The 142,542-nt window shown below is 30.4% G+C and overlaps 16 protein-coding genes and 1 pseudogene across 57 annotated transcripts; 8 read left to right on the top strand and 9 right to left on the bottom strand.

Moving 5' to 3' along the window:
- The first annotated feature begins 29,288 nt into the window (after positions 1-29,288).
- Positions 29,289-30,953, top strand: LOC124948533 (annotated as a pseudogene).
- A 14,446-nt stretch (positions 30,954-45,399) lies between these two features.
- LOC124948386 lies at positions 45,400-48,021 on the top strand. 4 transcript variants are annotated; one of them, XM_047491922.1, is made up of 3 exons: positions 45,431-45,663; positions 46,839-47,059; positions 47,134-47,941. In XM_047491922.1, exons 1-3 carry the CDS (start codon positions 45,544-45,546, stop codon positions 47,465-47,467), a joined length of 675 nt encoding a protein of 224 aa, XP_047347878.1. In that variant the 5' UTR covers positions 45,431-45,543; the 3' UTR covers positions 47,468-47,941. The 4 variants fall into 4 exon arrangements, 2 of the variants coding, with proteins under 2 accessions (XP_047347878.1, XP_047347879.1); XM_047491923.1 differs by having other exon boundaries at positions 45,433-45,603; XR_007100704.1 differs by having other exon boundaries at positions 45,400-46,763; positions 46,839-48,021.
- A 1,457-nt stretch (positions 48,022-49,478) lies between these two features.
- LOC124948384 (DNA replication factor Cdt1-like) lies at positions 49,479-53,949 on the top strand. Its single transcript, XM_047491913.1, has 6 exons — positions 49,479-50,594; positions 50,661-50,910; positions 51,015-51,351; positions 51,439-51,621; positions 52,064-52,305; positions 52,374-53,949. Exons 1-6 carry the CDS (start codon positions 49,783-49,785, stop codon positions 52,740-52,742), a joined length of 2,193 nt encoding a protein of 730 aa, XP_047347869.1. The 5' UTR covers positions 49,479-49,782; the 3' UTR covers positions 52,743-53,949.
- Positions 52,363-63,078, bottom strand: LOC124948385 (tripartite motif-containing protein 2-like). 8 transcript variants are annotated; one of them, XR_007100702.1, is made up of 12 exons: positions 60,150-61,618; positions 59,420-59,582; positions 59,172-59,345; positions 58,844-59,047; positions 58,503-58,751; positions 58,225-58,411; positions 57,691-58,127; positions 57,389-57,571; positions 57,200-57,307; positions 56,986-57,057; positions 56,779-56,883; positions 52,363-52,497 (listed from the first exon to the last, which is right to left on the bottom strand). XR_007100702.1 is itself a non-coding variant. In XM_047491915.1 (11 exons), exons 1-11 carry the CDS (start codon positions 62,079-62,081, stop codon positions 56,645-56,647), a joined length of 2,103 nt encoding a protein of 700 aa, XP_047347871.1. In that variant the 5' UTR covers positions 62,082-63,078; the 3' UTR covers positions 53,293-56,644. The 8 variants fall into 8 exon arrangements, 6 of the variants coding, with proteins under 6 accessions (XP_047347871.1, XP_047347873.1, XP_047347874.1 ...); XM_047491915.1 differs by lacking the exons at positions 52,363-52,497; positions 60,150-61,618 and adding an exon at positions 62,062-63,078 and having other exon boundaries at positions 53,293-56,883; positions 56,986-57,124; XM_047491917.1 differs by lacking the exon at positions 52,363-52,497 and having other exon boundaries at positions 53,293-56,883; positions 56,986-57,124; positions 58,503-58,742; positions 60,150-61,614.
- A 2,929-nt stretch (positions 63,079-66,007) lies between these two features.
- On the top strand, positions 66,008-71,526 carry LOC124948500 (histone-lysine N-methyltransferase PRDM9-like). Its single transcript, XM_047492188.1, has 8 exons — positions 66,008-67,047; positions 67,558-68,474; positions 68,774-68,912; positions 69,012-69,167; positions 69,262-69,522; positions 69,666-69,835; positions 70,097-70,352; positions 71,012-71,526. The coding sequence occupies exons 2-7, from the start codon at positions 68,250-68,252 to the stop codon at positions 70,307-70,309; spliced, it is 1,164 nt and encodes a 387-aa protein (XP_047348144.1). The 5' UTR covers positions 66,008-67,047; positions 67,558-68,249; the 3' UTR covers positions 70,310-70,352; positions 71,012-71,526.
- On the bottom strand, positions 69,985-79,092 carry LOC124948499 (inactive dipeptidyl peptidase 10). 7 transcript variants are annotated; one of them, XR_007100761.1, is made up of 18 exons: positions 78,858-78,993; positions 78,240-78,544; positions 76,824-76,985; positions 76,598-76,750; positions 76,358-76,485; positions 76,055-76,266; positions 75,804-75,967; positions 75,471-75,574; positions 75,163-75,283; positions 74,849-75,084; positions 74,473-74,777; positions 73,285-73,454; positions 72,992-73,134; positions 72,725-72,919; positions 72,484-72,644; positions 72,086-72,297; positions 70,871-71,153; positions 69,985-70,234 (listed from the first exon to the last, which is right to left on the bottom strand). XR_007100761.1 is itself a non-coding variant. In XM_047492184.1 (17 exons), exons 2-17 carry the CDS (start codon positions 78,270-78,272, stop codon positions 71,007-71,009), a joined length of 2,646 nt encoding a protein of 881 aa, XP_047348140.1. In that variant the 5' UTR covers positions 78,273-78,544; positions 79,013-79,092; the 3' UTR covers positions 69,985-71,006. The 7 variants fall into 7 exon arrangements, 4 of the variants coding, with proteins under 4 accessions (XP_047348140.1, XP_047348139.1, XP_047348142.1 ...); XR_007100763.1 differs by lacking the exon at positions 69,985-70,234 and adding an exon at positions 71,876-71,977 and having other exon boundaries at positions 71,018-71,153; XM_047492184.1 differs by lacking the exon at positions 78,858-78,993 and adding an exon at positions 79,013-79,092 and having other exon boundaries at positions 69,985-71,153.
- A 1,835-nt stretch (positions 79,093-80,927) lies between these two features.
- LOC124948501 (protein C10) lies at positions 80,928-82,660 on the top strand. 2 transcript variants are annotated; one of them, XM_047492190.1, is made up of 4 exons: positions 80,928-81,638; positions 81,711-81,887; positions 81,957-82,030; positions 82,286-82,660. In XM_047492190.1, exons 1-4 carry the CDS (start codon positions 81,599-81,601, stop codon positions 82,292-82,294), a joined length of 300 nt encoding a protein of 99 aa, XP_047348146.1. In that variant the 5' UTR covers positions 80,928-81,598; the 3' UTR covers positions 82,295-82,660. The 2 variants fall into 2 exon arrangements, with proteins under 2 accessions (XP_047348146.1, XP_047348145.1); XM_047492189.1 differs by lacking the exon at positions 82,286-82,660 and having other exon boundaries at positions 80,932-81,638; positions 81,957-82,274.
- A 131-nt stretch (positions 82,661-82,791) lies between these two features.
- On the bottom strand, positions 82,792-92,952 carry LOC124948515 (epsin-2). Of its 15 annotated transcripts, none has more exons than XM_047492233.1 (15): positions 91,980-92,952; positions 90,986-91,027; positions 90,859-90,865; positions 88,321-88,413; positions 87,956-88,214; positions 87,654-87,853; positions 87,533-87,578; positions 87,161-87,323; positions 86,955-87,084; positions 86,572-86,604; positions 86,372-86,459; positions 86,175-86,296; positions 85,805-86,099; positions 85,540-85,716; positions 82,792-84,893 (listed from the first exon to the last, which is right to left on the bottom strand). In XM_047492233.1, the coding sequence occupies exons 4-15, from the start codon at positions 88,411-88,413 to the stop codon at positions 84,766-84,768; spliced, it is 1,734 nt and encodes a 577-aa protein (XP_047348189.1). In that variant the 5' UTR covers positions 90,859-90,865; positions 90,986-91,027; positions 91,980-92,952; the 3' UTR covers positions 82,792-84,765. The 15 variants fall into 15 exon arrangements, 14 of the variants coding, with proteins under 14 accessions (XP_047348189.1, XP_047348180.1, XP_047348182.1 ...); XM_047492224.1 differs by lacking the exon at positions 90,859-90,865 and adding an exon at positions 89,593-89,707; XM_047492226.1 differs by lacking the exon at positions 90,859-90,865 and adding an exon at positions 89,593-89,702.
- A 339-nt stretch (positions 92,953-93,291) lies between these two features.
- Positions 93,292-97,178, bottom strand: LOC124948837 (zinc finger protein 502-like). Of its 3 annotated transcripts, none has more exons than XM_047493056.1 (5): positions 96,654-96,796; positions 96,442-96,565; positions 96,175-96,366; positions 94,539-96,095; positions 93,292-94,416 (listed from the first exon to the last, which is right to left on the bottom strand). In XM_047493056.1, exons 4-5 carry the CDS (start codon positions 96,033-96,035, stop codon positions 93,601-93,603), a joined length of 2,313 nt encoding a protein of 770 aa, XP_047349012.1. In that variant the 5' UTR covers positions 96,036-96,095; positions 96,175-96,366; positions 96,442-96,565; positions 96,654-96,796; the 3' UTR covers positions 93,292-93,600. The 3 variants fall into 3 exon arrangements, with proteins under 3 accessions (XP_047349012.1, XP_047349013.1, XP_047349011.1); XM_047493057.1 differs by having other exon boundaries at positions 96,281-96,366; XM_047493055.1 differs by lacking the exons at positions 96,175-96,366; positions 96,442-96,565 and having other exon boundaries at positions 96,654-97,178.
- LOC124948835 (unconventional myosin IC) lies at positions 97,157-120,303 on the top strand. Of its 5 annotated transcripts, none has more exons than XM_047493051.1 (21): positions 97,157-97,614; positions 97,699-97,880; positions 115,070-115,274; positions 115,431-115,546; positions 115,618-115,688; positions 115,787-115,995; positions 116,078-116,260; positions 116,344-116,550; positions 116,622-116,884; positions 116,984-117,153; positions 117,232-117,386; positions 117,464-117,592; positions 117,728-117,881; positions 118,003-118,234; positions 118,316-118,546; positions 118,628-118,787; positions 118,860-119,105; positions 119,182-119,397; positions 119,726-119,826; positions 119,911-120,013; positions 120,099-120,303. In XM_047493051.1, the coding sequence occupies exons 3-21, from the start codon at positions 115,083-115,085 to the stop codon at positions 120,111-120,113; spliced, it is 3,153 nt and encodes a 1,050-aa protein (XP_047349007.1). In that variant the 5' UTR covers positions 97,157-97,614; positions 97,699-97,880; positions 115,070-115,082; the 3' UTR covers positions 120,114-120,303. The 5 variants fall into 5 exon arrangements, with proteins under 5 accessions (XP_047349007.1, XP_047349006.1, XP_047349008.1 ...); XM_047493050.1 differs by lacking the exons at positions 97,157-97,614; positions 97,699-97,880 and adding exons at positions 113,471-113,907; positions 114,078-114,196; XM_047493052.1 differs by lacking the exons at positions 97,157-97,614; positions 97,699-97,880 and adding an exon at positions 113,473-113,907.
- Positions 98,019-104,951, bottom strand: LOC124948838 (protein PFC0760c-like). 3 transcript variants are annotated; one of them, XM_047493060.1, is made up of 7 exons: positions 104,808-104,951; positions 103,931-104,229; positions 102,853-103,356; positions 99,314-99,594; positions 98,988-99,209; positions 98,630-98,902; positions 98,019-98,552 (listed from the first exon to the last, which is right to left on the bottom strand). In XM_047493060.1, exons 2-7 carry the CDS (start codon positions 104,223-104,225, stop codon positions 98,403-98,405), a joined length of 1,725 nt encoding a protein of 574 aa, XP_047349016.1. In that variant the 5' UTR covers positions 104,226-104,229; positions 104,808-104,951; the 3' UTR covers positions 98,019-98,402. The 3 variants fall into 3 exon arrangements, with proteins under 3 accessions (XP_047349016.1, XP_047349015.1, XP_047349017.1); XM_047493059.1 differs by lacking the exon at positions 104,808-104,951 and adding an exon at positions 104,622-104,787 and having other exon boundaries at positions 98,020-98,552; XM_047493061.1 differs by lacking the exons at positions 98,019-98,552; positions 104,808-104,951 and adding an exon at positions 104,622-104,788 and having other exon boundaries at positions 98,638-98,915.
- LOC124948843 lies at positions 105,233-112,553 on the bottom strand. The gene is made up of 21 exons (XM_047493068.1): positions 112,220-112,553; positions 111,762-111,871; positions 111,531-111,699; positions 111,304-111,419; positions 111,089-111,220; positions 110,783-111,014; positions 110,556-110,713; positions 110,355-110,479; positions 110,127-110,281; positions 109,909-110,036; positions 109,629-109,806; positions 109,136-109,546; positions 108,811-109,041; positions 108,468-108,698; positions 108,231-108,390; positions 108,019-108,159; positions 107,811-107,956; positions 107,539-107,736; positions 106,815-107,456; positions 106,585-106,744; positions 105,233-106,502 (listed from the first exon to the last, which is right to left on the bottom strand). The coding sequence occupies exons 1-21, from the start codon at positions 112,338-112,340 to the stop codon at positions 106,442-106,444; spliced, it is 4,005 nt and encodes a 1,334-aa protein (XP_047349024.1). The 5' UTR covers positions 112,341-112,553; the 3' UTR covers positions 105,233-106,441.
- LOC124948842 lies at positions 120,256-121,184 on the bottom strand. The gene is made up of 2 exons (XM_047493067.1): positions 120,799-121,184; positions 120,256-120,661 (listed from the first exon to the last, which is right to left on the bottom strand). The coding sequence occupies exons 1-2, from the start codon at positions 120,896-120,898 to the stop codon at positions 120,495-120,497; spliced, it is 267 nt and encodes an 88-aa protein (XP_047349023.1). The 5' UTR covers positions 120,899-121,184; the 3' UTR covers positions 120,256-120,494.
- A 211-nt stretch (positions 121,185-121,395) lies between these two features.
- LOC124948841 (cytoplasmic protein NCK1) lies at positions 121,396-125,506 on the top strand. The gene is made up of 4 exons (XM_047493065.1): positions 121,396-121,879; positions 123,014-123,271; positions 123,650-124,587; positions 124,673-125,506. The coding sequence occupies exons 2-4, from the start codon at positions 123,253-123,255 to the stop codon at positions 124,892-124,894; spliced, it is 1,179 nt and encodes a 392-aa protein (XP_047349021.1). The 5' UTR covers positions 121,396-121,879; positions 123,014-123,252; the 3' UTR covers positions 124,895-125,506.
- Positions 125,507-125,630: 124 nt separating this feature from the next.
- On the bottom strand, positions 125,631-128,649 carry LOC124948840 (arf-GAP domain and FG repeat-containing protein 1). 2 transcript variants are annotated; one of them, XM_047493063.1, is made up of 6 exons: positions 128,358-128,649; positions 126,954-127,465; positions 126,658-126,852; positions 126,409-126,585; positions 126,029-126,156; positions 125,631-125,915 (listed from the first exon to the last, which is right to left on the bottom strand). In XM_047493063.1, exons 1-6 carry the CDS (start codon positions 128,519-128,521, stop codon positions 125,862-125,864), a joined length of 1,230 nt encoding a protein of 409 aa, XP_047349019.1. In that variant the 5' UTR covers positions 128,522-128,649; the 3' UTR covers positions 125,631-125,861. The 2 variants fall into 2 exon arrangements, with proteins under 2 accessions (XP_047349019.1, XP_047349020.1); XM_047493064.1 differs by having other exon boundaries at positions 128,365-128,503.
- Positions 128,650-129,879: 1,230 nt separating this feature from the next.
- LOC124948834 (vigilin) lies at positions 129,880-138,832 on the top strand. Of its 2 annotated transcripts, XM_047493047.1 has the most exons (23): positions 129,880-130,017; positions 130,131-130,199; positions 131,454-131,653; positions 131,757-131,972; positions 132,070-132,276; positions 132,353-132,568; positions 132,657-132,840; positions 132,940-133,254; positions 133,325-133,434; positions 133,545-133,701; positions 133,800-133,975; positions 134,044-134,175; positions 134,253-134,399; positions 134,879-135,037; positions 135,123-135,257; positions 135,326-135,544; positions 135,650-135,785; positions 135,879-136,027; positions 136,099-136,227; positions 136,308-136,418; positions 136,512-136,709; positions 136,785-137,003; positions 137,083-138,832. In XM_047493047.1, the coding sequence occupies exons 3-23, from the start codon at positions 131,495-131,497 to the stop codon at positions 137,317-137,319; spliced, it is 3,711 nt and encodes a 1,236-aa protein (XP_047349003.1). In that variant the 5' UTR covers positions 129,880-130,017; positions 130,131-130,199; positions 131,454-131,494; the 3' UTR covers positions 137,320-138,832. The 2 variants fall into 2 exon arrangements, with proteins under 2 accessions (XP_047349003.1, XP_047349005.1); XM_047493049.1 differs by lacking the exons at positions 129,880-130,017; positions 130,131-130,199 and adding an exon at positions 130,416-130,573.
- On the bottom strand, positions 138,774-141,258 carry LOC124948839 (tRNA pseudouridine synthase-like 1). Its single transcript, XM_047493062.1, has 7 exons — positions 141,101-141,258; positions 140,635-140,760; positions 140,405-140,539; positions 140,165-140,311; positions 139,846-140,080; positions 139,541-139,760; positions 138,774-139,396 (listed from the first exon to the last, which is right to left on the bottom strand). Exons 1-7 carry the CDS (start codon positions 141,145-141,147, stop codon positions 138,882-138,884), a joined length of 1,425 nt encoding a protein of 474 aa, XP_047349018.1. The 5' UTR covers positions 141,148-141,258; the 3' UTR covers positions 138,774-138,881.
- Between the last annotated feature and the right edge of the window lie 1,284 nt (positions 141,259-142,542).

The following is a 142,542-nucleotide window of genomic DNA, read 5'->3' as shown; positions in this document are numbered from 1 at the left end:
AGTCGCGATAGTTCGAAAGTCATTCGCATAACTTTCCTTTGAGTAGTCGAAATATTTCAATGTCCGACAGTCTTAATGTTTCGAGGAGCACGCGCATAACTCTCACTCGACTAGTCAGAATGGCTTAAAATCCGACATTCCCTTCAATTCGATTGGCTCGTGCATAAATTTCCCTTGATTAGCTGGAGTGTTTCCAAGTCCAACAGCTGCTTTGGTTCGACAAGCACTCGCATAACTCTAACCGACTAGTCGGTATTTTTTAAGTCCCTCTTCCACATTGGCTCAAGAGGCACTTGCATAACGCTGCATCGACTAGTTGGAATATTTTCAAGTCCGACAAACAAATTGGTTCTAGATGCATTCTCATAAATTTCTCCCGACTAGTTGAAATATTTCCTAGTCTGACATCCACTTTGGTTCCAGAGGCAATCGCATAACTTGAATACTCGAATAGTAGGACTACTTCCAAATCCGACAGTTGAAATAAGTCGAGAGACACTCTCATAACATTCCCTCTACTAGTTGGGAAATTTCCTAGTCCGGCAACTGCATTAGTTCGAGAGGAAGTGGCATAACTTCCCCTTGACAATTCGGAATATTTTCAAATATGACAATGTATTTGTTTGAGATTCACTCGCATAACTTTCCCTCGACTAATCGAAATATTTCCAAGTCCGATAATCACATTGTTTCGAAAGGCACTCGCATAAAATTCATTCGACTATTCGGGGTATGTCCAAGTACGACAGTCGCGTTAATTTGAGAATGGCTCGCATAACTTTCCCTAGACTAGTCGAAATATTTCCAAGTCTGATGGTTGCATTCTTTCGAGAGGCAGTCGCATAACTTACTCTTGACAAATCAGAATATTTCTAAACACGAAAATCGCATTTGTACACAAATTACTTGCATAATTTCCACGCGACTATTCGGAACATTTCCAAGTCCGACAGTCGCATTTGTTCTTAATTCACTCGCATAACTTTCCCTCGACTAGTAGGAATATTTCCAAGTCCGGCAGCCAGCGATCAACGGAATGTTATGCGTGTGCCTCCCTAAACAATGCGGCTGACAGACGTAGTAAAATCCCGACACGTCGGAGAAGGTTATGCGAATGCCTCTCTATCAAATGCTGCTGTTGGAATTGGAAATACTCTGACTAGTCTAGAGAAAGTTATGCGAGTGATTCTCAAATTAACACGACTGTCGTACTTGGACATACCACGAATAATCGAGCGAATTTTATGCGAGTGCCTTTCGAAACAATGTGACTGTCCTGCTTGGAAATATTCCAATTAGTCGAGGGAAACTTATGCGAGTGCCCCTCGAACCAGTGCGACAGCTGGACTTGTAAATATCCCGTCTAGTCGAGAATGTTATGCGATTGGCTCTCGAACCAATGCGGCTGTCAGACTTGGAAATATTCCGAATGGTCGATGGAGAGTTTAGCGAGTGCCTCTCGGACCAAAACGACTGTCCGTCTAAGAACTATTCTGCATAGTCGAAGAAATGTTATACGAGTGACTTGAGAACCAATACGGCTGCCTGGCTTGGAACAATTCCGACTAGTCGAGTGAAAGTTATGCGAGTGCCTCTCGAACCAATCCGCCTGCCGGACTTGGAAATATTCCAACTGATCCGGTAAAGTTATGAGAGAGCCTCTCGGACCAATGCGATTATCGGACTTGGACATATTGGAAATATGCTGACAAGACGAGAGTAAATTCTGTGAGTGACACTTGAACAAATTCGACTGTCGATTTTGGAAAAAACCCGACTAGTAAAGGGAGAGTTCTGGGAGTGACTTGTGAATTAATGCAAATGTCGTCTTTGTAAATATACCGATTAGTCGAGGGAAAGTTATGCTAGTGCCTCTCGATACAAAGCGAATATCGGACTTGGAAATATTTCGACTAGTAAAGGAAAAATTATGCGAGTGACTTGTTAGCCAATTCGAATATCGGACTTGGCAATATTCCTACTAATCTGGGGAAGTTATGCAAGTGCCTCTCGAACCAATGCGGCTATCGGACTTCGAAATACTCCGACTAGTCGAGTAAAAATTATGCGAGTGACTCCCGACACATTGCGACTGTCTGACTTGGAAATAACCCAACTACTCGAAGGAAAGTTTTGCGATTTTCTCTTGTTACCAATGTGGATGTTGGACTTGGAAATATTCCAACTAGTTGGGAGAAATTTATGCGAGTGTCACTCGAGGAAATACAGCTGTTGGACTTAGACATACTCCCACTTGTCGGGGGTAAGTTATGCGAGTAAGTTTAGATCCAATGCGGCTGTCGTATTTGGAAAAATTCTGACTAAGCGAGAGAATGTTATACGAGCACATCTCAAACCATTGCGTCTGTCGGAATTGGAAATATTTCAACTAGTCGGGGGAAAGTTTTTCGAGTGTCTCTCGAACCAATACGGGGGACGGACTTGGAAATATTCCGACTAGACGAAGTATAGTTATGCGTGTAACCTGTGAACCAATGCAACAGTCAGGCTTGGAAATATTCTTACTTATTGAGGGTATGTTATACTAGCATCTCTCGAGAGACTAAGACAGTCTTTCTTGAAAAGGCTTGAAAAAATTCCAAATAGTCTACGGAAAGTTATGCTAGTGTATTTCAAATCAATTCGATTGTCGAGCTTGGAAATATTCTGCCTAGTTGAGGGAAAGCTATGCGAAGTCCACTCGAACCAATGTGGCTCGTATTTGGAAATAATCCGATTAGTCGAGGAACAGTAATGCGAGTGACTTGTGAGCCTATGCGAATGACGTGATTGGAAATATTACGACTAGTATAGGGAAAATTATGCGAGTGACTTTCGAACCAATGCGGCTGTCTGTCTTGGAAACAATCCGACTAGTCGAAGGAAAGTTATGCGATTGCCTCTCAGACCAATATGACTGTCGGACAATGTACTATTCCGCCTAGTCGAGGGAATGATATGAGAGTGCTTCTCGATACAATGCAGCTGTCGGTTTTCGAAATATTCCGATTAGTCGAGAGAAACTTATACAAGAGATTCTGAAACCAAAGCGGCTGTCCAACTTGGAAGTATTCCGACTAGTCGAGGGAAAGTTATGCGAGTGCCTACCGAAACAATACGGCTATCGGATTTGGAAATATTCCGACTAGTCGAGTGAAAATTATGCGACTCCCGACCCATTGAGGCTGTCGGAATTGGAAATAATCCAAGTAGTCGAGGGACAGATATGCGTGTATCTCTCGAACCAATGCTACTGACGGTCTTGGAAATATTCCGATCAGGCGACAGAAAATTATAGGTGTGCCTTTCGAAACAATGCAAGTGACGTACTTGGAAATATTCCGTCTAGTCGAAAAAAATGTGTACGAGTGACTCTGGAACCAAAGCGATAGTCAGACTTGGAAATTTTCCATCTAGTCGAGGGAAAGTTATGCGAGTGCCTCTCGGATTAATACGGCGGTCGTACTTGTAAATATTCCGACTAGACGAGGGAGCGGTATGGGAGGCCACTCAAACCAATGCGGTTGCCGAACATGGAAATATTCCGACTAGTCGAGGAAAAGTTATGCGAGTGCGTCTCGGAACAATGCGACTGTCGGAGTAGGTACTATTCAGTCTAGTTGATGGAAAGTTGTGCGATTGTCTTGAGAACCACAACGACCGTCGGTCCTAGAATAATTCTGACTAATCAAGGAAAATTTATGCGAGTGACTTGTGAAGCAACGCGATTGACAGATGTAGAAATATTTCGACTAATCGATGGAAAGTTGTACTAGTGTCTCTAGAACCGAAGCGTTGTAAATATTCCGACTAATCGAGAGAAATTTATGCGAGTTCCTCTTGGAGCAAAGCGTCTGTCGGACTTGGAAATATTCCGACAACTAGAGGAAAAATTATGCGAATGTCTTGTGAGCCTATACGAATTACGTGCTTGGAAATATTCCGACTAGTCGAGGGAAATTTACGCGAGGCACTATCAAAACAATTCGACTGTCGGACCTAGATATTTTCCGACCAGTCAAGGAAAAATATGCGAATGTCTCTCGGACCATTGCGACTGTCGGAACTCGATATATTCCAACTAGTCGAGGGAAAGTTATGTAAATGATTTTCTAACCTATCCGACTGTTTGACTTGGAATTATTCCGACTAGTCCAGAGAAAGTTATTCGATGTCCTCTGAAAACAATGCGACTGTCGGATCTAGATATATTACAAATAGTCATGGGAAAGTTATGCAATTGTCTCTCGCGCAACTGCGACAATCGTATTTAGAAATATCTCGACTAGTCGAGGGAAAGCTATGCTAGTATCTTGTGAACCAATGCGACTATCGGACTTGGTAATACTCCGACTAATAGAGGGAAAGTTGTTCGAGTGTATCTCGTAACACCACGACAGTCGGATCTAGAAGTATTATCATTAGTCGACGGAAAATTGTACGAAAGCCTCACCAACCAATTCGACTGTCGGAATTGTACATATTTCGACTGGTCGAGGGAGAATTGTGCGAATGCCTCTCTGACCAATGTGATAGTCGGAATTAGAAATATTACCACTAGACGAGGGAAAGTTGTACGAGAATCTCACCTACCAAAGAAACTGAAAGACCTACATATGTTCCGCCTAATCGAGGTAAAGTTGTGCGAGTGCCTCTCGCCCCAATGCGACTGTCGAAATAGGAAAAATTCCGACTAGTCTAGGGAAGATTATGCGAGTACTTCTCGGTCCAACGCGACTATCGCAATTAGAAATGTTCCTACTAATTTAGGCAAAATTCTGATAGGGCCTCTCGAATGCGAAAATCGGTCCTAGAAATATTACGCCCAATCGAGGGAATGTTATGTGATAGTCCCTCGAACCAATGTGACTCCTTGTCGCCCTTGGACATATTCCGTCCTGTCGAGGGAAAGATATGCGAGAACCTCTAGAAATATTGCGACTGTCAGAAATGGAAACATTCCGACTATTCGAGAGAAACTTATGCTACTGCGGCTCGAACCAATGCTACAGTCACACCATAAAATATTCCGACTAGTCGAGAGAAAATTATGCGAGTGCATCTCGAATCAATGCGGAAAGTGGACCTATAAATATTCCGTCCAGTAGTAGAAAATTTATGAGTGTGCACCTAAAACCAATGCGATACCAATATTTCGAATAGGAGAAGAAAGGTTATGTGAGCAACTGATGAACCAATGGGATTGTCAAACTTGGAAATATTCCGACTAGTCGAGGGACAGTTATGCGAGTGACTTGTGAAATAATTTGATTGACGGACTTGGAAATATTCCGACTTGTCGAGGGAAAGGTATACTAGTGACTCTCAAATCAATGCCTCTGTCGGACCTTGAAATATTCCGACTAGACGAAGCAAAGTTGTGTGAGTTCTACTCGGACTAATGCGACTGTCGGACCTAGAAATATTTCGATTCGTAGTGGTAAAGTTATGAGAGCGCGCCTAGGACCAATGCGATAGCCGGAATTATCAATATTCCGTCTTATTGAAGTAAGGTTAAGTGAGTGACTTGTGAACCAATGAGACTGTCGGAGTTAGAAATATTCCGTCTAGTGGAGGGATAGTTATGAGAGTGACTCTCGAAACAATTTTACTGTTGGTCCTAAAAATATTCCAACTAGACGAAAAGAGATATGCGAGTGACGTGTGTACCAATGCGACTGTCAAATTGGAGATTCTCCTATCCTTCTAATTCCTGTTACTTAAAGCATTTTAATGAAGTACTTGATCCAACTGTCTTGGTTATGTTCTTTACGCCCTCTAACCAGATGTACCTTTACCAAGTACGTTGATCATTCTTCTCTTTTTCAAGTCCCTTACTGAAAGTATTAGCAACAAAACGTTTATTACACGTTCTTTCTTTTCATTCTAAGTCCCTTGACTTAAAGTACTTCTTGTAAAGAACTTTGGTTGTGTTCTCTACTCCCATTTCTAAGTCCCCTTATCTACGCAAAGCACTTTTAAAGTACCTAGGTTGTATGCTCTATCCTCTCCAAGTATCCTCCCATAAAGTAAGATACCAAAGTACTTCCACTATGATTGATTATATTCATCTTACCCAAAGTACTTTTCCTAAGAACTTCGATCATATGTCCCTTCCTCTCTCAATATGCCCTTTTACTTAAAGTCATATTATAAAAACCTTGATCACATATTCTCTCCTTTCCTCCTGAGTCCCTTTACTTAAAGTACTTTTATGAAAGAACTTTGATCTTATTTCATTCTTACCCCACTCTAAGCCCTCCCACTTAAACTGGTCTTGATAGACTACGTTGACTACTTGTTCCTTTTTTACTCCCCTAAGTGCTTAACATAAATTGTTTTAATAGAGCACCCAGACTAGATGATCTCCGCCTAATTTTTTAAGCACTTTCATTTAAAGCATTTCACTAAAGCACCTCAACCGGTGTCCGATCATCGCACCGTCACTTTATCATAACTGAGAAGTACTATTTTCCTTCACAAATTATTACTATTATTACGTTTTTTTTTAAAGCGTTTTCTTTCAGCTTAAAAGATTTCCTTCGGCTTCTACTTTTCTTACATTTAATTAAGAAATCGCCCCTTTAAATTCCATGATGGTTGCTCGTGGTGAAAAATATTCAGGAGGTAATCTAGCCTGTTCGGATCTCCACGTGGAGGCTTTCTTAGGGGCGGTTAGCGTGGTGAGGAGTAGCTCGCGCATAGAGTCGCTGAATGCAGCTAGCGCAACCCCGAAGGTGACGATTGGATGCACTTCCGGCATAGGGCAGTGTAGGAACACAGGAACACGCCGGGCAATTGCGCAGTCGTCGTCCAAGGCCGCTCACCAATCGACCCCCACTGCGTTCCTACACCCGCACTACCCGGGCCTCATCAGGTGGTAGCTAGTCTTCGAGAGGCTATAGTAGTTTTGGGATGGTGCGAAAAGAGTTTGCTGAGGCCATCTTCTATGGCCGTGCAAACAAATGCCGCTGACGCTAAATCGGCCGGGAGTTTAGAGGAAAACAGCACCAGAACAGCCGCGATAAGTTCTTCCAGTTCGAACATTAGACTGGTCGAACAGAACCCAGGGTGCGGATCGATAATCACGCGACTGCGAACTTGATCGTACGTCCGCATGCTTTCCGCGCAAAACTTCCTGGAAGCGGAACTTAAGACCCCAGTCCCTACAAATAGCAACAAACCCCGCGACGACAGTGCCACAGGAACGCACGAAAAACCACCCTTACCTCCGATAATAGAGCAAGACGCCGAGCAAGACAGCACGGATTCATCCCGGGAACTACTGAAAGCAACCCTAGAAATAGGCTACTTCCCATTGGCAACTCTCGAAGCGGACAACACACATGAAACCACCAATGCTATAGGAGCGGATCTTAAACTCGTGGCACCGCGGGTCACTTTTGCAGAATAAAGGCTCAAATAAAGGCTCACCGGAAGTTCAAACCATGATGGACATCAACGCTAACGAACAAGAAGAAAGCGGTAGCTAGGTTGAGATGCGCGCTCCCACGAGAAAATTAATGTCAGACACGCTTGGGGTTAATGCACGAGTATCGTTCAACGCTGCGGGCATACAGCAAAGAAGTACGACGTGCCAAATTAGTTAGAGCATATTCTTTAGGAAAACGGGGCAACGCGGAACCGTGAGGGTACGTTTACAAACAACAGGCGGGCAAACTACGCGCCAAAAGAGTAATTAAAACTCTTAAACGAGATGGATGGAAGAACGCGAACTTCCAAGGAACGGCTAGATTCTCACACAATACGCATGTCCCGGACGACAGCGTATCCAAAGACACACCAGAATAGCGAGCGGTACGGAATTTCTCAAGAGGCGTTTTCGAAACGGCGAATGCCCCACTATTCACGGAGGAACAGGTCGCGCGGATCATAGGGTTCCTCAAAAACGGTAATGCCCCGATGCCGGATCTAATCGAGGTATGTGTGCTTAAAAGACCATTCGCCGTCTTCCCATCCTAATTCGTGGACGTTTTCAACGGATGCCATCAATGGGATATCTTCCCGTCTATTTGAAAAGAGGGCTCCTTAAGAGCACTCCTGAAGGGCGACAACAAAGACATAGAAGACCCCGAGCCATACCGATCGATATGCCTTCTCTCCGTCATAGGGAAGGTTACGGAAAGACTATTGAAACTACGCCTCACCGATACCTCCCTCGCGTCGGGAGAAATATCGGACAAACAAGTTCGATCAGCTCCTCAGGATCCTGGAGGAATCCACGGAAGTCAACACAATCGTGTACGCGGACAACCTACTCGTCGTCGGAGGTGGAGACTCAAGGAAAGAACTCGAATAGAAAGGAAATCGCGTGGTTAACAGCATCACCGGATAGTGCACGTTGAGGAAATCGACATTCTCCGAGCCTAAGTCTGAAACGATCGTCCTTAAGAGCGATTGGGTTAAAAAGAAACCCATCGGCAGCAGGGGAGGAAAACCTCCGAATAGAAAGCGAAAAATGGCGAAAAAAACCGTACTAGCAAGCAGGCCTCCCACAATAAAGATAGGGAACAATAATATTAAATTTAGGAATTCCGTAAGATTCCTCGGGATATACTTCGATAAAGGGCTGGGGGTTACGACATACTGCCGTTACCTCAACGATAAGGTCAGCCCATTGTTCGCAAAGCTAGGTAGGTTAGCAGATAGAGAATGGAGACTCCGCCACTGCACCCTCCGAGCGATCTATTGGGGCGTGTTCGCACCTACGGTCACGTACGTGGCAGCAGGATGGTCTGATCTCTGCATGGAAGGAGATCTCAGAAAGTTAAGCGCGACCCAGCGATCGGCCGTCATCTCGATCACATCCGCGTATCGCACAACTGCAACGGAATCCTTCTGCGTCATAGCAGCGGAGTCCACGATAGATCTCCAGTTACTGAAACGACGGAGACTACACGACATTAGGAAAAATAGGTGCACCAAGACAGCTACGCTAAACCGGAATATTAAACGCGCGATAGCAAGGCAGGTCGATGAGGAAATCTCTAGGGTTTGGCAGACTAGGTGGGAGAACTCCTCCAAAGGAAGGACAACATTTGCGTTATTCCCAAACATCAAGGAGAGGATGGGTGCCCGTTTCATCTCTCCTAACAATTTCACATGTCAGTTTCTTGCAAGACACGAAGCCATCAAGGCCAAACTGACGTCGCTGGACATCATCACGGAAGGAGCATGCAAGTGTGGCGAAGAGGACATGGTTTCGCAATACATCATCGACTGTCTGGTTTTAAAACCACAGAGAAATGTTCTGAAAGAAATTTTCCATGAAAAGAGATGGCCGGAAGCAGCGAGACATCTTGTCTCCACGGCCGAGGCCTTCTCCCTATTCGCGGAGTATTGAAAAGAATCCGTCATCATAAAGGGTCATTAGATCATAGGGTCATGAGTCTAGTTCAGGCAGGATTGTCGGAGTTCCGGCGATGGGGTTGGGAACTTATAATCTTCTCGGGTTAGTCCACTCTCGAACAGGATGGGATCGGAGATGCTCGTACGCATCTTACTATTTTTCCTTTTTCTTTTTCTCTTTTCCCTCCACCACCAAACTCTCACTAAAAAACCTGCTATCCTTCCATTCCCATCCCATCCTACGGAACGAGAACCAAGGCTCGTGACACTGTGAGTAGGCCTCCCCGTCGGTCACCGTGGGCACGGCCGGCATGAACGTGATGATGCGTTGTTGCGAGGATGTTGGTCGTGGCTAAACCGTTCACCCTGCCCCGCTGGCAGAAGTTTTTGATTTTTCCGAGTCCGTTCACTTGGCCGTGGTGGTTGCTGCTAGTAGATAGCTCCGTAGCGTATGCCCAAATGGGCGAGGTAGCATAGGTGCAAGCACGCCACGGGTGCCCACCTTTATTATATACTGCCGGATTTGGAGACATTCCGACTAATCGAGGGAACGTCATGCGAGTATATCAAGAAACAATGCGACTGTCGGATCTAGAATTATTCCGACTACCCGTGGGAATGTTATGAAAGTGCCCCTTAAAACAATGCGATTGTTGGACTTAGAAACATTCCCTCTAGCCGAGAGAAAGTTATGCGAGTGATATGTGAAACAATGCGACTGTTGGACTAGGAAAAATCGAGACTAAGCACGAGAATGTCCTCCTGGTGCCTCTCGAACCAATTCATACATTGGACCTAAATATAATCCGTCTAGTCGGGGGAAAGTTATGAGAGTTCTTCTCGATGCAATGCTACTTTTGGACCTAGAAATATTCCGACTAGAATTGAAAAAGTTATGAGAGTGCACATAAAACAAATGCGATTGTTGTACTTATCAATATTTCGTCTAATCGAAGAAAGATTATGCGAATGGCTTGAAGATTATGCGAACCAATGCGACTGTCTGACATAGAATTATTCCGAATAGTCGAGTGACAGTTGCGAGTGCCGCTCGCAACAATACGGCTGCCGAAATTGAAAATATCCTGAACTTATCCGGCGGACTCCCAAACCAATGCGACTATCGGACTTGGAAATATTACAACTAGTCAGGGTAAAGTTTACGAGTGCCTCTCGATCCAATGCTGCTATCGGACTTGGAAATATTCAGACTAATCGAGGGAAACAACGCGACTGCTGGACATAGAAAAATTCCGACTAGTAGTTGGAAAGTTATGAGAGAGCATCTAGAACCAATGCGACTATCGGACTTGACAATATTCCGTCTAATCGTAGTAAGGTTGTGTTAATGACTTGTGAACCAATGAGACTGTCGAACTTAGAAGTATTTCGTCTAGTGGAGTGATAGATATAAGAGTGCCACTCGAAACAATGCTTCTGTTGAACCTAGAATTATTTCAACTAAAAGAGGAAAGATAAACGAGTGACGTTTGTACTAATGTGACTGTCGGATTTGGAGGCATTCTGACTAGTCGTGGGAAAGTTATGCGATTACATCAAGAAACATTGCGACTATCGGACCTAGAAATATACCGACTAGTTGAGGAAAAGTTATGAGAGTGTCTCTCGAACCAATGCGACAGTCTGAATAGGAAATATTCCGACTAGTCGATGTAAAGTTACGTGAGTGCCTGTTGAAACAATGCTGCTGTCGGACTTGGAAATATTCCGACGAGACGAGGGAAAGTTATGCGTTTGACTTGTGAACAAAAGAGACTGTCGGGATTTGAAATATTCCGAGCAGTCGAGGAAAAGTAATGCGAGAGCATCACAAACCAATGCAAACGTCGTATTTGGAAATTTTTCGACTAGTCGAGGAAAAGTTATGCGTGTGCCTCACCGACCAATGCGACTTTCGCTATTGGACATATTCCAACTAATCGAGTGAAATTTATACGAGTGTATCTCGAAACAATCCAGCTGTCGGTCGTGAAAATATTCCGACTACTCGGGTGAAAGTTGTTCGAGTGCCACTCGAAAAATAAAGACTGCCGGTCTTGGTCATATTCCGACTAGTCGAAAGAAAGTTATGCTCGTTATTTGTGAACCAATGCGACTACCGGACTTGGAATTATTCCAATTAGATGAAAGAAAGTTATTTGAATGGCTTTCAATCCAATGTGACTGTCGGACTTGAAAATATTCCAACTGGTCGAAGAGAAAATTATGAGATGACTATGGAATTAATGCGACTTTCTGACTTGGAAATATCCTTATTAGTCGAGAGTGAGTAATGTGAGTGCCTTTTGAATCCATTCGACTGTCGGGCTCGGAAATATTCCGACTTGTCTAGTGAGAGTTATGCAACTGAATTGTGATCCAATGCGGCTGTCAGAATAGGATATATTCCGACTAGTCGAGTGAAGGTTATGCAAATGCCTCTCGAACAAATGCAACTGTCGTTCTTGAAAATATTCCGACTAGACGAGGGAAAGATATGCGAATGACGTGTAAACCAAAGCGGCTGTCATAATTGAAAATAGTCCGCATAGTCAAGGAAAAGTTATACGAGTGCATCCAGAAACTATGCGGCTCTCATATTAGGAAATATTCTGACGAGTCGAGAAAAAGTTATGCGAGGGCCGCTCGAAACGACTATCGGACTTGGAAGTATTTCGATTAGTCGAGTGAAAATTATGCGAGTGTCTCCCGACTCATTGTGATTGTCAGACTTGGAAATAACCCGACTAGGATGGGGATAGTTATGCAATTTGCTCTGGAACCAATGTGGATGTTGGACTTGGAAATATTCCAACTAGTCGGGAGAAATTTATGCGAGTGCCTCTCCAACCAATGCGGCTGTCGGAATTGGTATTATTACGCCTAGTCGAGGAAAGATATACAAGTGCATTTCGAACCAATGCACGAATTCAATGAGATTTTCAGGCGCGGTAATCTTACGACTAGTCAAGGAATAGTTACGCGAGTACCTTTCGAATCAATGCGACTGTCCCACTTGGAAATATTCCGACAAGACGAGGGAAAGTTTGCGAGTGACTCTTGAACCAATGCGACTGCTGGTCTTATAAATATTTCGACTAGTCGAGGGAAAGTTATGCGAGTAACTTGTCAATACCTCTATTACCAATGTGACTGACGGGCTTGGAAATATTCCGACTAGACGATGGAAAGTTATGCGAGTGTATTGTGAAACAATGCAGTTGTCGGACTTGGAAATATTCCGGCTGGACGAGAGAAACTTATGCAGGTGCCTCTCAAACCAATGCGACTATAGGACTCGTTATGGGAGTGAATTATGAGTCAATGCGACTCCCGGTCTTGGAAATATACCGATTATTCTAGGGAAAGTTATTCGTGTGAATATCGAACCAATTGGGCTGTCGGACTTAGATATATTACGACTACTTACGACTAGAGAAAAAGTTATGCGATTAACTTGTTAACCAATGAGACTGTCTGACTTAGGAATTTCCCGACTAGTCGAGCGAGAGAATTGCTAGTGACTTGAAAACAGATGCGAATATCGAATGTGGATATATTCTGACTAGTCGAGGGAAACTTGTCCGAATGTCTATTGGACCAATTCGACTGTCGAGCTTGGAAGTATTCCGACTAGTTCAGGGAAAGTTATGCTAGTGTCTCTGGAACCAATGCGAACGTCGAACTTGCAAATATTCCAACTAGTCGGGGGAAAGTTATACGAGCGCGTCACGAACCATTACGGCTTCTGCAATTGGAAATATTCCGTCTAGACGATGGAAAGTTATGAGAGTGGCTTGTGAACCAAAGTGACTGTCGGACTTGGAAATATTCTGCCTAGTCGGGTGAAATTTTGCGAGTGCTACTCGAAACAAAGCTACTGTTGGTCTTGGTAATATTCCGATTAGTTGAAGTATAGTTATGCGAGTGATTTGTGTACCAATGCAATCGTTGTGCTTGGAAATATTCAAACTAGGCGAAAGAAAGTTATGCGACTGCCTCACAAACTGAAGCGGCTGGCGGAATTAGGAAAAGTCCGCCTAATCGAAGGAAAGTTATGCGAGTAACTTGAGAATCAATACGACTGTCGAGCTTGTAAACATTCCGGCTGGTCAATGGAGAGTTATGCGAGTGCCTCTCAAACCAATTCGCCTATCGGACTTTGAAATAACCCGACTAGTCGGGAGAAGATTATGTGTGTGCCTCTCGAACCAAACCTGCTCCCGGACTTGATAAAATTCCGACTAGTCTAGGGAAACTTATGCGAGTGCCACTCAAAACAAGATGATTGTTGGACTTGGAACTATTCCAGTTAGACGAGAAAGAGTTATGCGTATAAGTTGTGAATCCATGCTACAGTCTGACTTGGAAATATACCGCCTATTCGAGGAAAAGTTATGCGAGTGCCTCTCGAAACAATGCGGCTTCCTGACTTGGAAATAAACCGACTAGTCGGGTGAAAGAAATGCGTGTTCCACTCGAAACAAATGTGACTTGAATATATTTCAATTAGATTATATAAATTATGATTATATAAATTATGAATTCTCTGGTGAAGCGTTTCGTTTTCCAAACGAGTTAGACTTGTAATTCATTTAGGAGAGATTAAACTGTTCGTCGCTTAGATTCAATTAAAAATATGAAATATTATCGAAGCAAAGATGATCTTCCTTCAATCATATCTTTCAATCATTCACATTGTCATCGTTTAATCATAAATTTATTATAAGTTTCTCTATACGTAAAGTCCGTATTGTCAATACTTTATATCTAAATAAACGACATAATTCAATATATTTTATGTATGTTCGTGTGCATCAATATACATACACATATAACAGTATAATATTGGTTTAGTTGAATGTAAAAATTTTCAATAGAAACTATTATACGCAGTGTTGTTTAATTAACTATAAAATACTACAATATTCAACATAATTTATTATAGGCTCATTTATTATTTTTTATATCACGATCACTATTTCAACAAGAGCCGATGCGTTATACCGACAATTAACAAACATTTATGTAACAACTTAAATCACTACAATAAAATAATGAAGGTCAATGACGATTAGTTTGATTACTTTATAATACCCTTTTTTTATGGGGAAAGAAAAAAGAAAAAATACAGCTATACAAACAATACGTTCGTAGGTAGATGAAACGTGATCGTAGATCGATCTCGTAGCAACATGATAATTAATCATAATGCAAACACATAAACAAAGAAATAAAAATAGTGTATGTATGTATCTATCGTACAACAACAATAATAGCAATAACAACAATTACTACAACACCAACAAATGTGTATGTGCGGAACTATGTTACTGTATATTAGAATTTGTCGAGATCCCATTTATAAAAAAATTTCGATTGTTTTGATACGTCTCTTTTGGTACTTATTTCTTTTACTATTTTTATTGTCATTACTACATTGTTTTGTACTATAATTTCTTTTTTCTTAAATATTCGTCCATTTTCAATTTTATAACAACGTCAAAACTGCTGCCATATCATTAAAAATACAAATTTCATATCTTATGCTTTGTTAATTAGTTAAATTTAGTTTTTCAATCGTATGTGATATCTCCACCTTTCTACGCAATTAGCCACTCCCACGGCGCAGTTAGCCTCTGCGCACGTTACTTTTGCCCAAATACCCCCACCACCTGCGCAATAGACTACATGCACAGAAATATTCTGCGCAGGTACATCCCCCCTGCGCAATAGACTACATATGCATTTTGAGAGATTTTGAGAGATAAAAGAGAGATAGAGAAAAATAGAGATAGACTAAGAGAAAAAGAGCGAGAGAGAGAGAGAGAAAGAGAGAGAAAGAGAGAGAGACAGAGAGGACAAATACGATCTTTATTATTATCAAATAATATTCGATGAACTAGGGCATCGTAAAAGAGCTATAGAAAGATGACCGATTCCTCTATATCTTTGTCAGATTATATCGTAGAGAAGTTATTTTCAAAGTTATATATTCAACTGGAATACGTTCGTGGATGAAAAGTGATAAAATTATAACGAGCATTTTCATCGGTGACGTTGCAACGACGCAACCCCTATTCGGCAATAAAGTCGCGCCTTCTTTTTATCGCTCTCGTAGAATACCCTCTATACTTGTCGACGATACAAGGATCGTGATTGGTTGTCTTTTTTCTGTTCTTCCTCTCTCTCCCTCTCTCTCTCTATTTATATCTCCCTCTATTTCGTATTTCGCTTTTAACAGTGTTCTGAAATCGTACTGTTGATACCAACATCTTTTAAAAGGTAAAACTGTAAGCGAAATGCTATTGTGTTGAAAACTGAAAAGTAAGCATAAGTTCAAAAGATAATGATATCCAGCATACATATGTTGAGTTCTAATATATGTCTCTATAGAAGAAATTAAAATAACGTAAGATAAAGTTATATTAGTTTGATTTATATTTGACTTCTATCTATATATTAATCTGACTTATGTATACATGATGATAATGTTGATTGGAATCATTTTTTTTTTTTTAAATAATCATTCATCATTAACGACGCGACAAATCGCTCGTTCTATGGTAAATTAGTTGATCGATATAAAATATATTGAATATATTATACATTGAATGTATCGATGTCATCCCTATTTGTAATATTATAATACTAATTCGGTCAAACTGAAAAAGTGATTTATCTATATGAGCGCGCAAATTGACCATTAACGATCCCACAGACAAGGGAACACCGCGTGCATATCCACGCAGGACAAATATTTGGGGGCCGATTATGAATAGATACATATACGCGGATATCAGTATTATTCAAATCGTACATCGAGTTGAATATTCAAGCTTGCTGCCTCGGATCGTGATTACAGTCAGGGAAGAGGGTAGTAGTGGCGACAGGGTCGTTGACTACTCGATGATCAATCAAAATGTATATAAATTATGCGAATTTCGTAATATCGTTCACGATAAGTTTCTAACACGCGTAACGCACACAGATTAGACAAAGTTGAAACGAAAATCGTTGAATAACTAATACGTATTTTGGAAATACTCTATCGGGTAACATGATTATACATTGGAGTAAGTAACAACGAGAGAAAATTAAAAGGGAAGTATTAACGCGATCAGTGAAAAGGAAGAGATCATTATTGAATTCAATTTTGCAGAAACTTTTTAAAGATATATTAAAAATATAAAAGATATTTGACATCTAGAAAATTGAAAATGTACTTTTCCATAAGGATAAAGTCTAATGTATGAAAATATAAATTCTTCTATATTATTTATTCGAAAAATATATGAAGAGAATATACGAAATAAAATTTAATATGAAGAATTTTTTATTTATTTACGATTAAAATTTAAAATATTAGGGAGACCGGAAAGTAATGTCGCTTTCTTAAATTAAATTCAAACGAATAAATTTTTAACAATTTTTAACAATCAAATATCGACATGCGCAGAAACGACATTACTTTCCGGTCCCCCTAATATATATATATTTAAAAAAGTCATTATGCAATGATAAATATACAATGCGATTTAATATTTATAAAGCAATCCAGTCATAAACAGTCATATACTCATACATAAGCTGTTTACAGAACAATATGTGGTACGCAAACAATATCGACGATACTGATTTCTTCCTCCTGCACAACTAAAGGAAAATACGAATGATATGATATAAAAAGAAACGAAAGGAAAAATAATGCTAAAGATAACATCTCTTCCATCGGACAGATATTATACATATATATATTATTAATTTGTGAAGAAATAATTCAAACAATCAACCTAGGTATTAAAAATAATCTTGTTAACTATTCAAATATTCCGATTAATTATCCGGTTAATTATTCAAATAGGAAAGGTTTTTTAAGAAGGTCAATGGTTACTAATATTTTCTTTTGGCCATGAGAAGACCATGAAATCATGCAACTTCTACTTTTATTTTTTGTCCTTTTCTCTCTCTCTCTCTCTCTCTCTCTATCTCTCGGCTCACTTGTAGTTTTCTTCTATTGCTTTCTCTTCTCCCTCCGTACCTCATTTCTCTACTCCGACGTCGAAGGACGAGCCCGAAAAACGATCCAGTTATGACGAAAAACGAGCGAAACATTCCCAGTTTTCTAGAATGCCGGCAGCCTCGTAGAAGAAGCCATCGCGATAAGTAAATGGACGCGACTGCGTGGCGCAATTCTTTTAAGCTGCAGCTGCGCTACTGGACGAAGGATATTTCTCTTTCCCTCTGGTTTTCCGTATCTCTTTTTCTGTTTCCATCTATTTACCCTTTCACTTCTCCACCTAGCCTTAGGCTCACTCACTCTCTCTCTCTCTCTCTCTCTCTCTCTCTCTTTCTCTCTCTCTCTCTCTCTCCTTTCCTAAATTCTTCCTTTTCTTCTTTCTCTTCTTCTTCTTCCTTTTCGTCTTTTCTTTTCATCCTCTTCTTCTCACCTTTTTTCTCTCTCTTCTTCCTTTTTAAGGCGCACTTACACAGTAGACCAAGGATTTCGAGAAGAGGCGGCACTTCGGCAACCAGCACCATCGACCCACGTAGTTACGAACTACCCACCACTGCCCTGAATGGGTATCTATAATGCATGGCCCACCTTATTCGAGATTTTCGATCCCAACGAGGCTTAGCTTTCGCCGTGGGTGAACGAAAAAGTGAGAGAAAGAGAAAAAGAGAAATATGAAAATTGTAGGAAAACGAGAGAGAAAGAGAGAGAGAGAGAACATAATGAATTCTTAAATATTCGCTTAGATCAAATAGGAGGTACGTATCGATCGAAACAGTTTTTTTTTCTTTTACTTCTTTTTTTTTCATTTTTCACCTTCCATCTCGCAAGATTACCGTAGTAATTTTCCAAACTATAACAACAGAGAGGAGATGAGATACAATCAGCATGTTAATACGAACGTTAATGCAGTCGGTAATCGTATGTTTAATACTTCATAATACAACGATAAATTAATCTATACCTACCGCGGACAGGGCGATGCGCGAAGTACTCAATGAACTATAATCTCTACGTGAGCGTTGGCGATTATCAATATTATATTGTAATTGGGTGAACTTGATTGCGTAATTAACCGATTCCACTGTGGTAGACTAATCGCGCATATTCAGATGCTTGCTTACAACGCGATCGCAAATTCTGGGAAGCTTCGAGTCGATAAAAGTGAGAGTCGAAAATTCGAGCATTGGAAATTCTGCTTATCAATGCGTTTGAATGGATTTAATTGAAAGCAGCTCATATCTTTGAATCTCGTTTTAACACGTTCCGTGCCATGTATACCACGGTAGTACACGTTACTCTTGATCTTCAGGCCATGTGTACCACCGATGTCATTTTTTTGTGTACACGTAGTCATTTTTTTCTTTAGTCAAAATACCAAATCGCCTGAACAACAAATCAGGCAAAAATGGCTTGGCACGGAACGTGTTAACGATCGTTCTCACACGAATTTCCTATGTCGACATGATTGTTAGTTCTGACAAATAGAAACGAAAAGAAGGAAAAAAAAAAGAAAAGTAAAAAGAAAAAGGAAGCAAAGAAAAAAAAAGAAAGAAGAAAAGAAAGAAAAAAGAGAAAAGGAAATAATCGGACATAGAAATTTCTTGAAGAGAGAATCGACTAATAAGAAAAATGAAAAATAATCGAGAACATTTCGAAATCGTCGCGATGGGCGACAGCTGGTGCTCCCTTAACGAACGTTAAGGTAAGTAAAAACGTTAAACTCGAAACACGGGAGAAAAAACAGCGTGCGAACCGCCCACAGCTGCCTCGGGGTCGTGCTACTTTCGCTAACTTTTCCGCTAATGCTCATTTTTGGAAAAGAAGAAGAAGAAGGAGGAGGAGATTAAGAAGAAGAAAAAGAAAAAGAAGAAAAAGAAGAAAAAGACGAAGAAGAAGAAAAAGAAGAAGCAGTAGTAGAAGCCGTGATGGCGTGCTCACCCGACTGTAAGAGAAACGACGAGCCAAAGAATTCCATTAAAATACATTAGATTCCGGTACACTCTCAGCGACATGATTCTTAATGGTGTATTCACCCAGGTGGCTCGTATCCACTTACTTATCTAAAACGAACTGACTCTTCTTTAGAATGTTACACCCTTTAGCTCAAGCAACTCTTCGATACTATTCCTCCTACCGATTGTTACTTTGTTAGTTGCCTTTACTAGATACCTCAACCTTGCTATGATACCTTTACTGCCTCTTCACTATATGGATAACAGACGTATGTGAGAAGTAAGAACAGAGAGAGAGAGCGCGCGAGAGAGAGAGAGAGAAAGAGAGAAGCAAGGAAGAACAGAAAAATAAGATATACGTGAGCAATTTGAATAACTTCTAAATTATGCGTTGTATGAAAAATCCTTTTATATACAAGTGACGTTGGTTCCCAGCAAAATTACTTTTATTAATAAACTCTTCTGTCAAATGAACGATGTTATTTAATTGAAATTTTTGATGTTATTCGATATTGGAATAAATAAAATAATATCACGTTAATGATATGATTTAAAATTAAAGATATTATAGTTGAAAATAATATAATTGATATTTAAATTTTTGAAAATATTTCTACTTACGAAAAAAGTTGATGTATTGTGTAATATCCTTCTTGAAACCATGTAACTTTTGTATACAACAATTTTTCATCAAACGCATAATTTTAAAATTATGCAAAGTAAGTATGTTATATAAAAGGAAATAGTAGTGTATATAAGTAGTGTATATAAAAGGAAAAGGAAGAATGTAAAATGGTGAAAGAGAAAGAAAAAGAAAACGAGCCCCATAAGCCAATTATTTCCAAAATTGATGAAAGGCTTCTGCCACCGAGATAATGCTTATCCTCTCTCTTTCTATGTCTATCCAATGAGACGATAACCTTTGGTAAATATAGGATCTAAATTAATAAAAATTATAACGACGTTTATATTATAACATTTACTGAAAATAAACCTACATTTTAATATTTCAACCGTTACAGGGTTTTGGATGAATATCACGTTAAATATATCTACGAGAAATTAATCATGCTTACAAGAAGATAACGATCTGTCGAAAATAGCCGTAAATACTCGAAATTCAATACATGTTTATACCGAACTCGATGTAGCGACTGATTGAAATTTACCTTCAGTTTAGAAAGGGATAACAATTAGGGAAGTATTTTAAAATCTAACAACATCTTCAATTGAGCTTACCTAACAACAATATCAAGAGATCGAGCGTTTAACCATGGAAATTTATATATAAAAAAAAAGAAAAAGAAAAAGAAAAGATATGTAAAAAATTATAATATCGAGAATATTGAAACAATGATAAATGGTGACATATACATATAAAGATTTTCCAATTAAACAATATTAATGAATAAAAGGCAGTGAAATTAATTTGTTTCTCTAAGTGTACCAATGTTATTTAAATGAGAAAGCCATAATTGGAGAGCTCATACCACGAAATCGCGTTGAATCACAATTATTTTAGTAATTACTCTCTTTTATTTCTGAATTATTCTACGAAATCGTTTTATATTGTAACAATTTTTGATAGCCAATAAAATGTATTTAGTAAAATAAGATATATGAATTATTTATATGATATTATTGTTCCAAAATAAATGAATTGTTATTCGTATTATTGATAAAATACGAGGGTATTGATTAATTTATATTTCGAACAGTAATACTGACTTTTGCAATTAATTTAATTTCAGCTTAAACTAAGTTACATCGTTTCAATTCCTATTATTTTATATTCCTGAATTTTCCTTTCGTTCTTCTTCTTCTTTTTTTTTCTTTATTTTAAACAAAAAATAATTTCACATATTTCAATTTCTGAATAATATATCATATTTATATATGAATAAAATGAAGAGGGAATCATTGCGGATATTGCGTTCATTGAATTTTAAAAATTTAATCGCATTTTCTACTGTATACTTTTCTAGTTTTCGACGTAAGGTTAAGATCCAGAAATTTGAAGAGATCGCAATTTGATCTTTCACAGTGTGGATACACAAGATTGCTACAAGGATCCCAGAGATTAGATCAGTACAGTGATTGTATTTCCCGTAAACGTGACTCTTATATAGTAAAGATAGATAGATAGAGAGATAGAGATAGATAGATAGATATAGATAGATAGATAAATAGATAGATAGATAGATAGATAGATAGATAGATAGATAGATAGATAGATAGATAAATAGATAGATAGATAGATAGATAGATAGATAGAGAGAGAGAGAGAGAGAGATGAGTCCAGTCTGGGCAAAGACGGTAACGTAGCTACGAACACAAACGCATGCATTTATACACGCACTAATACAAGTATACATCTAAACATTGACCAATAGTACGCGAGTTCCTACGACGTTCCTCGAGCGTGTTAAGCAACTCGTGCTCAATTTACACGTGCAACCCCAGGAGTTTACACTAGGTGAACCTTTGACAATAACATGCTTCCACGATGTTAGCCCCAGAAGGGAGAGCTTGTTCGCGTCGTTCTTTGTAAAGAAGCAGACTGTAGAAAGCTCTTCTTTCTTTCCTTTTTATGATGCACCCGATCGCTATGCGATAATGTTATACATACATAATATGCACGCGCAAAAATTTCTCAACCAATAATGTTGACATTTTTTATCCGTTTCAACATATCCACGAAAAGTTTGAGAAGAAAATTTCAGAATATAAATTCAAAATGATAAAATAAACTTGTTATTTAGCGAATCGAAGCAACGATCGAATCGTCGTCAAAATTTACTGCTACATAAGTTTTCCAGGATTCTTACGAATTTTATAACCATGAAGAAAATCAAGTGGTACGATCGAATAATATATATATATATATATATATATATATATATATATATATATATATATATATATATAAGAAAACCTTCGGAAATTTTTTCCACCCATTTTACTTCAACTTATTTAAGTATTGGTTATTCGAAGTAAACGGCAACGATGACGAGAAAGTTTTTGATTGCCCACACAAATAGATAATAACGACTGTCGCTTTACTCTTCCATTCGTTGGTTAAGATGAAAGAGAAAAAGAAAAAGAGAAAAAAAGGAGGCAAAGAAAGAAAGAAAAAGAGAGAGAAAGAAAGGAAAAGGCTTGACCACACGGCTTATCCACGCCATGGCTTATTTGCCATGTGGAATGGCAAAGCGAGTATAAAAGATGCCTTCGAGGATCGGCCAGATTAAATTGGTCAGGCAATCGAGTTTGCGCGAACGTGACTGCAGATCGTCAGTTATCTTCCCTCTGGTCACACTCCTTGCTTTCTCTCTCTCTCTCTCTCTCTCTCTCTCTCTCTTTCTCTCGATACTTCACTGAATAAATAGAAAAGTTTGGGTCACGGCCATTAAATTATTAATTAGCAGCATTCGATTTTATTGGTCCTATCGAATCTTCTCCGTCCTTCTCAAACAACTTCGTTTACTATCTTTTTCTCTCTTTCTACCATTCCACCCTTTGAAAATAAAAGCATGCGCCAGATCGAAGACGAGCAACTCTCTACCTACTCGCTTTCCTTCTTTCTCTTTCCCTTACTACGATTCCCCAAAGTTTTCCCTTTCGAATGAGCATGTTAATTGGACTAATAAGCGCATTCGTTTGCTTTTTTGAAGCTACGGCGAATATACATAGAACGGTTTTCTCCCTAGGAAATCCGTAATCCTTTCTGTATCCTCGAACCTGAATCTTCCGTACGAAACGTATTCGGCTTAATACCCCGCTCCCCGCCTCCTTCGCCCAACTCTTCCCCTTACCCTTTAGCATCAGCTAGCGATCAGTGGAATCTATCGCGTAATCGCGTAAAACGAGCCATTTTTCGTTCTCGGCTCTATGAAATTACGTTTTGAATGCTGAAGATGAAATCGGGTTTCATCGGGCGATCGATGCTAACGCACACAAAAAATACAGAATTCATCGATAAGGACTTTCAATACGAGTAAATGAATTATGGGGATGTGGGCGGAGGGTTTTCAATCAGTGAACGAAAACTTGCCGCTATCGCGATGCAAGTGCGCATTAAAATTTAGGAAATAATAGAAAAGAATCTCTCTAAATTTTTTCGAACCTATCGATATCTGTCTGTCTCTCTCTCTCTCTCTCTCTCTCTCTCTCTCTCTCTCTCTTTCTCTCTCTCTCTCTCTCTCTCTCTTACTCTCTCTTTCTTTCTTCTTCTTTCTAGAAAGATTGTATGCATTGTTTCAATAATACTACACGGACGCGTTACCAACATAAATATTGGGAGATAAAGGTTGTGCTGACAAGTCAAAACGGGGTCAGATCTTGGAGAAAGGGTGGAAAAACGGAAGGAGGGTAAAGAGAGAAGAAAGAGAAAAGGTCGTCCTCGAATCTCAGTTACTAATACTGAGACTTTTTGAGGGTCGATGATGGAAGCTGAAGGAAGAAGGATTCTCAAGCGATGTGACAAAATCGGTAATTCGTTCTAGTCACGCGACATACATCGTCGTACCGCTTTGAGCCAACCTGCGCGGATCTATTTAGCATTTTCATTTCAGCAAGGCCACTAACGCATGAGTTTTCGTAATGTTTTTGAATATGCTTGTGCTAAAGTGTACAGGAGAAACAGATATAGAAAGTGATAGAGAGAGAGAGAGAGAGAGAGAGAGAGAGAGAGAGAGAGAGAGAGAGAGAGAGAGAGAGAGAGAAAGAGAAAGAGAAACAACTGATTTGCAATTTTCTTACTTTACAATAAGCTCGTATAATCCTACTAAAAATAAGATCGTCAAAGGATAAAGCCCGATATGATATCACATAATATATTATAACTAATAAATATATATGTTTTGATATATCTATATGTGATAATAATTAAAATATTACATTATATATTATATATAATAAAATGATTCATTAATCGTCGAGAAATAATTAATATCATATCATAAATAATAGATACTCATAGTAAATTTTATTTAAATTATGTTGTTTGATTTATAAACGCTATGTTCATAATTCGAAAGAAATTTAGAGCGCTATCGAAGCATTAACTCTCGTCGAAATTGTTCAACGCGAGATTAGTTTCTATTCCACCTCCGTTTATATGAAAGAGTGAGAAGCAGGAATTTTCAGTCTGGCTTAACAGAACGAGAGTGTATTTAAAAAAAATTACAAATTGAATAGAAACGTAGCTTTCTATATACGGAGTAAAGCAAACGTTTTATATCATACTGCAGGGTAATGTTATATCACTTTTTTTAATCGGAATTATACATGGTTTTACCATTTAAATCAAATCTGTGAAGTAGGTACGTATACGTGTAGAGAGAATTGTGTGACTCGTCTCTCATTCGACCTTTAATAAAATGTAACTTCTTTCTGAACAATGCTTATTTGAAGAACGTTGGATGCTCCTTTGTAAACAAAAGAATTGATTAAGATTCTCGAATTACATTTAGAACGGTCGATACGACCGTTGCTTTTGTCTTTGATACGTTCGAAATCACCAGAGCTCCACTTTCACCAATATTCCTTGTTTCGCAATATATTTCGATATATAGCGAGTTGTAACAACTTTTACGATATAATTTATTATGTGTCATTCTTTTTATCTGTATAGATGATATTCAAGTCAAATTGCGAGTATCCCAAACTTTTATGTAGGTACCAACACACACACACACACACACACACACACACACACACACACACACACACATATATATAAATTAAATTAAATTAAATATATATATAAATAAAAATAAAAATAAATTATCGATCACTTTGAGATTTATTAACTATGGTAACAAAGATATCTAAATAATGTTTACCCGATAAGTGTTGTCTATATCTTCTCTTACAAAACTTATTACATTTAAATACCTTTATAAAAGATGTTAGGTAAGGTAATCGTTACCAAAGTACTTGCTAATAGACCTTGCTAATAGTACTCGTACACTTTTCCTCTTTACTCCTTTCGTCCATAGGAGACACCAGCTTTCTCTCACTCACAATGAAGAGAGATGAACTAGATAAGAGTGCAAGTGAGAAAAAAAGGGAAAAAAAGAAAGAAAGAAAGAAAGAAAGAAAGAAAGAGAAGAAAAGAAAAGAAAAAAAGAATGAAAAGAAAAGTGTCTTTCCGTTGTGGTGGTGATGATGGTAGACCAAGATCCGAAAAGGCAGGAAAAAGAAACGTGATCGAGGAGAATCTTACCAAGGGGGAGATTGAAAGTGGAGAAGGAGGAGGAGAATGAGGGAGAGGATGGTCAGTGGTACTTCCGCGGAAAAGAGTCCCCAATGGAGAATCTCGATGGTCGGCCAATGTAGAGAAGGAGTAAGAATTGAGATAAGTTATCGCGAGGAGTGCTTTATCGTGAAGTGAGAACTAAAATAGGTAAGGGGTAAGTTGAAAGAAAGGGGGGGAGGTTAAAGGGGGGGTTAATGAGGGTCCACTGATAGATGCTACCCCTCGATCGCGAATCTCCCATCCTGAACCATTGACGTCGGCATCGACGACGATGTCTCTTTTCACTTTTCTCTTATACGTTCTTCACATTTCTCCAATTTTCTAAAGGCCTATGATATACCCTCGATGACTTTTAACAAACCACAATCGAAGTTAAAAAGTTTTAACTCTTTTGGTTACGAGTTCTCATCTCGTATATCATATCCTCGAACTTCGTATTTCCGCTCATTAAGAAAACAATCATATCTAAATTAAAAGCTGATGAGAAATTTTGTGAAGGTGGAAATTTTTGCAAAGAGAATTTTTTTCTCTACCACTGGGAGACCTTTGTTAATTATTTCTTCGACTTTGACAGTAAGATCTTTGTGAATGACTGGTAAGAGAATTCTATCTGGCTTCAATCGGCCCCCTATTATTTGTCTTGGTTCAAAAGTTCTTCTACAGCATTTAAGGGAACAGCTGAATCAGTACCACTTGGTGGTGGGGCTAATGCTGATTTTTGTACCTGCGTGTCATCTCTCAAGGCTAAATTATTTTTGGCGTTGCTTGAGACCTTGATGGCTCACCACCGTTTTTTTTACCATCAATATTATCAGATATTTTACCCTCCTGATCTCCCAACGAAGACACTTCATAGTCGTCACTGTTTAGACTATCCCGACTGATTGAACGATTTGGCCTGCAGTCATTATAATCGTTATAATATCCAACCTCCTCATAGTTATGTCTTGATGAGTGGTGATAGCGCCTCGATGATTGACTTCTGCGAGAGCTACAATGATGTCTGTGATCTTGATCCTCTTTTAGTGTGACGCCTGCGACTATCACGATAATTACCTAGCGAAAAGTATAAAAAGAATAAGTCATTTTTAGTTCTGTCAATAGACATAACCTAGTAGAGATTATACTGTCAAAATAAATAATTGCATTTTGAAACAATCTTTACAAGGTATTGTTCGTGTTGCAAATTATTAAGTAAGTCGACATGTCGATTGGATAAACCCCTTTTGTGAGATATAAACTGTACATAATAGTATTTTTTTAACAAACCTTACAAGAAATTGTCAAGATTATTTATGTATATATAACTTCCAAGTTGGTTGGACCGACTAGTTGCAGACTAGCGATCGAAAATTATATTTTTAGCTGCGTTTTCAGTTACGTTTCTTTCCTTTTCCCATTATTATTAATGTTATTAATAAGTAGATTTTTATATAAATATATATACTTTTGTTTACTGATATGTGACGATTTCAGCACAAAGATGAAGAATGACGTGTCATGGCCATTGTTTTTCGATGGATAGCATTCGACTTTCACTAATCAGTTTTCATCAGACTGGAATTAATCTTTCCCCTATTGTTGTAAATGGAAAATTATTAATACTGAGCACTTACTGTATCGAATATTATAATTTATTATAGATAAAAACAATTGAGATTATATTCGCTATTTAGATTTTCGATATTTTAGTTATTTAGTTAATATCTGTCGAGATGTATGTATGTGACTTTAATGACGAAAATTTTAATAAAGAAAAGAATTAGAAGTACCTTAGAAGAATCCTGCCTATTGCATATTTATTATATTGGTGTATATTAGTATTAAGATATGTTTACCTCTTACACTGTTGGCGCACATGAATTGGAGAACTTCGCGAGTCATCAAGTATAATAGTCAATTTTCATATTCCTTAAACAAAACGTGCGATTTCTAGATAGACATTGATGCTCTTCACATATTCAATTTACATTCAGTATATTACTTTTTCTTGCATCTACCTAACATAATTCATTATAACAAAAGACTGATAACAATTTTGTTTGGAATAAAACTAATAAATATATTTACATCCCGTTGCAAAAAATATTTTAATTCTTCATTTTTCGCTTATCTTGTCACATTGCTTTTGCTGTCTAAATCTTGTTGTACAATATAAATTTCCGTGTTAAAGTGATCAATCTACTGAATGCTGTTCCTGTTAATTTAAATATTATACAAGTAAATCTATATAAATGTATAATCTTAAGATATTTATAATATAATTACAAAATATATGGTAAAAATAAAGATGAAAGATCTCTGATGACCTAGACATTGATATATACTATAGAGATTATCTTCCTATGTAACTTTTCCTTATAACTTAATCGTTAATTGATTTTTAAAACTTATTAACAAAGAAATTTTGAATAATATTGCAGTTGACGTATAATGAGACGAATACATCAAAGTAAATACATACATGGACAGGAAAAACAGAAAGACGTAACCCAGTATTATATTTTCTCTTGCCTACTTTAGGTTCATTTAAATTTACGATTTTACCATTTCCACCAATTTTTATTTATTTATTCATAATTGTTGAAGTAACTAAAGTTAATATAGCATACAAAATACATTACTTAATAACAAACATAAATAAATAATATAAGCAATACTTTACTTATTTCTCGATAAAAATTTGTCCAATCATTATTAAAAATAACCACAGTACAAATGTACTCAGTGACAGGAAATTACATTCAATTTGGTAAATTTTCTTGTTTATAACTTTTTAATAAACAGTGACCGATGACTAAGTTATAAGGAAAAGTTACTCAGGATGAGGACCCTGATAACATATATCAAGATCAAAGTCATCGGAAGTGCCTCCCTTCATCTTCATTTTTACCAAATATATAAAATATATGTATATATTATATATTATTAGATAATTGAAACTATGTTAATTTTGTAATTATATGAATTTTTTACTACATACATGTTGCGTCATAAGGGCGTAACTACGAGAGACATGTTCAGATGCGCTTCTCGCACCGGACTAGCGATGATAGTTGATTTGTACAGAAGATCCTTCTCTATCTCTTCCTAATTGTCAGAGTCCTAGATCCACTGGTAGCGATGAATAAGGGCGGCACAAAGCTAGGACACCATTAATAGCTCTCAACAAAATACCGCTCGCTACATTTCAGCAAATTAATGAGAGCAAGCGAATTCTTTGAAGGATCTCATGAAACTTGTGAGGTAGATGTGCGATAATGAATATTTCGCGAATTGAAATTATAACAATATATTTTGTAGAGATACAATTGTTGAGATGTTTTTGTGTAGTAACGTATAGTTAGTTGGGTTATTACGAATTAAATTGTGCTGGTTACCTCCGATTGAAGTACAGTCAGTGATATTGATAAGATTCAGTTGTCTTATTGGTGAATACTTTGATGCGACTGATTTTTGATTTCTCTCGAACTATTCATTCGAAATGTTTAAACAATCTCATTTGTAATCTTTTGTCCTAATGACCGTGTGGACCCATGACTGTAGCATTGATATTTGAAGGATAGGCGCCAGACAAACCGTTGGTTCGTCGTGCCTAGAAATCTAGTTTTACTGTTTATTTATTACCCGACTCGACACTTTATTGAAGACTACATGCTTCATTAAAAATGGCTAAGCTTGGACAAAGATGACAATGTGTTTTTTATCTATGCGTAATTTTAGTAAGTATTCAATGACTTCCTAACGGCAAATATTCGCAATGATGATACATGGCCTTAAGGAAAAAGTACTATGAATATCTAAGGGTACACACGTGTGTGTCAACATACATACTATTGTTAATAGTATTGCTAAATATTATGTTTGTTTATCGAAGTATGGTGATTCTTTATGTCGATGCAAATAATTAAAGAAAGTGGCCTTAGGTCATATGGCCACTATTATGAAAAGACATGGTTTCAATTTGACGTATCTTGAACAAGTTTGTCAACATTTAGCTAGATTTCCAAGTATAGATCCTTATATACCCACGATTATTATTTATGAATTTCCAAATGTTGGTAAAAGTAATTTTATCAATAAAGTGATTTGATTTTTGTTCTTAGACAAAAATTATATATTCTACATGTTATCTAGCTGATTTTTAATTGTTCTTGAATATAGATTACACGTAATAATGTAGATGTTCAACCGTATATATTTACGACGAAATCATTCTATGTAAGACATACAGTTTACAAATACTTACGTTGGCAAGTAATACAAATACCTGGTATATTGAATCATTCGTTAAAACAAAAAAATGTGATAGAAATGCAAATAGTTACCACTTTTGGTCATTTGCATGCAGTTATACTTTATTTTTGTGATATATTTTAGAAGAACAAGTGAATAACCACTAATATTTTCAAGAAATATCTTGCTTTACCTTTTACGAAACTAATATTTTCTTCTTTTATCTCTTCAGGTTAAATTATTTGAATCTATCAAATCTTTGTTTGCCAATAAGCCATTGTTAATTGTAATGAACAAGACAGATGTCACACGTTTGAAAGAACTTTCTCTTAAAAAACGCGTAAAACATCTTGAAGCCATTAGAAGCGAATAAAAATGTGCTAGTATTATAAATAAGCACATTAACAGATTATAGTATATGGATGTAAAAACATAAACGTGTGACCGTTCGCAGGGTCGATCACAAGATCAAGACAAAGAAAGTATTCTATCAAAGTAATTATATATAACAGGAGGAAGATATATTAAATCGATTACATGTTGTTCAACCAGTACAAAGGGATGAAAAAATTCGACCACGTATTCTAGAAAGTGTTTTACATAAGAAACAAGCTACAGTTGATAAGATGGAACAAAAACAAAAATTGAAAAAATAGAGGAAGAGATGGCGGATGATTATGTATTTGATTTGAAGAAGAATTACGATATCAAAGGAAAAAAGAAATATGACATTATACCAGAAATCTGGGAAGGTCATAACATGCGGATTACATTAGTCCAGATATATTCGAGGATGGTATATATCACTGATTTATGAACTATTTATGAAAAATATAATATATTCATCTCCGATTAAATTTCTTTCGAAAAGTTCTTTGTGATTAAATTTCAATTTCTGTGATAAAAATTTCAGAAATTAAAACAATTAGAACGAGAATATATCAGAGAAAAATCTGATATGTACGATTACAAAATACCAGAATTGAGAAAAGAAGATAATTATGAAGGACGAAGTTTATATACAAAACCAGTTTTGCCACGAACAGCTCCAGTAAAGGTACAAGACAGATCTGTCTCAAAATTGAAAGAACAAATGGAAGATCGCATTTGTTCTTGATATAGAAAATATAGAAAATGTACTGAAAGTCGTTTTTGGACTATAATTATCGTTAACAGTTTGAATTTTGTAATTTTTGTAATTTCTGTAATTTAGAGGGATTTAACCTCTTCGCAATATATCCGAAGTTCTCAATGAACAAATTATGAAGAAAATTAGTCTAGATCTCTATTTGACAATTTATTGTGAATTAGCAATCTTATACTGAATCTGATATGAATCATGTAGCGCAAAATTTATTTCTTTTCCTTCAATAAATTTTGTAACATACTGATTATATAATTCTTTTATATTGTTATCAACATCCCATATCAAACTATAGACATAATCAGAAACATGATATATCGTCGATAGTATATCTTCAGAAATATGTATTCTTATCAGGTTTTAATTTCCTGTTGCAAAAATATTCTCTGGCCATTACACTAACTGATAGCGCAGTTAGTAACTGCATAATGCCAAAAACATGGTCTGTTAATAATTGTCATCTGTTTTACAATTCTCCCGTGCGGTGATATAGGAATAGATCTTGCCCCCTTTCGATATTTAAATACCGAGCTAGGAGAAGTTCTTAAATACTTCAATATTTACTTTAAAATTTGGCTTTCGATGGAGAACGTTATTGACCTTAAGTATAAAGATTATAACCAAATGCTTTATATTTATATATTTATACCATTCGGCAATGTATCAATGAGTTTCTGATTGGCAATCTCCTGTGTATATTTTAAATCATGCATATCAATATCAGTGAGTAATTATTCATTATATTTATGATTATTTTGTTGATTAAATGCTTCAAAAAAGCGATTAAAGCAATAATAATTTTCACAATGACTTTAATGACCGAACATTGCCTCTTTCATACTTTTTCCAATAAGACAGTCTTAATGTTCATAACTAAGTAACGTCTTAAAACAGAACACGGTTGATGTTTCAAAGATAACATTGTCAATTCCGACTGCGTAATTAGTTCTAACCCAAGCATACTTGATCGTGTTCTTGTATAATCATCTACAATTTTGTAATTCCTTCCTGAAATTTGTCAATAATGTAATTATGAATTTTCTTGAGCTTCTACAAACGAAATCCATGGTTATCTACATATTTCTGAAAATGTTTGCATTTGTTTAAGGTAGCTGTTTTCGTTTATCAGTCTTTGAAAATAGCTCGAAATCTTAGTTGAATTCTAACAATTTTTTGCATGTTCCATCAGTTTTTTCTTTGTCATATATACACCCTACTTTAATTTACCACACAAATATCCATACTTAAATTTTATGGCCATTGTCACGTATACGTGATCTCACAAATTTAGTGTTTATCAGCCGCTGTCACGCCGACGTTAACTCACTCTGTCGCTTATTGTCAACCAACATCATACATGCATGATTTTATTTAATATTAGACGATTATTAAACAAGAGCCAAATGATCTGACTTTAAGTTGTTGTCCCTTGATGTTTTTATTGTTTTTGATTAGCTTGAAACATTATCACGGACTTTATGGAGATCAATTGTGGTTAAAGTTTCATTGCGATTGCGCGTAAAAGAAATATTTTATATTTTTATAGTTAGTCTAGAAAAGTCTTGGAACGAAGAAGAAATATATATAGATGCATTATCAAATATAGATAGTAAACAGTGATAATAAATGGTCACTAAACAACTATATTTCCAATTTACATGAGTGTATAGAACAATTCTGATTGCAAAAAGCCGAAAATTTAGATATACAATCAAGTATTGAATTATTTATTGGAAATGAACTACTAAATTTATTTGTTAGAGAAACAAATTTACACTACTATCAATAGGTTATTACTATTGGTAGATGGTATATTTTCCCTAGTTTTTGATGCCCTATTTTTGCAATACAGTTGTTACAAGTACAGATACTCAGTTGCAGAGAGTAACATACATCTTGTGGGTATGAACTAGATGTTACTCCAGAATGCTTTAATTTTTTTCCTGTTCTATGCGTTATTAATTTCTTTCATGTTCTGTGTGCTTTAATTGTTTGTTATGAGTTTTCCAATGTTTGTAAAACTTTTTTTGATACATGTTGAATATTTAATTTTTTCCTCTTTTTTTCATTTTTTTTGTATCTTCTAAGCTTATTTGCTGTTGTTTGTAATTTTTATGTTTTAGTGTCTAGTTGCTCTGCTATTTCTTTAGTTGTCATTTCTTTTCTCTGATAGTTTGTTTTGTTGGCATTGAGATAGTTGTCAAATTTATTTTCTTAGTGTTTTTATATTTCACTGTAATTTGTATGCAAAGCTAAGGTTTTTTATTTGATTTATTTTGGACTTTCTTGTTCTCTCTATTTCTATAATTTTGCAGTTCTATCTCGTGTGTATATTAGAAGTTGTAATTCTTCCATCGTTGTATGGTTGTTTATTTTGTTTTTGCTTGTTGTTACTGGTTAATTCTCTTGTATTTTCTGTATGTATGGTTGCGAATCTCTGTATGTTTAGATTCCATATAGGTTTTATCTTTCTTATATTTCTTGTATTCGTCTTTGTAGGTTTTATTTTTCGTTAGATTTTACTTTTATCCTTTCTTCTTCAAGTTTTTCTTGTTCAACGTGTTCGAATATGGATACAGTTTACTCCTAAGTATTTTTGTTTCTTTCTCCATAAGTGTGTTTTCTTGAGATACAATTTGTTGTAATCTATTCGTTCCAGCTCTAAATCTAATCTATTTTTGTATTTTTCATTATGACGGGTATTTGATTGGCTAGATGTTGCCTTTTATGAAATCAAATTCTGGATATTTGTTTATAAAAGTCGGATGTTGTCCTTATTTTTTTTAAGAACCTGCTTTACACATTAGGGGCTTATTACATATAAGCCTAATTAATGATTTCCTTTTTTGTCGTTTCTTACGACAGACAGAGATTACTGCGAGTATTCTTATATAAGATATTTCATATTTTGTATAAGAAAATCTATTTCATAACAATACAGTAAAATGTTATATACTGTTATACATATGAATATTTAGATTTTGTATTTTTTTCTATTTACCCGCTGTGATCGAAATGAACGTACTTGATAGTTGTCATAATTACAGCATGATTACGAACGATGTCGTATGGTAAACTCGTTATTATCTCTCAGATGTTGATATGATATATTTTTAGAATAACCAATTTATTGAGGTCGGTAACTTTAAGATAAAAGAGGAAAACTATCTAAAATTTGTGAAGTAGGACTGTAACATTTATATTGCAGAAGAAACTAATCATTTTTTTTACATTGTTTAATTGTAGACAAATTTTTTAATTAGTTTTTTATAGCATAATTTTTATTTCTGAGTTTAAACAAGATTACTTACACTGCAGTTTATAATGTAATATAACAATTACACCACATTAGTCATACTATAATTATACTAATATAAGTTACACTCAGTGTAATATGTTTTTATGTATTGTTGTGTTACTTGCCTGAAAGTTACTCGTTCGTGTAATATATGTGTAAATTTTAAAATAAAGGTATTTATGAAAGTATACAGAAAAGTATAGTAAAAGAAAAAGTAATACAACAAAAGATTAATTGGTCTTTTGAGTAATTCTTGCGTTGGCTAAGCACATACATACATTCTTCGCTAGTTCAGATGAATTCATTACTATATATATATTTGTGAAGGCTTATTTCATTTTTCGTCGTAACATTTATCATTGGTATTATAATATGTTTTTTGTAAATGAACATTTATATTTGCTAAGTTTAAGTTATACTACATTAATCTACACCACGATAGTTATATTACGGAGTCAGTTATATTAACATAAGTTTAGTATCAAAATAATGAGTTAAAATTCGCTGATATTAACTTGAATCGTTAATAATCCAGTTGAGTTTTCTAGTTTAACAGCTGTAAATTATTAATTGGTTATCATCATCTTATAATTAGAATCTGTGTTATGTTTCTGTCACCCACAATAAAGACATTTGCTCTATCAATTTTTAACGTATTAAATACCAAGCGTTAATTCTTTATTAATATACGTAGCTTCCAAATAATCAATCAATCAATTTGAATTCGTGATTTTATTATGAATTTGTTTAATCGTGTGTGTGTGTCGGGAAAGCGAATGATTGGAAGATATCTCTTCACTTTTGTTGTTGTTACTCATTTTTATTTTACAACTTGAAATATAATCAATTACACCAAGAAGATCTAAATAAAAGTGAATAACTATGCCGTACCAATATAGTTTATAATGGATTAGTACAATTAATTAGCACTATAACTACAATATTACAAAAAGTTTAATATAATACATGTAAATGCAATGTAGCACAATCACAAATGATATTTAATATCGTTCTAACTACAAGAGTATATTTGTACGAAGTATGAATACAGTGAACTAGGGCGTTGGGATAACGAATTCACGGTCACGACATTTATTCAATATCAGCCCCAAAGCTAGATTGCCTTCACTTCTTCTCAAGAAACCTTCCTTCACTTAAAAGTAAAGATAATATCTATTTTCCATTATTCTCAACGGCTAGTAGGCTTTCCAAAAATCTCTTAATCTCTATCACATTTCTAACGTCCTGTGATCGTAACAAGTTTAGCGACCATGTGCCATTCTAGGCCTAAGCTTTTACCATAATAAAACAATTTAGTTAAACTTTCTATAAGCGGATAAAAATAAACTATTATAATAAAATATTTAAAAATACTACAATTAAAAATAATCTAAAGGGATATTCTCATGGTTCTTCCAAAGGAAAATCTCAGTTTACTATCCGACATATATATATTTGTTTACATATTATTATTTTACTTCTTTATATTATTCTTCACTGCTTGCTTTTTATTCATATGAAATATAAATTATATTTACTTTTATTCTTTCTATTATAGTTCAAATTTATATCAGAGAGTTAACTCGACACACTGTTCTTCTCATAATAATCGTAGTCGTAATTTAATAAATATTATAAAATATTATATAATATTTATATTATAAATATTATAAAAAAATTCTTGATTGTTAAGCTTTAATAATACAATATGTTCTTCATGTTCTCTTTGAAAAAGTATCTTAAAAGTATTAAAAAATCTATGTGAATTAATAATTCCTTTTGTTCTGTGATTATTCTTAAAGAATAATTCAATGCAGCAGATACTATATTTATTAATTGAAAAAAAAATCAAAGTAATATTAATGAATAATATCTTTTAAAACAAACAATAAGTAGAGATGAAGTTACTTTATGGAAATGGGTAGAAGTGTGTGTGATTCGAAAGAAGTGAGTGGCAATTGCAGAAAACAAAACGATAATTGTTGTTGCTAAAGGATCCGATCACAGATGGACAATAAATAAGTTGTAGAAAAGCAAAAGAATGTGCAACAATCTAAACGAAACTATTATTCCAATAAATCATCTTATACAAAGAATTAAATTCATTAATTTTATAACAATAAGCAGAATGGAACTTCCTTATAATCTTTCAGAACTAGTATAAACAAATCATTAAAGATCTTTAACAATTAGTTAAAAAAATAAAAAAGGGAAGATAAAAAGATATACCAACTGTTCATATAATTATAAAAACAAAAAATCTAACTGATTTTATGATTGTGACATAAAACAAATACTGCTAGAAATGAATTTGCCAATTAATGAAAGAAAAACAGAACGTGTGAGCAGTTTATTGAAAGCAGACTCATTAGCTAAGTAGATGGAAAGTGCCAGAACAAAAGCAAGAACTGAGAAAAACAAAGAAAATCGAAAAAAGAAATAAAAATCCTAAAACATGAAGCAAATGTTATTAGGTATGAAGTGATGATATTAGGACATAAATCGCAAATAACAAAGGAAAAAGTGCGAATAGTAAATATAAATCTTTCTGATAATGGTTAAAGTTCAAGTACAAGAAAAAGGAATATTATCCGAAAGTTAGACAGTATTTTTAATTTAATACGTTCGAACATATATATAAAAAGTTATAAATTTTCCTTATAAATTATGCCTTATTTAATTTATTTCGACTATATACGATACTAAATGGCAAAAAAAAACCTATAAGACATTTTTACATAAAATTACGATTGAATGAGTTACGGATTACAAATCTCCAACAAGTTGAATCAGTCAAAGAATTTAATCTACAAGTACATTAGAATAAATCTAATATATCTAATTTCGTAAAAAAAACGCACAAGTTATAGGGAAGTTATTTAAATTTTAACTCCATATACTTATAAAAATCATAATCAATGGAAAAACTAAGTATCTCCAAAAGCAATGCTTATTATTATTAATTAACGATCTACAGAAGAAATGATATTGTAAGTTTTTATTTTATTTCCACCACATAAACCTACCGGTATTAAGGAAGAATTCGATTTCGAATTTACTGATATTTTGCATATATCCGCTTAATTCCAAACCAGCTTAAACTTAATTAGAACCAGCGTTTATTTTGAGATGTATGTTTAAGAGTAATACGAACTAAGTGAATGAGAATGATAGAATGTATTATAGGAATCTACCTGTATTTCTGTTTTTTCTCTGATCGCCAATCGTTCTCGTCTCATCTGCTCTACACTTGATTGTTAAATCACTTATCTCCTTTCACCCACTCTTTTCTTCCTATTATGGATCAATATACTCCGATTTCGATGCGAATGCATTTGAAAACAACCATGAAGTTTAAGCAGTGAATGAAATTGAAACTCTTCTGTCCTATTCATATTGAGGATGAAAAGTCCAAATTGACACAAATTACTGATTTCAATTTGTTCAATAAATTGTTGATGAGCATGATCATAAGCAATTCTTCTATTGTGTTTACTCATAAATGGTTCATTTTGAAATGCATATGTTTTTTACATTATTTGTCTATTGTATACGTTTATTTTTACTAGACTCTTTTTTTTTCATAGACTCTTTAATAGACTCTTCTTGTTTCAGCAAATCGCATTTAGTCACCAACAATCCGCTTCCCCCCATACTCCCACCTTAGCCAGTATCGTCGCGGGTAATTCTTCCTTTAAATTCTCTCTAAAGCCTTTAATTGGTCGCGCTTACATAAGTAAAATTCATAGGAAACTTAAAATTTTATCGTTTTTATATCAATTCTCGTCTCGTATAGTTACAACGTCTTAAACAAACCTAAGATGGTAATACTTTCATAATGATGTTACACCATATTTTTGTACATTTCTTGCGGTAATCGCTTTCTAAGTATCGACACCGCATTAGCAATAATCGATTGCAAACTCGTCATTTTAGATAAATTGTATTGTATTGTTTCGATTCGTTCAGTCTGTGTGCTATTGGATTCTAAAACAAAGCTAATCAAAGAGATGAACTCAAAGACTTAAAAAGAAAGATAAGAAATGAAGTCAGTACCATATAGCTCATTAGTAGATTTACTGATGAATGTTGTAATCTTTACAAAAAGTATACATAGCATAGAACCTTAATATATTAAATAGGTTTGATGAAAACCCAGGTAAAGTATGCTACTAAGAGAATATTATGATACCTAAAGAGGACGATATCATATGGTATTGACTATAAGAAATCCAAACATCAATTGTACGAGTATGTGAACTCTGATGCAACATTAGAATAAAACTATCGTTATACCATCACTTTAGTTTCTTCATCACTCAAATCATATGTGTTTTTCAAAAGTAACTGATTATTTCGTTTTAAATCTTTTATAGTTACCATCAAAGTCATTCAACAAATTAAAAATACTGTTAAAATTATAATTTTCATATATACGTCCGAACGTGTTCTGTTTCCATGAAATAAACGATTGCTGTTTATGTGCATTTATTTACGTAAATTGATAGTAGTCACATTTTTTTATCACTTTTTTAATTAATTTATTAAATAATCTATTAAATTATAGAAAAATTTATAGTTTCCTTTATATTTTATATACTAAAGCTGCAGAAATCTTATAAGCAATATGCAGCATAATGGTATCACCATTTGTATTTTAGGAATCATGAGTTCGAAACTAATGATTCCGTTAGTTCTTTTTTATCATATCGATATAAACGTGATTATATTTTCTTTTTACAATTACATATTCTAATTAAAAGTTAAGTTAAAACAATTAACCGCTTTTTAGTTATATATTTTTATATATTACTGTTCAGTTAAAAATTACATATAGTTAAAAAAATTTTTTCTTAATTTGTGAAAATCCTTAGAAAGCAGCAGTAATACTATATTTTAATATAGCGATTAGAAGTACATAATATTTTTATATGTTTCTTACACTGGAAGCCGAAATTTTGTAAAAGTTCTTCCTTTTTTAATGATTAATAAAGTGTTACTTTTTAATCTCTGATATTTATTTTTTCTGCTGATGGTTGAGGTGCATTCCGCGGTAATCTGTGCTAGATATAACATAGCAGCGGTATAATTTTGTTTGATGACAAATGCATATAAAGTATATGTATTAGATTGGTGCGTATGAAATGTCGGATTTTCTTTAAATGTGAACGTTTATCTCCCTGTTTTTGTTATGCTTTTGTTTTTGACATAACCTGGTTTATAGTCGTACTGTCCATTGCCAAAGTCACATTTTAGCAAAGAAGATATTCTCAAAAGTTATTTGCTTTGAATTTTACACCGATATGAATTCAACCGATATTCGTGTAATTTTCTTATATGAGTATAAACTTGGTAATAATGCTGCAAAAGCTGCACGCAATATAAACCAGGCGTTTGGGGAGAATACTTTGAACGATCGAAAAGTGCAGCGTTGGTTTGCAAAATGTCGGTTTGGTGATTTTTCCCTGCAAAATGAATCGCGTGGAAGACCCGAAACGTCTGTGAAAAATGATGCTCTGAAAGCATTGGTGGAAATGAATCCAACTTTTTCTTCAAGGAATCTTGGTGCCAAAATGAAAGTTGACCATACAACAATATTGCGACATCTTTCTGAAATCGGCAAGGTGAAAAAATGGATAAGTGGATACCACACGAACTAACCGAACGAAATAAGTTGGATCGCTTGAACGTATGCTCATCATTGCTAACCCGATTTAATCGAGATTCATTTTTCGATCGGATCATTACTTGTGATGAAAAATGGGTTCTTTACGACAATAGGAAATGCTCGGTGGCTTGATAGGGATGAGGCTTGTGCTCGTACTCCACGTCCATCACTTCATCCACGGAAAATTTTAATCACAGTTTGGTGGAATGTGACTGGAGTAATACACTACTCATTCCTTCGAACTGGAATGACAATTACAGCCGAAAAGTATTGCTAGTACATTGAAGAAATGCATGAAAAATTGAAAATTATACACCCATCACTTGTTAATCGGCATGGCCCAATACTTCTCCACGACAACGCTCGGCCGCATATATAGTACAAAATAATTGCGATATTAAAAGAATTAAAATATGAAATATTTTGCAGCACCCACCCCATTCACCGGATCTTTCTCCAACCAACTTTCATTTATTTAAACATTTAGAACTGTTTTTACGGGCTAAACAGTACGAAAATGAAGACAGTCTGAAAAATGCCATATCAGAGTTCATTGATTCTGAAGATCAGAATTTCTTCAAGACAGGCATTTATGCATTAAAATCTTATTGGGAAAAGTGTATTGAAGTAAATGGAGCATATTTTGATTAAATAAACAGCTTTTGGAAAAAGATATGCAGTTTAATATATTCACTTAAGAATCCGACATTTCATTCGCACCAACCTAATATTTGTTGATTATTTTATTAAAAATAATTATTAACGTATACTTATTATATTATTATATAACGTACATCGAAACTCTACGAAACATACTAATTAATGTTGAATTATCTAAACCAAAAAAAGAAATACCACAATGCAACCGGACCCATGTTTATGGACATACCAAAAACTATTGAAATTGAAATTCAGTCTCTATCAAATGTGCACAAAAATATTTGATGACATAGTCCTCTGTCGTCAACAGGGTAGGATAGACAATGTCAAATACATAAACTGTAACAGTAATCATTCGACAAATTATAAAGGATATGGGGTAAGAAAAATTTTTTTGTTACAATAAAAAATATTTCCGACGCTAAGGAAAAAAAGATTAAAATATATTGCTTTTAATCGAAGTTATAAGGAATATTATTACAATAAAACAAACGTAAGTGTCAACAGATATTACACTCCAACAATCGATCATATTACACTAAGAAATTATATCGAAGAGACTAAACAAGTATAAATAATTTCAAAAGACTATAGTATAGGAAACATTGAATATTAAAAAATTATTAAAACAAACAATTAAAAATACTGAAATCATAACAAAAATGATAATGAAGCAAAATTCCACTCTAAAGCAATAAATGCAACAAATAACCACAATGCTTCAAATTCTAATAAATACGCTACTAAGGAATAGGTAATGGATATTATTTACTACTTAATAGATATTATTACATACAACTGAAAATAACAGTCTGAAATATTAATGGTTAACAACGTAGAATTCAAGAAACCAAAGCATTCATATATGTATATGCATAATATAGACATTCTAATAGTTTCCGAAATACATTTCATTAGTAGGAACTACATAAACATTCCATACTTTACTATTTACGACATAAAACATTCGACCTGTAAAGCATATGATGAAACTGCTATAATTATCAAGAACGAAATTAAACATCATGTGCACAATAATATATTACACGATTACCTTCAAGTTGCTAGAATTACTGTAAAAACCTATAATAATTAATTTCAAATCTTGGCAATTTATGATTTGCAAAAATTTTTAACTACAACATATGGTAGTACATACAATGGAGCGATTTTTTCGCAGCAGGCGATTATAAAGCAAAGTATCCGAACTGGTTCTTGACAAATAAATCAATCTACTGGCCTTCTACTAGATTTTAGCATCTTAAAAGATTTAAACCCATCGCATTTTAAAATTAAATCATGCTTAGAATTTAACTGTAACCACTTACCTATAATAATCATACTTGAATACATTTTTTATAAGAAATTACTCACCTATAATAATCATATACTAGAATACATTTTTTATAAGAAATCAACAATCAACGGAAACATAAATTGGACGCTATTCAAAGAAATCCTAGAATTAAAACTGAACTGTAACATTCTGCTACGGACCTCTCATCAAATTAAAGAAGCAGTTAACAACATAAAAGATATTATACAAGAAACTATATGAGTAACAACTACACAAAATAATCTATTCAAAAGGACTCTGGTATATCCTGACAATATTTTGTAAAAAATAAAACAAATAAGAAGGCAAGCCAAAATTAGGTGGCAGAAAAATGAAACAAGAAATAACAAAAGACAACTAAGCAAATAAACCAAAGAAATAAAACAAAGTATACAAGACCACAATAACCAGAATTTGAAAGATAACTGAAATCACTTTCACCACCGAAGACAAAATACTCTTTTTGGAAGACAGTTAAAAGATTTAAAAGATCAATAATACTAGTACCAACCATACGAAGTTGACGGCTCGCGGACAAAAAATACATAAGTCTAAATAGAAACATTTACTGATTACCTAGAAGATATCTTCTAACGTACAATTTCAGTACCCAAACAAATATAAACATCGATTCGAAATAATTTCGAAAAGCAACACAATCTAGTGAATATATTAAAAACACAACAGCAGAAGAAGTAAGAATACTAATACTACAAATCAAAATAAGAAAATCATCAAGGTTACTTAATAAATGGTAGAACACTAAAAGAACCTGAGACAATTAAAAGTCTAACGATCATATTTAGTGCAATATTTATTACCCATCCATCAATATTTCTCAAGCATATGGAAACTCACAGAAATTATAATGCTCTCCAAATCTAATAAAGACCCGCACGTCTATACTTCTTATAGACGATATTATTTTTACCATTATTATCAAAATTACTGAAGAAAATAATATATAAAAGAATGAAAAAAATTATTTCTAACAATAAACTAATCCTTGACCATCAATTCGGACGTAGAAATGCATTCTATCGTTGAACAAATACACAGTCTAACTAATACAGTAATTACAGCTTTAGAAGAGAAAAAGTATAATATAGCTGTCTTCATAGGTATAGAGAAAACTTTCGACGAAGTTTGACGCTATGGATTATTACAAACACTCAAAATACACTACTCTTATATTACAAATTCTAAAATCTTGTCTTTCTAGTCGTACATTTTATATAAAAATCAAGGACTAATATATTGAACGAATTAGAGTGCGGACATACCAACAAAGACCAATAATGTAATCCTAATATTTAGAGATGATACAGCGATCCTTATCATAAGAAAATATCCGCAACAAACAACTAATATATTAAAACAAATCAACTCTCTTAAACAATGGCTATGCAGAACGAAAATAAAGATAAATACTATTAAGTACAAACACATCACGTTCACCTTAAGGAAAAATCAAGTGTCGAAATTCAAATAAACAAAAAAGAAATTCCGCAAACAAAAACAATTAAGTATTTGAACTACAAAAACGATTAAGTATTTGAAATTCTAGATTAACATAGAAACATTATATCACTGCTAAAATCGAATAAATTCGATTAAAAAAAAGATAAATGACATAGCTAACCGATAAAAAATCCAAACGGAAACAAACTACTAATCTATAAAATAATAATCAAATCCATCTGGGAAAATGGGATACTACTATGGAGTATAGCAACGAAAATTCACATAGCCATAATCAAAGCCCAACAGACTGTCATACTACGCATAATTATGAATGTTCCATGATATATCAATAAAAAAATAAGGAAGGATCTAAATATTTCTACGATACAAGAAAAGATAATTAAGGTAATCAATGGCTACAAAAGAAGAATCGAAACACATATTAAGTCGCTAGCCAACAATATTTATAGTCAATACATTTTGCGAAGATTCAAAAGAACATATCTTGGAGACTTTTAATCTTACCAATAGACATTTTCTCAATGGAGACACCCTCCATATGTTACTTTTCACTAATACAACAATTTATTTAATGCCTATAACTGATAAATTGTAAAGAATATGGAAAATATATAAAAAGAACTATTAATAGATTTCTTACCAAGATGCCTTAATTATTTATGATGTATAATGTATTTATGATAATAGCAGATATGCACGGCTATTGTAATGACAATGCCCATGCAGCTATTAAAGAATATCATCACACATACCGTAAAGAATAATACAACATCGTACAGTGTCCATAAATTGTGTCCAAAAAAATGTACTACTTCGTGAAGAAAATAATATTTGCCGAATTATATAACAACTTGAAGACTTGTAAATTAATTATGAAGTTATGTAACCAATTGAAGAATACTGAATTTTTTAATAATAATTCTACATCAAGTCTTCTTAGAGCTTCATATCAATTACGAATATTTCAGTCGACTATATGGCAAACTTTCTGGCTTTCAGTCGACTATATGGCTGATAACAGACATCTATATCATTATACACGAATACAAGAACAGGTAATTATGAAAATGGAGTAGAATTTTATCAGTGCATACAATGCAAAAAGATAATTTGTTTCCATCAGAAATATTGTAGACTAATGAAGCGACGTTTACGAGAGGTTTTTAATATTCGTAGCAATCATGTATGGGTATAAGAAAATTCATACATAACTCCAAAAGTTGCCTTTCAGCATTGCAGTTAATATGCGATGAAGGGTAGCCATGTAGAATGATATGTTATTAGAGCCAAATTGTTTACCACATTGATTAAGTGCGAATAAATTTCTGAATTTTTTGAGAAATGAATTAGCATATCTGTTAAAAGATGTGCCATTGTTTCTCATTCAAAACTTATAGATATGATTAAATAATCGTTTTCTTCACAGATAGAGTAGGCTTCCAAATAATTTCTCTTATAGGAATAGTCCACTTAATATTATTATTACTATTATTATTACTCTAATAATAATATATAAAATAATAATATAATAACAACTAATTATTCACTTATATATTATTAATTTATAATTTATTTACAATATTAATATATATCATATAACACTAATTATTTTTAATAAAACATTCAACAAAATCTTGTTTTTTGTCGCAAATTTATATATTAGTTATTACGTGTATTAATTATATTTATTATTTTCTATGCATTTGCCGTGAGACAAATGCCTATAGACGTCGTATCTAGCACAAATCACTGCGAAATACAAGCCATTATCAAAGAAATATATAAATATGAGAGTTCAAGTACTAATACTACTTACCATACGAACCCGATTGTTATGTTATGAGTAAGAGAAATATATCCAAGCTTATACACCGATACGATAGGCGCATGATAGGCGGGACTGTGTTCCCGCTTGCGTTTATAGTTCATATTTTGTCCATATATGTCGCTGAAATTACACGCTTCAATCGAAATTTGATGAACATCTGTCACTTATTTTTCTTTATAATTTCGATTACGCTCTTATAGGTGTGGACAGCTACATCATCCCTTTGATAGTAATAACATTAATCCTAGTTGTGCACACCTTAAAATAATTTTTAATTGTGTACTTGGGATGTGCTATAACCCAGACATTTTGAAAATTTTATTACATTTAGTTTCAGCTTTTTTCTATGTGGGTACATCTCTACTCCTTTTAACATCTCCCTCATTTCTTGCTGTCCTTCTGCTAATAGTATTACATTATTTGCATCATTCAGCATACATATATATTATAATATCCTCCATGCCGGTATAAGCTCAAGTAGATATTTCTTCTACTTAAAATATTTTTTTTCCGCAAGACAAATTTCCGCCATTTGCAGAACTTTTAAAATATTTTGACTTTTCTGTAGTAGACATTCCTATATCTTCAATGAAACAATATAATTGCTCCATATACAGTCTTTTCTGGTGCTCTTAAGCAGAGCAATCAATGGATCTCATTTTGCCGCATTTAGTTTCCATTTAGTCCTCAACATTCTAAATACTTTTGCTTCATTGTAAATTCTTATATTTTATAATACTGTGGCCAATGATCACAGAAAATGCAGTTTTTACTTTTTCTTTCATAATATATCGCTTTGTATATTCTATCGGACTTGATACTAGCCTAAAAATATCAACTGGTGGTCTTACAAATTTTTAACCTTCTTTGATTTCTTTTCAAAATGTTCCATCAGCAGCTAATTTATTGGTTATGTCTAATAAATTGTCATGTTTTTCCATGTTATCTTTAATTTTATAAATTTTTGATTCATTGAAATCTGGATACTCTCCGTCTGTTATTTATTTTTTCTAACATCGTCATATTTTTTAAATGCCTCAATATTTCTGAATTAAATATTCATCACAAAATAATATACTATAATAAGTGAGCCCATAATTATGAAAGTGGTCTAAATCAAAATTTAAAAATTATGAGTTTATCAGTTATTTCACACCACATTATTTTAAATTAAATTAATTCAATATAATTTATACGATATTGTAAAAATAAACCATTAGATAGTGGTTGTAATTTCAACATTATATGGAATTCATTTAGTGTTAATTATGAGAGTGGTCTAAGTCAAAAATTTAAAGAAATTATATAAATTATATAAAATAAAGGCTGTATGAGAACATATTTTAAGTTTCCCAGAATATGTATGAGAGCCACTACACTAGAGCTCATCACATTCCTGGTCGAAAATATTTGAATTCTGATTCAGATATTCGTAAAATGTATAGCCTATATGTAGAGAAATTTGAGGAAAAAACCAATTATTTGTTAAGGAGTGGATCTACAGGAAAGTATTTAATATTGAATTAAATTTAAATTTCTATGCTCCTCGAAAAGACATGTGCTAAAAATGTGATTTATTGAAGGGAAAAATCGAAGCAAGCAGTAATGAGGAAGAGAAGTTACATCTTAGACAAAGTCATGATATACATTTGCAAAATATCGAACGAGCTAAAAACTATCTTGCAGAAGACCAAAAAAAATCAAAAGAAAATCCCAGGGAATATTATGGAATCTTATTTGATTTGCAAAAAGCACTCCCGTATCCAAAACTTTCTGTTTCGTTAGCTTATTATAAACGAAATATGTACGTATACAACTTGGGTTTCTATAATCTTCATGATAATAATGTCAAGATGTATGCATGGGATGAAACTAAAGCTTTCAGGAAGTAGCATCGCGTATTTTAATGTATATGGAGGATATAACTACTCAAAAACACGTAATAGCTTACAGTAATGCTTGTTCAGGCCAAAATCGTAACATTAAAATAGTATTGACATGGATGAAAATTGCTCAGTCATTAAATAATAATGATGAAGCGATAGACCAGAAATTTTTGGTATCTGGTCATTCTTTTCTACCGAATTACCGTGATTTTGGGTTGATAGAAATGAAAATTAAAAAATCAAATTACTTATACAACCCTAAGTATTATTATGAATTAATAGAAAAGTATAGAAGAAATACATTTTCGGTAAAACGAATGTCGTAGGCGGATTTTATTTTAACGAAACCACTAGAAGAGTCAACGGCAAGAAGAGTAAAAAATACCGCGGGCGAATCTGTTTCTTGACTGCAAATTCAATGAATGAGATTCTTAAAAAATGAACCTTATAAGATATTTTATAAAACTTCTTTAGATGGTTGTAAATTCCACGTTTTGGATCTTTCACCTAAAAGAGGAAGACCAAAAATATACGGAAATATTAAATTACTTCCATTATACACCACCACTAGTCCAGTAATGGAAGAAAAACATAAAGATATTATGTGTTTACTATCAAACATCCCTTCAATTTTTAAGAATCTTAAAAACCCAGAACATTTTAAGAATTTTAAAAACTCATAATGAGTTTATTATAAAGCCTCAAATGATAAAAGTGGATTATTTTTTAAAAATAATTAATAAATGTTCATGAATTATTTCATTAAAATTATTGTTTAAAAATCGTAGTTTTTTATTACTTTAAGTCATTTATAGGACATTCAGTTAATTTTGAAAATAGCCTAAATCAATTCAAACTTTAAAAACATTTTCATATGAAATTCACACAAAATTTCATATTCATAATAAGTTTCTATTAATAAAGACTAGTAAAATTCTAAATTAAAATGTTGCATAATTTGAATAAATATCTCGAAACAAGAAATATATGACTTAGACCACTTTCATAATTATGGGCACAATTGTGCTATAAGGTTAACCATTCGTTATGTGATACTGATGTACTCAGTTCTTATTTTAAGACTGCTACTGATATCACTTCTTTTAAATATATCAAAAGTTTCATTTCTACTAGTGCAATGTAACGAATATAGGATATATTAATGAATAACTCTTCTACAAAAATTTTGTTCATCTATCAAACATAAATATATTATATGAACTATTTTAAAACATCATTCTAAGCATTTTTTTCATTGGCTTTAATTGACTTAAAACGAATCTATAATTTTTTAATAAATGCTTTCACAGATTCGATCAGTTCGCTAATAATTGAATTTTCAAGTCCGTTATGAAATGCGATATCGATATTAGCAGGACACAATCTTTTATATTTTTATAATTAAACCCTACTGCGGTCATAGAACTGCGAGGTAATCCTGTTTTTATCAAGACTATTCCTCAGCAAATATGCTGCCCAAATTATTTCCTTCGTGTAATAGACTACGTATAATAAACCAAGTTCACCAACGAAATATTCGATTATATAGTCCGTTAGTATGCCCACAGATCTATCAAGCAAATCTATAATTTTTTTCTTTATTAGTTCTCATTGAATGAATAGAAGTAATGTAGCAATTAGTCCAATCTTGTTCTTACACACCGGCTATAATCATTTAAGCTATATTCTATAGTTAGGTAGTCGAACATAGAACAAATTTCAAGAATCTACATTTTCATAAGTCACAGTTCTTTCTTTCTAAAGCAGATATCGAAACTAGCTAGGCAGCATAGTTCTTTTTTTGATATTGCGATTACAACGCCAAAGCGCGCGTAACCGGAGCATCATAGTAATTTTTATAAAATAAAATAAGTTGTAAATTTATCTTTGATATTATCAATAATTGGTCTATTGGTTGAATTCAACATTTTAAGGGTATTTAAGGCATTTTACATCATAAATTTATGCCTTATATTTTTACGAAATTTTGTGTATTTTGCTCTTAAATATCTAGGGATTTCCAATAATTAAATATTTTTGAATTAGAGATTCTTTTAATTGTGTTATAAATAGGTAATTTATTCAAAAAATATTCTACCACATAGAACAATGCAACAAATATGGTTGTAATTGCAATTATAGTCATTATTGAAATCATGATAAGGTTCATTTGAAAATTAAAGAATTATTTTATATTTACTTATATTTTATAATAAACGAATATTGTAAAATTAATTTAGTTTAAATTTATTTAAAAATGATCCAGTAGCAATTCAAATTAAATCTTTTTTTTTCAAAACGTTCGATGAAAAATAGAAGATAAACAAGGAAATAGAAGAGAAGGAGAGAAAGGAGAGAATGAAATTGCATTCTTAAATGCACATTTATGTTAAGGAACTAGTTGGAAAATGGCGGGCTGCATGTTTTCTTCCCCTAAAACTCCATAATTAAAATATCTTGACAATTTTCGCACTAAAACTGACTAGTTCTGTAAATACGGAGAAGAGTGTTAACGGAAATGTTTTGGCGTATAAAATAAGAGTGAAAAAGTTTAAAGATTTCCGAAATATATGAATCACTTAATCTATTAGAGTACACGAGAAAAAAATATATATTTATAAATATATTTAAACTGAGAGCAATGTCACAGCCATCAGTAACGGCTTATTTTAATACGCGTAAGCGACAAGCTAATGAAGATTTACGCAATAAATCTAAAGTTTTATTATTGGATCAAGAATATATGAAAATAAATGAAGAGAGTGAACTTCAAACGAGAATCCAAATTTTTCAACCGTCCAAACTTCTACCTGAAGAACAAGAAAAAACTATAGTAACGAGCTCAAAAATAATATTGATGCAAGGAACAAGCAATGTTAATAATTCTACTTCTAAAGTAAATTCTACTATGTGCCATACTCAAGTTGATTCTAAGTTTTTTGCACAGAAGACAAGTAAAGTTATTACTCGCTCACGTGTAACTCAAGTATGTAAATCAAATCAAAATGGTCAAAAAGATATTCGTGAGAGTTTTCTCAAGATAAGTAATGATGCTGAAATGAAAAATGGAAATTTGAAAATAAAAGGAAAAGTGAAAAAAGTATTATTTGAGAAAAAAGGTACTTTGAGTCCACAGAAGAAGCAACCTTCTACGCCAAAGAAAAATGTAGCAGAGGAAAAACAGACTACAATGATTGAACAAAATGAACCAACTGCTATTGAATGTACTACACCAAAAATGATATCAATTAGAGATGATTCTATTAAAAAAAGTCTAGATTTGAATGAGATCAAAAATAGAATTAACAGGTCTAGCAGACTAACAGAATTAAAAGCTTCTATTGATCGCATTAAAAAATGTGATCAACATTTAAATGTATTTCAGAAACAAAATGATCTTAATAAACCTCAAATACAGAGGTTTGAACAAATTGAACTTGAAATTCCAGTCAGGTAAATGCATTCTATAAGATTTAGAATCTTTTTATATTTCATCTTAATTTTTATTTTATATAACAGTCCTCAAAAGAACTTCAAATCGCCGAGTAAAATCTTAATTAGTCCGATAAAAAGTGAAGTCTTAGCTCAAACGAGTCCACAACGTCGTATTTTATTTGAACCTAAGAAATCTACTAGTCCGATAAAAAGTAAACCTGATAAAACTCCAGCTTATCAAAGATATTTATCATTTGCTGAAAGTGGTACACCAGGATTATCCTTACCATATAACTATAGGTTCTTAGCAGAAATTTTTAGATGCATTGATACGGTATATGAATATATCATTTTTTATTGTAATATATTATTGTAATTTATTATTGTATTATATTAATTTACGCATGAAATAATATTCCATATTATTGATATTTTTAGGTTTCTGCTATGATGTTTAATCGTAAAGAATTAATAACATTTAAAAAATTGAAGCCAGCTATTCAAGAACTTTTACGACGCAACTTTACATTAGAACATTTATCACAAATAAAAACTGTTTATCCTGATGCTTATATTTTTCATCAAGAGAAAGTTAGGTCATTTGGTTCGATATCTAAACAAGATAAATATGAATTGATTTTAACACCAATTGTACAAGCAAAAGATGGATTAAATGGATCAAATGAGGACAATGTTTTGCAGGCAGCAACAGATGTAAGCATGACTCCGGACATATTGCTACAAAGAAGAAGAAAATTTTATGATATTTTGTTGGGTAATTTGAATTATTTTTTATCCTCTGATTATTGATTAACTTGATTAATTGATTATAAATCATACCAATATTATTTATGTATTGTAGATAAAGTTAAAACAGAACATGAGCAATTTTTGCTAAAATTAGATGAACCAATAATCATTCTTAAAGAAAAAATTATACGTTGGCATCCTGAGTTTGATGTTGAAAGTTGCAAGCCTATTGAGCAATCTGCATTGCCACAACCACCTAATACAGAAAAGGCCACTTCTGCTAAACATGTTTTAGGTAAGATTGTATTAACAATGATTTCATTAAATAAACATTGTGTGTGTGTAATGGTGTTAATATTTATAGAAATTATATTATAGAAATATTGCAATTATTTTCATGTTAGTTCTTGATAATGCGATACAGATTTAAAATGGAAAAAAGAATATCTTAGACAAAAAATCTTAAATTGAAAGTTGAATGTTGTTTTTAATATTATAATTTAGTTAGTATTTTTTATAAATTATTAATTTTCACGTTTCTGGAATTTGAATTTAAGAAATCATTTGTGCAGAATGTGTGTTTCAATGTTTTTGAAGTCTCGTTGGGCAAAGAACAACTTTTAAGTAGAATTTGTAAGATCTTTTAAATAAATAAAACATATTCTTCAATTGATTTGTGAGGAATACATAGATTCTTTCATGTTGATGTTTTTTAATACATATATATTTTTTTATAGAAAAAGCAAAGTCCTTATTCAATTGTAATACTCGAATGGAAAAAGCTTTACAAAGATTAGCAGAAGCAAAAATGGTGTCAAAATCTAAATCTCCAGATATATCTTCTACAAATGAATCTACTAACAGTACTATAGATAAAGTTAATATTACTGTTATTAATACTCCACCAATTACACCAACTATAGAAAAAAGCTATCTTGCTAAGACATTTAAGGGCATTCCAAAAGCTCTTCTTGAAAAGGTAAGTTTTCTTTTTTTTTTTTTTTTTTAATTTAATTTTTATTGAAATTTACAATTTGATCTTATTAGGTACGTGCGAAACAAGCTGCTAAAGCATTAGAAATGATGACTCGAACTCCAGATCTAGATAAAGAAGCGACTCTATATTCTAGATTACCTGAGTTAGCAAAGATTCTCCGTAGTATTTTTGTAGCTGAAAAGAAAGGAGTTTTACCTTTAGAACATGTATTAACTAAATTAGATAATTCGTTTAGAACTAAACTCACTACAGCTGAATTAGAGGAACATGTGCGAAAATTATGTAAATTACTGCCTATTTGGGCTAGTATACATAATGTGCGAAAAACAGATTACTTAAAGCTTGCAAAAGATGTTGATTTAAATAAAGTAATTAAAATGTTAGAAATTGTGGCTAACGATAAAGTTACTACATCATGATGTCGATATAATAACGTAATTAATATAAAATTCAATTTTTATTTATATTCATTAATTTTTTGTAATATATTTATGTAATCTTTTTTATGGTATATTGGCATGGATATGATAATAATGAATTAGCATCTTGGAATTGTTATCTTCTCATGTAATTTTACTATGCATAGTCAGTATATTTTCTGGTACATATGTCATGAATAAAGATAATATATAAACATTAAATTTTTTAATTTGTGTTATTGGTTAAATATCGGTTAAAGATTATGAGATTTATTTTACATCATATATATGATGAAAAATATTTATATATTTTAATTTTATTATCATCCAATTTTTATAAAAATTATTGATGTAAGGAATAATATTACTAAAAAAATATTGAGTTAAAAGAAAATGAGGAACCTTACTTTTCACAGACTATGATTACGTATTTATTTACAATGTTTATTTTATGTAACAGCACATAATATATAACATTAGGTCATCAGTTATAACTACAAATAGCATACGACTAGATTAAAGGATCAAGAAGTAAAACTGCCACATCAAATCTAAATTTAGATCCAATTTATACATGCTTATGATATTTATGACATTTAATGACATTATGATTGTAACAAAAATAGTTATAATTACATTAACTTTAAAAACTTTCATAATTTTGCCAAAGTTTGAATATTAGTATAATAATACTAGTTATATTATCCAGATTATGCTTTACAAAAAATAACAGATCTATACTTTACAACAGATTCTATGTTTATAGCATGCTTCTTGTAACATGAAAATTTAATAAAATATTTAAATCATCTGTTTTAGAAACGGGAAATGTACAATTTAAGAATATTATTATTTTCATAAAATCATAAGTCCATTTCATAACATTATGTCCCAATTGAACTTTATGACTCTTTTATTTTAAAGTTCATTATTCGTTTTTTCAAAAATCTATAAACGAATCCGAATGGCTTATGATGAATCATAATAGGCACATTACATGGAAATTTTTATCAATAAAGGCACTGCCATGTTTTGCACTAAAGGACTAATACATCGGTGCATTTGTAATTATTCATTATATGCATACACAAACATATATGTATATATAGCATATCTATCTATTTATATTAAAGTCTGCCAAGCAGTCTACAAGGAATGTTGTACTTCTATAATTCAGTCCCAAAAAATAAAAAGATATTGTTTGAAATTATTGCCTATATTTATTTATACAACTGAACTTTGGCAATTTATAACTATTTCAGTTCTATATTCTGTATTGTAATAATTATATATTTGATTTATTTATTCCTGATTAGGAGCCAAATTATATGTATCATAACATATTAAGATACATTTATAAAAGTTTTGATCGCTTACCATACATAATAGGCAACTGTAGTATATCATTTAAAAATTTTTTTTATAATAATTGCCTAATAACGACAAAATATTACTGTATAATATTTATAATAAAGGTAAATCAAGAGATACTATTATAAGTGTATGCCTGTGCATGCTAATCACATTAGTAACTTCAGTACATGAGGCAAAGTAATATTTTACTTAAGAAATTTTGTAAATGCTTCTGCTATATGTATCATATTCAAGTTTCACGACATATAACATTATGTATACACTCTCTAATGATATTGTTCATAAAAATAGCGAACGATTCTTGATACATAGAAACAGATACAAATGTAGATTACATACAAAATTTAAGTATTAAATGCACATAATAACAAAAATCTTTCTCTTTGCCATTTCTTAAGTAAATTCAACCAAATATAATTTTTCATTTCAGGATATGTACTAGCATATGTATGATATAAAATATTCTAATTGAAATTATATTTTTACAAATGAAACACAAATCATTTAGTGAAGTTAAATAAATTTTAATTAACACATTAAAACATAGAACAAAGGGAGACAATTAGAGCGATATTATGGTCAATTACAGTGATTTTGCATACTCTATTCAGAAAATTCAAAATATCAGTATGTGAGAAAAATATAAGAATCATGTAAACATAAAAGAAAAAAAATAATATTTGGCATAATACATTGATATACATATATTTTGTGTACCTAGGTGCAGATTGTTTGTTTTAATACTATACGTATTTTCAAACGTTAATATTTACGTACAAAAAATATTTAATTTTTTCAGTTCGATAAATAAATAAATCAAAAAAGTGAATGTAAAAAATATTCAAATTAAAAATTCAAAAAACATTCAATCATTGTGTGTTCTTTCAAAAAATACAGTTAAAAGTTTAATTATAAGAAACTTTCGTTCCTTTGTATACCATAATCTTTCGTGAAAAATATAAGTAGAATATATATTTAGTTAAATATACAATTTTTTGATCTATATACAGATATGTATGATGCAGGGCATCTATCTTTGCATTTACATTTTATTGTAAATAACATTATCTGTACCTAGGTATTTCAATAACAATAATTAAATATGTCTCGAGTAAGGTGTCTATATAATATAAAACTTGTTACCTAATATAAACTTGTAAAAAAGAGTATTATAATCTATAATTAAATTCTATTAAGTGTCATGATAATATAAATTCATAAATTCCAATAAAATTATTAACTCATCGCAATATAAGTTAAATTTCTTATCTCATTTTATATGAGATTAGAAATTCTTGCATTTTATCTAATATTGTTTTCAATAAGAGTTATAGTAATACTGTAAAAATATAAATCAAATTCTAACATACCTTTTCATTGTTATTGCAAATTATAATAAAAATTGTCAGTCTATTGAAATTTTTTATGCAAAATTCATTAAAAAAAATTAAGTTAATCTATGCATATAATCAACAATATAATTCACATCACAGATTCAAGATCAATAAATGAATAATGAAAATGCAAATATAATTTTTTTGTGTACAGATTTTGCAAAAAATAACTATTTTTCCTAAAAAATATTACTAAGAAATAAGTTTGTTTCTCAAGGCCTTAATTGCTTTTTGTTAACAGAAGAAGTCAAGCTTTGGTGTGTAAGTTACATACATAGATGTATTAATATGTACAAAAGTGCTGTTATTATGACCTGATATTTCTGTATGACACATACGAAAAGTAGGAAATTCTATTTAAAAAATTATTTATACTTTTTATAGTAATTTAAAAATCAAGCGAAATATTAAAAAAAGAAGAAAAAGGAAATGACAGCTAAAAATAAAGTATAATATATATAATCTATCTGCAAATATTGATTAGTTAAAAAACATGAGATTCTCGAGTATGTTTTGCTCTGAGTTTAAAATAATGCAGTAGGGCAGTATCATATTACTATTTTAAACATAGTTGAAGCACATTAAATTGGTATGTATAGTAATAGTCTTTGTAATAATAATTACTAAATCGTGAATTTTCTAAATATAAATCATTTTGTTTACATATGTAAACAATATCCTGTGCTTTGTTCAACTATACTTTAAAAAATATATAATTATTATGCCTGAATGTATATATCATTATTATTTCTATGAGATATATAAAAAAAAGAGATGTAGGATGTTTAAAATATAAATAAGCTTCATTGCTTGTATAGTGTAAGTACAGAGCACTCAGAATTAACATGTCACATTTCATATGATAGTAGTAGAAAATTTATAAAAGCGAGTCAGTAAAATCTGAATTAAGTGACAAATTAAACGTATTTATATTCAACTATTAGACTCGCTTTATACAATTATTTACAAAGCAGACTAAATTATAAAATCCGTATCAAAACTGTTATTATATGATTAACATTAGAATTTTAAAAGCTATTAAACTAGAAACTAATAAAACTGTAGAACATTTGGCATATTTATAATTATATTTTATTCAGTCGCGAAGTGAAATTTGTCAATTAAGAACAAGTTTTACCAATATCTATATTTTTTTATGCAATCATTACCCAAGTCAACCACGACTAAATGATTGTCTGCTAATACCGCAATGCCTGATGGACGTCGTAATTTTGAACTATGAGAATCAATTTCAGTTAAAATATTACCTCCTCCCAGCTTTAACACTTGAATGATGCTCCGACCTTTATCTGTACGAGTAGCAAGTATTCTACCTTCTGCATCAACTGTTATACCACCATATATGCCTTTATCTATTGAATAAAATAAAAATATATATGTTATTGTAATATACAGTATATAAAAATATTTAGATTAGACTAATATATAAATACAATGTAATAAAATGTAACTACTTTTTCCTTCAGCATATATTTCTTCAGAGAAGTCACCCTTAGCAGAAAATACTTGAATTCGACTATCAGCAACTAAAATTTCTCCAGCAGGACCAACAGTAACAGAACTAATTAATCTAAAGGTGCCCCTTTTACCAACCTGTTTATTAGTAATGTCTTTTTTATAAAATGTGTTTAATATCTGAAGATTTAGCTTATAAAATTATTGACTAACCTGAAACAGTATTTTACCATCAGAATCAAATACAAAAACACAACTTTGTCCATTGTCAGCGACAAGTATATGTCCATAGCTTCTATCTACTGCTATATCGATTGGTTCCTATACAAAATAATATAACTTAAAATAATATTGACAATATATATTTATATGAGATTATAAAATATGAACAAATGTACTAACTTGAAAAGTATTATGAGAGAAAGATCGAATTGTATCACCTAGTATACTCATTTCTGTGATTCTTCGTGTTCTCCAATTAACAACAACAAGACCTTGTTGAGATATGGCAATTCCTGTACAACTACGTCCTTCCAAGCCTTCATTGTTTATGTGTCTTTGAAATTCTAAATCACTATTCAGTACCTGTTACGATAAAGAACAAACTTTTTAATAATATTTAGATGTTATATTCTTTTTAAATCAAAACAATACAAATGGAATAAATGATAGATGAATTAAACAGATTTAAGATACATACGCACCTTGATTCGTGAATTGCCAGTATCTAAAATATAAACATATCTATTATCATCAATTGCAACTCCAACTGGTTGATGAAATTCATCTTCACCATTTCCTCTTTTTCCATAGACTCTAATTGGCTCATTATGTTCCGTGGCATCAAAGAACAATGGATAATCTTTAATAGGTCTTTCGAATACAGATAATTTTAAAATATAACGACTAGCATATGGTGGCCTGAACAGTACTTCGTAAGTACCATTATCTAAGTCTTTAACTTCAGTTTCAATTGATTGACTTTGATTTTCTAATTGAATATTATCTGCTAGCATTAAATCTGCTCCAATAGGATCTCCTCCAACATTACGCGGATGACCATGGTAATCAACTGTTTCAACTACAACAACTCCTTGCAATTTAACTATTGCTGGATCTTTAAGTCTAGCTCTACATAAACCTGTTAAATATTAAAAATTCGAATTTATTTTATATAATAACTATGCCTAATAGTATCTACAAAATATTATGCTATATAATAATTAATTATAAACTACCAGGTAATGTTGTACTGGAACGTATTCTTCCTAAGTTATTAAGTGCCTTTTCTAATTCAATAGATGCATTATTATGATAAAATTCAAATGTAATAAAAGCATTTTCCCTTGGCTCACTAAGCGCTGTAGCTGCATCAAGTTGATCAGATAAGCTTCCAATTCGTTGCGTTATATTTTGAACTTCAATCTACAGAAAAATTTCAACATTTGAAATTAACAAATAATAAACAGCTTTTTATAAATACATTCAATATAAAAAAAGTCATGTATGTGTATACTTGATATTGCAATCCTTCACATTCTCTTTCAACTTTATTTTTTTCCGCTTCTATTGCGGCATGTTGTTCCTCAAGTACTCGCTTTTTATCTCTAACAGCAGCACTAACGGCAGCTTGTAATTCCACACGACGTTTTTCTACTTTAGAAATAATATCCGCAAATTCAGCATCAACAGCATGTAAACATCTTTCCATAGCAGCGTCTAAACGTTGAAGTTCTGTGCTCACAGAATCTTGAGCCTGTGTCAACTTAAATATACCTGTATATTAACCACTTTCTACTTTATCATACAAAAATTACACTAGATAATTTAAGAACAAAGAAATATATGATTCCCTACCTTAGATATACATTCATTTGCTTTATAAAGTAATATTTCAGACATCCGTTTTATTGCAATGCTAAAAGGGATAATTGTATGTTCTGTACAGCCTGGCGATGTACCTGCATGTGTACCACTTGTACATATTGTACAAAAAACTGTATCACAAGTTTCACAAAATAGCAATTCTTGATTTATATGTACTGAACACTTTGGAATAACCTTTAATAAATAAGTTTATACTTATGAAAAAATATATATCATGTTATAATTAATATTGTATTAGAAGTATTAAGCCGAAATTTGTCAATCTGAGAATGAATATGTAACAGATGTAATATGATACCTCTCGTCTCTGTCTGGACATAAGATCAAGAAGTTGGTTGACAAGAAAACTGGGAGGTAAAGCAGGAACTCCTCCACGAGGGATAGTTATTAATTCTCTACAAATCGGACATCGAAATGCTCCAGTTTCTCTTGTTTGTGATGCAGCAATTCTTGTTAAACAATGTAAACATACCTAGAAAAATATATAAAGTATTCAAAACAAATTGATTAAGGTTATCAGTTGGATATATATATTTAAACACATACCGTATGAGAACATGGTAATAGTTTTGGAGTATGTTCCCCACCATCATAAACACATAAACATGTCCCACATGTTAAGAAACTCTCATTAAAATCTTCATAATTTATACTGACTGTTTCCACAAGCATGGAGCTCATGCTGACCATCCTCTCCCCTAGCCGTGTCCTACAAATTACCGAAAATGATAAAATAGTTCCTAAAAAATGGCTTAATATTTTACATAGATTCAGTTTTAAAAATAACGAGTTAAATATAGAAAGCTTTGTTATTTATTACAAATATTTAAATTTGAAGTAAGTATATAAAAATTATATCTATTTTATGGGTATCATTTTAATAGAATAAAATTAAGAAATATTAAGTATGAGCATATTGCTCTGATTTATACCAAAATATATGACAAAATATACATGCAAATTATTTGCATGTATTACCTATATATGTACTAATTTTATGTATAGCATACAATTTCTGATGCTATTTATTTTTTAAACATATTCTTTTAATTTTGAAATATCTATAAATTAAATATAAAAAAGTATAAATTATTCTAACTTAAACTTTGAAGCAGCATAATTTGTCTACTTTGAGTATAAATCAAACATTAGCATGCTATTTCGTTCAGAAATTCGCTATATTGACGAAGTGCTGTATAAGTAAACGCTTGGCTCAAAATATTAAAAATATGAAGAATACAATGAAAACAAATGCACGTAACGTTTATAAACTCACTGCACAGCTAAACGTAATGCATCCATAATGGAGTTTGAACTGTTGTGTATTTTTCAGAATGTTATACATCCATGTAAGAATTTGTATATGGCACACGTTTTCGAAAGCACGTGAAACGTCACTATTATCAAAAATATTCGATTGAGCAAAAATGAATTAAATAAACACTAGAACATGGTTGAAGTACCCGTCATTTTATCCGTCATTTACCGTCACTGACCATCACACACATTCATCTTTACTCACACATAAACTTCTTTTTATCGATAACAATTGTTTTATGTTTCAATCAAAAAAAGATCGATCGATCATCAAACGAATATGCGTAAATCAAAAGACGCGACGCGCGACACGTGCTATTTAAAAAAAAAAAAGTAAGAAACTTGAGAGAAAAAAGTTATTTCGATAATTTCCACGAAATGGCCATGATCGTTTTCTTTCGAACAATACGTTTCTTTTTTCTGTAGACTTAAAGATTCAAAACCTAAATTTCACGCAAAATACGCCACATCTTCGAAACGAACAAACGGAACATTTTACGAGCTCATCATACGTAGATTATCTTTTCTCTCTTTCTCTCTCTCTCTCTCTCTCTCTCTCCCTCTCTCTCTCTCTCTCTCTCTCTCTCTCTCTCTCTTTGTGTGACAGATGAATAATTCTACGGGAGTACACGTTCGGACTCTTTCAACGACATTTGCACTAGTAAGGAAGCCGTACGAGTAACACAAAGAGCGCCGATCCGAAGATTCGCCGCAGTGCACCCATTGTTGTCTCTCTGCTCACTCTCCTTTGAGATTCTTTATTCTGGATCGGACGGACCAAGCCGACTATATAACATTCCACAGACCCTTACAACCTATCTCTCTAAGATCTTCTCTTGAATGTCGTTATTCATCGATTTATTCTCACTTTGATCTTCAAATTCTTATTATTTCGAATCCTTGGTATCATTTTCAATGTTTTTACTTTTCTTACTCGTACTCGTTCTCTATCATAATCATCTTGTGAGAATCTTTTATCTTCTCTCTTTCTTTCTCTTTCTCACATTTTTTTAATTTCTTATATATTTCTTGTACTCATATCTACTCATATATTTTTTCTTTCACACAATTTTCAATCAAACTCGATATTTTATGTTCATTTTTCATATATGGATTTTTTCTTTCATTTTTTTTTTGTTTTTTAATAAACAAAAAATATATATTTTTTTCTTTTTATATTAAATACAGTACTTATTTAAATGATATCAAGCTTGTGAACTTATCTCTGCTTAGCGGTTCATTGACGAGAAGTTTAGCAAAGAACGAAAGAAAACAGCATGGCGGGAAAGAATAGAAACCTGTTACGCGCGAAATTGAAACGTAACGAATCTTACGCGTGCTTTCGAGTGTATGTAATGTCATTGTAAAAATGTTATTTTTTACCAATTTTTTATTAACTAATTTTAATTTCTTTTTGATGACACCTTATAATTAAATTATTAAAAATATATATGTCTTGTGGCTGATGGTAAAATTTTACAAAAAGATTTATACATTTTTTATAAATATATATTTGAATTATTAATAGGGTATTAAATTTATTTTAATACGTAAAAATTATTAAAATTATAAAGAAAATAAATTACTTGAAATACAAATGTGCAAATGAAGCAGCAATACGTATTCAGTTAGCGATAGGCAATACTATTTTTCATAGGTGTAATTGCAAAATTAATATCAATATGCTATTCACAATCGTTAATAAGAATGTTTGAACATGACAAGAATTATTAATATAATCCTATTGGTCTATTCTATTAGCTTTCCTAATCTAAAACGATTACATATATATGATAACTGTATATTATAGATAGATCGCATTATATAAAGTAACACGTAACCTGTAATAATTTTAATATTTTAATACTTACATGAAGGGGCAGCAGCTCATATAGACTTCGTTGATATTCTCAATTTTCAGTGTTACTTTATGCAATTTATAATGGATTTTGTTTATGAGGTAAATATTACATTATTGCTCGCATGATGTTCATTTCTAATTCATATGTAATCGTGTCGTTGATTTTGTTTAGAAAAAACTAATCAATACGTTTTCTTCTTGAATACAATTGGAAAACTTTTTTATTTTTTTATATATGTATAATATTAAGATATTAATAACATAAGATTTGGAAACACTTTACTTATTTGTGCGATATAAAACTTAATATTTTGATTTCTCTTTGGAATAAGATAATCTAAATCTTATAATATTATTTAGGTTTCATAAAAAAAGAAAACTTGGTAAATCATCATCGTCGTTTTCGTCTTCGTCGTCGTCGTCATCATCATCATTATCATCATCATCATCATCATTATCATCATCATCATCATTATCGATAATTTCAACAATACAAAAAGAAACACTAAATAAACTTCGGATGTAGCGATTTTTTCAGTTATAAAAACACTCAGAAAACACTGGTTTTCTTTTATTTGTTTTTTTCTTCTTTCTATAATTTCAACAAACACATGTCATTTTTCATTTTACGAAACTTGATGAACTTCATTGGTGTGTCTTTCTTCTTTTCAATTTGTTGGCATAATATTGAAGTCAAGATGAGGATTTTCCAATCAAATCTTGTGCCACGTTCGTTGCATTTTTCCTTTTATCATGGACGACAGTCGAGGTCCGAGCTAGGTTGACACGACAGAAGAGACCGTAGCATTCCTCTATCGATTTTCTTTTTATCTTAATAGAGAAATACGAAGCGAGTGACTCAGCTGGTTAAATTGTCATTTTAATTAGACAACTTTTTCCATCTTTCTCTCTCTCTCTCTCTCTCTCTCTCTCGTTCTTTCTTTTTTTTTCTCTTTCACTCTTACTCTCTCTCACTCACTAACAAAATGTTACAAATGGCAAGAGATCTCAAGCCGAGTCTTGGAATGGTCGGGGGATGAAAACACGCCCTCGAAACTGTCCTTGCGAACGTCAGGGCATGCGCCGTTTTATTTAGGTCACACGCCACTTGATGGACTCACGATCGTATCTATGCGAATTTTTTTAGCTAGAGCGACTTCGATCGAAAGCCTTTATCATGTAGAGCCAAAAGACAACCCTTAAGATTATCAGATCTCGAGATTTTTTTTTATCAATTCTAGTTTGTTATGTACATTTACATACTAAACAATTATTTATTGTAAGCGCGTTTAAAGAGAAGTAGGAAGGAAGAATCGTCTAAAAAGAATACATTGTTTCTATTATTAATAAACATTTATTATTGTTAAACATGTAAATTTATGGTTAACACGTTATAAGATAAAAACAGATTAGCAAACATCTATTACAGTATTTTAGATTACTCTTACATTATCGATAAAAATTTAGAAATATCCAAACACGACCAATTTTCGATCAATTATACTTATCTGTAATAATTATATTTTTCGATCGATGCTAATAAAAAGATTATAGTTTGTTTTTAATCAATTCGTGCAGAATCTCATTATTTTGTTTGTCAAATGAATAGGAAGGATATCAACTCCGAAGGATTTCACTTCGTTAATACAAAGTTAGCTAATATGTGATATGATCCAATCTATATAACTGTAAATTCTAATGTAGACGTCCGGATATCTTTCAACACATCGTGTAACCCAAGAGACTAAACCAATCTGTACACTGTCTAAGACAAGTGGACTACCAGAATCACCTTAAAAGTAAATTATTGTATTTTTACTCTTTGATAAAAGAATTATATGCAGTTGAAAAATTCATAAAGGATCACATTCAAAAGTTGAAAATACATAGCAAATACCGTGTGTATAGTTATTATCTATACAAATGTTGGTATTTTTAACCGATTGATATATCATCTGACATTTTGGCAATTCAACAGTTTTTATATTTATTATTTACAAGCAATTATTTCTTCCACCCGTATTTTAAAATGTTTCATAATGTTATATATGTTTCTTTTATTTTAATAGTAATCTCTAGAACGAGATGTTATAGTTCAATGACTGATAAGTAGAGATCAATGATGAATCGTTTTGAAACGTTTATACTTTCGATTTGTGATGATGACTGTTACCTTGGTTTCTCCCCAACCAGTGAATATTGCAGTACAATTCGTCTCATCAATGTCTTTATCTAGGAATAGGAATGACTGCATTAGAATATTCAAATTTTCCGACAATTTTTATCAGACCAATGTCATTTACAATAAGGTTAACACTATCATTTTTTTCACCCCATACGATATGCCACCTATAAATGAAACATTATTATACACATTAAAAATGAAAATAACGTTGATTAAATACTAATCATATATTACTTTGCACATTTATAGTAGGACGTTAGAAAATATTATTTTATCTGATAGAATATTATTACCGCCAACTACTGCAAATATATCAATAGAATTATGAAGACAATGAGTTGCTATAAAAATTCATTGTTTATTAATAATTTCACAAATGTGAAAGCTCGTATGGATACTTGATATGGAAATGCATTGTCTTCAGCGTCATTTCTTCTGATTATTCTGCCGAAGATTGGTCCATATATATATATACATATATATATATATATATATACATATATATATATATATATATATAATATATATTTTATATATCATATATATATATATATAAAATTTATAATCGATGTATATATAAAATTTGACAGGCTTGATTTAAATAGAAGAATGTAGCTTATGTTCAACTAAAATGTCTTTTATTACAGAATTGAAATGTTCGAAGATCGCGATATGACAATTTATTAAAATACATTTTTCTACTTATCAATTTAAAAATCCGCTATAATTCACAATAAAGTTTCCATTTTGCTAAGATTGTACTTATAAATCGCAATCCACGTTCTATATACTTCTCGATATACTATATACTTTTATATGCCAATAAATTTTATAATTATTGATCAGACTATTATTGATATGCTTAGCGTTTTATACTGCTATAAAGTTAAGTTGATCGAATATTGATTTCACTGATATCAATAATTTTTATAGTTGATTCTACAATTAGCCAAATTTTAAACGCATCGTGATATAGACTTTCGTACATTTTACGTATCTATTACATATATTATATATACAAATTATTCCTTGTGTAATTATAAAATATGAAAAGAGAGATTTAACTTTGTTCAAATTAAGAAATATAGAATCAATATTAATATCTATCCATGAAATAATAAATTAGTATGATGGCCTATAATCGTTTCATATAAAGAGAGTATTTTGTATCATCTGCAAGTATTCGTAGAACCATTACAATTAAAAACTCTAAGAATTAGAAATATCTTAATATTAACGGATATAAAAAGTAAAATATTATGTTTACGATCGACGTAAATAAGTATCTACTTGTATAGAAAATTTACAACAAACTTATTGTTTATAAGACTCGTATTTCCTAAGTATGTGTAATGTAAAAATAAGTACGCATCGTCGGTATTAAAAATTATAGGTATACACTGGTAAATTTCGATTTTAATACTTACTGATGTACATATTTCTAAGGAAATATGCATCACAGTTTTCTTTGAAAATGCAAGTTCGTTTATAATGATGAATAATAAAAGTTTATATTTTTATATTGTATCAAAATATACGAATTATACAAATATTATTTACAAATAGGAAAATTCACAGATTTCAATCTTAATCTTGAAACAATATTTTTTGATACTACTACTGTACTTACATATTAAATATATCTTTATATCGACATACTTCATTGATAATATTGAATCATCAAATTGATAATATTGAATCAAATTTAATCGAATAAATTGAAAGATATCGATCTAGAACGTAATCGTAGTTATCGTAACATTTCGAACACATGTTAAATTAAACGAAATGATGATTATTAACAATTTACACAAGATAATTTATCTAATTGCGATATTGAACGTTAACATTCGGACATTGAACGTTAACATATAAAGAATTGAATTTTGGCATGAGAAAACGTTTCGTAAGGACGTGCATGCTGTCTCAAGAGCGTATTCTTTGCCATAATAAATGCGACGAAGAAGCGAGGATGCGAAAACTCGCTTTCAGGCCATACACACTTGAAGCTGTTCGCTGTACGCGAAGAAAAAAGAAGAGAGCAAAGAAAGAAAGAAAGAAAGAAAAAATAAAAGAGAAAAGAAACAAAAAAAGAAAGAAAATAACAAAAAGAAAAAGAGTTAAAAGTTGCACTAGCGTGCATACGTAGGTAAAAGGGAGTCGTAGTAAATATTCGGCGCGCTTCTTTATTTATGCGATCTTCAGCAGTTTTCACCCCATTACAACTGCCGAAGCCACCCTGATGGATGAATAAAAGAATGCGCCGCGGACTTGGTAACGAGGAGAACGAAGAAGAAGGAAGAAAACGGAGATGAATAAGGGTGGGGAAAGAGAAAGGAGCTGAGGGATGAGCAGATAAAGAGTAAGAGAAAGAGAAAAAGAAAGAGTGAGAAAGGATGATAGAACGTTGGCAAGGCGAGGCAGGTTGGCGAAGACGTTGGTAGGACAGACTTGAAAGAGAAGTAACGAAAAGAGAGAAAAGAAACGGCCCTGTTAACTGGAATCGGTAGGGAGGCAAGGCGAGGCGGATAATCACGAAGAGAGAGATGGGCAGAAGCAGGCAGAGACAGGTGCCCATTCACGCACGTGTGTTCTCTTTTAAGCGGTACTGTAGATGATGCTGGAAAGACGAAGAAGACCACGAGGAGGACCGGCCGGCTTCCTTGTGTCGGCGAAGGATACTTACATTCACTCTACAATCATGCCACACTTGCGGCTCAACGAACATAGTGGGGCAAAACTCCAACGGCGTAGTCTTCATGATCCGACTTTCACAGAAAATTTTACATGTCTACTTCTCATGCCTGCTAGGTACAATTTTTAATCAATTTTTTTTTTTTACATTTTAATATAAGAACGTGTTTCTAATTATGTCTAGAGATAACAATATGAAATTATAAAACTATGTACTATGGAAGATCTTTCATGGAAATGAACTATGATACTATATTTGATAATCACATTTAATGAAAATTTCCTACCATTAATATTTTATCGAAATAATTTCAAATCGATTCCAATTCTACGAACGTCTAAATTCCACCCATCCAGTAAGATACGTAGATACTTCTTTTAACAAGTTCCTTATATCAGCGTTTTTCACTATACAATGTCATCTTTTTACCCACGTATAATACATTGTACAGAAAGTATGTGGGCGTTGAAGTCTCCAAGATTAACTGTTCATGATCAAAGTTGTATTACATTACAGTTGCATTAAAATTCGATTGATATAACTTTCTACCAACTCTATTAAACATCGTGTATAAGATAAGAATTATATTTATGTGAATATCTTAATGATTATCAAAGAACTTACAGAAATTAAGACTTTTGCGAAGACTGCATTGTGACTACGCCGCTGACCTGGACCAAAGGGGCCAGGACGAACGATGGGTGGGAAAAGAAATGAAGAAGGGGAAGGGCTACCCATTCGGTAGCAAATGCTGGTAAGCCGTCGCAAGGTCAAGATCAGTTGGTTAATCTCAGCCAGTCAACCAAGGGCCTTGCACCTAGCATAACGAACGACCTGATTCTTAACGCTCTGAACGTCATCTGAATTTCTACGAGTTTATTGTAATTAAAACGCTTTGATATAGTGATTCCAAAATAGATAAATATCAAATAGAATCAAATTTACTTCGAATTACAGTGAATAATTAACTAAATGATAATAATCTATTATTTTGTGATTGTTACTTGATGAATCAGTGAATCGATGAAACAGATCATTTTAGAAATTTATTGATTATGTTGATCGATCGACGATCTTACGTTTATATATATATGTATGTTTAGAATAATCAGAATTCTAACGTAAGTTTTACGTGCTATCATTATCGATCTGATTAAAATAAAAAAAATAAAGCAGGTTGGAAGATTTTTGCTATCGTTTGCTCTTTAGAAGGCACGGAATTATTCTCTGTGCGTAAGGAACTTCTACGTGCAGTGTTTACGGTAGAAATTTGAACAGTGGTGAAATTCTTCAGTCCATATTCTGTGGGTTTTCTGTTATGGAAACTTGCGTACTAATACCGAAAGAGTTCTCTTTAGTTCTTGCCAGTGATCAATCCGCATGCAAAAATGTTTATAAAAATGATTCGGATTCATTTGTCACAAATTTACGAATATCGGTGTGGTCTAATGTCTTCATTCCATTGGGCACACTCATCTATCCGTTTCAGGGGTCAATTAGATTCGATAAGATTGATCTATATTCCCTTCTTGATGATAACGACGTAAGTACACATCTGCTTTTCTTTTTTCTTTCACATCTTTTCATTTTCTATAAAAAGGGATTATTATAGTAATTTAATTATATATACATCCGACATATTCTAAAATATTTATAATTATTTTTATAATTAATCGAAACATTTACAATTATTTTTGGAGGATCTTTTAATATTTTTCATGTTGCGTTTGGAAGAAACGTTGATAAGTCTATGGTATCATTTTTCCCGTGCGATTACATTCGCTACCCTCTTAGTGTACTATGACGAGCTGCTAGCTGCCTATTAAAGCGATCCGCTTTTAGATCAGACGCGAGTACGGTTGCTATGACGAAGTCTTTTCGAACTACAATCTTAACAAGCGTCAGTGTAACTGGATAAGGTTTCTTCATATCATTCAAACGGATGACGAACAAGTTAATCTTATTGGAACAAAGGTAAAGGGTAAGTCATGTGGTTACTCATTATTTCTTCGAATTTTTAAAATTATATTCGTATCTATATCTTTTTTAAATTGTTCAACGATTCATTACCTTATTTTAGGTGAACCAATTTTTGAAGTTATCAAAGATGTTCAGCCAGATACTGAATTAATAGCTTGGTTTCCACCAGTAACGTATCCAGATTTTATTTTTATTTCCCATGATATGTGTTTAAGATCCGCACTTTACAGATGTTTGATCGACAGTATCGTAGATGGTGGGTTCAAAATTATTTTGCGAACTTGTACAAAATTTTTTAATATTTTAGGAATTATATGAAAAATATTTGTCTTCGATCTTCGATGTTTTAGAATCACCTTTGGATCTATCCATGGCTTTACTTTCTCATCACATATCACCATCGATACAGCATTCTTATTATGAACCTGATGAATATGAATCAACCTCTGAGGAATCATCATCATCTACGCTATCGTTAGTTAGTGATCATCTTGATTGTAGTATTTTAACTACTATAAAAAGAGGTGACAAAGTACTTTTGCCATGCGAAGTATGTGGTAAATCTTTCGATCGTCCATCACTCTTGAAAAGGCATACCAGAACGCATACTGGTAAGAACATCGGTACAAATGATGTGTATGTAATGTATGGGGAAAATAGATAATAATTTCTCTTTTAATTATGTTACTAGTAATGATAATGAACAAATAATAAGTATGATATTATATTGTATTAAATTAATGTTCATTTTAAGGAGAGAAACCACACGTTTGCATGGTATGCAGTAAAGGTTTCTCAACATCAAGTTCTCTAAATACTCACAAGCGTATTCATAGCGGTGAAAAACCTCATCAGTGTCTTGTATGTGGCAAGAAATTTACAGCATCTTCGAATCTTTATTATCATAGAATGACTCACATCAAGGTAGGATCTTAATATCTAAAGTATCCTAATCATATTAATTAACTGGAATACATCAATAACTTAAGTATATTCTAAAAAGAAATATTAAAAAAATGTAAATAAAATAAAGAATAATAAAAATGTCAAATAAAAATAGGAATAAAAATAAATGGAAATAAAAAAAAATATATTTATACATAACGATGATCAGTTCGATGACTACAAATATTATCCGATTTTTATAATTACATTTCTTTTTATAATTACAATTCTATGTTGCAGGAAAAACCACACAAATGTTTACAATGCTCCAAATCGTTCCCAACTCCTGGAGATCTAAAGAGTCATATGTACGTGCATAACGGATTATGGCCATTTAGGTGTCAAATTTGTAACCGTGGATTCAGCAAGCCAACAAATCTAAAGAATCATATGTTATTGCATCTTGGAAGATGTTCGAATAAGAAGTTCATTGAATCGATTCCAGACTTGTGACTTTTTGCGACAGTATACTAATCACTAGTTACATAGTGAGAAGGTAATAAATACTTTATTAAAGTGGCTTGTAGACTTATATTATTCATACTAATTATATTCGATCCATTGCCTGTGTATTTCTTAAGCATTATCAGCAATGCAATTTATTGCTAAAGAAATACTAAACAAAGGCAAATCATTGAGCAAATAACGTTTTATTGTTCAAAAAGACAATGTTACAAACAACCTTGACGAGATGGTTAAGTCAATTTGTATTTCATCATTTGCAAGTATTTATTGTTTTCTAGAATATCGCATCAGAATTTAGAATTCGATTTTTATTAAGAAAAAAAATAAAAAGTAGTATAGTAAAAGATAAGTCTAATAAGACAAATGAAGAACAGTGTGTGCAATCGAGACGAACACTTTGGTAGGCTTAAAGCCAAATGCAATTTTTACATAGTTATTATCTAAGCGCATTAATTGTAATTTCTTTTCTTTTTCTTATTTTTTTCTTTATTTTTTTTTTTTTTTATATGATATATCGATGCAGAGTATAAAATTATACGATAATTTTACCTTTTCTTCTGTAATTATTCTGTCGAACTGAACAGATTTCGGAGATGTATGTATATAGATTGCACGTGTCATTTTTCTTTTTTTTTTTATACAACTTATCGTGTAAGAACCTATGTATACTTCTTTATTTTTCTTTTTAAGCACCGGAACCGCCACCGCTGCCAAGTCCCGCTTTTGTATCTAAAGGTATTTGCTTTTGGAAGCAGTCTTCCAAAAATTGAGCCATAGATAAGTACAAGTGTCCTTTTACACCTGTTAAAGTATGGCTCACATCTGGATATACCTAATGTAGTAAAGAAAAAGAAAAAATAACAAAACATCAAACATTTAGTACATTTTGATTTTAACTCTAGATACGTAGACCTGTATGCCATTCGATAAATTCACATCACATATTTTATGTGAAAAATAATTTTTTAGAAATTTTTATTATTGAATAATATCTTTTTCAGAGCGTTATAGTTTTATTCAATATATGCGATACAGAGTAGAACGTATCTAAGAGTTAATATTTATAGAAATTATCTTTTAAGCGACAGCCGATATCTATCGAGTTCTCATTCAATATTACATCAATTTAATAATAGATTTAATATACATATGTATACACACACACACACACACACACACACACACACACACACATCTATACAAATTTAAATACGTAATCTTAATACTTTTTTACGACTACGTCATGTCTATATAAATGCCGCCGTATATATATTACGAAGACATTTTGTTTTTATTTTATGTCATTTCACTATCGATTCATTGCTGATTTAGACTCCGTGATCTTTTGTCAAAGCTATTTGATTATATATATATAGACTTTAATTTTTATAATCATTTTAATCGTAAACACAGTTTAAAATATAGTAATAAGTAGAAAGTTTTTCACACATGACTCCGGCTATGTGCTTTATTACTTGTATAAAAGAAAGTTGATTGCAAAAAGCGTAACCACCATGCAATAAATATGCAATAGGCGATATTTAAACAACTTACTTTTAAATATTATGTATGTACATATTTGATACCCAAACATAAGAATCCACGATTTTTTCTTTCCATATCATGTCCAATCAGCTTCTTGTTGCATTGTAATTACTGTCAATAGCAATCAGATAATCAATAGATATCGACTGGTATACGACACGAAATTATCGATAAAAAAAAATAAAGAATGCCTTTACGGTCGAAAGGTTGTGGAAATACCTGCTGTCGAAAGAGAATCCCCTCTTTCGCAAGGTGACGCGCAAGTGCCATGGATTGTTGAAATTGAACATTATCGTCTGCAGTTCCGTGGACTAAATAGAACATTTTATTACGCAGGTACTCGATTTTGTTGTAAACGTCGGAATCGGCGTAACCTTTGTAATTAGAAGTAACGTTTGGTAAACCCATATATCTCTCGGCATAAGCGGAATCTGTAATAAATTCATTTACGGAACAGTGCCAGAGTTAGGAAGCTCTTATAATATATATGTTGATAGAAATAGAATTAATAATATGTTGATAAATGATAATAAATTTTCATTATAAATAAAATAAATATTGTCCATATATTTTAATCATAATAAAAGAAAAAATAATAGTTAAATATTTTTTTATACCATAGAGCTTCCATGAAACGATAGGTGCAACGCTTATTCCGCAATGAAAAACATCTTGTTCGGGATGAGCTAGAGCTGATGCTGCAACAAAACCGCCGTAACTCCAACCCCAAACTGCAACGCACCGTTTGTCTATAAAATGTAACGTGTCTCTCAAATATCTAAAACAGAGATTTAAGATACATTAGAAAAATGTATAAAAGCATCTTGCAAAGATTTGATGTGGAAGTATAAAACATACTCCGTAACTTCTAATTGATCAGCTACTTCGGCAGAACCAAGTTTATAATAAACCTCATGAAGTAGTTTGTATCCTTGACCGCCACTACCTCGACCATCTATCTGGGCCACGATAATACTTTTTCGGCTGGCTAAATACGTATTCCAGTCGATCTTAAACATCTCCGTGACTAACTGAGATCCTGGTGCTCCGTACCTATATATTTATAAATACAAATATATAACCATATTGCACTATGTATCCCTTACGCTTATTTTATATACATACACCTGCACAACTAGAGGATAACGCGTGATTTCGTCTTCTCGCAAGCCAGGTGGTAAATGTAATCTTACTTGTGCGTTGTAACCACCACTTATATGTACTGGGAAGGTTTTCACTTGTGGAAGAGCGATCTTAGATATTTTTTCCTAATAAAAATATTGATATATGTATATATATATATATATATATATATATATATATATATATATAAATATATATATATATATATATATATTTATATATATATATAAATAGTCGATACATATCGAGAAAGAACTATCATAGAGAATACTAACGCGTAATACTGTATTATTCTGTAGAACACTCAATAATCGTGGCATTGGTATTTCAGTTTTATAAAGTGAAATCGTAGGTATCCCAGGGCCAAGACATTCTAGAACGAAGTAGTCTAATCCGTAAGAGGGAAAAATGGCGTGATGATACTGACAAGGTGGTTCCTCAGAATCTGAAAAAATATACATGAGACAATATTAATTTGATTTGATTTGTTTCGATAATTCAACTTGCGTTTTTATGCATAACTATTCGAGACTGGCTTCGTCGCTTCCCTCTTAAGAATAGGAATCCTACTATACTTATAGATCACGCACTGACACGAAATAGAAAATAGATAGGAAGAGAAATTGAATAGCAATAGTGCGATATAAATTGAATTTTATACATATATCTATGGACTGTCATAAGCAAGAAGTGCGATTGCTCTTTAATTAGAATAGTAGTCTGCATTCTTTTATTCCACTATTCGATGCATTATAGAGCAGCTTACCCATCATTCAAAATATTCCAGATGTTCGAAGCATGCTAATGTAGAATATATTGGGTGTACCGCAGCTAGTATGTCAGCTTCAAATGGCGGATTCCTGAGATAAAAATCCTTAAAAAAGGGATGTATACAGTGGATGAAAAATCAACAATTATCGTGACATAAATAATCAAAAACCAATAAATCGGGGTTGAAGCATTCATGCAAAGTAGTGTGCAAGAGTAGTAAGAGCAGTATTATTGTTTCATTGAATTTGTTTAGTAAATGTGTACAGTAGAAAACTTTCCAAATAATAAAAAATGGAAAAAAGAAAACATTTATTTGATATTCATATGAAACTATCATGTAATTTTTATTAATGAATTGTATTAACAACTAATTAAAATCTTGGTATAATTAATGAAATAAAAAATCAAAATAAGGAACGTATGATGATTAAAAAAGATTTATACAATTAATTATCGTGTGAAGTGATACACCCTGTATATTCTATATGTCCGTGGATATATGTTATGTGTAAATGTGTAGTAAAATACTAACTATGATAGTTAATTCTACATTTCCATGATTAGAATTACTTCTATAATTAACATTAGAAAAATGCATGACAATTATTGAAGAATACAATACACTGTGATAATGAAGAAGTTGTATACAACGCACGCGTTATGAAATAACGCAACAAGTGTTGTGTACTCACTAGAAGAATGTGAAGCTTTTGATTTCTGCTTTTTCGCTTTTTCTTTTGCACGTTGTTGTTCCTTATCTTCAGGACTTTCCGTTTGTACATCGTAATCCTCGTGCCAATCAGTTCCCATCCATCCATTGCGACGATCCGAAAATGTTGTGTGATAACTGCTTTGATCGTTATTTATTTTCGTGGACTGAGCATTGCACGTGATGCAAATTGCAGGATGCAAGGAAGAGCCCACCTGAGGTAAAAGTGAGCTGACACGATATAAGTGTCTTTGTCCAGGACGCATAGGTGGTATACCTATGAAATATCTAAAAAAATTGAATAGATTTTGAATTATTATAAATATATAGATGTATCTAAATATTTCTTTTTCACGTACATGGTATCGTTGACCTTATCCCACCCTAATATTTTGACAACTTCAAAGCGTCCATGTGTCAAAGGTACTACTTGCTTTCGAAGCACATTTACCCATACAATATGTTTAAAATATCCAGCAGGTCCTTCTGATATAGGACTGATCGATATATAACTGGTGCCATTAACTGAGAACAGTGGTGCCTCTGGTGGTGTATCAACCCATCCATGTCCATCGCTAGTTATTCTTTGTATCTCCTATAAATACACTCATTATATTTAAATATATATTATAACATTCATTTAATATTCAATATTATTGAAACAGTTACCAACCTGACAATGCCACATAGGACTTTTACAAACTGTTACGACCGAGAAATTCTGAGCTCTTGTTAACCACGATATACAAACTTCAGTTAATGATACCCAGGAAGCAGTAGTAAAATAATGATCTCTATAATAAATGAAATGAAGTATTATATACACGTGTTTGCCATTAGGATTTATAAACATATTATATGGATATATTAAGCTTTCACTATGGATAAATTTGCTTTCACAAAAAAAAAAGATTCTATAAATGTTATGAAAAGTTGCATAAAATCTATATATTACTATCCTAAGTCGAGTAAATAACTTACACGTATTCGATGACAGGGGGTGGTTTTACTATTTTCGTATGAATATTTTTTGGATCAGCAAGATCAGCGACATATAGACGCACGAAAGGATTTGGAGTTCCCGGCTGCAAATTATAATTTTATTCTATTTAAATTTATTCTAATAGAATTTTATTCTATTTAGATTTTAACGACATAATGTTAAATGAATATCTAGCATAAAGGAAATAGGTGCAATAATAATAACAAGCCAAATTTCGTCTATTCGATCGTATGAACTATTTCAAGTCAAAAATTACTTCAATGTTGTTGTTCAGAAATGATACGTACTTCGACTCTTATAAAGATTAATACCTTAGGATATCTCAAAGATCGTATATCAGGATACAAAGCCCTGTTTCCTTCTCCAAACCAAGGAATATGCATTTCTTCGACTAACGAATCATTAAACGACGCATAAAGCATCATATGACCATCAGTTGACATCCAGATTGCTTCAGCGCTATGTAAAATCTCCTCTGTAAATAGATAGAAAAATTCTCCGTTTATAGTAATAAAAAGTGAAACTAACGCTTAACAATTAGATTAAAAAAAAGAAAATTTGCCTTCATATAGCCAATCTGGTAGACCATTAGATAGAATTCCAGGTACTGCAGTATCAGTTACACGATACCCCGTGTTACTCAAAGGACCTGTTCTATAATAAATATCATAGTCTTGTACCATAACGAGTCCATGGCCACGAGGTGTCCATTTGGCTAACAACAGATAAGGATGAACCTCCTTTTCGGGATGAGGTGTCAATGGTATTATATCTCTGTAATAAAAGAGTCCTTGATATTTTATCGATCAAAATATAATTATGATGATGTAGGGACGTGTAATATATATATATAACTCATACTAACTGTGTATTCACGTCATAGACTGTATATTGAGCTAAATAAGAATATCTAAATAATTTTTTCATATTCTGAGCAAGTAGCAAATATTTGTGGTCCGGTGATAATGAGAATTTGGCAGGATTCAATCTTCTCTGTAATATAAATGTTTAACGATAAAAAGAAAATATATATATATATATATATATATATATATATATATATATATATAAATTTCTTATAAATATTAATTTCTTATTAACTTACGAATGTTTCTTTGGGCATCAAACTGCGCGACGTTAAATTCGTATCAGATGCATCCAATAAAGAAATACCACCTGAAACATCTCTATAACAAATATGACGAGAGCTCACCCAGGATCCATTAAAGAGCAACGGAGATAATTCACCGGAAAGAACCTATAAAATAATAATTATTTATTTATATTTAAATTCTTCTATATGATTATGAATATAAACGAATGTATGCAACCTCAGAGAGTCGTAAACGTGTACCACGAACTCTGGGCCCTTCATCAGGTGGTGTGAGTAGAGCGACCGACGTGACGATAAGAGCTAAAACCGCAACGATCACGAGCAAAGCTATCAAAATCCCACGCCAATTCCTTTGATTTGGATTAGCCGACACTAGCTCCTATGACAAAGGTTTTTACTAATATTTCTATTATTAAATGAAAGTTTACACAAATATATAACAATTAATGATATTTATAATATTTTGTTTGAAATAATCAAAAATGAATATTATAATACACTTATTTACAATATTATTTTAATAATGAGCAATTTTGATTAAATAGTCAATTTTAAATATAGAAGTAGACGAAAGAGGTAGGCAATTATTGCTTTATTGATTTATTGCTTACGTACTAACAGGAGTGATCGCGATTCATATCTCTCGAAAAGATAATACATATATGAATATTATAATGTACATAAAGAAAAATATGAAGTTAGATTTCAGTCGCGTCTAATATGTATGCTAGTCAGCTGCTGTAGCTCAATCGATAGAAGAAGGGCCAGTACAGAATTGTACGTCAGTCAATTCACGCGTAAATGTATGTATACTTGCTGTCATTACAGGGGATACAGAATTTTCGAAAAATTATTTTCGTATATGAGATTCCAAATTTGAATCAAATAAATCAAATAAAAATTCAAATTTCTCTTTAAAAAAATTTAATAATATAAAAATATAATTTAAATTATTTTATATTATATATTAAATCAATAAGATATGATTATTATCCATAATAGTATAATATCAATATGATATCAATATAATTATCATTCATTTATAATATAAGTTTAAATAATATAGTAAATGTTGATCAATTTGATTAATAGAAAAAAATCTTTTCTTAATAAAATTTTTTGACATATTTATATGTATAGATATATACATGTACTTATTCATATATTTATGACTTTTTTAACAGATCAAAAGAAGTGTGACCTAATGAAACGAATTCATTTAGATCCTTCGTTTGAGATTTTATTCATCATTTCCATTGAAATTTCCATTGAATTTTTTATACAAGCTGTTAATATTAAAAAACATTTATATGTTTATTATATTACATATCATTTATACGTTAAATTAAATGATATCACGTATTGTTGGTTGTCTATGAAAAATTAAATCACTTTAAGAATAATATTAATTATAAAAACGTAAGTTTTTCCTACTACTTAAAATATCTCTTCTGATAATTTTGCTATAATAAAAGATATTTGAAGCTCACTATCATTACTATTAAAAATTACCAATGTCTGTTGTCTTATCAAGAGTTTGGTGGCATTACTTTTAAATGGCTCCGACAATCATTAAAACGAAGCAATGAGAAAGTAATTAAAAGGAAGTACTTGATGTAAGATAATTAATTACCTCGTCGTCGTAAATATTATCGTGATCTGCCATCAGGAAAGTAGCTCTTGTCTCTTACGTCCACTTTAAAGAGATCAGGAGTAGACAGGACAGAGCGGTGCTCGTCCTTTATCTTTCGAAAATTTCTAAGATCATCATCAATGTAAAGGCAAACTGTATGATTTTACCAGCCAAGTATACACGCGAATATAGGTTCTTATCTCTCCGTTCCACTTCCAAAGTGTGGACTTTTGGCACTGAGGGAAGATCTCTCGGATAGTCTGGATGCTGCAAAGGTGGAGCCTGCGCGATGCAATACCTGCGCTCTGATGTAAACGAGAGAATTCAATGAATTGAGAAACGTCCGAAGACTTTTGTAAATTTGACATATCTTTCTAAAATTCTCCGAAAGAATCGTTCGAATTTTGAAAGAAAAAAATCGAAAAAAAAAAGAAAAAATATTACATTTAATCATCGATTGTACAACTATTCAATTATAAACTTCGATAACTTAAGAGAAAATGATATTAAATAATATTAAATAATATTAAATAATATTAAATAATATTAAATGATATTAAATAAACAAAATTAAATATAGTTACTGTAAGCAAGATTAAATATTTTACAAATACATACTTTATCATTGCATTATCATCTATTTATAAGAGGATGATTTAACTGAAGATATTTTTTCCATATTTTGCTTTTCAACTTCAATTAAATTGGTATAAAATAAATAAAAATTAATTCTCATCAGTTCTCCGTTTGTCACTGATTCAAGTACTACTTACGATAGAATCCGTATGCAAAGAAATGAGGTCGTCCAGTGCTACAATTAAACTTGCATAGCATATAGATCTACATTAATATATATATATAAACACACACACCTACATACATATACACATATTACGAATGTATAAACCATACTTATTGAGTATAGCTATATATATAAAAAAATGCATACCATTTTCAATTATTATGTATTATCTTTAATCAAATTCAATATAAACGCAACCCTATTAATGCCTTAACATTAATTATTAAATATTGTAAATTTTTAATATTGTTATTGTATTTGTGTATAAACGACGAGTTTATAGGCATAAACACACACATACATACTTTCATAATACGCAAGTCATCTTTACTCATGTATACTTTATGATACAGTATATATTTTCTATTATATCAATTTTTGCAAAAATTATAACAAATTAACAAATATTTTAATATAAACATTTTGTTTAAAAATTCAAATACATGTATTATATAACTTCTTAAAAGAGAGAGAGAGAGAGAGAGAGAGAGAGAGAGAGAGAGAATAGAGAAAGATATAAATCTTCAAAATCTTCGAAATCTATATGCAAAATTAATAAAATAAAATAATCTCTCTTTTAAGACTATTCATTACTTTTCGCTCGAGACATGTATGGCTTCAGCGACAAGTGTGGACAAAATATAAACTACAAATGTAACAAAGAAACAAGGATGTTCGCATCATGCGGTATATAAGCTTGGTTAGGTTACACCCTTTCACGCGTAACCTAACAATCGGCTTAATAAGAATTAGAGTATTGGTATTAGTAGGCTGAATTCACACTTTTCAGACTCTCATATTTATATCGGCTGAACCCGGCCCAACTCGACTTGGCCCGGCCCGGTTCGACTTGACGCGGCTTGACCTAACAGCGGCTTCTTCGAAATTGGAAAACGAAAAATTTTTGTTATATTTATCTATTTCATAAACGGCATAAATACTTAATTTGTGCATCGCTTTTCTTCATATAAATTTCATAACAGAATTTCATACAATTTAACATTTTCGCAAAATCAATAAGATAAACAATAAGAATTAAAATAAAACCGATATAAGCTAAAATGGAATAAAGACGAATATGAATATTATGAACTGATAATACGATTAGTAGAAAGACATGAGGAAACGATAACGGACAAAAATAAAAAATCGCTTCGTATTTGTCGTCATATCTCATTATTGTTAAGATACCTATTTATGGGTAGTTACGTATCTAAATTATTGAGAATACGATTCGTTAAGAGTTCACACGAAAAAACATCACGCTTTGTAAAACATGGAATGTATCTAAAAGGGATGTAGATTTTGAGAGACTCTCGGTTGTAGATTGGCTGTATTGTACTTCGTTTAAATATATTCTTTTTTCTTTTGTTATTATAAATCACCATCATCATATATCATATAAAATGTACACGTATATAATATTTGAGTATGTTTTTTTTTACTTCTTCTTCTTATCTTTATTATTATAATAATAGTAGTAACAGTAATAATAATAACATAAAGTGAATTAGTCCTACAGTAAAAACTATAGTAAAAAAAACTAGTGTTGAAAATTCTAACTATAGTTAGTGTGAAAACGAACTCATGTTCGATTTTTATTAAAATAATGTATAATATATCAATATTCAGTAATTATTATTTTTGATAAAATAATCAACAAAATCATTGAGTGTGTCACTATAGTTTCTCCGCGCTGGAAACAATCTCTTTACGTTTGGAATGGATCAGAAAACCCCTCAATTTACACATACAATACACAGGCAATCCACTAATTCACGGAAATAAAACAAGCACTACTCAAGCGTGATATGAAAATTAGTAGTGGGGGTAGGAGCTTCATCTCTTTCACCGTAGATTTCAAGAGGCGCCACTATATGAAATTTATTCATAAAAATTGCGAAAACAACATTGACGCCAGTGATGATTCCAAACGTAATTTTCAAATTTTTGAAAAAGCTTTATTTTCTTTGAAAAAAATCTTATTAGTGTTATTTTCTCGAAAATAATTTATGCATAGAAAAAGATTTTTGCAAAATTTGAAAAAGCCGACTCCTCGTTTAAACCTCCATTTTCAAAATAAACTTTGTTCACAAAAATCGGTCAAGTATTATATACTTGAACTTTTGTTGGAATTTTTGTTGGCGTCAAACATAAAAGCAGGGTTAGTGAACAGCTTAAATCATTAAAATATTACATTTATGTTTTTTGAATATTTATCTATTTTACTGTATAGAGATAACAAAAAACAAGTATAAAATTGAATAATGAAATTATTAAATAAAAACGGCATAATATTTTAGAAGTTTCATAGGTTCGAAAAAAACCGTTAAAATGAGTGTAAAAATGAGAATATAGGGGTCGTTAAAGTAAATACATTTTTTGCCTGAACATTATTGATTGTACCTAATCTTTTACAATACTTTTATGTATTAGTAATATTTTTTCACGAAGTAGATTATAGATATTTACTTTTTTGTTAGTATTCATATAGTGAATTGTAAATATTTATTTTGAAAGTATAGAATAGATGGAACATATTTGTTGATTTTTCACAATGACAAGCATACCTGACTTCACAGCAGAAACTGCGAAAGGTATTACAATATTACTTATTATTTACACTATACAAATATTTTAATATTTTATTTTATAACTTTTCATTACAGCTGCATTGACTGATATTTTAGCAGCTTTAAATACACCTCAAAATATTCAAAAGCTTACAGAAGTGAAAGAGAATTCCGGAAATGAAATGTTAAAAATGATGCAGTTTGTATTTCCAATTGTAACTCAAATACAAATGGATGTTATTAAGAATTATGGATTTTTAGAAGGACGAGAAGGTTTGTAATTAATAACATAATTAATTATAAGTAAAATGTATACATTATTTATCATATTTTTGTATATAGGTACTGTACAATTTGCTCAATTGATTAGAACATTAGAACGAGAAGATCCAGAAGTAGCACAATTACATAGTCAAGTAAGATCCTATTTTCTGCCATCAATAACAAATCCTTCTGTGGAAGCTTCTCTTTAAAATAATATTTTATGTATGTAGTAAAACAGAAGTATACATTTACTATATATCCAATCATCTACTTCATATAAATTTTTACAAACAGTTAATATTTATATCTGTATATAACTATTGATATCGTATGCATTATGTTTTTATTTTATCTAATATGAACATACAAAATATTGTTATTAATATTTAATTAAAACTTAATTTTAGAAAGACTGAGATGATAATAAATAAATTAAGTTGTCTTGCAAAAAATAAGTTTTTATAAAGCATTTTATAGAATGTTTTATGAAGAAAAATGAGAGAAGTTGAAATTATATATTTATTGAGAAAACTTAGAAATTTTTACATTTATTTGTTTTATAATATTAATGATATAATAATCTACTAAAATATATAATATATTTTTTTCATAATTGTTCTTTGAAGTTTTTTGAACTTACAGTAGCTCTAAAACTAAAAAGTAATCCAGTGTTCGCATAAGAAATGAAATTGTATTCGAATTGTTAGATAAAACAAGCATAACATAAATAATCTTTATATTAAATTCTATGAAAAACTATTAGTGTGTATATATATATATATATATATATATATATATATATATATATATTTTATATATATATATATATATATATATATATATATAAAATATATATATCATATATATATAAATGTGATAATCAAGGTAAGCCTATTCAATTCAAAACATTTAATATTGTATGAAAAGAATTTTATAGTTCATTTTTCAAAATAATTTTTAAAATACTTTACGAATACTTCATCTTTTAACGAACTTCTGGAAAAATAGATATTAAATATACAAATTCTATGGTACAAGCAAATTTGTTTAAAACTGCACGAGACTAAAAAATTATTGACTTAATATTGAATAGCACAATAGTATTATTTAATTAAAAGTCAGAAATCTGTGCAACATGCAAGTATTTCTAACTTATTTAAAATAAGTCATTTATGATGTAATTCTGCATTTAGTATGCTTTACCAATTTGTAACATACAGTTTTAAAAAATGTATCATCTTTGTGTAAAATCAGAAAAATCATATCATAGTTTTTGAAAAAGAAATGCCAAGTTCACACAAAGGTGGAATGCCATCTTTAAAAGTATGATGAATTAAACATAAAAATCATAAAACAATCTATGTCTATATACAAGTATTAATAAAAACATTTTCACGTTTTATTTCTTATTTAAATTAAATAACAATATTGGTTCTTCATGTACTGTTGTGACACAACTAAATTATTATAAAAAAAATAAATAATATATTTTTAATGTAACTCAGCAAATTCTTCTGCAAAAACTTATGTGGTTAAGTATTAAAAAAAACTTCCACATTAATATTAATGATAACTTATGTTCATAGAACTTTCAAAGAAAAGAATTTGATCGTGGAACAGTATAGCATAACATATTTATAATTTGTTTTACATGAATTAAGGTACAATAGTAAATATTTTAATGCGTAAGAAAACGCAAATTGCATCACGTCGTGAGATAGAATAAATGAATAAATATATATTCTCATCATAACAAATTTGCAAATTTTTGTAGTTATAAAATTGCCTGATAATTGCTATACTAATAATCACCTGCAACTGGTTGCTGAAACGTTTTACTTTCAATAGCAGTGATTAGTTCTTATTTTTGTAAGATTACTTTGCACAAAACAGATGTATGCCATTATCATCATACTGGAATCATAAACAGTATACTTGACGTGTATATTTACTCATTAATCAAGGTGTATAAAGCTTGAAAATATAAAAACTGATGTATATTACCATGATTACAGAACATGATGATATTTTTGTTATTTTTAACAAGTACTGTGTGATGTATTAGATATTGTATAAAATTACTAGCACACGGCTGATCATATTTAACAATAAATGCGCACACATCTTTAACACAGGCACTATTTGTATTCTTGATTTCTTATTGCTAAAAAGCAAGCCACAATATGAATTTTATAGATCATAATCCATATAACATTCAAGACTGGCTTAAACTGAACCCTGTTCGATATAATCTATTTTTGCAAATTACGATTACAGTCTCACGATCTCATTTACTATAGAAAACACGTATATAAATACAAAATAAATGAAATGATCTCGATATCATTATCATTTTACATTTTTACCCAAAGAATATATTGGTGAGCAATTTTTGTCTGAGAATGAATTCATACTTAAAAAATATTCTATATATGAAAAGAGTATGTATAAAATCTAGTTTTTACCTTGGGAGCTTTTAAGCATTTCAAGTTAAAATATTATATCATATTATTTTTTTCTTCTAGCATTTAAAATCTTTTGTGAAATAATTTATCAAATGATATAGCCACAATAAAATCATTTATAACTGACAATTACACATGTTATGGAAAGTATTATGAATAAATATAAACAGCAATCATAAAAGTATGTCAATAATTAGATTTTTTACTTAAAACATTTCGATAGTATCAATAATGTTTTTAGTTATCAACAATAAAATTTTTTCTATTGCTTGCTTCTTCTATATTCTGCATCTGCAACTCATATCATAATTTACTCTATATTTAAACTTATACCGTACAGGGTTACTAATAAAATCTGAAATACTATTGTATTCGCTGCAGTAATAGCGGTTTCAGCTAACTTTTCAATAATTTTTATCAGGCTACGATAGAAATGGATTAGCTTTAGCATTAGTATTTACACTCCAAGGGTCCTGTCGAATCTGGTTAATTGGGGCATGAGATGATGCCGCTGTTGTCGCAAATGGATTCGCTGAGTATGATACGGGCACTGTAAATTAGATCATATTAAATGAAAATATAAGATATTAACATAAATAAAAAATGATAGATTCCTATGATACTAATATTTATTATTGAGTTAAGTTTGCGTCCTAACATAAAAATAGTAAAATTTAAAGCGTCTTTACTAAATACTTGCTTTTTATCAATAATGTTAAATATTATTAATTAATATTATAACACTTTCAAGTCTGCTGATACAGATTAGATTTACATGATAAATAAAATATCGATTTTATAAAAAATGCATGCAAAATAAAATCGATTATTATTCAATTACAAAATAAATTAAATTCTTAAAAACGTAAGGAAACTAAAATTCGCAAAAGTTTTGATGTATAAAATTGCATAAATCATTAAAATACAAACATTAAACTCATAATAACATGATAACAAACTTGAATCATGCACTCGTGCGATCATTCGTCAGTTTGTTAATACTCACGAATTTAGTTCCAATGAAATGCTATTTTGCAGACATAGAATGTGTTATGAAGTAAAATATTAATTTTTCATATGATTTCAATTACCTGAAAATACGTTTGTACATGGATTATAATAAAAGCAATATTACAAATAATTTAAAAGAAGCGTTTTCATGAATTATTATTCACATTGTTCAAATATAGTATTACCTGTTGGTGTTGGAGTTACTGTTTTAATCGTAGAGGTGCTGACAAGATTATCCAAGTTTACAAGAGCAGAATTTTCACCAAGAAAAGATTGTGGTGTCTTTTTTATTGCACCAGTATTTTGTGGTAGAGATTCACCTATGCCACCTAAATCAAATGGATCTGAAGACAATATAGCTCCTGAAATATATTACATACATCACAAAAATAGTAAAAAATAATGTCGATTATAACTTTTATTATAACGAATGTATAATTGTATAATTACCATTATTTGTAGTTTGTGAGCCAGTTCCAAGTTTGTTCCTCTGACTGATTACATCAAATTCATCAAGCTCGCCCAATGGACTTGCAGCGGAACTACCATGAGTTTGAGAAGGAAAATTGTTAAAAGTAGAGCCAGGATCCTTAAAACCATTACTTATGGTACCAAAAGCAGCATTTGAAGAATTTGGCAAATTAAAACCGATGTTTTGTGGTGATTGTGCCGCATAACCAATATTTTGAGTCAGAGTAGGATTATTGAAAGATGGAGATGTAGATAATGTTTTATCTTGACGAGCCTATATATTATTTTATTATTATTTAATAAAGTAATCCTGTTTTTCTGTAGTAATCAAAAAATAATTTAATACTACCTCTACTTTAGATGTTTCTGACTCATTAACAGATGGTATTGGCGACCAAGGATCTGCTGTGCGAGGAGTCACTATTGTTGCTGGAGATGGAGCAGGTGCTTTCCATGGATCGTTAGCAACAACTAAAACAAGTAATCATAATAACTAATCAATAATATAAACATAAAATAGAAATGAATATATTATCAAAAATTTACCCTGCTTTTGAGATGTAACAGGAGCCCATGGATCTATTGCAGGTGAATTATTGCTTGTTGTTGGTACATTCCAAGGATCATTTTGAGTCTATAAAATCAAATAAAAAACAAATTATAATTATTTATTATTTTTAATTTTTTTTTCTTTTGATATATTAAAATCTACTATACATCAGTTTATTTACTTCCGTGAAACATACCTTACATTTACGAAATTGAGACAAATCCAAGGACTGATGTGCAACATGCAAAAAGTATATGATTTGCTTTACCATGCAATAAAGATATATATAACATGAAACCAAAATCAAGTCAATGTACTTGAATGATATAAGTAAATCATACACATAAATTTTTAATGCATAAAGAAACAATTATTTGCTTCTTTTCCACCACAAACATATTTTAACTTAAAAGAACAAAACTATTTGGAAACTTAAATTAAATATTTAAATATTTAAACAATATTACATTTGTTCTTTAATAGTTTTCTAATGTTATGTATGTACATACAAGTAACTTTACTTTTGAAGTATTTTTTTTACTACATATTAATGTATATATGTATTATAGCATGAAGTACCTGAGGTCTTGGAGGTGGAGCTGTAACTGGAATACTCCAAGGATCATTCTGCGCAGAAGAGCCGCTTGCTTCACCTAGATTTACATCTAGTAGATCAAGCATATGACTTTGCTTTTCAATTTGTGGTGCTCTAAAAATTACAAATATTATTTTAAATATTTTCTCCTTCATACAACATGAACATTTCATAAATATTTTATACATACTTAAAATCCTGCTGACTTTGACTAAGTGCTAATTGTAGTCGAACATCGTCACTTCGCCGTCGTTGCTCCTCTTGTTCTGCTTCTTCTCTTGACATAGCAAGTGCTAGCTGTAGTTGTAATTCTTCTTCACCCACTGTTTGTGGTCTAGCTGCTTCTAATTCAGCTATTTCAGAAATATACAAATTTTGTTAGAAGTGTATATATATGGATTAAATTTCTTCTCTTTTATGAATTATAATAAACAAAAAATATGTATCTATCTGTAATGACGATCATTTGAACATTTCTTTAATGAAATTTACTTTAAATTCACCACAAATGTGATACCAAAATGAAATGTCAAATTTATGACTAATAAAAATATACTCTTACGTCGTGATGCTGATTCGGTTAAATTGCAAGGCTCCCAATCTTGAAACTGAAACAATATATTAATTTACATTTATTTATTTATTTTTCATTATGAAGTCATTATAATCCAAGTAAAACTTACATCACTGCTTACAGGTGACATGGTATCTAAACCATCACTTCCAAAACCACTAACTGTTTGAGCGAATCTCTCTTTGGCCTTCAATGCTCTAGCTCTTTCATTTTTTAATCTTTCATCATCTTTTAATAAGGCTACTAACTGTTTTGCTTTTTCTCGCACATTAATACCTTGATCTTTATGTCCTTCCATGTGTTGAAAATCTTACGAAATGGTATAGAATTATTCATTATTTCAATATAAAAACAATATAAATTAAAAAACTGGAATAAACGTCCATATAAAATTGCTTTCTATCTGATTACCTTTCAATGTTTGAATGGCGAAAATATTTTCTTTACATTGTTGTGCCACTTTTTCTGTACCAGTTTTAATAAGGTACTCCAAAAGAACCAAAGCTTTGTAAACATGTCTCCAATTTTTACCATGGTCATTGAGTCTTTTCCATAACATTTGCATAATTTCAGTAAAGGCCACAACATTATATGTCAAATCAGCAATTTCTGCCATAAGAGTACTACTTGGACCCCAAGGATCATTACTGGTAGCTTTTCTTACAGCTTTCTGTAAAGTAATTAATACGATCCATATTCGTTTCAACTAATCTGTTGACGTAATATTACATTAACAATTTAAAATTCTGAAAATTAAGATAAAAGCAAAAAATTACCTGTGCATTGCTATAATTATGAGCAAGGTTTACAATATCTCGCCTAATACCTGCTAGATTCATTTGCATAACGTCTTGGCCTTGTCTTCTCATCTAAAAATTAGTATTATTGCTTACCAATTAATAATAAAATTTATGATTTTTCGTAAAGCCCATACTTATTATCACATCTTCATGAATTTGTAAAAAATTCATAAAGAAAAAGTTATATTTCTGTAAGTCTAGATAAAAGCTTAGGAATAAAATTTAAACAATTTAGTGTAAATAAAATAAAAATATAATCTGTGAAATATAAAAATATTATTCTATAAAATATGCAAATTATATATATATATAAATATATATATATATATATATATATATATATATATATATATTTATATTGACCGTAATACTTTCAATTTAAAATAATAAAATATAAAAAATGCTTTGATTATATTAAATATGCATAAACAATTTTTAAAACAATTCAAAACTGTTGACAATAAATATGGACATTTGCTATATAGGAAAGCCATGCTGGTAAGTACACAAAAAATAAGCACAAAAATAATTAAAATATTTGTATCTTATAAAATCAAGGTTGTGTAAAGCATTACCACCTACATTGTTCAATTGAAGTTACATTTGTTCAACATATTTTTACAAAAACTTAGTTCAGTTAGGAGTAAGATAGGCAAACTAAATAAATTATAGGAGATATACAATATAATAAGCTTAATGGTTCTAACACAACAGCTTCTATATCAGATATATAAAATAATAAAAGAATATAAAAAAGAAGACAATGTAACAAATAAAAGTAAAATTATACCTAATATATTTAGGCACTATACTTCATTATTAAGTTAATATGTGACAATAAATATATGAATTATTATACACTTTTCTTAAATACCTTATCAGGCATTTTTTATTCTAAAAACTTAACAATTAATGAGCAGATCAGTATTATTGTAATTTTGTTACATAGAAATAGTATCTAATGCAATACTAACTTGCATAATTTTTATGTTAAATACTCACTCATAATATTTATCTTATAATAATATAATTGTAGACTTGACATTAAAAAACAAATCAAAATATCTTGTAAATTATCTTTAACTAATAAAGTATAAATATCATAATCTATTATTCATACAGGCACTTATAATAAGTTAAAATTATTTCAGATATATTTTCACTAATATTATTTAGATTCATATTGCACTGATTGTTAAAGTGCGAACACTTGTTAAATCAATGGTTAAAGCTGTTTCAAAAATTTACCTTTTGCATAGCCATTGTTGGCATGTCAAATTTCGCCGCTGGTGTTGATGAAACTACGTCTTGTCCAGAAATATAGAAAACTCCCAAATTCTCCAAATCAGAATAAAACCCTAAACTATCAGATGACTTCGTAAATAAGTATGACATTATTTAATACATAAATTGTATTTCACAAACAATCCAATGTTATTCCATATTTAAACACTTGAAGAATTAATAATATACGTGTATCTTTCATTTCAAATAAGATAAAATTATTATGCAAATAAATATTGCAAGTAACACTAAATGTCTCCTACTCCATTATACTGAACATCATAAATAAAAATAGGTATAATAATAACAAATATATATTGAACAAATATACTTTATGATCGTGCATTTCCTAAAAATAGCGTTAGAAAAAAAAATAATATACAAATAAAAAAGAATTTAGTTTCTATTTAAGAAACTGCTTTTTGCATTACTTACTCCTATTAGCATTATATTTTGCAAATATTTAAATAGGCACAACCTATGTTCATTTATATATAAAATTAAAAATATAACTGCAGATACTTTTTGGCTTCATTTCATATGAAATATCATCTACATTCGATATAAATATACAATATCAATTGACAAGATTGTTGTACTACATACATAATCTCTCCACTATAATTTTTATCTACTTATAGTACTATAGTATAATCACATAAATAGGAAAAGTATTCTGTAAAATATTTGATATATTATAATAGAATATGACACATGCCATAACAATTCTGATTAATACATATCATCTCTTTCCTTAAAATTAAATAAATTAAATACGTTTATAAATAATCAGACAGGACCATTTTTGCTATCTCTACTTACTAACAAAAGAGTAATTAGAAATTTTATTTCACATAACTATAAACTTACAAAAAAATGTGTGTATATATATATACACTGGTGTTTTCAATGAATGTTAAATATTTGGAATAACATTTGAAGTGATTATGCAAATGTAGTATCATATAAAGCTTTAATCATATAAAAACGATTAATTTTGTTCTAGCAATTGTATAAATTATGTTATGTTATTCTCGTAGTCAGAATTTTGAGTAAAATTATATATTTAGATAGAGACGTATAAATATATTACAAATAATATATGAAAATAAATAATTCTTTTCTTATGCATATTCAAATTTCTGACTGTATGTATAATAACATTAAACTTTATAAATAGCTAAGCAATATGACAACTTTTCAACTTAAGGTGAAAGTATGAAAACTTACTTAATTCCTTAATAGATTGTATATTTAGTAGAGATAGAAAAGAAATCAGTATATCACCAGCCTCTTTGATTATGAAGAAACTAACTTACATTCTAACTACTATTTTTGTAATTAAAGTTTTACTTACATTGAATAACAAAATTAGTTCCTTTATAAAACTGCTGCCTTTCTGGAATAAAAAAAATTCTTTATCACTTAAGAATTACAGTTATTTCCACCTTATCTTATCTTTAAAATATATCCACCTCGTGGATGAATATTATCATTACACACACACACACACACACACACACACACACACACACACACACACACACACACACACACACACACACACACACACACACACACACACATATATATATATATATATATATATATATATATATTATAACAAGATGATTAAAATCTTATATCTTTTTAAGACGTACAACCAAAAGTTATATTGCAAAAATGATCAACAATGAAATTTTATTAATATTATACTATATAGATTATGATATAACCTAAATTCAAACGATATTTATATTTAATTAGATCTTTTATTGTACCAATGTCAGTTCAAAAATTCTTTTATCACTGTTAATATACTAGTTCTCAACAAACTAATATTTTAATGTAAAATAACTAGTATTACTGATTTCAATCATTAAATGTCATTTTATTATTTTCAGCTATTTATTTGATAGATACTCTTCTTTAATGAAAGGTTTATAAAAATAATTTACTCCTTAGATATATATATATGTATATATTTGTTACATTTAAGCTTTCTTAAAAATGGAGCTGTATGTATACAACTTTTGGGAAAGAATATATAATTATATGAGTCTAGATCTGAGATCTAATGCAAGGTTTCACGATTACACTAACAGTATTATAAATATTGACCATGAAAGTATTGATTGTTATAATGTATCTTAGAATGAATAAAAAGAAATAAATAATACGAAATGAGGAATATCACGAATTGAAAGAAATGTGAAAATAATATAATAAAATACGAGATCGATAGTCAAATAAGATTATAGAATTCGTAATAGAATTATATATATATATATAATCTATTGTTCTTGAAGCAATCTATGTTTGATCTACATTTGAAGGTTATCATGCTATACCTGAAGTATTAACGTAGAACGTACTTAGTATCGAATATAAAAAAAAGTTTCTTCTCTTTACGACCTCTCACTATCAAGTCACTCGCGTGTTTCAATACTTCGTTCGGCTGCTGCTACCGTAATTAGTGTTGATCCAATAGACTTATGAAAGCAGCAAACGTCATACAAACAGGAAACAATCCTCTATGCGTACTTCTTCAAGGAAAAACGTCATCATTCGCGCACAATAGTCTGCTGCACACTATTGTTCGTGCATGACCGTCAATCAAAACACGATTTATTTCTTGTCTCTATTCAAATTACTAGACGATTATTTATGAGATACAAGATATCCCCGAATGTTCTGATTTTCTCTGAATTATAAAATTACATTTCAAACGAATACCGACATCTGTTATTATTAAAAAATTATGCCCCTTATAAAGAAAACCACTGATTTCTTTACGCACGAGGACTTATAGTCTATTATTATGAAATTTAAGATTTAGAAAAGATTAGACTAGCCTGCACTAAAGAAAGAACTCTATGTTTCATGATATGCCACAGCCGTTCGTTCGTGCGTGAGCAAACAGAAAGTTTCCTGATTAATTTGCAAAACAACGGACGCTTATAACAGTTCGCATTCCCTCACCTTGTCGATCACTTAAAATTTAATACAATTATAGAATTACAACTCAAATAGAGAAGAAAATAACACAATCCACTTATGACAAACGCATTCACAGAACAACTATTTAGCAGTTAAGAGGCAAGATGGCGTTCGAAAATGTTTCCTGAAGCTACTATAATTCTGTCGTATTCATTTTAATTTAAGGCTATATCACATGAATTCAATGAAAATAAATAGGAACTAACATTATTGGCCCTGTTGAAGGTACTAGAAAATAAAAACATTTCTGGTTCGAGCAGATTCTAATATTTTCTAATCTCCAATAAACACCTTGTATTTGTGAATACAGTAGTCAAAAATATGTAGATCGTCTGAATGAATATTTCATGAAAATAATAGGTCTTTTTCAATTCTAAAAAAAATTATAATTTTTTTCAATAAATTTAAAATTAAAATAATGTTGATCTATATATATATACTCATATATATATATACATATACATATGAATATATATGAATTATACACACGCACACAAAGATAGATAAATAGATGAAATATATAAAAATTGTATGTGAAGATAAAAAAATTTTGTTTGTGATTGGACGATGTATATTTTAAAATAACGATGTAAGCGCGGGTGATTTAAAATTTATGATGTCCGCAACCTGAAATTCTTCGAAATTTATAGTACATTTTAAAAATATTTTACATTACAATAATAAAGTTTTATTTTATTTCATTATAACTGAATATGAAAAATTGAATTTTTAGTAATATTTAAAAACTAGAATCTTATTCAAAGATGTTTACGAAAGTTTATTTCGATTGATCGAATGGACAAACTTAATTTCTTAACACTTTAATAAGTCTTTGTTCCTTTCGTCAAATACTGTTGCATTCTAATGTTCTACAATCAGACTTTAATTTTCATTCAAATCTTAAAAATAGATGATCAATCAGATTGATATATAATTATACATTTTTTACTAAATATACTTTAGCAGAATATCTTATACATTTGGATATATAGAATAATAAGGATTTTTAAACTGTTTAGAATTGACTGTACATACATTTGGATCCTCAACTGTAAATGGTTGCATAATATTTGTAGATAAGGCTTTTTGATTATGTACATTAGCAATCATATATTGTGGAGATGGTGTAACTTGACCAACAGTACCATCCTCTACCAGTTTTCTTTGAGAATAGATTAAAACCTGTGGAGTAGGTGCACCATTTTGTTGCAATGTATTATCCATTGGAAGAGTAAAAGTTGTTGTTGAGTTAGACAACTGCTGAGCTTTACATTTCTTTGTATGTGCATACAAAGAACCTGCATTGTTATATCTTTTTGTACATATTTTACATGCATATGGTCTTTGACCGGTATGCGTGTACGTGTGTTCATTTAATGAAGTTAATCGTCTAAAAGACTTAGTACAAATTTGGCAGTGATATTTAGCTTCTCCTGTATGCATCGTTATATGCCTGGCTAAAGTATTGGCACGTGCAAATGCTCTACTACAATATTGACAAATATAAGGCTTTTCTCCACTATGAGTTCTTAAATGTAATTGTAGATAGGTGCTTTTAGTGAAAGCTCTACTGCAGACATTACACACATATGGTTTAATGCCAGTATGAGTACGCATGTGAGCAACCAGAGAACCACTTTGAGCAAAACATTTGCTACAAACTTCACACAGAAATCTTTTTTGACTATCTTTAGCACGTTTATGCCTTTCTATGTGATTAGCTAAAGACTGTTGCTGAGCAAATGCTTTTGGACAAATAGCACATTTATGTGGCCTATTATGTCTACCCTGTAAGAAATTAAATATAACATTACTCTCATTGAGAATGTAAAGATTTGTTTATATTTCTTATTATTAACGTTTATATATTTTAATTAATGCTTATAAGTATAAATCACTTTTGATATTACCTTTTTTCGATCATTAGAACCACTATTAACTTTATTTTCATTATCTGTATCATCTTCATTTTCTTCTTCCGAGTTACCAAATATTTCATCTTTATGCTTTGATTGCTCATGATCCTTTAATTTATCTATTCTTGAAAATCCTTTTCCACAAGTCGAACAATTGTACTTCAAACCACTGTGAGTAGAGATATGCCGTTTAAGATTTCTTTTGGTTGCAAATAATTTTCCACACTGTGTACACTGAGGACTTTCCATTGGTAAATTATCATTATCATTATCATTATCATTGTCATCGTCATTATCGATATCATCAATATCATCATTATTTCCATCATCTGACTCACTTTGTTTCAATACCGATTTACTTTTGATTTCATTTAATTGAGTTCCAGTTTCACTAGAAAAATCATTTAAATCTTCAGAATTATATTCTGGATGACTTTTAGCATGAGTGAAAAAAGATTTTTGATATGTAAATTGTTTAGAACAAACTTTGCATGTAAATTTACAATTTCTTTTTTCAGTTTTAGTATTTTCGATGGAATTATTACAATTACTATCAAGGTGTCCTGTTTTTAAATGTACATCTTTATCTTCACTGTTCTCTTTCACTCTTTTTTTATTACTTTCATGTGTATCATGTCTATTGAAAATGTGACTTTTTAATTTTGCAATATTTGAAAATTGTTTTTCACATATGTAACAAACATAACGTAATTTTGTTTTGTGCTTGTGTACTATCATATGTCTTTGTAAAGCTAAACGTGTAGCAAATGATTTAATGCAATGTAGACATTTCTGCCTTGAAGTCCTGGTAATTAAAGGTTTTTCCTCATCATCGCTACAATTATCAATAGATTTTCCTTCTTTTTGAATATCATTATTTTTTGATGAATTTTCTGCAAGTGTATTATAGGATAATGCTTCTAAATGTAACTCATCTTTTATTTCAGTTTTGAATATTTGTTCTCTGCTAACAGTACTTTGGTCAATGGAATTATCATCACTTTCTGATAAATTTTTGTCATGAGATAAATCCTCTTTAATACAGTCTGTTTCTGTAATTAAACTAGGCGAATGACATGTTACACTATTTGATTTATTTGTAATTTTTTCATAACTTTGAGGTAATTTTACATTTTCTACAACTTTGTATGTTTTTTGTTTATTCTCTAGTACAATTATTGAATTGCACTTGTCATTGGGTTCTACATTATCATTAATTATTTCAGAAGTAAAGACATGTTGATCAGTGGAAAAACTTTGTACATCAAGTTGTACAGATGGTTCATCAATAGTGTTACTGCATGTTCTAACATCATTATTAATATTATCTGTAACTTTTTTATGTAATATTGTATTTGAGATAATATCAGAAAAATTATCTTCAACTTTCAATACATTTTCAATATCTTTTACTGTACATGATTTAAGTTTCAATATTCCACGTAATTTTGTATCTGCTTTTTGTATCTGACATTGAAAATTGTAGGACATGTCAAGAAGTTGAGAACATTGATAACATATTACTGATGGCAATCCATCTCCTTCTTCTACCTGTAATAAACAAAATAATTATACTTTCCAAATGAATGTATCATTCCATATATTTATATGCAACTGATCTGTCTTCTACCTGCCGAAATTGCTTTAATCTTCTACATATGTATTATATATATGTAAAGTATCGCACTTAAAACAGAATTAATGTGTTCGATGCAAAATAATAAGAAATACATTACACTTAAAGAATATTATTCTGGCATACATATTTTATTGTTCCATCATGCTAAATTGAAAACTATTGCATCTCTTATGGATTTAAGAACTGTAAAAATGTACATAAAATAATAAAATATTGATATAGTACACACACGCCGCGCACGCACACACACACACGCACATATACAGGAAAGATGGAATTAAAATGCCTCATCTCTGTATTATAGTGTTTTTAATTCGACTCTGATGAGATCATATAAGATTTTAAACTTCTACTTTTAGTTGGACATTTTTGTCTTTTATGCCTGCGAAAGAGATGCGTAAAAGTACAAGTAAATCAAGCAAATTTCGGAAGAATCAACATATTTAAATTCAGAATGTAATAAATCTAACCTGTACAGCAGCAAGTGCCATTAGTTTTTGAGAAAAGCCTTTGTCGTTTTGAAACAGTTGACATGCTTCGTTACACCTTCGTAAACAGATACGACAATCTTCGTTTAAATTTATTCGTATGTCTTCAAAGCTTTTAATGGTTCTCCCATCAGCCGACAATTCCATTTCTTCGAACAAAACACTGCTGCGGTGTAAAACTTTTATCCTGCACCATTCGTTTATAAGAAATAAAGCGCGATATACAATAAAACACGAATCATAAACTCAAAGTCGTAACTCATATATGTTGTAGATCGAAAAAAAGACCTCAGGGAATTTTTAGCGTACAATTTCAGTAAGAATAAATCTTTTAAAAATGGAAATAAATTACATGATCGTTGATCTCGTTTGACATTGTTTCCATGAAAAACGTTTTATCTTTCTCAATATACGATGCTAGATGCTAGCTATATAACGCTATTGTTTTTTTAATTTTATTCATTACAATACTAAAAAGTCATTCATTGATACATACAAGCGATAGAAGGTCAACATTCGTTGAAATTTTGAATAACGCACGTCTAGTGAACTACGCTAAATACGAAATAAAAAGTCGACTCTCATCTACATTACATTTCATGACCGTTGAAATCTACAATTTTAATGTCGATTAATTAAAAATTAATTTATTAAGATAATTAAACAAATAATGATGAAAGAGAAATTAAATAAAAATTTGCAAGGACAAAATAAAACTAATGAAATTTCTACCAACGAGCTTGAAGCGACCGTTCCTTTTCAAATATCCGAATCTAAATGGCAGGATATTTTTGAAGAAGAGAATAATTCCTTCATTGTGAATTCTATTTTAAACGAAATCATTTCTTTGACGATGAATGCAATTTACAATGTGTATCTTGAAAAAGCAGTTTACTCATTTGTAGTTCATTGTTCGCATGTAGCTTGGCTACAACTATTCGATGTAAGTATAACATTTTTATATTAAAGAAAATAAATTGATAAAAAATTAAGATTCTAACTTAATCAAATATATATCTTTTTTTAGGCAATGGACTTACAGTATGATTTAGGTGAGGATCCTACATCAATTAAAAAATACTGGATAGGAGACGAAGAACACAGACCATCACCGGTTGATTTATTATGTTTTAAAAATGTCAATATACGTAAAAAGTGTCAAATTTGTCCATCTTCCGAGAACTATCAAAAATCATCAAACTGATTTATGTAAGTAGAAAAATAAATTGACAAGCTCATATTTAATTTTTTATTTGACTTAATGCATAATTTAATTTATTAATTAAATTTTACCAAAGTTTACTTTTTTATTTTTTCGTATGAACATATTTTCCGGAATATTTTTGATAATATTAAAATAATCGCAATTTAAAATAGGCACTACTTTAAATAAATAATAAAAATAAATAAATAATTATAGATGTATGTTATAAAAATGTTAATGACGTATAAATAAATAAATATAGACAAATGTTGATTCAAAATGAAATCATATTGCTTATACTTTCTTTTTGTCCTTTTTTTTAAAGACGTAGTATTTTTGAAAATGTACTTTTTTTTATAAGGGCATAAAAAGAATAAATAAATAATTCTTCATTGATTCGAATCGATAAAGCTGTGATTCAAGAACAAAGAGCGTGTACCATAAAATGGAATAACGCGAAACGATGAATTGAACCCATTGTTATGGCACTTATAATGATTTCATTTGGATCAAGTATGATTCAATATTTAAGCAGCAAGTGCTGGGACAGGTGGAGGTCGTAACATTGATCTTGTAGCTGTTAAAAGTTTTTGAGATACTAAATGAGCGATATGAGATGATCTTCTCCAAACGAATTCTCTTGTTCTATCGTGATCATCCGCACTTTCAACGCGAACCTAATTAAAAATTAAATTATTAAGATTACGTTACGTTTAGTTTTATAAATCCTTAGTAAGCGAGTTTAAATATTAACCTGTTTGGGTTGTAAAACACGAATGGAATGCAATGTGGCAGCACCTCCGTGCATCACACGAAGACTCAGTTTACCAGACATTCCTGCTGTGGTAGCAGTTGCACTTCTAAGTTCTTTTTTCGCAGCTCTACCAAATTCTTTTTCGACTTTAAGTATTAAAGGTCCCAAGGTAAATTTCGTTTTGATAGTTGTATGATTGCTCATCATATTTACCGAGACATCTCCTGATCTTTGAAGCGAAGCGAGTCCATATAAAATTGCTCTTGCCTTTGCCTAAAACATGACGCTATTTTTATATTACATACTATGATCTTTATTCTTGAGCAAAAAGGTTGAAAAAATTTGTTAAAATACTCACTTTATTTTTGTTACTACCGCTTGTAGAATTTTTGGTTTTGTTTCGATTCTTCGTCTTATTACGATTCGATTTTTTATTTTGAGAATTAGATGATTTTCGTTTGGCATTTCTTATACGATTTTGTGCAATAGCAGTGTCAGATGATCCAAGAGTCGACATCGTTGTTGGTAATTCTATATCCATCAAAGTTGTTGTAGCTACGTTTTTGTGAGGATCTATTTTCTGAATAAAAAATAAATTTCATCAATTTCATCGATTTTATATAAACATAATTCTTCTCAAAAAAAAGAGAAAAAGAAACTAAAAATTTCTATTAGCGATTATACCTGTACGTCGTTCGACTCTTCATTGTTCATATTTTCGGAGATATGTATGACCAATCCAGAAACACTCTTCTTCGAACCATATTTATTCTTTTTATTTTTAGATTTGTTTTTTTTCTTATTCGATTTCGAGCTCGAATTTGGATTAGTTAATTTGACCGTCACTGGATCGTAATTAGCGCTTAAAATTTTATTAATCCTCTCAAGAATGTTGTCTACAAAATGATTATATTTCGCAACATAGATGGCTGGTACATAACTGCTGGGTTCCGACTCCAAATCATCTAAAATTTCGTACGAAAGATTTTTTTCTTTACTCATTTAAAATTAAAAAGAGATAATGATCTATGATTGATCAATTTCACTTTATAATACTTCAGTCATAGTATCGTCAAAACTTATTTTGTATTCAATTCAATTATATAAGAAACATTTTTACTGAAACATCATGAAATAATAAAAGTTAAATGGAAAATTATGAAAGAATATAATGAAACGAGTACGTTATATTAAAACTATCGAGAGGGTAGCCTTGACTGTACTTTTATGAGGTCATCTTTCCGGAGTATTTCTATGAGGTCATTGACCAGGAAAGAGGCATATCCGCCGAATGCATTGCGAGAACGCGCTTCTACCAGGTTTGCTTTTTAATGAAGGGAAACCGTCAGCACATTCTCTTCTAGCTAGCTACCTTGGAAGGAAGTGACGGTGACGATTGAAACCTACTTCCAAGTGAACATGGTTGAATCGTCGATGGGTATAACGGTAAATCGGAGTCCTTCGGGGAGGCCAAACAGGTCTCCCTTCTTTCATCTCACCTATCGACCTATCTACTCGCGACAGTATATACTCGTCCGTCTTCCTCGTGCCCGCTTAAAAACTCTCCCCGGTCGTTGCACCTACATAGAGTCACTTTCTTCGATCTCGTCGTAACGAAGAGATCAAGATTCAAGAAAAATTCAACGAACCCTCGTTTATTCAAGGCCGCCGTAATTTCAAACGCTCTTAAGTATTATACATACATTGACGTAGTTATTTACCAGTGACCTTCTTTTTACCCCTCAATTCCTCGAGATCATGCAACACCTCGACGATGTGAAATGTAGGTATGTAATTTGTAAAGATCCATGAAAACGTCCATTTGATTAATAACGATCAATCTCATTAATCTTTAGCGTGTTACTCTCTGCTTATATCCCTCGGTAATTACGATAAGTTATGATATTGCTAATGATACTAACTTTTAAGATATACTGAGTAAAATCAAATAATACTAATATAGCCATTTCTTTTATGATAGATTTACACGCATACGATGAAAATGATTTCTCTCTCTCTCTCTCTCTCTCTCTCTCTCTCTCTCTCTTTCTCTCTCTCTCTTCCTCCCTCTCTTTTTTTATCTGAGAAAAAAACGAATAAGTAGCACAAACATGGCGATGAGGAAGCTACGACCAGGTGTGGGTCAGGGTCGTAATCAGACAATTGTATGCCTTAGTAGAGAGTGTTATACTCCGGGTCACTGACCCGATTCTCTTTTGGGTCATCGGGCTGCTTCGTGAAAGTTGAAAAAAAATTTCAATACAGTCACACCTTTGTTATACTCGATCTTAGAATCACGTAGAAAGTTAATTGGTTAACCCGATAATGAATCTTTGATACTTCTTATATATTAGCATCTCCGTATTTGCCACGCGTTTGGACGAATTTAATCTTACTAATTTAAATCTATTATGTTTGCTTCTTATCGCGAATTGATTTTAGTTGTTAAATTAATTGTGAAATATAGTGGTTGTTCGAAGATGCCTCATTAACAGGGACAATTAGTAATATCAAATTTGTAATCCTCTATTCATGTTAAAAAAAATAATAAAAAGATAGAATGAGTAAAGAGCAATAATGTCAAGCAAGTCCAGTCACCCATTACGATACTACTACATAAGCAATATAATTTTCAAAAGGATATTAAATTTAAACAAAAAGAATTTTTACAAACGTGTAACAAGAGCAAGCAAAAATTTTTGGTACTTTAAATTAAAATTACGAAAATCTACATAAATTAAATTAAAGCGATGGTTCGACACGTCACGTAATACAATTGCATTGCTTTAACATTCTCAGAAATATATTCATTTTCGAACATATTTTGGTTTTATATAAAGGAAGGGTTATTCCTTATTATTAAATTGCTTTAAACGCGGATGGCAGTGAAGAAATAAAAGGTGGGACACATAATTTTGTAAAAACAATAAATTATCGTGTATTTTGCAATTTAGAATTAAACAATGTCTTGCTACAAAAATTTAATTTGATTATGGATTATTATAATCGTGTATGTGCTTGCATTATTGGATAGAAAATACCATCATTGATCTCAATTTATTTCAAAAGTCTATTATTAATCATTGATAAATGAACAATAATAAAAAATAAGAATAATTTCATTGTTCTTATATTTTTTTCTCATGACGATATTGTTTACTCTCCAATCCAGATTAATGGCATCATTGAATCGCTGTCCCTCTTCTTCACAGTCTCATTTATAAATATACTAATGACTTAATCGATCTATGGAAAATATGAAACAAGTACATGACGTGACGTCACCAATGCAAAGTATTTCATCCCTATTCATTTCAGTTTTGAATGAATCATTTTTTATCTTCTGCGTAATATACATCGCGATTCGATAATGACTAATGATCATCAATGAACACACATTTGCCATAGGTAATGAATTCAACTAATTTGTGTAGGCATAATAGAGTCCGACTTAAATCCTGACAAATGTGCGTTAAAATGACAAGCGTGAAATTCAAGGGCGCCTCCACCTTTTCGTTGTTCTTATATTACTGCAAGAAATTACGCAGAAAGCGCTTGTACGACCTTAAAACATTGGCATTTATTTACACATTAATCGTCAGAATTCTTTCTCCCAGTTCCCTCTACGTTGGAATTTATAAAAGCCATAAATAAAAAAAAAAGGAAAGAAAAGGCATGAAATAACAGAGAACAAGCGAGTATCATGACGCTTCACAAGCGAATGATTTCGAGAAAAATATAATGATAAATAAATAAAAATAAATACTACTCCTAAAAGTGCTTTAAATATTTTGTCGAAGCAAAAATAACAGATAATTTATAATTATGATGCGTACTGGTTCGTGAAAAACTTCTCTTCGAATAAAAACGTAACGACTTTGTTTTGTTAATTTCGATTTATCGAAAAATATCGAATATATCGAGACATATTTGCAAATCATATTACACTTTTACCACTACAAAATCGCTTTTTTTTCTCGCATCATTTTAAACGCTCCTCGAAGTAGTCGGAAAAGAATAGGGAGAAGATGATAAGGATGACTTAGAATGTATGGAAAATTGAGAAATGCCAGAGGATGAAGTAGTAGAAGAAAAAGAAGAAGAGGAGGAAGAGAAAACATTAGACGAGCGAGCCGGAAAAGAAGATGCTACAGGTCGTTTGCGCGATAAGCGTGCACTCTTGTGTCTACTAATATGTTTCTTGGTCTTGCCCTTGAACTCACGTGCATGTCTGGCGCTGGTGATGTCCGAAATGGCATCCTCATCGTCATCATCATCATCGTCGTCATCTTCATCATCCTCGTCATCTTCGTCATCGTCGTCTTCCGTAATATCAAGATCGACATCGTCGTCGTCATCGTCGTCATCGTCATCGTCGTCACTTTGTGCCGCAGCAGCTTGAGAACTGGCTGGTTGAACAACAGGATTCACAATAGAGTCTGCACCTTCGAGTCCGGATTCCTGGCCAACAGCTTGACCTTCGGGTACAGTTTCCTCGACCTCGTCGTAAGTATCGTCATCGGATGACGTAGGTTCACTTCCAATAGCTGCTTCCTCGGCCGTATTCTCCGCGGATGCTGCAGCAGCGTTCAAATCAGCTTGAACTGCCGCCGGTATCGATTGCGAGGCTATCAACGGTGCAGACTGTATTGGTGAAGCTGCTACAGGTGTTACTTGTGAAGCCGGTTGACTCACTTCCTCATCTTCGTCATCATCATCTTCCTCGCCTACGATCATAGAAGTTTTCTTTTAGTCTTAGTAATTATCTGAGATAAAACACAAATTAATTATCGACTTCGCGATAACGCATTTTTATCTTAAAAGAATGATTATTTTATCTAGGAAACATTTATGTACATTCTCCAATTATATGAATTGCAAAAAAATTGGTGTAACTGTCGTACGATCGAAATTCGAACGTGCTTGTACTTCCTAAGAACAACTTCTCAAATGTAGGTCGATGAGAAAGAAGTAGCGCGTAGAAATTCTTTCTGAGCTGGGGTCGCCGTTGATGTATGTTAATTCGGGCAAGTCGATGCGCCTCGTACCGTTACCAGTAAGCCGTGAACAGTCAACAAATTCCATCGGGCATGCTATTCGCGTGAATTTCTGATGTTTGTATAACGGTGCAGTTTCTTTTACAATCTTTACTATCATTCCAGTACAAAATTTTAGATCAGATCAGATTATCTAATATATATCAAAAATATTACTATCCGGTATCTATATATGACAGAAACCTCTTTAAACTTTTTGTTTTTTCGACTTGAAAAATTTGATATATATATTTTTTTATTTTACCTCCTAAAATATCCTCAATGAAACGTTCCAAATAATCGTCATCATCGTCGTCGTCGTCGTCTTCATCATCATCATCGTCATCATCATCATCTCCTGTAATATCGAGATCGACATCGTCGTCATCGTCATCATCTTCGTCATCATCATCTGCAGTAGCCGGTGGTGCTTGCGCTTGTCTTCCTGAGACGAGAGCATTCGCAACTGATGCTTTGTTATTGCTGATTTCCGGCACTGGTGATGCCAATCCTCCTATGGCAAGACAGCATAGCAATGCAACCACTGCCACTAGTTTCATTATTCTGTAAAAAGATCATATATTATCTATTTATACATTAATTAACGACTAACTCTCTTTGACAAAATATTTATCTTTGCACGACAGTTACACATGAAATTAAAAGTGATAACCGAATAATGACATCATTCTTGTAATATTACATCCAATAAAATTGACTTTTATGATTAGAGACATATAGTCTATATAGGATTTAACAATCTTGTTCACAAAGATCAAATATATACGATGTTTCACTTTATTGACGGCGCACAAAATATCACTTGACTCGAAACATTCCCCAAAAAACTTTTTGGATGCCTTTCGTTTATCTTTGATGCATACTCTCGTCATCATCACGATCGAAGTTATTTCCAGGGTAATTATTCAGGATTGCTTTGGTTCCGTTGGACTCACCTCTCTTTATTTAATTTCTCTTTCACTCTCCCTTCTCGTCCACCTTTTCAACTTCCTCAATGTGGAAGTCGTGAACGTTCCGTGTACGGATGACCGTCGCGATCAATGGTACGTGTGATCTACTGCACGACTCGTTGAGAGTATTGAAACAGACGAGATACCGTGGTTCGACCCTTTTATACTAACCAGTGCCTCCACCTCTTTCGTTCTCCTTCTTCGTCCTCCTTCTTGGTAATGCTTCCTTCGGGTACTTAGTATTATATTCCAACATCTTTTTCACGCGTTCCATTGTTTTTTTTCTCTTCCTTGAGAAAATGTATTGTATTTCGAAAGCGAGTTTTATTCAATGGGAGAACAAATTCTACGACAATATAATCAAATTAATTAATCGACAATTATTTCGTTCCGTTACTCTGGTATCTTTTTCCGTGTATCTCTTATTGTTAAATTTTTCGTTTTGTTGTCTTCTTAAATTGTTATAATTATAATTTAACTGAAACTAGTAAAAAACTATTTGTACAAAATAAAGAGATATTGAAATTTTTCATCCACATATATTTCTTTAATGAATAGATAAGAAACGAAAGGAAAATAGATACAAATATTTTTTCTTCGCATTTCAATAAATCTTGGAATTTGAGTAAAGCAAAATTTGAATGTTCTTGAGAATTATTAAGGAAAGCAATCCATAAGAGTTCGAATTAGCAGTTAACTGTAAATATCAAGCAACTTCCTCTATAGATTATACTACTTTTACACGTTGATTTTAATCTTAAACATTAGATTTTCCAGATAAATTTAAAACCTAGTTTTAAATTTTAAATTCGATTGATTTCATCTTCATAAATTTCATCTGTAAGAAAAAAAATGCATACTTTTTAAATCATTCAAATAATATCTAGAAAACAAAAGGTTTTACTTTTTAAAAGTACGCAAATAGCTAGTGTTTATTTTATTTTACTTAAGCACGCATTGATCTTTTTAATTAATCAGCTATGCAAGTGATAAATTAATCGACCTTCAAAAATCTTGACATTAAAATGATGTCAGAAAAGAGATTAGAAAGTAGACCTATATCGTATATGATGAACCGTTAATTTGTGAAACAGGAAACAAGTGCAATTACTGAAGTGATCTATCGAATGATATGATAATATAGCTTCTTGCACGATTCATGGATTCTTAAGGATCATCAGGTTCGCTCTTCTCAACTCTCCATTCGACTGGAATATGGAATTCGGTGTCATATCCAAGCGTGGAAGTAGTCCATGGCTTCGTAAATTAGTAATCAGGATATGTACCAGAGGCCGAAGAACACGTTTTCGTATACATGCAAGGAAGATAGACACGTGCGCGAAGAATGTTCCGTAAGAGAGAGAGAGAGAGAGAGAGAAAGAGAGAAAGAGGTGGGAGAAAGAGGTGGAAGAAAAAGAGAAAAGGTGGGGCAACAAGGAGTATGATAGATAGAGAAGGTAGGTAGATAGAGGATATAGGTAGACCGACCGGTAGTGGAAAAAACGACGAAATTATCAAAGAGCATGTGTCTATGAAATTCTCACTCGAATTCTTAGGTGTATCGAATACCTCGATAAAATTATTCATTCAATGCATAAATACACAATGTCCTGGAATTAGACTGATCGATACTTTATATCCTCATTTACAAAAAATACAAATTTATTTTGATTTTTTGATATTTCATATTTTCTAAAATTTGATTTTTTTATTTATAAATATGTAAATATGCTGATGAAAAATGATTGAAATATTAAATAAATGATAAAAATTAGTATTCTTAATTACCCTTAGTTGGGATCTATTTATTGTTTATTTTTCTTTTGGTTGAAAATTTGAATTTTGATCTTTCGACTTTCTTGAAGCCTGTTTATAATATAAATACCAAATTATTATTGTGTATGAAATTTTGTTACTGTAATAATTATATTAGGAAAATTACACTTACCTTATTAAAAAGATTGAACCTATAATTATACAACCAATTAGTATTAAGAAGATTATTAATGCAGAAACAGCAACAAAATTTTCACTTGGCATCCAACCAAATATAGGACTGGTCAATTTATCTTCCATTAAGTAAGTGCGCCAATTTGGTGAACCAATAACTTCAACATTGCATTTTACAAATAATTACAGTACCTTTATAGAAGCAAATTCAAATATTAAAGTTTTTACCTTTAACAACAATTATATTAGTTATCCATTTAAAATTTAAATCAGTCTGCTCTACAATGCATTTCCACATTCCTTCATGTGACTTATTTATTGCCTTGATATAATCGACATTTACAGCAATAGGTAGGGTAATACCATAATCTTTCCAAATATTTTCATTTATTTCCCAAGATATCTTGAGATCAGAATATACATAACCCAAAATAAGACAATTACAAATTACAGATAAAGGTAAAGTCTCACGTATAGTAATACTTTCTATACTTGGTATAATAGCTAAAGCAACAACTTTCAATACGAGATATGACTGATCAATTCTATGTAAAGTGATTGTATAAATACCAGAATCAATCAGTAGAGCTCTGTTTATTACTGAAACAATATATTCATAATGCTTCAATCTACCAACACTAAGTATTCCACAAAAAGTGAACGTACCAACATTAAAGTTTTTTATCCTAATTCTATTATTTTCTTTAATAAAAATTCCATTATGAGACCATTGTATCTCAAAATCTACAGATGTATTTGATATTAATTGAATAATATCATAATCTGATGGAATTACGACAGTTCCATATTCTTTAATAATTAAAGAAGTATGGTTTCTTTTAATTCTTCTTTGTATTAAAATAATTGTGTCTGTGAACAAATATACATAAATTATAGTTAATATATTAATATAAAAATTATATATTATAGATTTATAAATACTTTAAATTACCCTCTGTTAAATCTCCACATTTAATCAAATTGCAACGTCCTGTCATACTATTAGGACCAATACATGGTTCTCCTCTAATATTAGGTTCTGGAGAATTGCATAAACGTGTTCTTGTTCCAACACCGCCATTACAACTAGCACTACATGACCATGGACCCCATTCAGACCAACCACCATCAATAGCAGGTCCATCTATATCTATATTCAATTGAAAAAATATTTTCTTGTTTCTTTTCTTATTTTATATTATTTATTTATATAATATAAATAACCAGTTGGTACACAATTTGCAGACCAAATAGCCCATCCATTGTTATTAACAGTGACTGAGAAAAAATAAAAAAGCAGAGGGTTGCTATGTTCATAATGAAATACCAATGTATCATTACACAATAATTCAATAATATTCTTTAACCATCTATAATTATAAATAAAATGGAATTAAGATATTTGAAAATTTCATTATTTTTGTATATTTACCTTATAGTTATATTTGTCCATGAATTTGTTGTAAATAATGGACTTGAAATTAATTGCTTATGAAATATTTTGACAATGGGATAATTATTCTTTTGAAAGAATATCCATGGTCCAGATTCAAAGAGAGATAAGGAGTAATAGCTATATTATAACATAGTTGGACAATATAATTTATAATTTCAAAGGTAATAATAATTTTGTTTTATCTTTACCTAGATGTTGCAGGAAACAAAAACAATGCAAGTGTAACAACACCTTTTGCACGTATCATAAGTGTTAATGTATTAATATTTGACATTTTTTGTTTATTCCATATAGAAAACGGTAATATTCTTGTATGTTCATTAGTTTCTGTCTTTTCTATCTGACATCCTTTAAAGCAATAACAATCAGTACAATAATAATAAATTAATTAATCTAATACAATAAATGTTACAAACTATACCAACTGGAATTACAATCAAAAGCAACGCCTACAGCATGTTTTTGTTCACTATTGTAATAATAATAAACAGGTGAAAATACTTGTGATGGTTTTGAATGTTTCCATTCAAATAAAGGATTTGATGATCCTTCATAATAAAGTAAAATACTTCCTCGTGGTATACGAATAACAAAATTGCTCCATTTTCCAAAATACAATAAATGTGGCAATGTTTTCTTTTTAACTAAGTTTATAGCTAAATAAATTTCATTTAATATAAATTATAGAAATGATACCTATGTATTTAGCACAATTTAAAAATTTTTAAGAACTCTGAATATAATTTTGAAAAACAATTAAAAGATTACCTTGACTTTCAGACTGATAATATAGGAGTATTTGCTCATTATCTAAAGCACCAATTTTAAGAATATATCGTGATTTAAAACCATCATCTGCAGTAAAAACAATTGTTATAGAATCTAATTGATCAGGTTCCCAAGCTTTCAGAGAAAAATGTAGACCCTCAGAACGATATTCAGGAAAAACGTATAGTCGTCTACCAATACCATGTCCATGAATAAGGAATATACATTCTTCTATATAAATAATAATAAAAATAAAAATAAGTATAATTTCAGAAAATATAAAAATATTCTTATCTCAAATTACACTTATTTTCTGTTGTATCACCTAGCATTTCGCAATCTCTGACATCACAGAGATCTTGTGGTACAAGAGGATCTGTTGTATAACACCATGTGCCGGCGATATTACGAGATGGATTCCTGCAATAATTACTAGCATTTTTTGCACTATGTTCTGCATACAAATTGTCATTGTACAATGTTCGATTAATTGAATCTTTTGGTCTTAAAACTTTGATAAGTTTAGGTCTTCTTTGCGGAGACATTTTCAAAAGTAGCTCTTCTTGTGTCATATATCGTCTTGGTAATTCTATAAGTCCTTGTGTGGTAGTCATAGGTGCATATACTTTCGTTTCCACAAGATCGTAATCAGCTATCCATTTAGCACAAGTTCTACCTGAACGTGTTGTTGATAAAGTTCCTATATAATCATTTGCTGTACCAGCCATTTTACATTCTATTAAATAAAGAGATCATAAATGGATATAAAGAAAAATAAATTATATTATGTCACTGTTAATAAGTCATGATATAATTACCTGAAGATAGGCATTTTCGTACTGGACAATATTGCTTTGATATGTTTGAAGTATTTGGATCAGTCATTATATAACAATAAGGACCATGTGAACTATGACTGGGATTCCTGCATTTGTTAAGTGCTTTTAAAGCAGAGCCATCAATAAACTTACTGTCAATTTTGTCTTCTTCTGGTATCTATCACAACATGTAGGATATAGTCTAAGTTATAGATTTTGACATTATAAATAATAAAATAGATATTACATAAATAGTGTGTGTATTAAATATATTCCATACTTCTTTTGAAATCCATGGTATACAAGGTATCTCATTTACACTGAACCATTGATCACCTTTATAAGCATAATCCATAAGATCTGATATACAGTTAGGTGGCCATGGATCTTCTATAGTATGTATTTCTTCTGTAATGTATGTGGTTTTTAAATATTTTAAAAATTAAATATTTTTAACTTAAAATGAATGTTAAACTTAAATTTAATAGTATATAATACCATCTGGTATACAAAAAAGTGTCCAATAAGCTACATTATATTCAGTTCCTATACTGAACCATCTTAACGTATCAAAAAGATCATAATGTACATATAAAAATTCTTCATCGCCATATGTTTGTTCATAAAATAGCCGTAAATGCGGACCTAAAATACTACATTTATGACGAAGCTTATTAATTTTATTAACTTCACTTTCTTCGTTTCTTATTAGTGAAGTGTTATTACCTAATAGTAAATTTTTTCCACTTCCAAAAATTTAATAATCCTTTACTTGAAACTTGTTTCAAATATTGCTTCATTGAAAATTTGTTTTTTTGATATATTAATGATGTAACGTTATCAATAATTATCTAAAATATTCATATTCCTTGATTTTAGATATAATGTTTACTTAAAAATATTTTACATATAAAAGTAATTACTTACAGTAAAACATGGATAAATATTAACAGGGTTTTGATACATTTGTATAGCAATATTGCGATTTGCTCGCACATAAAAATGAATGTCATAGGTATTATTAGATTTTTGCATTGGCCAAACGTTTGTGAATTCTGTTCCAACAGTTACATGAATTTCACAATCTGCAAATATATATTAAAAATAGCAACTTGTCAATATATACAATTTTAATATTATTTTGATCTACACACCATTTTGACAGGATTCTGTACTCCAAAGAACATTTGTACCCATGATCCCATAATATAACAAAAAATCGTAATAAAGACCTGAGATAGTATCTTTTTTTTTATACTCCCCAATAAAGAAAGGTTTAGATGTACCATACATTCCCATTGATATGAAACCTCCTGCCCATGTAATCCATATACCAGTCCATTTTGTACCAAGTAAGATGTTTGGTATATTCTCAAAATCATCCATCTATAAAAAACTAACTTACACACGCACACACACATATACACACAATACTATAATACAACAAAGATAATACAAACATCAATATCAGGATATGTTTGACCAGTACCAAAATTTGAAAACATTAACTCCACACCTACATGCCAATCTTCAGCAATTTTACTTGCAAATGTAGGAATTGGAAGAAGACTTAATAAAATTTTAAATTCTCCCTAAACAACAATGAAATAAATAAGTTCCAAATATAAAATGCATCTATTATTTTACACACACACACGCACATACTATCACATACATTATATTCATCATTTGGATTCCATAATTTAATCCAGAATTTAATGCTAGCAAATGTAGAGTTTAAAGTTGTCAAAATAGAATATCTTGATGTATTTCTGACGTATACCAAACAGTCTAAAACACAATTCAGATTTATGTTATATAATATCATATAATGATGGTTATATCAACCCTCCACAATTAATATTATAATAATATTATTTTATTTTCGATTAAATGATTTACCCTTGTCATCACAAAATGGAATATCACAATATTCTTTTTCAATTGTTTCATAAGCTTCATCATGTACATAACACCATGGACCACCAATATTATCATCAGGATTTCTACAAAAACGATTAGCTTTCTTCAATGACGCATCTGGAAAGTTTTTTCTAGCGAATGCTGGACTCTAAAAAGTATATTTTTAATCATATATTATAATCTGTATTACATGAGATTAAATTATTGTACCTTATCATTAGAAACTTTATATCGCCCTGCCCATGATTTACACTTTTTACCCGAAGAACTAATCTTACGATCTCCAGCATATTCAGCCCCTATACCAGAAATTCTGCAATCTTAGACCAATTCATACAAATAAGCAAAGATCAGATATTATTTTGTTCCAATTATTTGTTTATATACATACATTTTATTCTACATAATATTCCATGACAATTAAATAAATGATTATATTTATTATATTAAAATGGAATATCAATTCGGTTACGTTCAAAATTTTTGTTTTCCCGCTATTTTTTTTTACTTTTTTTATCGCTGACCCTTCGATGATATGCGCAAGAATTTTTATAATTGTTACTATAAATATTATTTAATTATACCAAAATACTTAATACAAAATAAATATTCAATATTTGTGTTATATTTAAAAATGCGCTAAAATTATTACCACTAACAATACTTACTACCAAAATTACAAAGCGGCACATCACATTCATCATCTATAAGAGTAGGATCTAACGTATAACACCAAGGACCTCGAGGATCTTTAGTGGGATTTCGACAATAATTTTTCGCAGCTTTCATCGATTTTTCTGGGAAATCTGCATCCGTGATATTAGGGTTAACCTGATATATGAATATTATATCGACATAAAGGCAATAATTAATATTAAATAATGAAAAAGAGATGTGCACATATAAAGTTTGTTTTGACTAGCTTATTTCTTTATTAATTATTTGAATATTTTCATCATATTTAATATATTGACCATTGAATAAAATAAAATAATAAAAAATTATTTTATTATTAAACAACACTTTATATTAAATATTATTAAATGATATTATTAAACATCAATTTTTAGAATTCATTCTCGTTATTAATTACTGTAGTACCGATTAAAGATCTATTGTAGTACCATATTGATCAGAAGTAATATAAAATTGATTTTATTTTATATCATATATTGATAATCAATAGTTATTAATAAGACCAAACATAAAATAACAATTTTTAGAATTCATTCTCGTTATTAATTACTGTAGTACCGATTAAAGATCTATTGTAGTACCATATTGATCAGAAGTAATATAAAATTGATTTTATTTTATATCATATATTGATAATCAATAGTTATTAATAAGACCAAACATAAAATAACCTTGTGCAGTGGCTGATCTGTTTGCCAATATTGACAACGAACATTATTACTAGTTACCATCTTTGAACCTCGGTATTCTCTTCCGAGCTGTGTAAGTTTACATTTGGATAAATCCACTTCTTCGATATTATATACTAAAAAATATAAAAAAGGATATGGTCTTCAAATAATTTGTGTTAATTATCATTGTTAATTTTTATTCATAAATTTTTCGATATATGTACCCTCGTTTCCTGAAATCAATAATACTGAGAGAAGTAAAATTATAAGATAATCAAATAAAAAAACTCTAATTTGATTGTAACGCATAATTAAATTTAAAAACAATTATCGTGATTAAACAATTATTGGAGAAAGAAAAGAAAAATATTATTTTAAAACACGAATATTACGTCTCTCGAATTAATTGTATTGCGAAGTAGTTTACAATTGCCGATAATTTTGTAATCAAACTTCAGCCCGGATAAAAAAAATATATAATACCATTTTTACAATAGTATAGAAAGTTACAATTAATTCGTTACTTCAAATATTTCAAAAATAAAAAAAGTATCACTCATATGACGTCGAAGTATAAATTTGAATGTAGTTACTTAAATGAGAAAACTTAAAAGGAAAGTCGTTATTTTCGATAATCGCAATTGCGATTTTGTAGATCGATTGATACTCCGTTAAGAATCAATCGTCTCGTAATTTAAATTGTCTTTCGTTCGAGTTATGCAAAGTTAGCGTTGGAGGATCGGTGTAACAATAAATGAATCATAAATAAATTAGCACTGTTGTTTACAACGATATATGCGGTAGGACGTAGGAAAAATCAACGTCTCTTATTGCCAGGGTGAAAAAATCGAGGGGGGAAGAGAGAGGGGATGAGATAAGTCTCACGATGAACGAAAGATGTGCATCGTTCTGTTGTTATAGTTCAGAAGTTAATCTTAAGAAACGGTTGCAAGTATTTGGATCAGCGAGGATTATCATTGAATAAAAAGGTTCGTTACAATTTAACAATACACTGATATGATAAATGATAAACAAATTCAAATCATGAATTAAAAAAAATGCAACAAAAGTAAAGTGTTCTTTTATGAATTTTTTTCTTCTTTTTAACTTCATATTTGAAAAATTTATCGAAGAAATACCTCGATGATTTTCTTTATAGATTTTTTATTAAACATGTAATGTTTGTAAATGTTTTGATTATATGCAAGTCAATATCAAAGTAATACGAAACCGATTATTAAAGTTGACAAATATCGATCGAAAGTTCCACTCTCAAAGGTGAGCGGCCACGTATTTCTCTATCTTATCTATTCGAAGCCGACATTAAACTTAGTGCAATAACGCATATACACAGTACGTATGACAATTGCCAACTATACAGAAAACTAATAGTATATTCACGCTTGTTATTCTATATGTGGTATTTAAGAAATTACTTAGATTTTGCATACTGGAATTAATCGAAGTTAAATTGCGGTAAAAAAATAACGAAAGCAAATTAAGAAAATTTCTTATTGAAAAATTCGGTAAACTATAATTTTTTTACTTTATAATTTTTTTTTTTACTATGTATCTTGATTTCTGTATAATTAAATATTGGAGAGAAAATATAGAAATAATGAAATTTGTGTTTTATAACGAGATATCTTTTCAATATATTAACATGAAATATTGTTGATTTAACGATATTATCTAATCGATTTTTACAAAGAAGCTATTAACAGTATCGGAGTTTTCTTTTAGTTGTAACGATATCTAATCGGTAACATTATCGCTCGTAATTTCACGAGGTCGAACAAAAGCTCATGTGCTTCAATAGATCGATTTACTATATATTCTTTATAAAATAAATTAAATAATTGTTGTAGTATATGAATAAACTTATATATATATATATATATATATATATATATATATATATATATATTATATATATATATATATATATAATATATATATATATATATATATATATATATATATATTATATATATATAACATATACATATATATATATAATTATTCCATAAAATCTGATTTATATTGTTTTTAATTTTACTGTATTATTTACTATATTACGTTCGAGTATTCGAATTTTTTTTAAATGAATTAAATTATTAAAATTTTAATAGAAAAATAATATTTTATTAGAAAAAAAAACACTATGGGTACGTCAATTTATGATAAAAAATCAGCCATGCTTAGAACAAATTGGACAATATCAAAAATGATGGAACGAGGATTACATGATCGTGACCGCGTTGGTCTTCAAGATTTTATTCTTCTCGAGGACTTTCAAAGTGAATCTGCATTTATTGATAATCTTCGCAAAAGATTTAAGGAAGATCTTATCTATGTAAGTCTCTCTCAATCTCCCTTTATCTTTCACAAATTCGATTTGATATATATATATTATAGTAAATTTAAAAAAATATTATTTCAAATTAAATTTAAAAAAGATGAAAAATTAAAAATATTTTGTTATTATAAAAATTGATTTTTGTTTTTTTAGACGTACATCGGACAAGTATTGGTTTCTGTTAATCCTTATAAAAAACTCCCTATTTATGATACTGACTCTATACAATACTACCATAAAAGACATTTTTTTGAAGCCCCACCGCATATGTAAGAATTAATTAAGCGTTAATTAAATATAACGTAAAATTACTTGTAGTTCCTAATATTTTTCTTTACAGTTTTGCATTAACTGATACTGCTTATCAATCTCTAATTCAAGAGAATCATGATCAATGCATTCTCATTTCAGGTATCACGTATTAATATTTCTTTCGTAACTTTAATAAACTTGAATAATCTGTGATATAATACGAATATTAAATATTAAATTAATAATTTTTTATATAGGTGAATCTGGTTCTGGAAAAACAGAAGCATCGAAGAAAATATTGGAATTTATAGCCGTCGGAACTGGATATAAAAAGGAGGTAGAAGAAGTGAATAAAAAATTAATCGGTAGTAATCCGGTACTTGAAGCATTTGGTAATGCGAAAACCAATCGTAACGATAATTCATCACGTTTTGGCAAATACATGGATATGCAGTTTAGCAAATATGTATGTTGAAATATTGACATAATTTTTTTAAAAATTAAAAAAAGTTTTAAAGAAATTATCGAATGATTTTGACGAATTTTAGGGAGATCCAATCGGTGGAAATATTTTAAATTATCTTTTAGAGAAATCACGTGTGGTACATCAATTCCCAGGTGAACGTAATTTTCATATATTTTATCAACTTTTGACTGGAGCTGATGAAGAAACTCTTAACAAACTTTCTCTCCAACGTAACTTAGACGCTTACGTTTATTTAAGTAATGGGGTATGCAAATTTTTATACATACTTATATTTAAAAAGATTTATTTGTAGTTTTGATAATATTCCACTTTATTATCAAAACATAGACAAAAGATTCTGTGAATACTATCGATGATATCAATCAGTACAATGAAGTAATAAAAGCTTTACAAACTATGGAAATAACAGATGAAGAACAAAATTGCTTATTTGCCATAGTTGCATCCGTGTTACATCTGGGAAACATTGGTTTTACAGAAGAAAATGGACTTGCAAAAATATTACACTTTAACTCTATCAATACAATTTGTAGTGTAAGTATGTAATAATAAATATATAATTGTTACTATGGATATTAGAGATATTACACATTTTTGCCAAATAGTTATTAGGTTGCAGTGTAAACAATTTGATCAAGGCTTTAACTCATCGTACTATAGATGCACAAGGTGACATTGTAATCTCTCCATTAAATAGAGAATTAGCAATATATGCTCGAGATGCATTGGCAAAAGCTATGTATGATAGATTATTTACATGGCTCATCAATAGATTAAATAAATCATTACAACGACCTATGAATCAAAAAAATTATGTGGTCATAGGAATACTTGATATTTATGGATTTGAAATTTTTCAAAAAAACAGGTGTATAGACAACAGATAGAAATTAATTAATTAATTTCCATATTTATAAACAATAAACAATATTATTTAATACTCTATATTTAAATTTTTTTTATGTAGTTTTGAACAATTTTGCATTAATTTTTGCAATGAAAAACTACAACAATTATTTATACAACTCACCTTAAAATCAGAGCAAGAAGAATATTTGAGAGAAGGTATTACTTGGGAAAACATTCAATACTTTAATAATAAAGTTATATGTGATTTAATAGAGGAAACACATAAAGGTATTATCTGTTTAATATTTGTTACAATACCTACATATTTACTTTGGATTACTTATTTCATTATTGATATGATTTTAGGAATAATAGCTTTCTTGGATGAAGAATGTTTACGCCCAGGGGATCCAACAGATATAAGTTTTCTTGAAAAATTAAATAAACGTTTACATAGCCATCCACACTATATAAGTCACATAAAAGCAGACATTAAGACACAGAAGATAATGGGTCGAGATGTATGAAGATAGTAATTGAATTATTTTTTATTTTTATTACAAAAGGTAATAGTTCAAAATATTTTACCATTTTTTAGGAATTTCGTTTAATACATTATGCTGGAGAAGTAACATATAATGTACGTGGATTCCTTGAAAAAAATAATGATTTATTATTTAGAGATTTACGTGAAGTAATGTCTCAAACAAAAAATATAATCACAAAGGTTTGTATGTATTCCAAATATATTGAAATTTACTCCAGAGAAATATTCTATTTGAATGATATACAATAATTATAGTATACAAGTATACAATAATTAGTATACAATTATAGTATACAATAATTATATATATTTCAGGCTACATTTAACTTGAAAAATGTAATTAGTAGAAAACGACCAGAAACTGCTATAACTCAATTTAAGAATAGTTTAAATAATCTCATGGAAATATTAATAGGCAAAGAACCTTCTTATATCAGATGCATCAAACCTAATGATTTCAAATTGCCTAGTATGTACAATAATAATAATACACGCACGCACGTGTGTGTGTGTGTGTGTGTGTGTATGTGCAGATATGTCCATTATATTCACTTTTTATTTATCTATTATATTCACTTTTTTTATGATAGGTCGATTTGACGATAAGATTGTATTGCATCAAGTTAAATATCTCGGTTTAATGGAAAATTTACGAGTGAGACGTGCTGGTTTTGCTTATAGAAAACTATATGCACAATTCTTGGATCGTTATAAGTCCCTCTGTCCAGAGACTTGGCCACATTACCGTGGCCCAGCTAAAGAAGGAGTACAAGTACTTGTCTATTATCTAAAATATGAACCTGATGAATATAGAATGGGCAAGTAAGAAAAATCATATCGCTTTATATTTTTACATATTATATTTTTTATGTACATGTTTTAATGTTTTTCTACACATTTTAGTACAAAGTTGTTTATAAGATTCCCTAAGACATTATTTGAAACAGAAGATGCATTTCAAATGAAGAAACATGAAATTGCTACAATAATTCAAAATAAATGGAGATCTATACTTACTCGACGAAAATTTTTAAAAATAAGAGAAAATATAATAGTATTACAAAAATATATTCGTAGATGGCTTGCACAGCGTGAAGCAAAAAAAAGACGTCAAGCTGTAATTTCTATACGCAAGTAATTAGCTAAGATCATAAACTAAGTTATATTAAAAACTTACATACCTGTCATAAATATTTAATTATATAATTTGAATAGATTTATTAAAGGGTTTATTACAAGGAATGGTCCACCAAGTGTAGAAAATATAATTTTTAAAGAATTGGCAAAATCACAATGGCTTCTCAAACTTTCCATGAACCTTCCTGAAAGTTTTTTAAATCCTGAATGGCCACCATGTCCATCATCTTGTCAAGAAGTAAGTATTCTGTATAGGGTCACAAACAAGTAAAGTAATAATTATAATCTTAACTTATTAATTATATATTAGGCTTCAAAATATCTAAAAGTAATGCATACAAGATGGATGGCACGAAACTATAGGTTAGCGTTAACGCAAAAGGAAAAAACACAATTTGAATTAAAAGTTCTTGCTGAAATTCTATTTAAGAATAAGAAAAAGTCATATCCGATGAGTATAGGTCCAAAATTTCGAATTAACCGGCTAAATGAAGAACAGAAAGCACTAATTAAAAATATTACTAATTCGATTCTTACAACTAATGAAAAAATTGAGGTATGAAATAATATAAATACTAATACTTTTATTTATTAAATAACATTCACTTAATAAAGAATATATTTTTTTTTAGTATATAGCTCCAGTAATTAAATATGATCGACATGGATATAAAACTCGAGATAGAATTGTATTGTTAACTAAACAAGCAGTATATATACTAAACATAAAAAAAACATTAAAACTAAAACATCGATTACCTTATGAACATATAGATGAACTTGTTGTTACTGGAGAATCAGATAATCTTTTAATTTTGCGAATATCACCTAATCTTAAAAAAGACAAGGTTTGTTATATCATTAGATGGAAACAATTTAATTTTATATACTAATAATTTTATTTTAACACATTGTGGACAGATCACGAGAATTCTCGTATATATTAGTTTGTAAAAATATGTAATAAATAACTTCAAAATACAATAGATATTTAATTTTAAAGCATGGTTTTAAATGTATGTAAAAGCTATTTTGTATTCATTCATCAAAAACATAGCTGGCCACTGGGTAAAGCTAGTAATAAAACTACTAGTTCGCAATGTGTTAAGAAATAGAAGTACGTAATATTTGTTACAAAATATATATCACTAATGTATTTTGACTTATTTACTACAGGGGGATCTAATATTAGAAGTTTCATTTATAATAGAAACAGTAACAAAAATAATTAATATTACAAATAATCAAAAGATGTTAAAAATAATTAATGCTGATACGTAAGTATATTAAAAAAGTATAAATACATTTGTATTTGTGCATATACTAAAAAATAAAAAATAATGTTTATAAATTTTTTATAGAACTTTTCATAAGTTAATAAATGGTAAAGAAGGTGTTATTGAATTCAAGATGGGAAATGCACCAGCAATTATTAAAAACCAAGAAAGTGGTCATCTCTTAGTGGTAAATTATACTTTATATAATATATAAAAAAAGAATGTATATTAAATTAATATATAAAATAATCTATATAATTTATTTGTTACAGATTGCTTCTCAATAGTATTTGGATTAAAAGAGATAATATATAATATATATGAGTTTATGCATAAATCCCTGAATAAACCTCATATTTCCTAAAATTAAAAAAAAATATTAAAGACATCTTGCATAACTAATAAATCAAAAACAATTATATTTTTAAATTGCTATTAAAAAAATATTTATTGGTAATTATATGATATTTCCATGTACATTATTGTTCTTATCAATCTGTTATCATAACAGTAAAACGTTTAGACTATATCAATCTATTTTTTTATATACAAGTTTATATTGAACCACAATTCAAAGCATGATAATAAAGTGTTAAATTAAGTCATTGATTACATTAAATAAACTTGTAATCAAGATTTTGATACTACATGTAATATGCGAGTAATAATTAAGTTTTCAGGTTAATTTGTTTATCCTTTTTTGTAAGAGATTTTTTCCCTTCCAAAGCCCTTTCTCTAAGTTCATCTTCTATAGCATTATTCACAGTCTTAGTAATTATCTTCTTCAATTTATGTACTTCTTTAAATTTTGCGTTTTTAGGTTGAATAGGTGCATCTTAATAAAAAAAATAAACATGTTCTAAACTACGTATTATTTTTTATAAAAAAAATTAATACATTACTAAATAATCACATATTGCAAAAGAATTACATTATTATTATTCGAATAAATCTTAACAATTCTGAACTTACTTCCGCGACGTTGTATTGTAGGTCCCTTCTTTTGTTTGTTCGCTTTTGTCTTAGCCGATGGCGGAAGTTTTGTTTTAACTTTTAATTTTCCTTGTGGCATATTAAATTTGTTTATATTTTAAATAGCTCACAATACACAATGAACGCACGTGTTGTTCACCAATTACAATAGCACGAATAAGTGAACTACACACAACATAACCGCACAATCGAACAAAGTACGCATTTATATAAATGAATCACATAATTGATTCAAATTAGCGCCCAACGAGTATCAGATTTAAATTATTTTTAATTTAATTTAGTAGTTTACTGATATAAATATTATATATGTATTTATATAAATAATTTCTGGAAATAATATATATCTATTTCGCATAAAACGATATAAAATATTAAAAGAATATTTTAGAATCTTAAAAATAATCACATAAAATAAATTGTCGTTATTGGTTAAATATTATCAGACACGAACAGAGTTCATCCAATCATAGTTCATTAATTCGATGCAATTCGGTTGCCCTCTATATAGAATGTTAGTAATAAAAATAAGAACCATCGTGTGGCGCTACCGTCGCATTTGTCAATAGAGGATTGAGAGTCAATCTCGGCTACCCGAACATAGATTTGGTGTTTCTGTATCGAGGGTGGGTCTGTCCTTTTTTTGCGGGAGGGGCCGCATAAACTAATTGAAGCGGAGGAATCGGTAAAGCATTAGATATTCGTGTCTACCATCGGTAAGGTATAAGGTTCTAACCACAGAAGAAGGTTCTATGGTTCAACAAAAAAAGTTGTAGCCCTCCTATGCGGTGCGGTGTTCGTAGAAAAACAGTAACGATCAACATCGTTCAGTGGATGGAGTTTTGTACGGTCCTCGGAATCATTCCCTGATTCCTTGTACCCTCGTCATCCTATTCGACGACCCCTCTCCCTCCCTTTTTCTCTTTCCCTAAAGTTTAATCCTACATACACTGTATTTCGTTCTTGTTCATGGCTGTGGGCCGGAGTGGGGGAAAACAATTCGTGTAACAAACGTCGATTTTAGGATCTGTATGCAGGAATATGTCAAGTTTAAAAATCGGTAAGTCGATGAAATCGCACGAAAAGAGCTATGATGATTTAACGATTTTTCACGATGTAGACAATTTTACGCGAATTAACGTTATTTTATATATTGTGAAATCCTTTCGTAATTTATTATTTATAAGAATTATGGTTATATATATATGTATATACATATAACATACATCATACATACATACATACATATATACATCATATATACATCATATATACATCATATATACATACATATTACATACATACATATATACATACATACATACATACATACATACATACATACATACATACATACATACACACACATACATATACATACACACAAAATTTTCATTATGCTTCAATAATTTTGCACCTGTCGACCTCTGTTGAAACAGTTAGTACAAACTTACTTTTCGTATTTCTTCTCTCTTTTAATTTAAATTTTATTTTAATTAAAATGTATACCATTTTTTAATAAATAAACGATTTAAATATTATGAATTACATACTGTAAATTTTTGTGTGTACTGTGTGCATTTTCAAACCTTAGATATAAATTCATTTTATTTAACTACCTAACATTTATTTTATGATAAATTGGTTATACTTCCTAAAAAAATTTTAATGTACATGTTTGAATCAGATACATTTTTTATAGTATATATTTATAATTTATAATATAATCAATGTTTTTTTATTATCAAATTTAGGAATGTGCTTATTATATCAACATATTAATTTCATTTTTAGAAATTTAGTTGTACAATATTGCCTTGTCTATGCACGTAATAAATCTTTTATCTTCAGAGTAAATTTTATTTATTGCAATTAAAATTTAAATATACTTGGAAAATCATAAGAAATTATATGTATATATGATAAAGCATCTTAAATTATTTCTATCTTAACTGATATTACTACAAAACATTGTAAATCTTTGTAATATTTATATAAAATATAATTCATTTATAGACGCTATAGACGCATGCTTTATAATAAATAAAATATATATATTTAATAAGCAAACCGTATGTATTATATAAGTTGTATCTCTAAGTGAAAGTTATATTTTCAATAATAAAAATTATAATTTTTGTAATTTCTTATTTGTAATTTCAAGATAATAATTGTCATTTTATTTCCTTCAAAGTGTGGTAATGCGCTTGCTTGCCCTACCCGCAAGAACGATGGAGTCTGAACAAAGAGATCACCAAGTTTACCATCAATAAACAAAAAAGCTGAGGAATGAATGCCTGCTGCACATACGTCACCAACATAGTACAAGCAGAATTACAAACAATTCGAATAGTACATCTGTAGCAGCTACTCATAGCACAGTTTAATACACATATACACACTTTATATACATACCTTCCCCCCTTTTCGCACATGGCAGCCATGAAGCATGGTACGTTTTCATTCTTGTATGCATTGCTTTATTTGTACATTTATTTTTTGTTGCTTTATATTAGGAAAGATTTTATGTAAATATATTTGAATAAAAATGTGTATTATTTGATCATAATGTTTAATTTACATAAGAATTATATTGATAATAATCTTGTTTATCGATATATTTGATTCTTGTCTTTTATTTTTTGCTAAAAATCGAATTTATTATTAGTATAGTAAATAGCTTTACTTTTATTACATTATCCTAAGTAAGTTCTAGTAATATTTGATAAATTTTGTAAAAATAGGTTTTATTTTATTTTGTAAAGGCAAATTTTTATTATACTTTTATTTAATAAGTTTATATCAAAATAATTTTCATAATACATTTTAGGCAAAACAAGTCAAGACGACGTGTGTTACGTTGTCGCCAAGTACGACTATGGAGCACAAGGAGCTCAAGAATTGGATCTGCGTAAAAACGAGCGCTACTTATTGCTCGATGATTCCAAGCACTGGTGGAGAGTACAAAGTGCTAGAGGACAAGCTGGTTATGTGCCAAGCAACTATGTTAAAAAAGAAAAACCATCCCTTTTTGATAGTATTAAGAAGAAAGTTAAAAAGGGCTCTGGCTCTAAAACATTACCATCTAGTAATTCACCTTCTCGAGCTGTAGAGTCACCAATTATGGCTAGACGCTTACCAGCTGATCCAAGCGAAGCAATAGGTACTGCTGTTGTTAAATATAACTATCAAGCGCAGCAAACAGACGAATTATCACTTGTCAAAGGCACCAGAATTCTAATACTTGAGAAAAGCAATGATGGCTGGTGGAGAGGTCAAAGTGGTACTCAGGCTGGGTGGTTCCCATCTAATTATACTCAAGAAGAAGGAGACGCTGATGATACTCTTCATACATATGCTATGGCAGAAAATGTTCTTGATATTGTAGTTGCATTATATTCATTTTCTTCAAACAATGATCAAGAGCTATCTTTTGAAAAAGGTGATCGCTTGGAGATTCTCGATCGTCCTCCAGCAGATCCTGAGTGGTACAAAGCAAGAAATAGTCAAGGGCAAATTGGCCTTGTACCACGTAATTATCTTCAAGAACTCAGTGAATATCTAACACAACCATACCGCGATCGTGGCGTAACGAGTAATGAAATTAGTGCAAATGATTCTCTCGAACGAAGACCTGATCCAGGCGATAGACCACATCTTGTTGGAAAACCTTGGTATTATGGCAATATTACAAGATCGCAGTGTGATACTTTGCTCAATCAGCATGGTCATGATGGTGACTTCTTAATCAGAGATAGTGAAACTAATGTAAATATAAAACTTCATGATCATCTTTTACAATAATGAATATAAAAAAGGTGTTGAAAATAATTTTTATTCACGTGTGTTTTAGATGGGAGATTATTCTGTATCCTTAAAAGCTCCAGGACGTAATAAGCATTTTAGGGTACATGTAGAAGGAGCACTGTATTGCATTGGCCAGAGAAAGTTCCACACATTAGATCAGTTGGTAGATCATTATCAACGAGCACCTATTTATACCAACAAGCAAGGCGAGAAATTATATCTGGTGCGTCCTTTACCAAAAGGCAATCCTAGCAGTAATGGTTGCTAGATGAATTCGTGCCATGCAAAAGTCCATGCGCTTTGAGATGTATCACTTCGATACGCGATGCCTGCCTAGTAATATCAATATCATACAGCTCGTATGTTTATACATAATGATTAACATAATTGGTCAACTCATGTATTAGAGATTCTTGATTGTTTCTCCATTTATACTGATAAATAATTTATTATTCTAAGTAATTGCCATTAGCAGTTCTTACACTTGTTGGAGCTTCCAAACTCTGCAGAAGAATAAAAAAATGATATCATATGGCAGTTGTGACATTTGACTAGTTGATAAAAGGCTTCTTATATCCACGTGTGATTGTACAATAACACCACCGACCATGTTATTATGATTAATAATATATCATATAACTACACATAATATAGACTGCAAGAATAATGATCAAATAACAATTATCGTGCAATTACGAACTATTAAGTGGATCTCTACACATCATCTATTGGTATTAAATTACGACAAAGACAACGTGTTCATTTGTGATTTTGTATTTATTACAAGTTTTTAAATAAACCGTATTTAAGTGTGTGCCAGGTAATATATATATACATATACATATATTACCGTTCCATTGCTTATTTTGAATATACCCTTGTTGGATTTTGTATTTTATTGCTTTATCACATCATAAATAAATGATTAATTATATTTATATAAAACCACAAAGAACCAATCTTATATTAGGGTTGTTTTTTTTTGGTTCAGTGAGTATTATAAATTTAGTAACAAAGCTTATCTTTATTAAACATGTACATTATAGTCACATAAATAAAAGTATTACTTTAGTTATACAAATAAGAGATTGGTGCTCCTAAGAATAAAAGCTAGTAACGCTAATAGTCAATAAGGTCACATATAAACAATCTTCCTAATCTAAAGTTTTTGTTTCAATATTTTAGTACTTTGCATTATTTGTTCGTAGCTCTATTAAAAATTTATGTTCGCATAATCATAAGAAAGGATTTTTAGAATTTCTTGTCATAGTGCTTACACCTGTGCCCACCTGAAACAATGTTTTTAGACTTTACAATATAGGAATAAAGGAAATTAATTTGTGTAGTAAGCAAAATAAATTTAACGATGTAAGAGTTAAAGAATAGAAAACTGATTACTTGCCATAAACGGATTCGCGTGATATGCTGGAACAGTTGGTTGCCAAACTCTATTCGTTAGTGGTGGTGTTAACTGACTAAATTGAACAGTATCTCTGTTATTAGCTGAATCTATACCCATCCATTGTGAATCTGCATTTTAAGATAAATTTTATTTATGCAAATTAAATAATATCAATATATTATAATATGTTATTTGAATATCAATACTGCTTGGATCATTTGATATTACAAGAAACTATTACATAAAATGCGATCAAAACGATCGGATAATCATACACACACATTCAATGACTTTTAAATAAGTTAATAATAATAACGAAATAAATACCTTTCCATATATTGTATGATACTCTAAAAGTATATTTTCATTTTAAAACTTACCATTATTTACAGGAAATTGCACTTGTTTGAATGGATTAATTGGATTACACAAAGAGTTCTCTGGCTGCATATTATTATTTATCACATTAACAGATGGTCGCCACACATCAGTACTCGTAAATGGATTTGAAATTACATGTGTTGTTTGATTATCTGCATTCCATATAGAATTTGTTGCTGAAACACAAAGCATTGTTTATATTTCTTTTATTTTATATATAATTTATATAAATTTGTAAATATTCTTACTATTGAAATTGTTAGCATTCCATGTTGATGTTAATATTTTTGTTGTTTCTTCTTTCTGTTGTGTTTGTTTCATCAAAAAATCTAAGTCTTTGAGTGCCGCATAACGATCTTCTGATGGAGGCACTTTAGTTCCATTCATATTTGCCGTTAGCAAATTTCCTCCACTCATGTTAAGTGTAGTTGACATATCTGTATCTATAAATAAAATAAACTTATTAAAATTTTTCTAACAATTATGAATGAAATTTTTACTGTTAATATGTTTATTTAAATTAAAGTAAATAAAATAGACATACTTTTAGGAGTATTGAAAACAGGATTATTGTCAAAATTAGCAAAAAATGGCTGAGGTGTAACCGATTGATTCAGCCTATTGACAGGCACTGTGGTATGAAAAGGTTCAGGAACATTACTAAAATCAGCTACAAAGTCTGATGTAAAATTATTGGTACTAGCTGGCTCTGAATTCTTGATTTTCTGTGCCACTACCGGCAATGTAGTAGATGTCCCAGAAAGAGGAACCCGTGGAATGCTGGTTTGTTTCATAGACTGGGATTGTTGAGTAGAATTTTGATTTGCTACGGACGGATCTAAATAATACCTCTTTAATTCGTATTTTGCGTTCATTAGATCTTTCATTTTTTGTTCATCTTTAATATCTGAATTTAATGGTGAATTTGAGTTCATTAAACCTAACCATATTCTTGCACAACATTCGTTACCACGTTCTTTTATAAAATCTATTTCCTCTTGAGTAAATGTTGCCATGGTAATTGATTTTACCCTATGCGGTGGTGTCAAACCTCGTCTGTGGAAAGATGCAAAAATACAACTTTTTAACAAAGATCAATCTTGAATTAATGTTAAGAACATAATTTCATCATCTTGTTTTACATTGTACACAAAAAAATATATATATTCCCTTTTGGCAACATGCCACTTTTATATGTTCTTCATTTTATTCTGTAAAGCTTTTATTTTTAGAAGATATAAATTTTAATACATTATGAAAATTGTCATTTAAATTAATAGATTAAATATACTGAATGTATATTTTTAAAAGAAAATTTTCTATAATTAGATAATACATATTCTTATCTATAAAAAAAAATAATAATAGAGATATTTGTTAATAATTATTTTCAATATACTTGTCAAAGATACAAAATTTAATACTGACCATAAATAAATTAATGAAAAATATAAAATATTAGATACAAAATTTAACAACGCTTATTTTAATTTCTAGTCTCTTGAATAAAAAGAAACTACTGATACTTATGCAAAAAAAATGTATAACACACATTTATAAACTATGCATTTGTATCAATGATGCTATACTTATCAACTGAGAAGATATCATTTGGTCAATTTCGAACATGTAGCTTATCTACATCCATTTCAGAAAATGAGTTAAGAGTTATTTGTATCCAATGGCAAGAGCATTTCTTTTAATTATCTAACAAAGATCAGAAAAAGGGATCATAAGAACGATATATTCGTGAAAAATAAATGATAGAGTGCCGAGCATTGTGGAGAAAAAATGCTGGTGTCGCAATCCGTTATCCGGAAGAAGAAGCGATAAACCAAAGAGGACAGAAAGATATAGAAATCACAATGGAATGCGTTATCAAATAATATTAATTCGTAGGAATAATGGGCCAAACGAGTATAATAACTTCTAGGAAACATGTACTTACAGCATACCAGAGCAAGATGTACAGACGAAGGAACCGATTGTCATGTTGACGTAAGTTGGTCCTCGTTGATGGCAGTCGAAACATTCTTTGTTTCCCGGAAGCGAAACCAGTTCGCGTAATATCTTTAAATTTTTCTCGTCTTGTTTTTTCTTAGAAGATGCCATCGTACGAAATGCTACGTCGTAAAGTTCGTAGACTCGCAGAGAACAATATCACAAATCCTCTCGCGTTGCGTTTACGGAACTTAAGGCCATCACACAAGCTGTTCCATTACAAACGGATAGAGAGAGAGAGAGAGAGAGAGAGAGAGAGAGAGAGAGAGAGAGAGAGAGAGAGAGAGAGAGAGAGAGAGAGAGAGAGAGAGAGAGAGAGAGAGAGAGAGAGAAAGGAGAGAGAGAGAGAGAGAGATCTGCACATGCATAAGAGTACATGACCAATCGGAGATCTCACATACGGACGCCATTTTTGGCAGATGCATAAAAGCATTGCATGGAGATACCGATTGGCGTATACATTTGTGCGTTTAAACTCTTATGTTAAGCTTACATGCTAGAGTATGATAGTTGCTAAAATATGTGTGTGTGTCTATATATATATTTACTCAATTGCAATGAATGTTGTATTACGAAACATGATTTGAATAATAAGCATTAGGGAAAAGATCTTTTGAGGTCATGGAAAAATATTTTTGATTCGATTACATATGCATATTATATACATATAAATAAGAGAATTAATATATTAAAATTTACTGTCATATATAATTCAAATATAACATTTTCTTTAAATAATTTTCAATAGAAGATTGAACTTATATAATTCTGAACATGTTATAGACGAATTAATCAAGAAGTAATATAAAGAATAAAATACAAGAATAAAAACTACAATAATACATTCTATAGGAAATTTTGGGATATGTTCACTTACATAATTACCTTTTTCTATGTTTAACCGTCGTTAATAATAGTTAATTGAAAAAATCGAACAATTTTCAAACCATTGAAATTTAAACGTAATGTCAAGGTCTAAATCAAGGTCAAAACCAAAAGAAATTAAAGTTTCGATCTAATAAATGAATAGTGATCCGTGGTATTATAAATTTTATAGTTAATAACGATTCGTTCATGAGCTAATGCATTGATAGAACTGGCTTCTTTTTCCACCAATAATAGTTACATTATAACAAATAAATAATAAAACAATAAAGCAAAATGTATTAAGTAATTTTCAAGTAAAAAGTATACATATAATAAATACTTCGTTATTTACAAAAAATAAATGTATAATACTCTTTATATAGTTCTATTTATGTATAATGTCTGTGTAATTGATCAAAGGAATTTAAAAGAAACGAGAATGTTTCCCGCTTCTCCTATTATGATTGGTTAGTGTAAGTTAATTGATCACTGTTATTGGTCACAAGAAAATGATACTTTCGAGCTACTTATATAGTTTAAATTAATTTTAATAAATTCAATTAAATATCTGTAAATTATAATTGGTCATCGATAACATTTCTTCGTTCTTATTGGTCGGAAAGTGTAATAGCACAACGGAATGTGTAAAAAGACTACGACTAATGCGATGGTAGAATTTTTGCATGCAGGCAACATTTGAGCATTTACCTGATTTTACTACATTTCACTTTACGTGACCGGTAAGGAACGTTGTAGATTTTTTGCTTCTGAAAAATCATTTACTAAGCATTAATTTAATTATATATATTATACTTTTTCGTATTTAACATTCATCGATCTTGGGATGTTTCAGGCAGATCATCGGTAAACTGGCTAGCTAATACACGTTTATTACTTGGCCGGACTTTTCGATTACGGTAGAGTAAGTACACTTTTCTTGATATTATTCATTTCTTATATGTATGAACATAGGTCAGTCTAATTTTAACAATGGTAAGTTGAGAACTGGAGTTTTATGTAATAAATAGAAAATTTTTCGTTTCGTAATTCAGAATAAGATTCTTCAAATATACGTATGGGAAGAGGTTAGTGAAGTCGTGACGTGTCAGGTGAATACTTCATTCCATATGGTGGTTAGTTCTTCAACCTCTGATTGTTGACATGCTGCTTTTTATCTCGAGTTAATTTATTTAATCTTCCTTCGAAAAAGTATCTTTCTTTTAACGTTTAAAGAAAAAGGAATACCAAAAAATATATTATGCACAGATCTCTATAGATTTATTTATAATTATCAAGGTAATATTTCAATGTAATAAGCATGTTATAGATTTGGAATATTAATCTTTTTTGTCTTTTTAATTTATCTTCAAAAGTTGCCATTGGATTTTAGATTTTTATTATTTTATATATTTATATTTAATTTTAGTCAAATTTCATTTTTTGTTCATGTTTTTTTATTGGTGAAATTGCTTTCTTATAATATATGTAATCTATATTTCTTTGCTTTGTTTAATTAATAAAATAATTAATAAATCAGGGAGTCTTTAAAAAACAATATAAGTTATATCTTGATTAATTTTTTTTCATTTTGTATTTAAGAAGTATATAAAAATATATTCTAGGAAAATATTCATATATATAAAATTAATATATTAATTAACTGGATTATCTATGATGATTTTAATAAAATACGAAAGAAATAAATTATTTAATGATTTCTATTATGTTTCTTATTACTTTTCACAAAGTTTATGTTGTAACATAAATAATTTTATAAAGTAATTATAACATAAAATATTTTTACACGTATGATATAAAGTAATATAAAACTTACTGAAGATATTAGTTTTTTATGTTTTTTGAAGTAATGATCACGAAAATAAATATTAAGGTGTATATATAATAATAAAGTAACTATGATTCAAAAAGTATTAATTACGAAGATAAGTCGATTTTATTTTAATATTTGATTACTGATCATATTTCTGTATTTTATTGGTATTTATATATCCTTTGTTATTTTTAAAATATATCTTTTACAAATATATCTTTTAAATAAAATAAAGTATATACAAATTAAAAAGCATTATATATTATAATTACTTGTTTCATTATTATTTGAAGAAATCTTTGATCAAATTTATGTTATCGTTCATCGATTTATTTTGTTTTATAGTGCTACTGTAAGGACTTGGCACGAAACAGGACAATCGCAATATGCAGCAGCAATCAGTAATGGAAGAGGGAATGGACTATGAGCCACCAACCTACGATGAAACATTCCCAGTACTCCCAGAATCAGCTTCAAGCATTGGGAGATTAAATAGTTTCTCTTTAAATAATAATATGCAACTTGGGCGTATAACGATTACCCAGGTATTTTTTTTAATGAATTATAAACTACGAATCATCGTATATAGCTAATTCTGTTCTATATGGTTCTATTTAAATTATTATTTCTTTTTTGTTTATTTTATAGATATTTCGCGTACCAGGTGAGGAACGCAAATTTGATCATAGTGATAAATTTGGAGAACGTGAATCGATTCGAACATGTAAAGCAATCATGAAGGAGACAGATACTATTATCGAAATAGCAACTTCGAAAGATCAGTCTCTTACATTCCTAATCACTGGTAAACAAAGTCAAGTTTTGGAGGCAAAACGACGAATCTTAACAACATTTCAAACTCAAGTATAATTTTTAATTTCACTTAAATTTGTTACAAATATGATTTAGTAGTCTTACTTTATCTATTAATTTATATTACTTTTATAATTATTTATTCCAGGCAAGTAAACAAATAAATATTCTGAAGGATCATCATCGCTGGATTCTTGGAAAACAAGGGCAAAGGCTTAAAGATCTTGAAAAAACAACTGCAACAAAAATTAATGTACCGGGTGTTCAAGATCAATCAGACATAATAACAATTACAGGAACTAAAGATGGAATAGAAAAAGCTGAACATGAAATCAGAGTTATTTCTGATGAACAGGTAGTTATGTAATTCCACAGATCTTTTGAAACGTTATATGTGTTTATATATAATATACATTATATTAATATTTTAGTCTAGAAAAGCTTTTGAAAGGATAACTATGCCAAAAATTTATCATCCTTTCATATATGGTGCACATAATGAAAATTTAAATGCAATGATGAATGAAACTGGTGCTCGCATTAATATTCCTCCACCCTCTGTACAAAATGATGAAATAACTATAGCTGGAGAAAAGGAAGGTGTTTTATTGGCTAAACAAAAAATAGAACATATTTATAAAGATATGGTATATTATTATAAATATAAATATTTATTATTTTTTGTCTCTCATACTTATTAGTTCAATATTAATCTTTACTACATTTCTAACTTAGGAGAGAAGATGTACAACAGTTTCAGTTGAAGTTCCCAAATCACAACATAAATATGTTATTGGACCTCGTGGTAGTACTATAGCTGAAATTTTACAATTAACTGGTGTAAGTGTTGAAATGCCAGCTCCGGATTCTGCAACAGGAACGATTACTCTCAGAGGTCCTCAAGAAAAATTAGGACAAGGTAAGATAATTATTAAATCCTCATGTTAACAACTACGTAATTTGTATATTTATAATTTTTAGTTTTTCGTATTATAATTTTATTATTTTTTATATGCAGCACTAGATAAAGTTTATGAAAAAGCTAACAGCGTACGAACGGCTGGAGTAGAAGCTCCTGTTTGGCTACACAAGTACATAATTGGAAGGAAAGGTGTAAACATAAAAAAAGTTACACAAGAAATGCCTAAAGTAAACGTAGAATTTACTGGTAAAGAGGATAAAATTAAAATTGAAGGTCCTCCAGAAGAAGTTGAAAAGGCACAAAATGAACTTCAACTTATGGTTAATGACCTCATGTCAAAACTTACATTCACAGAATTAAATGTTGATCCTAGATTCTATAAACACATAATTGGTAAAAATGGATGTAATGGTAAGAATTTTACTTTTTTCTCTTGCTTTTTTGTTATTATGTAATATTGAAATATATCTATATTTTCCAGTAAATCGTGTTAAAGAAGGTACAGGTGTTGTAATCAACATTTCTGAAAATGATGGTAGTAATGTAATTCGTATTGAAGGCAACGTTGCAGGTGTAATGAAAGCCAAAACGGTTAGTGTGTGTGTGTGTGTGTGTGTGTGTACATGCCACATATTCTTTTACATTGGTAATTATTTTATTAAAATTTATTTATGAACTTCTATTATATCTTAATTGTTTAGGAACTCTTGGAGATGATTAAAAAATTAGAGAACGAAAACGAAAAAGATGTTGTAATAGATCATCGTTTTTATCGCAGTATTATCGGCAATAAAGGAGATAATATTAAAGAGATTAGAGATAAATTTAATCAAGTACAAATCGTAATTCCTAGTCCAGGTATTCAATATTATTTACTTATTTTACTTATTCCTTTAACATATAACCTTTAAATTAAATATGTTGGGAATTTATTATATATAAATTCTTTTTTCTAGGCGAGAAAGGGGATATCGTTAAAATTAGGGGACCCAAAGAAGATGTTGATAAGTGCCATAAATATTTGATGAGACTTGTGAAAGAATTGAATGAAAACAATCATGTATTAGAAGTTCCCATTTTCAAACAATTTCATAAATTTGTAATTGGAAAGGGTGGTGTTAATATCAAGAAGGTAAGTAAGGAAGAAAAAAGGCAATGTAACTTTAATTCTTTTTTATATTACGTCATGATGTTATTTAGATACGAGAAGAAACACAAACGAAAATTGATTTACCTGCGGAAGGTGAAAAAAGTGATGTTATTACCATTACTGGAAAGAAAGAAAACGTGGAAAAAGCTAAAGAAATGATACAAAAGATACAAAATGAAATGGTATATATTATAAGAATATGAAAACGCAAAAGTTGAATAATATTGTTAACATTTCATATAATTTTTTTGTTTATTAGGCAAATATTGTGATCGATGAAATAACAATACCACCAAAGTTCTATAATTTCTTAATTGGAACTGGCGGTAAATTAATACATTCTATTATGGAAGATTGTGGTGGTGTAACAATTAAATTTCCTACTGCTGAAAGCAGAAGTGATAAGGTAAACAAATAACTTTGAATAAATATTAGAAATGTAAGTTGTTTTTTTAAAATCAATGCATGCAATTTTCTAGGTATGTAACAAAGGTACAAACAAATGTTTCATACAAAATTAAAAGGTTTCGAGGAACACATCAGATTGATTAATTGAGCAGATTTTTTATAATTTGTTTGAACACTTCTTCTGTCAAGGTATTTTTTTCTCAATAATATTTTGTAAATTTTTATTAAAACTATTTTAAAAAGTCATATTGAAACGAAATATTTTTTATCGTAATTAATTTGCACAAAAGAAATGTTCCAAAATAATATAAGAGTAAATTTATTGTTTGAATTATAAAATACTAATTATTGTGTCACTCAAACCATTTAATTTTGTGTAACATATATTTTTATATTTGTATTAAATATAAAAAAAATATATACAATAATAAAAATGCACAAATGTGAAAAAGAATAAAATTATTATATTTTAATTAGGTGAGTATCAGAGGTCCAAAAGAGGACGTAGAGAAAGCAAAACAACAATTATTAGAACTCACTAATGAGAAACAACTTACGAGTTATTCTGTTGAAGTTCGTGCCAAAATTCAACATCACAAATTTCTTATTGGAAAAAATGGTGCCAATATCAAAAAGGTAATATTCTCAAGCAGATATTAGGTGTAATAATTATAATTTAAAAATCAAAATAATCTCTGTATATAAATAATTTTTTTATTAGATAAGAGAATCTACAGGTGCTCGTATTATTTTTCCAACTGAAGAAGATCAAGACAAGGAAGTTATTACTATTATGGGTAAAAAAGAGGCTGTAGAGAAAGCTAAAGTTGAATTGGAAGCAAATATCAGCGAAATTGTAAGATTTTATCAATACTTTTTAATAACATACTTAAAATTTCTAAATAATATTTTTTGTTGTCATAGGATAACATTACTGAGGGTGAAATACACATTGACCCTAAACATCATAGACATTTTGTAGCAAGAAGAGGAGGTGTTTTGCATCGTATTGCTGACGAATGTGGTGGTGTACAAATTTCTTTTCCAAGAGCAGGTGTTGATAGCGACCGCGTAATTCTTAAGGGATCACATGAATGTATTGAAGCAGCAAAACAACGAATGCAAGAAATTGTTCGAGAATTAGTAAGTTGTAACATAACTTTATACATTTCTTAAAGTTATTATTCATTATAAAAGACATTGTAAATGAAAAATGGATCTTTCGAAGAATATGTTAAATTTTTGCAGGAATCTATGGTAACAGTAAACTGCATAATACCTCAAAAACATCATCGTACTGTAATGGGAGCTAAAGGCCATAAAGTTCAAACTATTGTGTCTGAATATGACGTGCAAATTAAATTCCCTGATCGTGATATATTTGGTAAAAATATTAAAATATTTGTTTTAAATGCATATAAGCATAATTAAATATAAATACACATTATATTACATATATTATTAAATAATTTGATAGAGAAACATCACATTACTGAAAAAATAGATGGTGAGGATGGAGAACTTTCAGATGTTCTTGTATGTAATATAATTCGTATTACTGGACAACCAGAAAATGTAGCTGCTGCTAAACAAGCATTACTCGATCTTGTACCTATAACAATCGAGGTTAGTATTTTTTAAATAACCTTCAAAAAAATTTCTTTGACAATCATATAATAAAAATTTGTCATTTTCAGGTACCAGTACCATTTAATTTTCATCGTTCGATTATTGGTCAGAAAGGTCGTGATGTACGAGAATTAATGAATATGTATGATGTTCGTATTATGTTATCACCTGCAGAAGAAAAACTTGATTATATAAAGGTATATTCTTCGTAAATATATTCATACGATTCTTTATATAATTTTAAGTTATCGGTATTAACATAAAAATCATTAATCAGATTTCTGGAACACCATCATGTGTTGAAAATGCAAAACAAGCAATTCTTGAAAAGTGTAAATCTCTGGAAGCTGATCGTCAGGAGAGAGCACTTAAATCTTTTGAATTAAAGGTATTTAATATATTTATTCGTAATCAATGTTTTATATCTTTCTCATATTATTATTTCACACAAAAAAAATTTTAACATGTTACTTATTTTTAGATCGAAATTGATCCAGAATACCATCCGAAAATAATAGGTCGTAAAGGGGCCGTTATTAGCAAAATACGTAGTGATCATGATGTTCAAATAAATTTTCCTCGCAAAGGTAATCCAGAAGAGCATATCATTACTATAACTGGTTACGAAAAAAATGCTTATAGTGCGCGTGATGATATAACAAAAATAGTTAATGAATTGGTAAGACTAAATTATGTTGATAAATAATAAACTTGATGAATGTAAATTTTATTATCAGATATTATTTTTCTGTAGAATCGATTAACAAAAGAAGAGGTACATATAAATGCTGCTGTACATTCACGCTTGATTGGTTCAAAAGGCAGAAATATTCGTAAAATAATGGATGAATACAAAGTGGATATTAAATTTCCACGAAAAACTGATCCTGACCCTAATATTGTTACAATAAAGGGAGCAGAAGAAAATGTTGCTCAAGCTAAGGATCATCTTCTAAACTTAGAAGAAGAATACGTATGTATTCTGCATTTTATATTTTTAAATATAATATTGATAATAGTAGACATAGATTAATTTATATTTTAAATTCTAGATGCAAGATGTATTAGAAAATGAATATCGCGAAAATCTTCGTACACCTCATCACTATGATGGAGGTTTAACTAACAATGTAAGTGAGTCTGGTTTTATTGTGAAAGGGGGTCCTTGGGAACAGCAAAGGCAACAGAATGCTCCAAATACTGCGAGTGTTGAAGAATTTCCACAATTTGCTGGATATTCTCATGTACCAATTGTAGCTCCTGATGGTCCTTGGGGTGTTAAACGTTAAGAATTATTTCTAGAAAATCATTGTAAGGTAATTTTCCTCTGACAAACAGTATAAAAGTATATACGCCCTCCTGGGTGGTTCCCTATTCCATTACTGATGTTGCTGCATACGACCTGGCCACTCTATTGGACTTTGACACTGGTTTGCTACATAACGTTTGACGATGATGTTTATATTTACAATTCACACACCAATGTCCTATGTATCTGTAACTGCAATGCAAGACATTATAATTTTGTTGCCACGTTAGCATATACATTGAGATACAGGAAGCACATGATTTTATACACAATGAAATGTGTAGCCTTGTAACTATTTTGTTGATATGCCTTTCAGGTACAGATATGTTGTACTTAAGGCTGTGGGTTCTTAGAAGGTAGTCTTTTGTGTATTATATAATTCTCAGATTGTCTATTCATTTAGATTGTGTGAGTGAGCTTTTCACTCTGTCTGGCATAATATTTTGTTAATTTATTTATATTTTTGTATATAAATTGCTTCTTTTTGTTGTGTTAAACTTTAATGAAATCAATTTTAAACCACATCATGATATTAGAAACTATGGAAAAATACATGCGTATCAAGAAGCTTTAAGGTCTTTCTAAGGAAAATGTTCCTAGATCTTATTGTAATTTCATACTTTGTTACCTAGTTGATAGGGTTGCTCTCTGCATCCCTAAATTCCGATATATTATACAAAAAGTTAATGAGAGAGAATGTAACACTACTCTAACTGGTTTTGCTTGAAAGCTTTAAAGATAATATTGTGCGTTGGAGGAACAATCTTTAGAAAGCCTTGACACGCACGTGCGCTCTTTTATAGCCACTGAAATATGAGATGCAGAATCGCCGTTGTTAAGAATCGTCAATATTTTGTAGGTCAAAGAAGATATAAAATACATTTCGTTAGAAGACTTTATTTATTTATTCATCACTTAATGTATCATGTGCAAACCTGCATTCTACTATTTCTGAGGCCAACTAGCTAAGAAAAAAATATTCGGTTCAAGTGCCTTGTCTATTTTCTTCAAGACAGCTCATTTCAATTGTTAGAGGAATTTGAATATTAGAAAAAAGTCTCGCGTGCTCTCGCGCGCCAGAGGGAGAGAGAGAGACATATATTGATAATAACTATAATAATAAATATAATCAATGTATAACAGGTACCACATAAGTACATAATACTTCTATTACAAGGATGATAATAGGAGTATCATGTATGCAGAAATTCACTTATATTTTTTAGATTTACAGTACTTTTTATAAGCTTACTTGGTATAGCGACCTATGTCATCCCCAGTGCATGGTTAAATGTAAGAAAGCAAGAATTAGCAAATTTTAACATACTTAGTTTGGCATAAGAGTTTGATAGAAGCTGTGCATGAATATACTTTTTCTAATGAGTTATAAATATAAAAATTGTAATTATTACATTCTCTGTACACATAGATAAATAATGTCAAAACACGTGAATTTTATTGTAAGAATATACTACATAACTGATTTATTGTTACACAGGAGTTTTTCTTTTCTCTCCCAATATGTAATTTCATATTTTAATCTTATTCTAGTAAATCTGATACATTTAATTTTCTTAATTGTTGAACAAATCCACTGTTAGGTTTGATACAATTTCTTTTACTTTTAACTTTTTCGTATGCTTCATCATATGAAAGATTTTCTAAAGCCATCAAATAAGAAATAACAATAGTTGGTGAGCGGGACACTCCTGCATTACAATGTACAAGAATATTTTCATGACGATTTTGGTGTATTATATTAATACATGTTTTTACTGGTAAGAATATATCTGATTCTGGCAAATCTAGTAACTCGCACTGATAATATTCTATGTTATTAAATTTAAGATTCAAATTAATACCGACACTTAAAATATGTTTTATGTTATATTTCTTAAGTATTTCTATACTGACAGCAGGATCTTGTGAACTAAGAAATAAACCATGTATAATAAAAGCAATATGCATATCAGGCTTTTCATCAAGAACAAATGGTAAACCTTGTGTTAATTCTTTCTTTATCCCATTTACAACTTCGTATCTTCTACCAAGAATATCTGTAATAACTGTTCTAGAAGGTCTCAAATTCATACTTTTCTTTTCTATAAGAGTTTGAAAATTCATTGCAAAATAAAATTTATCATGCTATAAATATTTTTATTAATATAAAAAATGCAATATTCACTGAATTGAATACATACATTTATCAATGTTTAATTCATTAGATTTATCCTTTATCGTAAATTTTTCTAATGTATCAAAATCATAATCTACTTTTACAAGATATAATCCATGTGGTGGCAAGATCTTTAAATGCTGATTCCAATTTTCACTTGACGGAACTTGTAACATTGTATTTATATCTTTTTCATTTATATTTCCAGTTGCTAATCCAAGCAATGCTGTTGCTATTCGTCTAACCTATTTAATATCATACAAGAAATATTAATTTATAAGTAATTTATAAACTAAATAAAGTAAAATTTTTAATTCTGCAGTATATTACCTGATTATATAAGAAACCCCTAGAACTAATTACAATATGCCAATAATCAAAATTTGTAGATAGTTCATCAAAAGACATTAAAGGTTGTGCTTTTTCTATAGTTAAGTTATTTAAATTGCGCACATATTTAACATTTATAAGTTTTTTTGAATTTGCTGCAAATGTTCTAAAATCTTTAAGACCCATGAAAAGTTGTGTACCTTGTTTCATTCTTTCTATATCAAAAGTCTCAGATCTGAAAGACACATGTAACAATTATGAATGCTTAATATTTAAATTTGTTTTAAAGCAATTTTGTTATATATAATTTTATCATTACCTTACATGGTAAGTATGACATGTTTCTATTATAGGTATCCTTTGTTCACCATATTTTTTAGCTATCATAAACCTATATATATATGTTTTTGATGTAACTATTTTCTTGCTATAGAAATCATCTATAACTGGAATACATTCTAATATTCTATAAACAAAGCAGTCTTATATCTATTTATACAAGTAACATAGTAACATTACAATAACTATTGTTATCGATAATGCCAATTTTATTTATTACCTAATAAAATGTGAAGTTTTTCCAAAAAAACGATTAAGTTGTCTTATTATCTCTTCTGAATTATATAAAACATTATATTTATTTTCCAATGTTACATGACCAATTGTATATAATGCATGTACACCTGAATCAGTTCTACAAATTTTTAAAAAAACATAATTTGTCTATTCTATATTAAAAATATTTTATAAACAATGTTAAGCAAGAAAGTTTAATATTACAAAAATTACCTGCTAGTTAAATATAATCTTGGCTTTGATACAGGTTTTGGATATAAAGTTAGTAAGCCTGTTTCTATAGCACCTTGGATAGAGTCACTATCAAGAATATTCCTATTTGAATGTTTCTGCAATCCTCTTCACACAGATTTTTTATTAATATCTTTTATTCAATAAAGAAAATAATTTTTATGTAAAATCACATAACATAATAATAATAATTTACTATACATATATATAATTTAATTAATATTAATTAAGTAAAGTTAACCAAATTTATAGTTCATAAAATGTTAAATTATTAAATTATATATTTTTAGTAATATTTTCGGTTTACTTTTCTACAGATAAATCCATACTTATATAAATATAATATTTTTATAAAAGAATATATGTAATTATATATAATATTATATAAAAGATATATAATGTTATCTTTCATGACAATATCTATATTTAACAGAAGAATTTTATATACCTATATAATGTTCCAATAAAGGAAAATTTTAAGAAATATTTTCCCATTTTTTATTATTCATATAAAGATATATTTATATCTTTAATCCACCAATTGACTAGCATTTACTAGATTAAGGCTAAAACGTGCGTGACTTCAGCGACAGATGGTAGCGTATAATAATAGTAATAATATGAACTATAGAGGAAGCCATAAAACAGTACTAAGAGAAAAATCTCGTAGATAATGTAGAAACGAACTTGTGTTTTCATCTTTATTAAAAATAATAATAACAATAATAATAACAATAATAATAATAACAATAACAATAATAATAATAATAATAATAATAATAATAATAATAATAATAATAATAATAATAATAATAATAATAATAATAATAATAATAATAATAATAATATAAATATATAATATATATATATTCATTAATTATTAATTTTGAAAAAATAATCGATAAATGTATATACTTTATATGTATTTGTTATCGAATAATATTATACTCCTGCTGTATCCTGTCTAGCATAGATTACCGTGAAAATCACCTCAGTCATCAATGAAGGAAATAAATATGAGATTGGATAGTAAAACCTTACTAAATTTTCAAATAATAAGGAGAAAAAAGAGTAAATTATTTTATTATTATCATTTACATCGGTACAATAAAAAAAAACGGAATCATTCATCCTCGAACTTATGAAATTTCCTGAATTATGAATCTAGATCCTTGCCAATGTGCTAACACTGCTTGTAAAATCTCTATTTTTTTAGTCTATAAAATCTAAAAAAAACTACAAATTTTTCTAGAATTTAACAATATTTTAGGAAATCAGATTCATTGACACAAATAATTAGACATATTATTAATAACATGTATTCCTTATTTTTGCCATAGAATCATCTAGCCAAAGTTCATTAAAATGATCGAGTAAATAACTTCTCAGCGCTAGCATCGTAAAATCCATTTCTTTGCGTTTGGAAATGTTAAAAAAATCTGAACATCAGCTATTTACGCAACAATCAAGCAGGCAATCGCTACTTCACGGATATAAAACATATAGAATTCAAGCATGATATGAAAATTAGTAGTGAAGGTACTTCATCTCTTTGCCGCAAATTTCGAGGGGCGCCACAGTACTAAACTTTTTCTTCGCGAAAAATGTCGAAAATAGTATTTACGCCAACAATGAGAATAGAAGTAATTCTCGATCAATTTTGATGAACAAGATATCATTTTAAAGACGAAAGTTTAGTCTACGGTGCTATCCCGACTGAGTTTTGAAAAAGCTTTTTATTTATGCATTAACAATTCTCGAAAGAATACCATTTTTCAGTACGATTTTTTTCAAAGAAAATAAAGCTTTTTCAAAACTTCGCCAAAACACTGCCATAGATTAAACCTTTGTTTTTAAAATAAAATCTTGTTCATTAAAATCGATCAAAAA

The sequence above is a fragment of the Vespa velutina genome, chromosome 4 (genome assembly GCF_912470025.1).
Source record: "Vespa velutina chromosome 4, iVesVel2.1, whole genome shotgun sequence".
In the NCBI taxonomy this organism is placed as follows: Eukaryota; Metazoa; Arthropoda; class Insecta; order Hymenoptera; family Vespidae; genus Vespa; species Vespa velutina.
The sequence above is the reverse complement of the archived record's forward strand: the minus strand, read 5'-3'. Positions and strand labels throughout refer to the sequence as shown.

Coding starts and splice junctions, on each gene's coding strand:
- LOC124948837 (XM_047493055.1), bottom strand. CDS start 96,818: ATGGAATTGTCGGCTGATGGGAGAACCATTAAAAGCTTTGAAGACATA. Junction 96,096..96,653: donor TGGCACTTGCTGCTGTACAG/GTTAGATTTATT, acceptor TGTTTATTACAG/GTAGAAGAAGGAGATGGATT. Junction 94,417..94,538: donor GTTCTAATGATCGAAAAAAG/GTAATATCAAAA, acceptor AATTTCTTACAG/GGTAGACATAATAGGCCACA.
- LOC124948499 (XM_047492184.1), bottom strand. CDS start 78,272: ATGGCAGATCACGATAATATTTACGACGACGAG. Junction 73,455..74,472: donor AAAAGCTTCACATTCTTCTA/GTGAGTACACAA, acceptor ATATTTTTTCAG/ATTCTGAGGAACCACCTTGT. Junction 73,135..73,284: donor AGAATAATACAGTATTACGC/GTTAGTATTCTC, acceptor TATTTTTATTAG/GAAAAAATATCTAAGATCGC.
- LOC124948386 (XM_047491922.1), top strand. CDS start 45,544: ATGTGCTATAACCCAGACATTTTGAAAATTTTATTACATTTAGTTTCA. Junction 45,664..46,838: donor TTGCTGTCCTTCTGCTAATA/GTATTACATTAT, acceptor GATTTATTGAAG/GGAAAAATCGAAGCAAGCAG. Junction 47,060..47,133: donor GCTTATTATAAACGAAATAT/GTACGTATACAA, acceptor ATGAAACTAAAG/CTTTCAGGAAGTAGCATCGC.
- LOC124948838 (XM_047493060.1), bottom strand. CDS start 104,225: ATGAAACTAGTGGCAGTGGTTGCATTGCTATGCTGTCTTGCCATAGGA. Junction 99,210..99,313: donor AAGAGTCGAACGACGTACAG/GTATAATCGCTA, acceptor TTTTTTATTCAG/AAAATAGATCCTCACAAAAA. Junction 98,903..98,987: donor GCGGTAGTAACAAAAATAAA/GTGAGTATTTTA, acceptor GTCATGTTTTAG/GCAAAGGCAAGAGCAATTTT.
- LOC124948835 (XM_047493050.1), top strand. CDS start 114,120: ATGCAAGTCAATATCAAAGTAATACGAAACCGATTATTAAAGTTGACA. Junction 116,885..116,983: donor GAAATTTTTCAAAAAAACAG/GTGTATAGACAA, acceptor TTTTTTATGTAG/TTTTGAACAATTTTGCATTA. Junction 119,106..119,181: donor CAACTAATGAAAAAATTGAG/GTATGAAATAAT, acceptor ATTTTTTTTTAG/TATATAGCTCCAGTAATTAA.
- LOC124948501 (XM_047492189.1), top strand. CDS start 81,599: ATGACAAGCATACCTGACTTCACAGCAGAAACTGCGAAAG. Junction 81,639..81,710: donor CACAGCAGAAACTGCGAAAG/GTATTACAATAT, acceptor TTTTCATTACAG/CTGCATTGACTGATATTTTA. Junction 81,888..81,956: donor ATTTTTAGAAGGACGAGAAG/GTTTGTAATTAA, acceptor TTTTGTATATAG/GTACTGTACAATTTGCTCAA.
- LOC124948840 (XM_047493063.1), bottom strand. CDS start 128,521: ATGGCATCTTCTAAGAAAAAACAAGACGAGAAAAATTTAAAGATATTA. Junction 127,466..128,357: donor ACATCTTGCTCTGGTATGCT/GTAAGTACATGT, acceptor ATCTTTCCACAG/ACGAGGTTTGACACCACCGC. Junction 126,586..126,657: donor GAATGCTAACAATTTCAATA/GTAAGAATATTT, acceptor TTTGTGTTTCAG/CAACAAATTCTATATGGAAT.
- LOC124948834 (XM_047493047.1), top strand. CDS start 131,495: ATGCAGCAGCAATCAGTAATGGAAGAGGGAATGGACTATGAGCCACCA. Junction 132,569..132,656: donor AACATATTTATAAAGATATG/GTATATTATTAT, acceptor TTTCTAACTTAG/GAGAGAAGATGTACAACAGT. Junction 134,400..134,878: donor CTGAAAGCAGAAGTGATAAG/GTAAACAAATAA, acceptor TATTTTAATTAG/GTGAGTATCAGAGGTCCAAA.
- LOC124948843 (XM_047493068.1), bottom strand. CDS start 112,340: ATGAAAGCTGCGAAAAATTATTGTCGAAATCCCACTAAAGATCCTCGA. Junction 107,957..108,018: donor TGGACAAATATAACTATAAG/GTAAATATACAA, acceptor TTATAATTATAG/ATGGTTAAAGAATATTATTG. Junction 106,503..106,584: donor GGTTCAATCTTTTTAATAAG/GTAAGTGTAATT, acceptor TATTATAAACAG/GCTTCAAGAAAGTCGAAAGA.
- LOC124948384 (XM_047491913.1), top strand. CDS start 49,783: ATGTCACAGCCATCAGTAACGGCTTATTTTAATACGCGTAAGCGACAA. Junction 50,911..51,014: donor TTTTTAGATGCATTGATACG/GTATATGAATAT, acceptor TGATATTTTTAG/GTTTCTGCTATGATGTTTAA. Junction 51,352..51,438: donor ATTTTATGATATTTTGTTGG/GTAATTTGAATT, acceptor TATGTATTGTAG/ATAAAGTTAAAACAGAACAT.
- LOC124948515 (XM_047492224.1), bottom strand. CDS start 89,616: ATGCCAACAATGGCTATGCAAAAG. Junction 88,414..89,592: donor CAACAATGGCTATGCAAAAG/GTAAATTTTTGA, acceptor ACTAATTTTTAG/ATGAGAAGACAAGGCCAAGA. Junction 87,324..87,532: donor AACCGAATCAGCATCACGAC/GTAAGAGTATAT, acceptor TTTCTGAAATAG/CTGAATTAGAAGCAGCTAGA.
- LOC124948385 (XM_047491914.1), bottom strand. CDS start 60,175: ATGGATGCATTACGTTTAGCTGTGCA. Junction 59,583..60,149: donor GCATTACGTTTAGCTGTGCA/GTGAGTTTATAA, acceptor GGTAATTTGTAG/GACACGGCTAGGGGAGAGGA. Junction 57,308..57,388: donor TCTCTCATAATACTTTTCAA/GTTAGTACATTT, acceptor TATTTTGTATAG/GAACCAATCGATATAGCAGT.
- LOC124948500 (XM_047492188.1), top strand. CDS start 68,250: ATGGAAACTTGCGTACTAATACCGAAAGAGTTCTCTTTAGTTCTTGCC. Junction 68,913..69,011: donor TATTGGAACAAAGGTAAAGG/GTAAGTCATGTG, acceptor ACCTTATTTTAG/GTGAACCAATTTTTGAAGTT. Junction 69,836..70,096: donor ATAGAATGACTCACATCAAG/GTAGGATCTTAA, acceptor TCTATGTTGCAG/GAAAAACCACACAAATGTTT.
- LOC124948839 (XM_047493062.1), bottom strand. CDS start 141,147: ATGGGAAAATATTTCTTAAAATTTTCCTTTATTGGAACATTATATAG. Junction 140,312..140,404: donor AAAACTTCACATTTTATTAG/GTAATAAATAAA, acceptor CTTTGTTTATAG/AATATTAGAATGTATTCCAG. Junction 139,397..139,540: donor TGAATTAAACATTGATAAAT/GTATGTATTCAA, acceptor CAGTTATTACAG/ATATTCTTGGTAGAAGATAC.
- LOC124948842 (XM_047493067.1), bottom strand. CDS start 120,898: ATGCCACAAGGAAAATTAAAAGTTAAAACAAAACTTCCGCCATCGGCT. Junction 120,662..120,798: donor TACAATACAACGTCGCGGAA/GTAAGTTCAGAA, acceptor TTTTTTATTAAG/ATGCACCTATTCAACCTAAA.
- LOC124948841 (XM_047493065.1), top strand. Junction 124,588..124,672: donor TCAGAGATAGTGAAACTAAT/GTAAATATAAAA, acceptor CGTGTGTTTTAG/ATGGGAGATTATTCTGTATC.